The sequence below is a fragment of the Ambystoma mexicanum genome, chromosome 2q (assembly GCF_040938575.1).
Source record: "Ambystoma mexicanum isolate Mex_15411 chromosome 2q, UKY_AmexF1_1, whole genome shotgun sequence".
Lineage (NCBI taxonomy): Eukaryota > Metazoa > Chordata > Amphibia > Caudata > Ambystomatidae > Ambystoma > Ambystoma mexicanum.
In genome coordinates, this window is record NC_090924.1 from 568,881,626 (window position 1) to 569,025,804 (window position 144,179).

The window sequence follows — 144,179 nt, forward strand, 5'->3', positions numbered from 1 at the left end:
GGTCTCCTTGCCTCTACACTGCTCTGTGCCTTGGATGCAATTTCACCCATGGATTAAACGCAGAACATTCATTTACTTCTTGGAACACCTGGAGGGTATATAATGTACTCATTCAGGAGCTCACAGTGACTTTTGTACTCATATGCACACTAAATCCCCTTGTTTTCTCTTTTTTTTTTCTTTAGCCCTGCCTCTTAATCACATGACTCCAATAAATCCTGCCATGTGCGTGCACCTGCACAAGTGCCCTCAGAGTGCTGAATCCTGACCGCTGGTTTGCCTGGTCGCAGTGTTATGCACTCTTCATTCCTAGCCTTATTCCTAGTTTGAACCTCCTGTCCAACCTTACTTCGCTCCTTGTTTCTTTTTCTTCTCTCCACTTCCTGTTGTGGAATTGCATTACACAAGCGCATGATCCTCTATCCTTCCAACTTTCTCCATGACCACGTACCGACTCACTTCTGTCATGTCCCGCCGTTCGGCGGCTACACCATCAAGTCAATCTGCTCTCGCACCGCTAAACACGGCGCCTCTGCCCATTCCCCGCTCATTCTCGCCTTCGAGGAGGAACAATTCTAATACAGATATTAGAAATTTTATAGCATTTAGAGATGAACTACTAATGCCCATAACGTGAAAGTCTGCCTTCGAATATGCGGTCGCCGTTACTTTTGCTCCTGCCTCTCAGCCAGACTCCCATTTGACTACTTCTCTGCCACTTTCAGACCTCAGAATGCAGGCATGCGCAACCCCGCTGGCACCAGAGTCAGAATCTGAAACCTTTCATACTCCAACCTTCACCACTGTTTCTCTCTTGAATATGCAAGCCACTGCCACCATTCATACTCTAGACTCATCACCGATTCCCCCTCTCTACTCTCAGATTGTGCAACGAGGGGAGTTACATGCCTTACCCTCTTTCAACTCTGCAGTGCTTGCTCCCATGCTCTCACTTTCTTCGTCGGGTGTGGACCACTTTACTCAAATTCCTTGCACTTTTGTAGACCCAATTCTAACACTTCACTCCAAAACACAATTAAGAACAAATAACGAGACTCTCGACTTCTCCCATTATGTACACTAATGAAGAACCCTCAAGAAATAAATATATCTCGATCGGAGTCTGATTCCTCCCTGATAGCCTCATTCACGAAACCCGAAACTGAGATCTTCTTTTGGCTTCCTGCCACATCCAATTTTCTTCTTGATGCAGCACTCACAGCTGTTAATGAAAGCATCTTTTCCTTGGTTAAACTGTATGAAATCCTAGATTAGAAGGCAACATTGCTTTCAGTCTCACTTCACTGCCTAACAGCCAAGGTCGACTGGATTGCATGAAATCTAATGTCAAAATCGACCAATTTTGGAGTGAACTTAAAATCTAATGACCAATTGGCAGACAATCCATCTCAAACAACCTTGAAAATGTCAGAAACCAGGATGGAGAGCAACTCGATTAGTGGTGAGCCACCACCTGATTCTGTAATTCTAACGACTCCACCACAGATTTCCATATCTGAGCACTCCAATTCAGGTCATACTATTCTGGAAATAATTGAAATCTCCAAAAGTGAAACCCCTTTGTATGATGTTATTCATCTAAAACAACACTCTAAGAAAAATAAAAGAAAAGGAAATAGAAAACATAAATCCCTACCAGCAATTGAACCTAAAAAGAAAACAAAAAATCTGACCATGGCAATAAAAAGAAAATGGCAATCAGAAAAAAAAAGATTTTAGATAATTTGACAATTCCGACCAATGACTCGCCTTTGCCCTCTGGAGATGCTCCAACAGAAGATCCTCATGCCAGTTTACAATCCTCTGACCGGCTGCCTGTTGTTCTCCCTCCACTGTTCCGACTGACATCAACTCAAGGCAAGGTCTTCAGCGATGCTGAGAATGTGATTAACATTACTGAGTGTATGCCTTCTACAACTCATGAGCAAGTTGAATCAGATGTTGATAATGCAGAAATGATTAACCTTTCTGTTTATTCTACTCACTCACTGCCTGTGACAGAAATTGTTCACCAGAGCTTGCAGTGCGTTCAAGCTCTTTCACATAAACACAGACAAACTTTCTGCGTTAACATTTATTTAGAATTTCCGGGCTTCAAATCCCTTGAACAGAAACAAGTGCTCTCTTTGGGAACAGAGGCACCCTGTCTCGACTCTTCACATCACAGAAACCTGAGCACCACTCTTAATACCTTGCCACAACACAAGCAAGGATCGTCTTTAGAACAACCAATGACCAGAGTCGAATTCTTGCACCACCAAGACACTAGATTACTTCTTGCTAACCTTCCATCTAAAGCACCCTTGAATCAGCCGACAACTCCAATAACGGCACCAGTCATTGGTCATTCTAATATTGATACCTTTCAAGCACCTTTACTCAACACAGACATGCTAAATAGAACAATGCTAGACAGGCTGAGGTTGGATCCATACCCAAACAGATCAACCATGTTAACGATTTTTCATTGTATCCCCGGCCTTGAAAGCATAAGTTCAGATGACATTGAGGCAATAAGATACATTGACCCATCGAGCTATGACACCATTGAACTACACATTCCCTCTAAAATGTTTAAAAATTAAGTTTGGCGCACTACAGATACGTTGGAACACAATGGACTCCTTCTGGAAGTCCAAAATCAACAAGCACTGCCAAGAGAGAACCAAAAGTTAGGACCTCAACAATCTTAATCCCTGGGCAATAACTCAGTTTCACTAGATTTCAGTCACCCATGTTGCAGATGCACCGAAGAGAGCTGCTCAAACACCTGCCTCAACAACAATTGACAAAGCCAGCCTATTGTAAATCTGAAATTAATGTGGGTCCTTCAACCTTCTCAAGCCACTGTTAAACCCTATTTATCTTAGACTTCTAGTAATCATCCTATGCACTCCTCTTCTCAAGCTGTTTGGAACACTAGATGCTTTGCTGAAAAGCTGATTGCCTAAGCTCTTATGACACTGTCCTGTTGCAGGAAACTTGGCTCACGGCTGAGACAATCTGGCACGATCATCAAGTGGTGTGGATTCCAGTAATAAAAGGGCCCAGAGAGTGCTCGGCTGCAGGCTTGCTTATTGCAGTCAAACACTATTCACAAATACAACCGGAACTATGGCGCTCTCCTGGTTCTGGCATTCAACTTGCAGAATTTTCCTGTCCAAATCCTTCTCATCCTCTGTACCCCAATTCAGCAATTTTAAACATTTATTGGAAACCTCTGTCCCCTGAAAATTCTCAATTTCTCAACAAGGTTGAATCAATGCTTGACTTAATTCTCCTTGATCCCTCAATTTATACTACAATCATTGCTGGAGATCTTAATGTAAACTGTATACCAACAACTAATAACTTCCATAAATTGCGACCAGCAGAATGGATTGCACTTATGCAGATCAGGAACTTTAGTATGCAGAATTGTTCAACTAGTGAAGACAGTCCTCCAGCTGAAACCTGGTCTAGTTCATCTACCCTTGACTACTTTTTCATCTCCTCCAGCGTAAATAATTAAATTGCATCCTTCAAAGTCATTCCAAACTCATCCAGCGATCACCAAATACTTGTTATACGCCGGACTCAGCATTTAATCTAAAACTTGTAATTCTACACAATACCAATAACACTCAAGCCGACACAGATAGTTGCCCTTACACAACAATTATCCAAAAGTCACATGCACAAAGAATTGTCATCGGATGCCGAATACACTGACTATATAAAAGTAATTATGCAGACCAACCATCGTTCAAACACAAATACATCTATCAATCAACTCTTCATGATCTCAAGATGAAATTACGTCAATCCTTGAGATCTTTTTCACCATCTGCTCATGCAGGAGAAAGAATTAAACTGAAGACTAAATATAGGAATAGAATTAAACATATTATATCAATTAAAAAACAAGATGATGCAGAAAAATGTTACAAGCACCAATGAAGAAGTCGGCTTCCGAAATTTGACATTTAATGAATAATCTTGCCCCAAATGTTAATCAAACACTAGAATTTAGCACAATAAATGAAGAGCAGTGGATTATGCATTTCAATGGATTGCTTGAAAAATCTAAATCATCACCAGACATTCAATCTCTTATATTCGACCTCATGAAAGTCACATTTGACATTCTTGACATCATTTCACTAAGTTCTTACAGAGCCCCAGGGCCAGAGCATCTAACGAATATGACATTTAAGGCACATAATCCCAAATGGGCAATTATCTTAGAAATAGTATTTAGAAAAGTCATACAATTAGGTTGAATCCCCTCCTCATGGCAAGAATCCATTATAATACCAATTTTTAAAAAAGGGAACAGGAATGATTCCACAAACTACAGGCCAATATCGCTTTTAGACGCTCCACGTAAGATTTTCACTAGACTAATTCTGCATAATTTCATGAGATGGTTAGATGAAAATGATCTATTAGACAAGCACCAATCTGGCTTCTTGAAGGGAGTTGGCACCGTTTTAAACTTGATGATTTTATCGGCAATTAAAAAGCAAGCCTTCGCTAACAAACACCCTGTATTTTTAGCTTTAATTGATTTTAGACAAGCGTTTGATTCAATCTCCCGAGAAATCTTGTGGACGAAGATTTTAAATGCCAATTGCCCTCCTCACTTACTTCATTTAATTCACTAATTTTATTCCAATACATCTATAAGGGTGAACTCACCACCGATGGTTTATTATCAAAAGCAATATCTACGACTTAAACAAGGCTGCATATTCGCATTCACTCTATTTAACTTTTACATTAGATTATATAAACACAGCTTTTGAAGCGATTCACTCCTTCCCGCCAAAACTGGGGACTACGGAAATACCATGGCTACTCTATGCTGATGATTTAGTCTTCCTCAACAGAACCCCAATTGGGTTTCAAAGAAACTAGCAGCTTTAACCATCTACACTGAAGCAAATCAGCTTACAATCAATTCCCAAAAATCCAACATTCTGGTTTTTCACCATCATTTACTCAAAACAGGATTCAAGTTCAACTGGTTTCTCTCAAAATCTTCACTCGCTCAAGGTTCACAATACAAATTCCTTGGTGTAAACCTCAACACCCACGCATCTGATCAACCATACAAGAATGAACTCAAAATCAGGATGAAGTCTTTTCAATACTGGGCAAGGCCGTAGAGCGGAAATATGGTAAATGCTCTTTAAATCCAGCACTGATGTTTTATAAGCACACAGCAATTCCAATAATCACTTAAGGAGCTCAAGCAAAGTTTCTGCAACATTCTCAGAGATGGGAATCATTCAACGGTGCTTATTGGAGGACCATTCTCTCAATGCCCATGAGCACCCCAATACCCATTATAAGATTTAAATTAGGTCTCTCCTCACTCACAGCGTATGCATTTCGGCAAATGCTTGCCACATACAGAAAATGCATAATTTCCTTACCTAACTCCGAAAATCTCCTTCCTGTATTAAAATCTGTACTTATCTCCTCGTTACCCGGCCCCCTACAATCTTGGGAAAATTCTCTGCCAATAAATTCTTAAAGCAGCAGACATTACTCTTGAATTTTCAATAGAAACTCCTGAAAAACCTAAATTAAAACTATTGTGGTGGGATTGGAGACTGACATGTGAAGCGTGCAGCACATACAAGACATTCAAGACTGGTGAATTTATTCTTAAACTCATGCATAAACTAGGTCATTATCTATTCAAGTTTCCTGACCCGGCGTATGCAATGTCAATTGTTCGCCTTTGCTTGAACCTTCGGCCGACTAGAACTAGAGTAGCAATATATAAGAAGAACATTGCCATGGACACCATGTGCAGATTCTGTAAAATCTCAGATTATCACGAGTCCTTACAACACTCGATAACAGAATGCTCCGCTCTAACGGAATCTAGAAATGTATTCTTCTTCAAGCATCTTAAGCACTCAAATAACCAAAGAACAAATGTGGGATGGTATATTCAATGCGACTAACATTTTGCTAAACATTGCAACAGTGCAATGTCTTTGAGTTTGAATCTGTCAACGGACACCAAACTCTTTTGACCAATTCACCAGGCTCAAGTCGCTACATAAATGTGTTCCAGTTCATTGTATCCTCACATTTATCAAGCGCTTGACAACGGCCCGACCTTCCTGTTGATATCAAATGCTTTGTGTAAGAGGACATCTCCCTCAGTTAAATCGTACACTGTTGCTTTCAATGGCATTGTCGAATTTTGCATTTCTTATATATTTACCACTTACATTATCAACCATGCCTTGTATCGAACTAATCTTAGGTGAACTTTGAATCGTATTCGTTTTTATCCACTTTTTCTAACTCTTGCTTTTAGATTGTTGCACTTAAACATATTGAATTGTTAAAGTACCTATATTTATTTTGGGATAATCCCTAGATCTAAGCTAATGCGAACATTGCATTTTTATACTTGTTCTCTCTATTTTAAAGGACCTTACTGTTCTGATTAGGCATATTTAATCGCACTGAAATATCGAAATATATTGCAAGTCATATATGTTGATCTACTTTTGACTAGATTATTATCTATAATATTATTATTAATAATGTATGGTCTATGATCTTTCTGATCTGACGTACACAACCTTGTGATCAAACCCTGCCTATCACAACGGAAGGAGTAGATGCCATACCACGATGATCCGTAGGTTCAACTCACAATTAATGTCAAAACCACTGGAAATGTGACACATTTGAATGCGCTTGACTCACAAGACATTTTCTAATTGTACAAAATGTTACTGTATATGTATTTAACATATGTGATAACAAATTGAAAAAGTTGAAATATCAACTAAAACAATGTTATGCTAATACATTTTTTTTTAAACGTATTACTAAGCCTGGGATGAAAGACTAGGAGAAGGATGAGAAACTAAAATGAAGGACAAGAGCCCATGGCAAGGCATAAGGACAAGGCACTCAACAAGACGTTAGGATCAGAGGTAATGATGAGAGACTTAGGGCCTCATTACACGGATGGCGGTGAACCATGGCGCTATTAGCGCCATGGTTCATTCGGGTAAAATACCGGCACCGCCTTGGTGGAAAGGGGAATTACCGCCCCATTCCAAGGTTGGCGGGGCGGTAATTCCCCCTTCCACCATTGCCCTTCCCCATTCCCATTTTTGCCCAATAGGGCTCTATGGGAATGGGGAAGGCGTAATTACGGTACCGCAAATTGCGGTACCGTAATTAGCTCCACTGGTCCCTTTGCGGGTTGGTTTTTAACGCCTGCAAAAAGCAGGCGTTAAATTCCCCAACCCGCAAAGGGACCTCATAGTAAGGCGGTAAGGATTTACCGGTACCGGTAAAATACCGGTACCGGTAAACCCTTACCGCCATCCGTGTAATGAGGCCCTTAGACTAGGAACAGAGATTGGACTGAGGGATTTGGATGAGAGTCTAGGATGATAGAATATGATGGGAAACAAGGGACTAGGACAAGCGCAAAGGATTTAGAATTTTGACAAAAAGTAATAATATGGTACTAGCATGGGGGTTTAAGGTCAGGTACCTGGGCCAATCAACACTTCATAAACAGCATGCTTTACGTTGTTCAAAATGTATTTAGCAAAATGTATTTAGATATGTTTTTATGCGCTATTTGTTTGTTATGTTTCTCCATTTCCTCTTTCGTTTGACAAATATTTATGGATGTAATTATTGAAATTTGAAACATGAATCTTGTAATAACAGAATTATTTTCCAATGTTCATTGCCAGAAACAGTGCATTAAGCATGGTTTTAAGTTACTGATAACGACAGTTTAAATATGCTTCCAATCGGCACAAGCCTTTTTGTTTTGCTGTGCATGCCCCAGTTTTCAGTTGAGTACTGGACACTCCCTTCTGTACAACCGGTTGTATTAGTAGCAGGCATTATGCTTCTTATTTAACACCCTCTAGGATTTGGACTAGGGAAACAGATCAGTGCTGTAGATAAATACTATAATTAGGATAAGAGACTAGGGCAATGGTCTTGGATGAAGGAGATGTATGAGGGACTATGATAAAAGTCCTGTATGAGGGATGAGGGATAGGATATGAGGGGGTAGGACAAGGTAGTAGGACATGAGAGTACAATGAGGGACAAGGATGATGGACTAGGACAACATAGTAGAATAGGTATCTAAGAAAAGAATCACTAGAACACAGTACTAGGACTAGGACAAGAGATTAGCAAAAGGGATTGGATTAGGAAGAGGGACTGGTACGAGGAATTAGAATGAGGCAGCAGGCAACAGACTAGGACATGGACAAATGATTAGCGAAAGCCAATGAACAAGTCGTTTAAGAGACAGAATAGGATCAGGGACGAAAAGGAGATAGCATGCAGGACTAGGATGAACGAATGTGATGAGGGACTCAGATAATGGACTAGGAGGAGGGACTAGCATTTTGGACTAGGTCAAGGAGAAGGGAATAAGAAGAAGGACTAGGAAATGTGGCTATGTTCAGGGACTAGGTTTAGGGACTATGATGAGAGATGTGGGTGAGGGATGAAGACTAGGATTAAAGAGTAGGATAGTGGATTATGAGAGACGAGGTACTAAAATGAGGAACAAGGACTGAAGAGAGGGTCCAAGGAATGCCCCGTTCATCTCCATGAACATGACGGTTTGAAGAGTCACGAAGGCACAAAGTCACTCATTATTCTGACAACCCCCAGGAGCACCAGTGACTGACACGTATGCAGATAAGTACTCTTTCAGACAGCCATTCAAACCTTAGCCTGTGAATGTCTTTATGGATACAGGTGCGTCAACAGTGGTCCTAGACCCAAATGCCATGATGGATGACATTAACTAAATACTGTGAAACCACTGTGCTTATGTCATTCGTGCCACCATGACATAGCCACTTTAGTCATGAAGTAGACTCACAACCATTCACAGTTCTATACAAACACACGCTCACATACATGAAGAAGATGCTTACATAGTTCTGTAGATAGTGGACAGATTCATATACATACTGTTAAAGTTTTTATTATTTTTCTTATTAGCTAAGTGCAAAAACGCTGAACGCTGGTCAACGAAGAGATGCGGAGCAAGCTTGCAGATGCTTATGGCAACTGACCCTATGGAACTACATAGTTGCAGGGTCACAGGTAAACCTGTGACCCTGCAACTATGTAATAGATAGTTTCATGGGGAAGGCGCAGGCCAGCCACCTGACATGGAAGGACAATTGAGAAGGATGTATAAGGGCAATACATAGATCCACATCATGAGTTAGGCGGTAACACTGGCGGTATTAGCCCTATTAGTATTAGCCCTACGACCAAACCCCCCGGCGCTATTAGCGCCGGATCACGGGTTTGGAGGTAATGGAATTCCCTATTCCCCACTGAGCCCATTCGGGAATGCCCCATTCCCCATTGGGCTCAATGGGGAATTTTAGCGCTCTTACCGCCGGCGGATTTCCCGCCGGCGGTAATAGCACAAATTTTTGGCGGATTTCCCCCCAGCTCAGAGCTGGGGAGAAATCCGCTGAAGCCCTGATTTGGCAGACCCTTAAATCCAGCGGTAATAGCGTGACCGCCAGGTTTAAGGGTTACCGCCAAACTCGTAATGAGGCCCATAGTTTCACCCAATGAGTACGTGTGATGGGTTTGTGGGGTAGGGCCTTGATTGTGATGCAATTCTGTATCAAAATGTATTGACATTATTTAGGGAATGGTGACATGCTGAGATTTTTTAATGTCCTGTATGATCCCTGTCAGTTTTTGTAATAAATGACAGTTCTAACTTGCCCTTGGCTGAGTCCTCCATTTGGGGGGGGGAAGGGTTGTTGGACCCTTTGGAGCTGAAGAGCTGAGCTCATAGTGACCCACAGACTTCTGGTATACCAGATCTCACCAATAAGTCCAATAAGTTGGTAAGAGAGATATGGTTGACTACACCCGTTCGGCATGAAGCTGCCTCTTCTGCCGCAGCACCTGGATGGCTGCAGGACCAGAGACAACAGGGTTGTCAGGAGCTAGCTTGTAAAAATCCTGCCCGTGATCCGTGAGAAGTCCAGCAGACCACAAGGGTGTGTGGCATCTTTGGGAGACCTGATAGCTGAACAACATCAGTGGATCATGGAGTGTAAGTATTGACTCAACCACACAGCAGCTAAGGGGAGTGGGAAATTAACGGAGGTGTGAGGGTGGTACTGAGGATTGTTGAGTATATGTGAACTATTGTCGAGTATTGACTAGTAGAGTCATGTATTGTCAAGCAAAGTAGGGAAAGGAGTGGAGGTAGATGTCATTTTTGTGGTAAGGCAACATTCGGTCTTGTGGTAAAAGATTCTGGTGAGTAAACAAGACTATTGACTTAATGGTACGGATGACAGAAGTTATGTGAATATTGGGTTGGGCGTGTTAGCTCGGCCCATGGATGATGGTATCCCCGTGTAAGCTTTAGCAAAGGGAGCTGCCCTAGCTTGCGGAATGTTTTCTTCTGGTTAAGTCTCACAGAGACGTTTTATCTGCAAGGTACAGATCGAACGCAAAAAATATTGGGATTGCCTTTTAGGCAGGAAGACAACTGTGGGTTCATGTTGGGGTTGTGTACATTGTTGTGTAATGGGACATTAGCCTTGTGAGCCTTGTGAGTGATCTTTAGCACTACCTTGTGTAAGTGATTTCAATCCGGCACACATCCAAGTCAACGCCTAGCATGTAATGGACAACTGAAATCCTTATTTTTTTTCGTCTAAAAGTTCTTTATTCTGAACGATATACCACTCATATCACACCACTCTCCTGGAACATCCCCCCCCCCACCCGGTTACACTGAACCAGGAATCAGGCTGGTTTGCAAAGCTAAAATAATTATTTATATATTTACAATTTAATCACACTATGTTTTAATGGGTACACAATAATCACCAATGGTGTGATGTAACACTGAATAATCCCTTTAATACACAAAGAGTAATAGTGAGCAAATAATTCAGCACAGAAATAATACTTGTGTGTGTGTGTGTTCGGATCAGATAGCACTGTGGTTAAAGGTTCCCCCTGCACACCCCTCAACCCCCCAATATGCAATGTAAAGAGTAAGGCGGAGATAACAGGTTTTCAGGAATGGCAGAATTCAACAGAATATCAATCCCACTTACCCCCAGCAAACACAAGAGAAAAACGGAGTTGACTGTCAAGCGGTCAGAATGGCTTTTAAAGTTATCTTAGAATGGACTGGGCAAAAACACTAAATATGGTCATAATTGATGAAATTGTTATACATTCTTATGGGAGCCACTTTGGATCATTGCACACAAACACAAGCAATGATTTAATACCAAGAACCAATTTGAAATCTTAAAATTCAAGTCGGAAGCAACCAAAAGCTGTTTTACACGTGTCAGAATTTCCCAAAGATGAAATTTGTGGCAAATGTTTCACTGCGCGATAATCATGATAATGGGAGAACCATGTAAGCAGGAGTTGGAATTTTGTCTCTAGCACAACAACTGAGGGAGTTATGGACATTTTAGTGGAGGCTGTTTTTTCGAGATAGGCGCAAGAATGGAAAACAGGAATGCACTTTTAAAATGACAAATGAATTTCTTACACTACAGGATGACTATGAACAAAACGAATACCACACAGGAATACAGCCACTTGATCAGAAAGGCTACCTGCAGAGGAAACTTGCCTTTTTTAGATGAGAAAAGTTCAGCGCAAAGATAGTTTTAGCAATACTAGTACAGGAGGAAGATAGGATGGTTTGGAAAGAGAGTTCAGACAATTCAAAAATACTTCTAACAATGCAGGTTCTGAATACAAGATAGGATGGGTTTAAGATAAGGATTAACTAAACAAGGTACATATGCTAGTGACACAGTTCTTTCTATAGATACTCACTAGATATGTTTTTGAATGGAACCGTCAGGATTCTGGTCCATCAAGATTCTGGTCAGGGAATTGGATCTGGTTCTAAGACAGACAGCTAGGCACATCGGATTGGATCTGCAATCAGAAAGGCGCTCTGGTCACAGCACGGCACAGGACTGGACTGGATCTGCAATGCACTCTGGTCACAGCATGGCACAGGACTGGATTGGATCTGCCATTTTTGGTTCTGATGATAATTATTTTCAGCAGGCAAGCAGTACAGCACAGCCCGGCTGTATTTTGATGCGTCCCCTTAGGTTTGTGGGGTTCCGGGTATGGAATTTGAGGCCTAGCTGAAAATGGTTCAGCTATGCAATGAGGTCCTGCTTTGCCAAGTTTCTGGAGTCTGGAGCAAGGAAGATGTAGAGTTCAGCAGCAGACGTACTCCGCCAGTATCAGGATAGCGAGTGAATCTGTCTCTCTTTTTGAGTGGTGAGCTGTCTCTATTTATGCTATGATAAAGGGGGTGTGTGGGCTGGTTTATCCTAAGCTCGCCCCTTTGACAGGTGATTGGGTCAGAGTCTCCTCTCTGCCTTGATAGGAGGAGAGAAACAGTTTGTCACCTTTATGGTGTGATTTATGAGACTGAGAATCCACCCCTATCTCATTGAACACAAAATCTACTTTTGGCACAATATATATTTACACATATGCAACCTCTATAAGAATCACATATACAGATTACATATTTTATATGGCAGCTATTCCTCGAAACCCTGTAGCTGTGGGATCTTGTCTCTGCTTTTCACAGAATGTTGCCCTTTTCATCAGTAACACAATGTCCAATTTATAAGCAAATTTCTAAAAGTGTGCACGTTTAACCTAGGCATAAGTGTATAAAGTGTCATACTTCTAGCAGAAATACATTTTGTGTAAAATCATATTTCTTGCTATTTCTTTGCATAACATGTCACATGATTTTGCCGCCTCTTGAAATGTGCAGCCAAAATTTAGATTCACAAATCTGTTATCTTCATATTTTTCACTATTTTAAACAATAATGTATCCGTCTTTTTAAAATGTGTTCTTTGTCCTTATTAAGAAACACATGTTTTTTAGCTACACCCCTTGGTATCTCCCTCGAAGCCCAGGAGCCATCCCCCATGTTTGCCTCTTGCAGAGGCCATTTACGACTGTCCTCACACCTCGCATTTCCTTAGCAGCAGCTGCTCATTGTTCCCTTTGCCTCTGTAGACCAGGTTCTTTCCAAACCTTATAATTATCGCATTGGTGTAATTTGCTGCTGGAAGGAAACCTGATATTCCAATTTGGTAGCTTTTAGCCAGGCTTGATGTAATTGTTAATTCTGGTGTATTTTCCCTTAGCTTAAAACAAACTTGTGATTTCAAAATAGCAGTTGGAATTTCTGATTCAAGATTTTAAACCATGGGATCAAAACAATTACAAGATGGTTACTCTCAGTAACAGGCCTCTTAGTTTGCAAACATTTGGTTTCAGTTTATGTACATATTTAAGTTTAATCAGACAGGCTCCTGACAGCTGTCATCACAGCAGTCCACTGCTGCACAGATATTTTTGACATCCACAGACAGGCCACTTTTGCTGTAGAAATCCCTTTATACTTTCAGCTTTTCAGGACCTTGCAAGTGCACAATGGTTTCTTAGACTAAGTGAATTGTAGCACCCAGCAAGAATTTTGGATGTTTGAGGGTGTTTTGTACTGGCATTCTGTAGTTTCAGCAGCAAAGAAAAAGGGATTTAAAGCAAGATTTTGGGATATCATTTAGCTAAGCACTGCTTTTTCCTTCTGTACTCCATTTTCACTTGTTGTGGAGCCCAGTGACATATTCCAGGAGTGTTATCTCTTTTCCACCACTGACAACATGCGTGGCAGATTAGGCAACCATCTTTTTGTGCGTTGCAAAGCGAGATTTTCAGAGGTTTTGGCGCGCACAAGGGTTTTGCAGCCATTTTGATGTTTTCTGGCACCATCATAACCTAGTGCTGCAGCATAGCAGAGCAGAAATGGGTTAAAACATCCCACGCTTGTTCAGTGATTTGGTGACATCACCCTTTAGGCCTGTGCATACGACTTGGAGAGCACAAGTTCTAGAAGCGGTGTTGAAAAACTCAAGATTGACAGAGGAGTGTGTCCAGTGGCGGTGCGCAGAAGGCACATACACGAGATTGGGGGTGTGCCTGAGGAGGCTGAGAAATTTAGAGGAGCGGTGCATGGAGCACACCTGACAGGTTGTTTTGGGGCTAGAGCGGCTTGAGCATAATTGAAGGAACTGTTATTTTATTGCGCTTCTGTAATAACGGAGTGTCGAAAGCCTCAACTTGAGGTCAAATAAGTTTAAAAGCAAGGAATGGACAAAAAATACAGAGGGTTAATTGACTAAGCCATGGCCAAAATGCAGAAGTTTCTGCAAAAATGGGCAGCAAACACCACTGACACACTTACAAGACACTTTTAAGGGGAAGAAATTAGCTAATCGTAATGCGATATTTCAACTCTGGCGAATGTTCCAGGAAGACGAGGGGGAAGTAGTGAGGCGTCAATGGATGTGAGCCAACAGGAGATACCGGGGGCTGCGTCCCTGCCCTCTGCTCCCCCACCTTCTCTTGTGAGCGAGAAAGAAGCGTATACAGAAGGCGTGCAGGGATTATACCCTATCCAGGAGCTAAAGGCAGCAGAGTGGTACACAAATCCAATATTTAAACCTCCACATATACCAAGGAGTAGGGGCAGAATGGTGTCCGATAAATGGACGGTGGAAAGGGAGCACGAGGTGAGGCGCAGACAAACACCAAGGAGGGGCGAGAGGGCATAGTCTCAACCTAATGGGTAGGAGGGCAGATACTCCTAAATTTGGATGGGAAGACAATGGGAGAAGCAGCGGGGGTGATCAAGGAAATTTAGGGTTTTAAGGGGAGCAGCGAAGCAAGAGACTGGGCAGAGATAACGGAAGAAGTAGAACAAAAGGAAAAGGAAGTAGAGGAGAGATGCGAAAGAGCGTGTAGAGACAAGCAAAGGGAGGAAGAAAAAGAGTGGGAACAGCGAGAGAGAAGGAGGAGGGAGCTCAAAGAGATAGAGATATGAAGAGAAGAGGACGATAGGGCAAAGCAAGTTTTTAGTGGAGAGGGAGCGGAGAAAGTGAGAAATAGAGTAACTCGCAAGAGAGCGAAAACGCAAGGAGGAGGACTGCGTGATCAGAGACATAGGGACAAAGTGGGGAATGGGCATGGGAGATGACAAAATGGGAGTAAGAAGGCAAACTGAGCCAGCCAGCACCACCACCCACAACAGGATTGCCACCCTATTGGACAGGATATACATGGGCTCTTTCAGAGAGAGGGATAGTGAGAACCTGATTGACGTTGGAGGGAAACCATTGCAGACACAGCCACTAGTAGGCTGAGCTTTGCTGTTGCTTTTTGCAGTGATGTGGATACCGACTCAGACAGAGACACAGAGGGAAGTGAGGATGAGGGAAGAGGGTGCAGAAAGAAGCGTGAAATGGGAAGCAGGGAAGGATGCAGGGGGATCTAGGGGTGACAAAGACGATCAATCACAATGGACCAGAGACGCATCACAAAGTCAGGACGACCTGCTTCCATACATGCAGAGACTTAGGGATCTGCCATGGTGAAAGAAGGGGGAGACAGCCACAGCATGTACTGTCTTTAAAGACGCCAACAGACCTGATAGACAGATCAGGCTGACATGAGGAGCAAATGGGGAGATTGGATTCACACAGTAAACCCTACTGGAAAAGGGAGGGGGGTGACTTGAATACATCCCATGGAAACACAGACAAGGAAAACAGGTGCAGGCTACGCTCGTTAATCACGGGTGCAGGGAAATGCATAGATGAAATGTAGATAATGACAGTGGGACAGAAATTAGCTGTGGGGGATGTAAAGGGGCTACTAGTGGAAATCCTCTGGGAAGCCACTGATGATGTATGGAAATGGGCGTGGTACCCAGAAGTAACCACCAAGGACACGGCACACAACTGCATGCCATTTGCAAATTGTCAAGCTGCCTTTTGGCAAGATCTAAGGATGCAGTGCCCAGATACAGACATTAGTGTGATTACAGCACCCAAAATGAGGGAAGACGAAGACACCGTGTACTACATTCAGACGATTCAAGAGCTTTGGTGCCTTCAAACGCGAGAACTATGGGACAAAACAGTAGCATTATTCTACCATATATTATGCCAAGGGTTGCCAGAGCAGGTGCAAAAGCAAATCAAGAAAGTGGTGGGGATGGAGGTAAAGCCTTTGTTCCGAAATGCAGCTCATGATAGTACACGATTGTAGGCTATTGCAAGAGAACACGAGGAAAAAGCGCGAGGAGATGAAGCAAGAGGAAGCAAAGTTAGTACAGAGGTAGTTATCTAAATATACCATGTAGGGGGCAGTACTGACGAGCACAGGAGCACAAGGGGCACCACAGATGCAGAAGACACCATCGTCCCATGCAAGGAGGATTCATGGGGCGGGGGAATGCACAGCATGGGTTTTGGGGAAGAGGGAGCCACCTAGATGACATGGGTACAGGCACAAGGTGCAGAAGAATCAAGGGGACTCCCAGGGGGTTTCGGGGATATGGGGCACAAATGCAGCAAGGCCCAGGAGGATTTCTATGGGGGTTCCAAGTGCAGGGGAGAGAGCCACCCCAGTGTTGGGTGTGACGACATATAGGGCATATCTCGAGGGTGTGCAGAAACAGGGGAGGGGCACAACAGAATGGGGGAACACAATACCAACCAGTAAACCAGGGGGAACAGGATGAGTACTACATGCAGGACTAGACACCACAACAAGAACAGGCACCAAATGCATATCCACAGACACACCAGCCCATGATGCAGGCACCATAATTGCAAGCGCCGATGCAGCATTATTCACAGGCACCACATATATTTCAGATGCCTGCCAATGCACAACACGCAAACACGGTACAGTAAATACTGCAGATGCCGAACAGCACACAGCAAAACAATGGGACAATGGCATAAACAGACTCCATGACGACTCCCTTTAGGAAACTGGGGGTCACTGTAGTGGGAAGCAACCCATTCCTAGGGAATGCAATGTCTTTATGCCCTTAATAGGACAGCCCACAAACGGATTTGATGTGTTACATTCTATCGATTACACCAAACCCTGCGGAGGAACCACACAGAGGTGTAACAAGTCTTTTTCCTTTGTTGTAGACACAGAGGAGACTAAATCCTACAACCGGGAAGGGGAATATAATATGTCAGGTGATGCCATGAATGCTAAAGGATTCTCTGGGGTGACGGAAGTGGTTCCTTTTACAGACAATAATCCACTTTCTATATGGGAGCATGATCTATTGTTGCCCCTACTTTACTCCCGACAGACATCAGTAAATATACTAGGGAAAGACATCATGAGCAGACTTAATATGACCATTTAATTCATGGACAAGGGGATAGTGTGTTCCACACCAGGCATACACCTTCTAAACCAGAGGGAAATCATTCAAGCTTACTGTGGACGAAGGGTACAGACAGGTGTGCCAGTAGATGAGGAGGTGTTCCAATATGGGACTGAGATCATAATAGCATGGCTTCCAGGGATTCTGGGGAAAATGTGGCACCTTCCAAATGAGTACTTAATCAGGCCAGACATGCTAATAGACAAGGAAGAAGGGACAATGGTGCCCCTCAAATTAGAGACAGTAATCATAGGAGACGATTGGATAGCAGTGCATGGGTCAGATGACACAGGGTGACCATGACAAGCAGTGATCGCCATATCTGAAGGGTACAGGTTGACTACAGTCACAAACAACTATTCAGAGGCAACAGATCAGACCATGAGATGGTGTTCGAAGTGAGCATCACATACTGCGTGAAAATACATTACAGAAAGGTGCCACATAGAATGGCAATGATGCTGAGAGCACTGCTAACTTTTCTAGAGGATGATTTGGCCAAGGTACCCAGCATCTTATGGACCACAAGTCACTATGAAGTGGGGCTTCTGAAAGGGATAGGTGCAGTGAAGATAAAGATGAAGCCAAGAGCAATTTTACCACAAGTTAAACAATACCCACTTCCAAGGCAGGCAGACAAAGGTATCTATGAGTCAGCACTAGTGAAGCAGGGCATCCTAGTGCCATCAGAATCACCATGCAACATTGTTGTGTACTCTATCAAAAAGACGATAGAGGGTCAGGTAATTTTATACAGGACTTGCGCCCTCTTAATCATATTGTAGAAGCAGAATATCCTTCAACTCCGAATCCCGTTATAATTTTGTGCAGCATCATGACAGAAGCTGCCTACTTCATGATCATAGATTTGAAGAATTCCTTCTTCTCTATACCATTACACCAAGAGTCACAAGATTTAACTTAATTTTTCTATATAAGTAAGAAGTGGAAACATACAAGACTTCCTCAAGGGTACTGTGAATCATCTTCAGTATTCAATAGGGTCCCCGAGATGGACCTAGGTAACATACAGATGGAGACCGTGGTTATACAGTGTGTAGATGACATATTGATTTGCAGCAAGACAGAAGAACAGTGCAGACATTACTCAGTTCACATATTGACGTTACTAGCAGACAACGAATACAAGGTGGACAAGGCCAAACTACAATATTACCAGACAGAAGTGCAATACATTGGACAGATGATCTCCCGAAATGGCCAACAAGTGACACCAGAGAGGGCAGAGGCCATACGCCAGACAGCAAAACCCAAAACAGTCAGAAAGATACAACAGTTCTTTGGGTTATGTAATTACTGCAGAGCATGGGTATTTCATTACAGCACTTACACCAAGCCTGTATTAAGTGTACTGAAGGAAGCACAGAAAGGGGAGAAGATAATATTATGGACAACAGAAATTACTGAGGCATTTAACAAGCTGAAGGAAGCAATATGCACAGCTCTAGTATTAGGGATTCCAGATTATCAAAAGGAATTATTTCTGTTCTCACACTCCGACGGAGTGGTAATGGCAGTTTTACTGACACAGAGGACCAGCTTGGGGCGCAAGCCACTACCATATTACAGTGGGAAATTGGACCCAGTAATGAGAGGACACTATCCATGTGAACAGGCTTTGGCTGCCACCGCATTTGCAGTATACTAATCAGAGAGTATTACCATGGGATGGAGCACCACTCTCTAAGTGGAGCATGCTCTCTTCACAATACTGGAAAGACCAAAGAGCACACTGAAAACTCGGAAAGCCTCGAGGTATGAAATGTTATTATCTAACCCAGCCCTCAAGATAGTGAGATGCTGACATTTCAACCAAGCAACTTTTCTCTCCGATTCTTTAGAGGAGTTACTATGCACACAAATGCCCAGCAAATCTAAAAGAATTCAGTGGCACACAAGGTACAGAAGGACTCACTTGAGGGTGAGACATGCTTTATATTGATGGGCCTTCCACAATCGACCAAACAAATGGGGAAAGAAATACTGGGGCAGCCGTAGTGAGACTGAGAGAGGACGGGACAAGTGTAGTAGTGACAAGCACATAACTGCCATCACATTATTCAGCACAATCAGCAGAATTAGTGGCCGTAATATTGGCATTGGAACACAGTAGGGTGAAGGAAATGATGACTTATTCAAATTCAGCTTACATGACATCCCCAGTGCACTCTGGGCTGTCATGTGGGATGAGGAGGGGCTTCAGACGTGCTGATGGGACAATGGTTCAGAAGGCACTCCTATTGGCAAGATAGGTGGACATCATAGACATCCCAATGCAATTAGACATTGTGAAATGCCAGGCACACACAAAAGGGGAGGATCCAATCTCAAGGGGCAATGAAGCAGCAGACATAGAGGCAAAATGCACTGCCTATTTTGCAGACATCTTAGAAATTGAGGCTTCATCACACACATGCAATTATACAAGAACGATTAATGCTCAAAGAGGAGTATAACATATTACCAGCAACACAAATTATGGAGCTTCAGAGAGCTGCACCCAGGGAGGAAAAGGAGCTGTGACTCAGGAGGAGATGTACAGTATCTCCAACAGATGCCCTATGGCGGTAAAACACAGGGAAAGTGGTTATGCCACTCACAATTTTGCACACATCACTGACACAATTACATCTTCGAACTCATACAGGGAAGGAGGTGATTGCCGCCCATATTGGAGAAAGATGGTTCTGTTCTAACTAGGCAGAACACATGGCCAAAATCATGAGTAATTGTTTGACAGTTAAACAGTTTACTGCAGGTCATACATTAAGTGTAGTAAGAGGAGCCATACCTTGCCCAGTTGGTCCATTCCAACATCTCCATGTCGACTATGTCAAATGATCCAAGTCTGCCAAGGGTACCGCTACATGATAGTAGTTGTGTGTCCATGTTCCCGTTGGATCGAAGCTGGTCCTTGTTCTCATCCTGATACCCTTACAGCGGTGAGATTCCTGGACCAATAATTATTCCTACAATGGGGCGTGTGTGGTCCTGTGGTCTGACAATGGCCCTCACTTCACCAATGAGAAGTTGCAGCACATTACAACCTTGCTGAACATGCAACACAAATTCTCCTGGGCTTATCACCCACAAGCGAACGAGGTGTGTGAACGCCTGAACTGCTTGCTTAAAGAAGCCATAGCTAAGACTAAGAAGAGTTGAAACAAGAAAAGGGCTGCATTGCCTACCCTTGGCCCTGTTTGCACTGCGTAACAAGCCCGGAACTGACCACCATTTAACCCCACACAAGGTGGTAACTGGACGGCCCATGCAACTTCCCCTGGCTCCTCCCACTAGAGCAGTGAAAGATGCTGAAAGTGTAGCAAATGTATTGGGTCAGGAAATGTGTGAATATGTGACTTCCTTGATTGCTAGTGCCTCTTTTATTTCCTGCCAGATACAAAGACACCAGGAGGGTCTGAAGCCAGTGAAAGAAAATGTCAACATTGAGAACAATGAGGTCCTACTTAAGAAGCCACCGTTATAGCCAGGGGACCATGTTCTCCACAGAAATGTCTCTAGTCGGTGGGACGCACCCAGGTTCATGGGTCCTCACACAGTCAAAGCAGCGCCGGAAAGAGCTGTTAAATTAAATTAACTGGAAAGTGCATCTGGAATCATTTAGGCAACATCAAGGCCTACAAAGCTGTGGCCTCACCTGGCAATGATATTGACAAGGCCAACAATCCTCAACAAGAAGAGCAAAGAGACAATTTGGGAACAGCACTGATGAACAGAGGACACCTAATTTTAACTCGCTCATGGGCAGCAGAGTTAGGACAAGGACTTCCTAGACATCCAGGGTGAGGGTACACTCTCTGTTTGTTATTTTTCTTTCCGCACAGATTCATCATGAAAGTGCAACTGCTTTTATTGCATTTCTTCCATTGTGCCACCTGATCCTCAACCTGATACTTTCCTAGGCCAATGTGTCCAATTCATCAGGAGATCCAGCAGATTCCGAGCACATCCTCTTAATGTGTATTATCATGTCTTTTAAGCACATTTGACCAAGCTTACCCACAACTAGAAAAAGGAAACCCGTCTATCCTTGCAGTCCTCAGAAACCCTAGAATTAAGGCTGCGTGGACATAGCTATTTATTTTGCCATGACAGATTACATGATTAACAGGGTTTTAACTACTACAACACTAACACACTAACACCCTTTTTAGCTCAGGCAGGCAACTGATAGCTGAACATGGATCCAAGCAGCACAGGTATGGAGGGGGATTTTAAAAAAAAAGAGTTTATCTTGTCTTGTCACTTATTTCCAAGTGGTGTTTTTGCTTTACTCTTTTGGTGAATACCCCTTGTATATAGTGAAATCACTGTATCCTCTACTAACATTACCCCAACTCCAACAGAAGTTCCAGCTGTCCAGACATATACAAATGCAAAATGGTTGCAGATAACCAGGTGAGAGATGATGCAGACAATAAACTCTACAGTAAATGGCTTCAACGCGATAAAAGAAGAGTTTAGAGCAGGAAGGTTAATGGCACTCCAAAACAGTTATGTTCTAGACCTTCTCACAGCTTTGGAAGGAGGAGTTTGCACCAAGATCGGTGCTCATTTGGACCTGCCAATGGCGGGGAGAATGGCACACTGACAAAAGCATTGACAAGATGAAAATGCACACCAAGATGGAGAAACAATCCAAAGGCACTGGCAAAGACCAGAGCTGGTTGTCCTACATATGGTCCTCGATGCCATCATGGTTAGCAGATGGACCGAAAGTAGTAGTAGGTGCATTAATATTAGTACTAGTGGGACTGTGTGTGGTGAAGAACTGCGTCGCAAAAAGCTGCAAAACTACTGAGAAGACAATAGGGATGAACATTATGGTGGATATTAATATGAAGAAAGAAAAAGACAAGATAGTAGAAGAAAGAGATAACCCGAGGACAAGGATAAAGGAATGTCTGATGTTCCCAACTGAGATCATAACATTCGACAATCCATTCGGCAATAATAGATACTGGGGGAATGGGTGTGGTGCAACTCAAAAGCAGACTGTCACTATATGACTTGGAGTTTTGATGATAATGTAAATTACAACAGACAGTTTAAGTGGCAACTAACCTTATGGAACTACAAGATCATATATGGAGCCTGTCAATACAAAATAGGCATAGGATTCTAGACTAGGATTTGGACTAGGAAAATAGACTTTGACAGTAGACAATGACTATTGAATGAGGCTAGGATGAGGGACAGGGTCAAGTGGCCAGGACAATGGACTAGGATGAGGCACTAACTTGAGGGGCTATGATGAATGATTTTGATAAAAGACATAGTGGACTAGGATGATGGACTACAATGAGAGGTGTGGGCTAGGATGAGGGACAAGGATGAGAGTGTAGGAAGAGAGACTATAACTAGTAAACAAATATGAATAATAGGAATTGGGAAAAGAAAGACGTTTTTAAAATGAGAGAAAAATGGGTTTAGGAAAATAGACTAGGACGACATATCATGACTATGACAACTGACTATGATGAATGACTAGGATGAGGCACTAGACGAAAGACTAGGATGATAGACTATGACTAGGACACAGGACTAGGATGATGGACTGAGACAAAGGATTAGGATGATATATTAGGATGGGGACTGGGAGAGGATTATAGCCTTGTGTGAGAGATTGGGACTAGGAAAAGAAAATAGGACAAGGGACTAGGATGAGATAACAGGACCAAGAAGTATGATAAAGGACAGAGATTAGAGGCTAGGATGAGTGACTGGTACTATGACTAATATAAAAGAAAAAGGTAGCACATGAGACTAGTATCAGAGAGATGGGACTAGGATGAAAGACAATATTGGGCTTGGATGAGCGATGATAATTCAAGACTAGGACAAGGAAACTGGACTAGGACAAAGGTTTGGGATCAGGGTTTAGGATGTGAAATTATGGATTAGAAAAAGATATTAGTATGATGCATTAGGGTTCGAAAGATTTAGATGGGGGACTAAAATCAAGACAAACCACTAGGATTGAGAAACTAGAAAGTTATATTATTTGGAAAGGCTAAGACTAGGATGAGCAAAATGCATGAGAGACAAGGAAAAGGTACTAGAAAGAGAGTTCAGGATAAAACTCTATGGCAAGAGACCAGTTACTAGGAAGGGACAGTAGGATTAAAGATGAGAGACAGTGATATTTTAGTTTCTCTGCATCCCTACGTACAATTGAGTGTATCTGCCCCTTACTTTATCACATCTCTACCCTGCGTAGAGATGTGATACAAGATGGAACTACAAGATCATATATGGAGCCTGTCAGTACAAAATAGGACTAACCTATAGGAAATATAGCTTGATATAAGTGTGCAGAAATCAGAGTATAAGTATAATGAAAATCATATAAGGCCTCAAACCACAGGAAGAGAAGACAAGAGAAACGCAGCACCAGGCTGCGCAAAGCAGGAAGGCCAGGGCACGAAGCCACGGTCAGAAACAAGCAGCACATTCCAAACTTAAGATGATAAGGGACCATTTTCAGAAAAACAGAATAATTCCTCATAATTGCAGACCAGAAGAGTTCGATTTTGTAGTCCTCAACCACGTGATGTGGCCAATCTAGACAATGAGTATTCACCTACGGTGGGAAGATAAACAGTTCTCAGCAACCCAGACATGAAGTAAAACATGAACAAGATTTGTGTTTTGGGATATTTGTCGGTACAACTTCTCCTGTTGGCGACCAAGATGGGTTTAATTTGGCCTCTCAGCCGTGTCGCATCCTATGTGGCACTCGTTGGAGGAACCAATCCCCTACCTCCTTGGTTACTAATATGCAACCTGGGATGTCCGCGCACTATATACTATCATTGAACATCTAGCGGCTATACAAACCATAGATTTTGAATTCAGACAAGACTCGGCATCACACTACCAATACATACAAATGTTGAAGGAGATGTTGGCAGTAACATTAGAGAATAATATTTTCTTGTTTGATAACAAATATTATCAGCAGAAGAAAGGGATTGCTATGGGCACTAAGTATGCACCAGCATTGGCTAACCTTTTTATGGGTATGTTTGAGGAGAAATCAGTTTACACGGAGGAGGCATTCAAACAACATATGATTCTATGGGTTCGGTTTATTGATGATGTCCTCATAATCTGGGATGGAACAAGCTTGGATTTGAATGAATTTAAAATCAAATTAAATGACAATGATCTGGGCATTGAATTTGTAGGCTATGATGACAAGTGGTCCATAAATTTTCTTGATTTGACCATCATTGTACAGAACAATAGATTGGTAACACGAACTTTTCGCAAGGAAACAGAGGTGAATTCAACCCTCCATGCCGGTAGCTGCCACCACAAACCGGTAAAATGGAATGTCCCGAAAGGGGAATTTATTAGAGCGCGGAGAAACTGTACAAACACTATTGATTTTAAGACAGAATGTGAGCTACTGCAGGATCGTTTTGAACAGAGAGGTTATTCAAAGAAATGCATTGAAGCAGCAAAACAAAAGGTAGCTAAAGTAACCTGGGAGCAGACTCTGATGCCTAAAGAAAGAAGGACAAATACTGAGCACAGGATGATTAATTTCATTACAACATATAGCTCCAATATTGGAGTACTCAAGAAAACATTAAACAAAAATTGGCATCTTTTACAACTTGATCCTCACCTAACGGAGTATATTGGAGAAAGACCAAAAATAACATATCGTAAGGCTAAAACTTTGAAAATGACCTTGAGCCCTTCTCTTCTACCAGATGTAAAACCTGAACCTAGCAGAACATGGTTGGACCCAAAGACGTCAGGTTTCCGAAAATGTGGTACCTGTACTATGTGTGATTTTGCACATGACATGACGATGGAATTTGTGGACTCAAGAGGGACGAAAATGAAAATCAAAGAAAATATAAATTGTCGCTCAAAATATACAATATATGCAATAATATGTCCATGCAAGATGATCTATATTGGAAGCACGATTAGGGAAACGAGGTTTCGTATAAGAGAACATTTCTCATCCATTGGAAGCCAGGATGCAACATTACCGCTGGCACAACATTGGCAGCTCCAACATCAAATGGAAAACAAAAAAACTCTGAGGTTTATTGGACTGCAGAAGATACGAATGGGGAAAAGAGGTGGAAACATAGAGGAGAAACTAAGACAGAGGGAAGCCAGATTGATATGCAAATTTAGATCGATTGAGTTTGGTCTCAATCATGATAATGAGATGGGACATTTCCTCTGATTTGATAATGCTCATACATGTCATGAAATGAAAGGACACTGTTAGGTCATGATATTTTATTTCTGGTAGAAGGAAACAAATGGATACTGAAATGGATGTTATTCTTTATGGTTTGAAACCTTGATTTTACATGTAAAATGTATAAAAATGATAAACAATTTGATATGCAAAGGTAGTTTGTAACGCCGAGTCCTTTCAATAACATTTATTTGTATCAAGATTAATTGAGAAATAATGTCATGTAAGGGTGGTTAGTGGCTAATCACATTCGACACAAACTGAGTCGGAACACTATTTGGATAATAACAAGAATTTAATTTCTAGGGGCCAACAAAAATTTGTTTCATATATATATTTCCAAATTGGCCTATAATAAAGGGTAGATGTCCGTTCAGAAATATATTCATTTATTCCAATATGTGAATGGGAGATGGGAAATATGACACACCATCATGATACAAACAATGATTAAGTGAATGGATGATACGTGCATTCTTAACCTTTCCAATATGGCCGCTCTGTAAAACGATGTTAGAAAGAGAAGAAGGAGGATTCGCGTAACTTTGGTGATGCTATACATTGCATGGTGGATCCCCGCGGCGGCTCATTTCTGTTCGAGGCCGACGCGAGGAGACGGATTGTTACTAAGCTGCAGGTAAGCCATCAGGGGTGGGTCCCCGAACGAAAGGGAAAAGAGACGTTTTTGCACGCCCGCAGTTGGGCGATCCAAATACCCATATGGGAGTTTATTCTGATCGGGGGCCTTTTGCTAACGGGGAGACTGTGAAACTGAATAAGACAAACCGTAATTGTTGATAAATTAAGGTGTGGAGTGGCGAGGTAGATGTGATGGACTTTCAAGTGGAAGGTTAGAATTCATGGTCATACGAAAGGTTGAGTCTAACCAAAACCTTTGGAGAATTAATAGATTCGATTTTTGTGTGCCAATAACAATTGGATTGGAAATATTTCTTTCTGCATTATTTTTACTATAGGGATTTACCCGGGACTTATGGAATTAACGGGTAAGAGATCTTTACTGTTCTATGTATTGCGCTAAAATATGGACTTATCACTGTGTGTCGAATGTAGATTTACTGCAACCCATTAGAGGGAACGATACTGTAGACTAAAATACATGATAGAATCATTATAGGAATAATACAAATGAGAATTTGTGTTTAATATTGAAACCATAAATATAAAATGTGGATTTATGTATGAGGAATTATTCTAAAACAATATATTTTTTCTGTTTCTCTGTTTGTTATTTTATTTATTATCCATTATTATTTTTTATCTTTTACTGTTCTTTTATCACTTATATTGTTTTGTATTTATTATGATTTGGATGCACATTTTGATTTAACTATTTGTATTGCGATGTATTGCATTTGTGAATTATTTATTATTCATTATTTATTTTTCAAAATACATGTGACTTAATATTGCATAACCCCCCTTTTCATATTTCTTTCTTTTCTTCTTTTCCCTTTTTTTCTTGCCTGAACCGTTCTGAATACAAACATTTTTTGAACATTAAATAATAATTGTGCTAATAGAATATGACATGTACCTAATCAAGCCCTGTTTTGTTTTGAGAAAGGCTCTTGAGTAGCCGAAACACGTGTTAACAAGAATTTTAAAGGGCAAATAAGGAATAAAAAGAAATGTTCTTTTGAAAATATTGAACTAACAAGTGTGGCGCAATTCTTGAGTGGCAGATTATCTATTCATAAAACATGAACAAGTTAACAACGTTGCAACATGAAGAGTACTCTCACAGGGTCTCACTCTCACAGGCAAAAGTGGTTCTGCTAACAGATATATTGGACACACATAGTCATTCACATCACCTTGATGAGGTGCACAGAATGCTAGGATCCGAACTTGGTGCCAGGCCTGAGGAGACCAATTCCAGTTAATCAGGGGACAAGGGACAATGTTCTTCCTGTGACCCTGCAAAAATGTAATAGATAGTTTCATGGGCAAGGGCCAGGCCAGCTAGCTGACATGGAAGGGCCAATTGAGAAGGATGTATAAGGGCAATAAGGGCAATCCATAGTGTCTACCACTCTGAGCACCCAATGAGTACGTGTGATAGGTTTTTTAGGGAAGGGTTGACATTACTTTGGGAATGGTGACTGTGGAGATTTGTTAATTTCCTATATGATCCCTGTCGGTTTTTGTAATACACAACAGTTCTAACTTGCCATTGGCTGATTCCTCCATTTGTTCTGAGAGAAGGGTTGTTGGGCCCTTGGGAGCTAAATGGTGAGCTCATAGTGACCCTCAGACCTCTGACATACCAGACATCACCAACAGGATGAATGGTCAACGTATGGGACTCAAATGAGGGACTACAACTAGAGACAAGGACGATGAGGAACAAGGAAAAGATGGCTATAGACAAGTTACGTGAACTATAAAAATTGATTACTAAAATGAATGAGAAAGAAGGACTAGTATGAGGGACTAGTACAAGGGACTTGGTCAAAGGACTAGGACTAACATGAAGAAATAGGAATAGGGCAAAAATTAAGGGACTAGGGACAGAGAATAGGACAATTACAAGGGGCAAAGGTGAGTGACTAACATGAGAGATTAGAATGATGCACTAGTTAGGGGATGAGGGTGAGTGAGTAGAATGTGTAAAAAAGACATGAGACGGGGACAAGAGACTATGATGCAGGACTAGGATGACTGACTAGAATAGGGGTATAGGAACAGGATATTGGATTAGGAAACAAGTATAGGATAAAACACTTGGATTAGGGAATGTATTAGGGCAAGGTACTTGAACTACGATGAGGCCGTAGGTTGAAATATTTAGGATGAGAGAATATTACTAGTAATACATACCAGGATGAGAGACCAAGTCAAGACACATAGCCTGGGAATATAAATATAGGATTAGGAAAAGGCACTATGATGAAGGGCTAGGCCTCAGATGACAAGAGACAAAGACTAGGATGAGTTACAAGGACAAGGAACTAGGAACAGTAATTTCAATGAGGGACTAAGCCGAGAGACTGGGGTGAAAGAATAGGCATAGGATTCTAGACTAGGATTTGGACTAGGAAAATAGACTTTGTCAGTAGACAATGACTATTGAACGAGACTAGGATGAGGGAAAGGGTCAAGTGGCCAGGACAATGGACTAGGATGAGGCACTATCTTGAGGGGCTATGTTGAATGATTTTGATAAAAGACATAGGGCCTCATTACGACTCAGGCGGTAAGGGGTTTACGGCGGCGTAAACAGCGCCGTCCCTTACCGCCTGATTCCGAGGTCCCTTAGCGCCATGGAGGTTTTAACACCGCAGGTGTTAAAATACATGGCGCTAAGGGACCTTGATGTTAATTACGCCACCGTAATTTACGGTGGCGTAATTAACGCCTTCCCCACTCCCATTATGCCCTATGGGGCAAAAATGGGAATGGGGAAGGGTAAATGGGGATTGGGGACTTACCGCCCCGCCGACCTCGGAATGGGGCGGTAAGTCCGCCAACCACCATGGCGTAAACGTAGTTTACGCCATGGTGGTAAAGGTACGACCCAGGCGGTAACTTACCGCCTGGGTCGTAATGAGGCCCATAGTGGACTAGGACGATGGACTACAATGAGAGGTGTGGGCTAGGATGAGGGACAAGGATGAGAGTGTAGGAAGAGAGACTATAACTAGTAAACAAATATGAATAATAGGAATTGGGAAAAGAAAGACGTTTTTAAAATGAGAGAAAAATGGGTTTAGGAAAATAGACTAGGACGAGATATCATGACTATGACAACTGACTATGATGAATGACTAGGATGAGGCACTAGACGAAAGACTAGGATGATAGACTATGACTAGGACACAGGACTAGGATGATGGACTGAGACAAAGGATTAGGATGATATATTAGTACAGGGACTAGGAGAGGATTAGAGCCTTGTGTGAGAGATTGGGACTAGGAAAAGAAAATAGGACAAGGGACTAGGATGCGATAACAGGATCAAGAAGTAGGATAAAGGACAGAGATTAGAGGCTAGGATGAGCGACTGGTACTATGACTAATATAAGAGAAAAAGGTAGCACATGAGACTAGTATCAGAGAGATGGGACTAGGATGAAAGACAATATTGGGCTTGGATGAGCGATGATAATTCAAGACTAGGACAAGGAAACTGGACTAGGACAAAGGTTTGGGATCAGGGTTTAGGATGTGAAATTATGGATTAGAAAAAGATATTGTTTGTTTGTTTGTTTATTTATTTATATGGCGCACAGTACCCAGGGGCAGCAGGGCGCAGGCAGAAAGGATATGCGAGGCTTACAATGTTACAGAAATATACAGAAATATACAATTAAAATAAAATTATAGACATATGCAATTAAGGATTACAGGAATGAGAAATATACAAAACTTTATACATAAAAATATAATATCTATACAAAGGCGTGAAAAATACAGATATGTGTAGGGGCTGTTTGTGGAGAGAGCAAAGGCCTCAAGCAGGAAGTATCAGTATCTATACAGAGGTGTAAAATGTACAATTAAGTACGGGGGTCGTTGGAGTTCAAGTGACTGATGAGCTTCCTTCTAAAGTGCATGTAGGGTTGATCGGCTCTCAGGTTGGGTGACAAAGAATTCCAGAATGTAGCGGCTTTCACAGGGAAGCTGTTGCCTCCAATGGTGGAGAGTTTGAATCTGGGAATTATCAGACCGTTGGAATTGATAGTTCTTGTTTGTCTAATGGATGACTTTCTCTTTACTTTGTCCATCAAATAGCTGGGGGCAGCATTTTTGAGGGCTTTATGGGTTAGGGAGGCCAACTTTAGTTTGATTTTATTATCGGTGGAGAGCCAATTGTGTTGGCGTCTGGTAGTGGAGATGTGTTCTCTTTTATTAATGCCGAGGGCAGCTCTGAAGGCATTATTTTGTAGGATTTGTAACCTATGGGTAATGGCTTTGTTACCACCGCTATATAGGGCATTACAATAATCAGCCTGGAGAGTATGAGTGCTCTTGCCAGGATCATGCAGCTATCATTAGACAGGAATGGTCTGCCTGCTCTTATTAATTTGCAGGTGTACGCAGTGGTAGATGCTAGTGAATTGACCTGTTTAGTGATTGACATAGTGGCATCCAGGTAAAAGCCGAGAGTTTTTACCTCCCTGGATACTTTGATAATGTTGCCGTCTATGTTGAATTCAGCATATTCGAGGCCTAATTTGTTGATATTAGTGGGGGTACCCAGGATGATGAGCTCTGTCTTGTCATCATTAAGGCATAGGCCATGAGATGCCATCCATGCCTGAATGATGAGATACACCCTGTTCACCAACTCTCTGTCCTTGCTGTGATCCCCTGAAAGTGGGAGGAGAATCTGAGTGTCATCTGCGTAGTTGGTGTAGGTGACACCCAGATGATCCAGATCGTCGAACAGAGGTTTGGTGAAGATGTTGTATAGTGTGGGGGAGACGCATGAACCCTGCGGGACTCCGCAAGTAATAGGAGAGGGCTCTGCTGCTGCTGATGGGGAGAAGACTCTCATAGTTCTCTCGCTCAGAAAGGATTCAATCCATCTGATGGCTTCTGGGGAGAAATGAGTAACTGAGTTCAGGTGTCTGCAGAGGACCTTGTGGTCGACAAGGTCGAATGCCGCAGAGCGGTCAAGTAGGAGGAGGAGTGCTGTTTTTCCCTTGTCCCTCAGATCATCAATTTGGGTCTTCAAGTCAATGAGGGCTGTTTCCGTACCGTGTAGTGGTCGGAAGCCTGATTGTCTGGAGCCTAGTAATTTGTGTAGTTGTAGGAATTTTTAGATCTGGACATAGGCCACTTTGTCCAAGATTTTCAGTAGAAAGGGTACCGTGGTGATGGGACGGTAGTTAGTGGGGATGAGGGGATCAAGCGTCTGCTTTTTAAGGAGGGGGAGCACCCAGGATTGTTTTAAGTTGGAGGGGATGCTACCCGAGGAAAAAGATGCGTTTATAAGTTTGGAAATGATGGGGCGATAGGTCTCTGGCTGCGTCCTTGATTATGTGTGCAGGGCAAATGTCGCCTTTGCAGTTTGAGAGTTTGAGAGCAAGTATTATTTCCTCGACTTCCAGGGTGGTAGTTTTAGAGAAGGAGAATGAATTAGTGTGTGTGCTAGGTAAAACATTAGGCGGAGGTTTGGGAGGATTGGTGAGGTTTAAGGAGTCTTTTTTTAGTCGAATTTTATTTTGTAGGGTGTTTATTTTATTTGCTAAGGCCTGTTGGATGTCTGCGCACCAGGTCTGGTCCTTGGAGCAGGTGTCGGGTGTGGAAATGGGTGACTCAAGTTCCTACAAAATGGAGAAGAGCTCCTTCATGCTTGAGTTGGAATTGGCAATGCGGTTGTTGTAGGAGTTCCGTTTAGCTAGACAGATTTCAGCTTTGTATTGACGCGAAATTGTATCTAGAGTGGCTTTCTTTTCGCTGGAAGGGCATAGTTTCCAAGCGGATTCACATTTGCTCTTTTTTAGGCGGAGGGCTTTGAGTTCAGGTGTATACCATTTATTTAAATGGGTTTTGGGCTTGCTGGTGCGAGGTTTAAGTGGGGCAATTTTGTCCATGGTATTTAACATAATTTTGTTATATTCGTGAACTAGTGTGTTGGGATCTAGATTGTCTGGCAATGCGTTTAGCATTGGAAGGATGGCTGGGATAATTCTATCTACTGTTATATTTTTCCTATTCCTTGTTAGGCAGGGTGGTGCCAGTGACCCAGTTGTAATAGGTGGTCTGGAGGTCAATAAGTTAAATGAGACCAGGGAGTGGTCGGTCCAAGGTAGTGGTGTGGTAGAGGAGATGACTGCTGAGCAGTTAGCATCAGCAACCCAGTCTAGGGTTCTTCCCTTCAGGTGAGTGGGTAGGTTGACTTTTTGTGAGAGTCCGTGTGATGAGATAGTATTGGCTATGATGGAGGCATGCATGTCTGCTGGATCGTTAAACCCTAGGTTGAAGTCACCTAGTAACAGTAATTGTGAGGTAGTTTTTGCATTGTTGGTTAGTAGACTATGCAAATCTTCCTCGAAAGTCCCGAGCGGACCAGGTGGCCTATAGACCAGGTGGATGGTGAGGGATTGGGTGTTATTTATAGGGAGTTTAGCAGTGAGGGATTCGCACGATTGCAGGGTTTGGGTCGGGGCTAGTCTGAGAGCTAAACTTTCTTTAGATATGATGGCGATGCCGCTGCCACGGTTGCCCACCCGGTCCTGCCTGGATATGGTATAGCCATCTGGGATAGCCAGCATTAGAGACAGGCCTGCTGCATTGTGTAGCCAAGTTTCAGTTAGAGCGATAAAATCTAATTTGTCTTTAATGATTAGGTCTGCTATATCAAGGGCATGTGCGACCAGTGATCTTGTATTAAGGAGAGCTCCTTTATAGGAGTGTTCTTCCGTTTTTTCTGAGATGTTTGTATGAGAGATTGGTTTGGACTTAGTTCTGTGGATGGTGGGAATTTTGGTGGTGGGTGGGGCAGACGGGTGGTTTAGGGCGATTGATTTTCTGGTATGGTAGCCTTTAGTTTCGTCTTTGGAATCAGAGAGGAGTCTTCGGGGCGGATCATATAGTTTAGAGAGTCTAGCGCAAAGTTTGTTGTTTCTTTCGGTGGTAGGGCAAGGCCGGGAGGCAAGGGTTGTTGGTCCTGACCTGCAGTGATACCTTGGGCCTGAAGGGTCAAGATAGTGGCTGGCTATGTAGGAATCATTAGGAGGACTGGTGGCTAACTGAGAGGGGGGGCTCCTGAGTCGGTATCCTGAATGGGACTATCAGGGGATGCGAGCGTGGCCATCGCACAGATGGTGAATAATACAGTTAGCATTTTCTGCAAATCAGCGCTGGCGTTGTGTGAGCAAGGCGGGAAAATTAGTATGATGCATTAGGGTTCGAAAGATTTAGATGGGGGACTAAAATCAAGACAAGCCACTAGGATTGAGAAACTAGAAAGTTATATTATTTGGAAAGGCTAAGACTAGGATGAGCAAAATGCATGAGAGAAAAGGAAAAGATACTAGAAAGAGAGTTCAGGATACAACTCTAGGGGAAGAGACCAGTTACTAGGAAGGGACAGTAGGATTAAAGATGAGAGACAGTGATATTTTATTTTCTCTGCATCCCTACGTACAATTGAGTGTATGTGCCCCTTACTTTATCACATCTCTACCCTGCGTTACTTTAAAGACATAGAAGCACACATATTAAATGGGAGGAGGGAGACATTGGAACCATTTGACTTTGTAGGCTTGTCCTGCCAATTTGCTCAGTACGTTTTGACTTTGTAATGGCTGTTCGTTCCAGCTCCCTGTGAATTTTTTTTTCTTCCAGATTTTTTGACTGAATTAACATTGGATGCATACCAATATTGGTACACAAGTGCAGTCTTAAATGACAGCCTTCCATACTAGAATTGCAGGCACTCAAACTGGTTTAATAGGCATTTGGGTAACCACATACATGCAGTAACTCCACACCAAGGATTCAACCTTGTTACTGGACATCGGACATTCACACGTCTTTCCTACACACTTTCAAACACGCAATTGGAGCTCAATACAAAGGACCGCTACGGGACTATAAACATCAGATTAGTACTGTGATGCCCTGCTAATCAGGCCATATAATCATCCTCTCTGCTCTGTACCATATTCCTTAAGCCTACCTGCTCCGACTCCCATTGATTGAGACTTGGGTATGTGCTTAGGAACAGGGCCGAGAGAGCAAGCCCTCTGGCTGCAGGAACTTCTTTTTGGAAGAAACAGGGCATCACTTCTAAAGCAATACGTGTTGGATTAATTAGCATGCACAATGTAAAATAACACTGCAGGATGTGATGTCAGACAAGGAAATGCCATCCTTTTTAGTGACTGGGATATACCTAAACCCTTGAGAACAATTCACTTAATTTGCATTGCAGTAGTTAATATTTGGTCTTGTCAACCAATATCAATGAATATTAATGATGATGCAAAATAACTAGGTGGAGGAAATGCCAAATCACAATAAAACTAGAAATGCTGACACACTAGTACCCACTTTTCTATTAAAACTCTACTCCTTAGACATGGTATGCATAAAAACAATAATGCAGAGCAATACCTCACAAAAGGTGTTTTGCAAGTCCTAGATTTCAGTTTATTTAAAAGTTCATTCCTTTATTGTTTTGTTGCATTCTCCTTTTTAAATGAAGGACTACAACCACCAGAATGCAAAGTGCTTTGAACTTAGTTTATGCTGTTGTTGAAGCCACCAATACTGTAACAGTTTACAGCCCACAAGGGCCATTTTAAATATCTGTAAAGACTACAATTGCTTTAAAGACACAATCCAAAAGAGCTTGTGATACAGTAGCCTGGTTTTAGTCATTGTTTGAGGCATTCATGCATCTTCTTGTTCATGAGATGATGTTGTGAAAAGTGGGAGTTTACCTACAGCAAAATTCAGTTACCTACAGCCAGTAGAAACATGTTATCAAAGTAATGTTTATTTTTAGCAGTCTGTTGATTCCCATTTGTCAATATACAGATTAGCTGAAATGAGTATAGAACACTAAATATTGCCTCCCATATTCAAATTAAATATTAATGACCCAGGTCCAATAGGCTAATTACATGTATGTAAGAAACATTTGCGTACAAGCGCATTATAAATGACATATAAATGACATATTATATCATATGCTACATGAGAGAATAGTACTATGACAAGTGACTAGGATGGAGAAGGAAAAACGCCAATGGTCTAAGTTGATGGACTAGGATGGCAAACTAGGATGAAAGATTAGAACTAGGACAACGGACTAGGATAAGGCACTTGAGGGGATTAGGTTGAGAGTGTAGGATTAAAGGCTAGGGCTCAAAGGTGAGACTTGGTTGAGATGCTAGAATGCAAAACTATGAGGAGACTAGGATGAGTAGGATGAAGGACTGGGATGATGGACTTGCATGAGGAATTTGGATGATTAAAGAACAAAGGACTCAAATGGCAGGCTAGACCTAAAATGGAAAACTAAGACTAGGAGGAAGTACTAGAATGAGCGACCAAAATGAGGGACTGAGTATAGGATGAGTGTCTAAAATGGGGAACTAGTACTTGGATGAAGATCTCACACTAGGATGATGATTAAGAAGTAGGATGGAGAACTAGGAGACAAGACTAATATGCAGGACTAGGCTGAGATTCTAGGATGAGAGACATTACGATGGGACTAGGAGAAAAGACAAGAACAAGTGACTAGATTAAAGGAATAGGAAGAGAGACTAGGATGAGGGACCAAAATGAGAGACTAGGCCTGTTGGCTAAGCCTAGAATGAGGGATGTGGAATTAGACAAGGGACTGAGATTAGGGCCTATTATGAGGTATGAGCATGAGAGAGAAGGGCTAAATGAAAGGTCTAGGCCAAGGGACTAGGCCTAGAACTTGGAATTGGATCCTAGAATCGGATGAGATATTTTAATGAATGACTTTGGTGTGAGACTAGGATGTAATATTAAGACAAATGACTAGGATGATGTTCTGGGACTTCAGACTAGTGACTCTGCATATGAGTCTAGAAGGAGTCCTGCCACTAGAATGAGGATTACAACATTGGTCTAACGCTTTGACGAGAGACTATGATGAGAATCTAGGATTGGAGACTAAGGGCCTTACCAGGAGTAAAAATGTGGCAGTAATGCTATTGTCGCTGCATTAATGCTCCAACCAATCCTGAGTTTGGGGGAAACTCAAAGCATTCACCTCCAGCTCTGAGTTGGAGGTGAATGTGATGACTTTCCGTCCATTTTTGACACAATTACCACTGTGCAATTACCTCTGTGGTAATTGCACCGAAAAATGCCCCATTGAGTCCTATGGACTCTAAATAAAATGGGGAATAAGCCAGACACTGCAACTTGTTATCTAGCACTAATAGCACTGGAGCAAGTTGCTGTAACGCTTATTGCATTTGGGCTGTATCGCAGTGGATTTACCGCCAGATACTGCCCGACTCCTGATACAGCCCTAAGATTGGTACTAGATTGGTAGACTTGGACTAGTATCAGAGCCTTGGACTAGGACTCAAATTAACTATTAGGGCAAAGCCTTGGATGAGAGACTTAGGCTAGGGCTCAGATAAGAGAATAGGTCTAGTACTAGGATGAGAGATGGGGCTAAAGCTAGGATGAAATACTAGGGATAGGGCAATAATGATACTATACGACTGTGCTAGGATGACAGAGAACTAGAGTATGGACTAGGAAGAAAGATGAGGACCAGGAATAGGATGAAAGACAAAGACTAGGAATTGGATAAGTGACTAGGATTAGGATAGGTGACTTGGAACCATTGGGTGAGAGATTAGAAAGACAGACTAGAACCAGGATTAGGATGGGAAACTAGGAGTAAGAACTAGGAGTAAGAGGTTAGAAAACGCAAGGTGGAGGACTAGGTTGAGGACTAATGTGAGGGACTAAGATGTGAGACAAGGACTAGGTCTAGGATGAGGCATTAGGGTAAAAGACACAGGCACAGGACTAGGACTGCAATGATGGTCTAGGACCAGGATGAGAGAATAGTATGAGAGACAAATCTTATGGACCAGAACTAGGATGAGGCAGTAAGTATGAACATGAGTACTTAGATTAGGATGAGTAACAAGGTCTAGGATGATAACTAGGATGCAAGACTTGGGAAAGAGACTGATGAGAAAACAAGAGTCTAAAACAAGGGACTAGGTCATGAAGATAGTCTAGCATGAGGGGCTAGGACAAAGGCAAGGATGATAAAATGAGCCAAAGAATTAGGGTGAGAGAGTAGGCCCATGATCTAGAAGGATGAATGACTAGTATATGGAACTGAAATGAGGGTCTAGGCTGAGCATCTAGGATGAGAGAGTCAGGTGAGGGAATGTGACGGGATGAAAAACAGAAATAATGCACTCAGTCATTGGACAAGGATAAGGGACTAGGATCATGGTGTGGTACAAGGGTGAGGGACTAGGGTGAAGGCCAATGGTGAGGGACTAGTACAAAGCACTTGGATGAGGGAATAGGGTGAAAGGGAGATTAAGAGAAGGGACTTGGATAAGGATGAGAGGCTAGGATGAAGGAATAGGTCAAGGGACAAGGGGGAGATACTTGAATGATGGACTAGGATGAGTGACTAGGGGGTGTGGTAAGGGTGAAAAACTAGAACTGGTTAAAGAACTACAACAAAGGACTAGGACAACAGACTAGGATGAGACAGTAGTGTGATAACCTGGATGAAAATTCAAGACTAGAAAAGGAACTAGACCAAGTGACAAGGAAGAGGGACATGGACTATGATATTGTACAACAATGAGGGACTAAAACTAGGTAGGGGACACCAATTAGATACTAGGGCATGCACAAAGGACTAAATGTAGTGATTCGAATGAAGACAAGGGACTGGTGAGGAGAATAGGGCAAGAGAATAGCATGAAAGAGCATGATGAGGGTTGTGGATGAGAAACTACACAAGTTTAAAAGTTTACAATATGAGGAACTAGGATTGGGAGGAAGGACTAGGTTGAGAGGCAAACATGATGAATTAGAAATAGGGACACAGACAATTCAGGATGAGAGTAGGATGAACGACTAGGTGGATAGACAAGGACTAGTATTTGAGATTATGGCTAGCACCATGATGAGAGACATGGGCTAGGACCCAGATGAAAGACTGGAAGTAAGTAGAGAAACTATGATTAGGGACTAAAATGAAGTATAAATTTGGCTGACTAGGTGAAGGGACCTGGACAAGGGACTACAATGAGGGGAATAGATGACAAAGACTAAGAGTAAAATAAGAGACTAGGACTAGGCCTCATTACAAGTATGCCGGTCCGGAAATAGTATTGCCGGTAGTTCTGTACTGGCACCTTTTTCCAGACTGGCGTAGTCCGAGTTGCAATGCCGGCATCGCAAGTGACCCGCTGCATCTGGCTACACTGTTGCCGGTAACTGCAGAGAGACGCGGCAGCTGTGCCTGAGATACCAGCATAGCGTCAGTAAGTGCACATTCCGAGGTGCACGGACACGCAATCACCGGCATGTACATGCCGGTAACAATGTGAAAAAGATGCCAGAAACACTGGCATTGTGGACCAGGCATTAAGGGGATTCTGGTGTGTAGAAACATGCCACAGGTGCACAAAATCTGCACAGGTGGCCCCAATGGGCTGTGCAACAGCTCACAAGGACCACTCCCACACCCCTCCCAACACCACAATGCTAGAAGTGCTGTAGCTGTAGTTGTACTGGAGCTGGAGGCCTTGCCTGAAGAGCTATTACTCAAAGAGGCATGGGGCGGAGGATGCATCGGAGGCGCTTGAGGAGAAGGAGGGCTATCATGGACCATCAAATCCCCAATGTCCAGCAGGTAGCATCCTGCAGGCAGCCACCAATCCCTTGCTTAAGGTTCACACCATTCAACCTCAGCCAAGGACAGCTCCACACTCTGTTACGGCTAGACAAGGACACCATCCCCTCAATAGAGGACCTGATCCATGATGACCTAGTCAGCATCATCAATATCTGTGCAGCCATCCCCCCTGCTGAAGGTAGTGTCTGTGCTACACTTTCTAGCCACAGATACATACCAGCACACTGTTGGTGAGCTGCATGGGATCTCGCAAACCTGTTTTTCCTGTGTGCTATTCCAGTTGATTGATGCACTCCTGTGTCCTGAGTCAGATACGAGACCAGGTAAATGTCACAAAAATAGCCTGCATGCCCTTGCAGGCATGCTTAGCATCATTGGTGTCTTGGATTGCACACATGTGGAGCTGGTGGTCAGGCATGCTGTGGAGGCAGTGTACCATAACAGGAAGCTTTTCCATTCACTGAACATGCAGATGGTGTGTGACGCCCATCACCTCATCACCTATTGCTGTGCAAGATTCCCTGTGTCAACACACAACTCCATGGTGATGTGGAACTCCACGCTGCCTTGATACATGGCACGACATAGTGGACAGCGTACCTGGCTGCTGGGTGAGTCTAACTACAAGGCAATATGCATTGTTGAATTGGGGTGGGGGTAGGAGACAGCCTAGCATACCTTGCTGCCATGTGCAGTGTTCAACAATGGTCCAGTATGACACCCATGGCCGGTGGATGTGCGCACTGCATGCATGATTCCATCATCACTCCTACTGCTATTCCCCAAAACAATTACAAAACCTCCATCGAATTGCACAGAGGATGGAAAGGGTACAAAAGGGCAAGGCAGATCAGGATTGAGCGCAGGGAACATCATTGCCGACAAATATAAAACAAGTAAACATCAGACATTGAGGGGGAGATGACCCTACTCAGTGTTGTGAATACAGGAGATGAGCAATTGTGTGGTGTTACTGAAAGTGCAACACAGTAGTAGCATGCCATAGTGCAACTCCTTGACAGGCGTGTCACCATGCATGCAAAATATCGATTGCATACATGAATACAGCTATCCCGTACAGCGATGTAAGAAAGAACTACATGTACCATATTGCACCACACCATAGTGACAACGACAAGCATAAACACAGTGAAGCAAACCCACCAATCACGTTGCACAGCCAGCGAATACCGAATCTCCCACCGACAATACATAGGTTGGCTGTACACAAATTGGACAGGTACACTGCATTTTACAACCACACAATTACAAATGCATATTATTGAAAAACAAAATGTACCATCGTATCTGGGCATGTAGCTGAAATTGATTTGCAGCACATAATTTACATCAATTACATATGTGTCAGTTGTACAAGAAGTGTCTGAGGTCATGTTGTCTGTGAATGGTCCATGTGAATGCCACTGTGCAGCACACCACCCACACGCATTATGACAAAGTGCTGTTCTGGTACCCGGAAATTGACATATGGTAGCTACACTCAATATTAATTGTGCATGTATGTCCCCTAAAATGAACACTGTACAGCCTGTGCCAACATGAAATGACCACTAAATTGACATGTACACTTTCTGTTGCTCCCATGCAGGTGATGCTGTGTATCCCCTGATACCGTGGTTGATGACCCCGTCCGGCAATCCCACAACATCCATGAGCAGACATACAATTGTGCCCATGTACGTACTCGCTGCACCATAGAACAGACATTTGGCCTGTTGAATACCAGATCGCTACCTCAGCTGATCTGGGGGAGCCCTGAAAAGGTTGGGAAAATAATGCTTGACTGTGCCATCTTGCACACCATGTGCATCAGGCGCAACGTCCCCCTGTCCCCAGACATGGACATGCAGCCGCCAGAGGCTGTGGAAGACAGTGACGCTGAGCAGGCAATTGCACAAAGCCGCTATGGCATCGATGGACGTGTCGCACGTGAAGACCTCATACACCACTACTTCTGAGCACCTGTCACACACACAGCACAGGATGTCTGGCACACTGGGCACTGGGCACTGTACATGAATAAATGCACTCACACTGAAAGATCAATGTCCAGTCATGATTTCTTTTGCAACACCAAATATATTGTTTGAGAGAGAATTATGTACATTTGTGCAAAGACTTAACACGCTATACTATCCCCACACCTCCACCCCCTCCCCAACTTTCCCTCCCCGCCCCCACAGCAAATTATCCCCCAAACCCTTCCCACCTCCCCAACTTTCCCTCCCCACACCCACCCACAAACTATCCACACACCCGGTCACCAAAGTGTTCATGTGCATGTCATGTCCTGCACAACTATCTACATAGGCAGGGTACTCAGACAGGGCAGCCATTTTGCAATGTCCTATTTATGGCCCTTTTTGGGTTCTGTGGTGCAGCCTTCGGCAGACCGAAACAGCCGCTCCGAGCGATGCCTTTGGCTTCCCTGTAGAGAACTCCCTGTGGTAAAAGTGGTAGAGAGAGCCGGTGCTATGGTCAAGTGCCTTTGGTCTACTAGGGCCTGGACCAACATGGACATTGTCTCAGCCATGGTAGACATTACACTATTGCCCTCCCTCACACATTGTGACATCTGCAGGATCTCACTGGTGCATCTGCCCATTGCCCATGCGCTCCTCCTCGAGCTGGCCTGTAGACTCTTACGCATGAGTTGTGCCTCATGCAGGTGATGTTGAAAGTGTGTAGTCAGGGATTCCTGTCTGTGCTCCATTCTCGAAAGGCGCCCTTCAATGTCCCTGACACTGTGTAGTGTTAGGGGTTGGGGGCTCATGGACCAAAGGAAATGTCCTTCTTGTAGATTTCGTCTGATGCAATGCTTTCTGCTCTACCATCCTCCCCAGTGTTATCATCTGGACCCCCTTGCGGACATCCTTGCAGAAGGGGTGCAGGTGCCTCCTGGTTTGGAGGTGGCAGGGGCAGGTGTGCCTCCTGTTGGGTGGTGGCTGGGGTACAGGTGCCTCCTGGTTGGGTAGTGGCAGGGGTGTGGGTGCCTCCGGGATGGTGGGTGGGTGGTGAGATGCAGATATTGTTGCTCAGTCATCTCTGCCGGAGGATGCTGTTGAGTCATGTGTGGACGTGGTTATGGTCTGTCAGGGATGTGGCCTAGTGACCCGGGATGTACTTGGCTGTTCAGCCTTGTTGCCAGATGATGTGCCTGAGGGGGTCAGAAAGGCAGGGCATCAGTGATGGGTGTGGATTGATGAGACAGACATAAATGTTAGTACTTTTTGGTCACAATGCTGTGTCATGGACCTGGTGGTGGCCATGGCATGGTGCACACATACCTGTGTCGGAATGCTCTGCGGGGGTGCACGTGTGGTGTGCCAACATGGTGTGTGCAGTGGCTTTTGCGTGGTTTACTAGTGTTTCCCGGATAGGGTGTTATGGGTGTGCCACACAAGCTGCATGATATGGTGTGGTGGCTGGTTGTGACATGGATGTGTTATACATGTGACTGCTGCTTATGGCACCTACTGCGTTGGTGAAGGTTTTCCGGGATGGGCCATGGTGGATGAGCCAAGTGGCCCGCATGTATCATTGTTGTGAGCGGCAGGTCATTTGCTGGTGGTGGATGTGCTAGACACTGAAGTAACTTTGGGCATGTGCTAGCACGGTGGTGACAACAGAGGTTAGGCTGTGGATGTCTGCCTTAGTGGCAGCAGGTGCAATGCAGGGGGCCTGTGTGATGGTCTATGTGTAAGTGGTGTATGAATGTGGTTTGGGTGCAAGGTCTATGTGGATGTGTGCAACCAGGTTGTAGGGGTTGGGGGGCACCAGCAGAGCTGTACTGGCATTGGGCACAACATGCTTGACATGTTTGCCTACTCTATTGTATACAGGGTAAAAGGTGTATCATCTGACATTGGGCTTACGGGTACTCACCAGCCTCCTCCAATATCACTCCTCACCAGCCTCTGCTGCACCAACTCCCTCAATATCCTACTGCATGTCTCCTCCCATGGCTGCAGGTGGATGGGAGATGCAGGGCCCCCCTCCCCTGCCCATGGCCTGGGAGCGCTTGGCCAACAGGCCGGTTCGCACCCTGAGACGTAGGTCGTCCCAACTTTTGTGGCAGTCTCGGATGGTTCAGGCTGTTGTGCCGACTGCCATGACCTTCTGGGCCACCTCCACCCAGATTGCCTTCTTGCGCCCTTGTGCTTGCCTTCGGAGGTCACTGCAGAATACTTCATGGGCATGCTCAAGTAGGGTGTCAGCCAGCATGTTTAATTCAGCCTCGCTGAACCATGGCTTGTGCCTCCGTGTTGCAGGTCCCCTAGCAGACACGTCTCCTGTTAATAATCTGTGCTCAGGATGTGGCTGTCACTCCTATGCACAGAGGATTGCAATGGATTCAGTTTTGTTAATGGCCACTGGTCCATTTCCTGTTCTGGCGATTACGTTATTTTCGGTCACGGTAATAACGGCACTGTTGTTACCGATGCCAGTGAGTCCGGTAGCGTGGAGCCGGATTTGCAGTCACCAGCACTGAGGGTGCCGGTGTGGTTTTTTTGGGGGGTTTTGGTGGTATTACCAGCATGCTGGTGCAAACGTTTCCGGCATGCCGGAATGCACATGCATTCTAACACGGAATCAACTGTTGATTCTGGCATCAGTGCTTCACGGTTTTACTAGCAGACTTGTAATGAGGCCCTATGGCTAGGGTGAGAGAGTAGGGTAAGGGACCCCCAAGGGTCTAGAATGAGGTACAGAGACTAGTGTCAACAGTTTATTGAAGTGGAGGAAGAAAAAGGATGATGGACTGGAGGAAGAAGATGGAAGAAGAAAGACAGGATGAGAGACAATGACCAGAGATCAGAATGAGTATTTATGGGGTAAGGCTAGGAGTCAGAGGAGAGAGGAGCGTTAAGAGGAGGATGAGTTCACTAAGATGCGATGAGGGACTTGAAGGAGCGAATTGGACAAGCAACAAGAACAGAGAATTTGAATGAAGGACTCAGACCAGTACAAACAACTAGGATTAGGATAAACAGATAGTATGACAGACGCTGATAAGTGAATAGGACTTGACATAAGATAATAAGTACTCAGACAAGGGCAATAATGAGGGACTAGGATAAGGTTCTCAGACAGGGATAAGGGTCTAAATTAGGGCAAGAGGATATGGCTTGGACAAGAGAGAATGAAGGAATAGAAATAAAGCAGAGACTAGATTGAGGGAAGACAACAAGGGAAAAGGGTCAGGTGCTGCAATGTGGGACTACGACTAGTATGAGGGACTAATACTAAATTAGGAGCATATATACATCACTAGAACAAGGGAAGTGGGACTAGGAAAAAGGACATGATGTGGGACTAGCACTAAATGAGAGAGTATGATTAAGACTGGCTATTAGATTAAGGCCCATTTGGACTAGGTCAGGGGTCTGCAACCTGTGGCTCTGAAGATATTTTGGACTATGACTCCCAATATCCCTCATCATTAACTCTGTTAGCTAGGGATGATGGGAGTTGTAGTCCAAGACATATGGAAAGCCAAGGGTTGCAGATCTTTGGACTAGAATGAGAGACTTGATAAAGGAAATACACTGAGGGAATTAATAGAGGGAAACAGACTAGGGTCTAGAAAGGGAGATTAGGAAGAGAGACTAAGGGATAAGGGACTACATACAGAGTATGAAGAGAGACTAGGGAGAAATACTAGGACTAGGATGAGGGAAGCACATGAGAGACTGCAATGATAGAATAAGATGATGGAGGAAGTACTAGGACCAGTTACTAGGATAAAATACTAGACAAATAGATGGAACGAGGGATCAGCAAGAGAAGCTAACACAAGAGACGATCATGACAGCCTACCCCAAGAGACAGACTAGTACCAGGGTGGGACAACTAGGAGTAGGACTGATATTAAAGTCTCTGACTATGATGAGAGACTAGGAAGAGAGACCATCACAAGGCACTAAGACTACAGACTAGGATTATAGAGTAGCACTAGGATGAGAGGCTAGAATGGGAACCTAGAATTAGCTTTAAAGACTAGAATGAGAGACTTGCAGAAGGAACTTGCATTTGTTTCAAGACATTAGCTCATTACTTTAAGACTGTACAGAATGATTTAGGATGAGGATGAGAGACAAAGATGCAGGACTAATATGAGGAACCAGGATGATGGAAAACGTGAGTGACTAGGATGAGAGACTCGGAACAGCACTAGAAAATATCGCAAGAGACTAGGATGATGGACTAGGACTTTGACTATTAGGAGAGTAGGAGAGATGGCGCCTCAAACGTGCATAAGAGATTAGTAGGGATGTATATAATTTGATAATTTCACATTAGCCAATGTCATTAAATGGTGCATTATATTTTGCCAATTTCACACCACTTCCAAAACTAAAAAAGAATAATCTGCATATGCAGAAAATCAATTCTGCAAAAAAACCTTTTTTTATGTTTTCAAAACTTGCAAATGTGTGTTAAAATAATAAACAAAGGGACTGTTGCTGGGGATTTCCACTTAGTTTTCAATGAAAACATGCATCAGTAGTGTATCTATAGATTTTTGTTCCTAGCAAATCAAGTGGTGAACTCAAGTAAATAGCTTTCCACCTATGTTGCTGATTTTTCCTGCATATTATTTGTACATTATTTCTTCTTGTTTTTCACCAATGTAGCCAAAGGTTGGTGGGCAAAAAAAAAACCAGAGAATGTTTGCAATTTCAAGTAATCACACAGGTGTAATTCAAATATCACACATGGCTATATAGAGCAGCGCTCGGGTGAGAGATTGGGACTAGGAGGAGAGAATGGAACTGGGATGATAGGCAAGGACTAGGATGAGATACAATGAGTAGAATGGGTTATTTGGATGATGAAATTGGAAGAGGCAGTAGAGCGAGGACATATTGTTAGAGAGAAGGAATCAAACTATGATAAGAGATTAGGACTAGGATGAGATACAATGAGTAGAATGGGTTATTTGGATGATGAAATTGGAAGAGGCAGTAGAGCGAGGACATATTGTTAGAGAGAAGGAATCAAACTATGATAAGAGATTAGGACTAGGATGAGATACAATGAGTAGAATGGGGTGTTTGGATGATGAAATTGGAAGAGACAGTAGAGAGAGAGCATATGGTTAGAGAGAAGGAATACAACTAGGATAAAAGATTAGGACTAGGATGGGAGAATAGGTCTGGGATGAGAGAGTAGGATGATGGACTAGGATGAGAGATTAGGGTGAGGAATGTGGACATTTGGACATGGGACTAGGAAGAGGGAAATGATGACATGAGACTAGGGACAAGAGTCTAGGTGTTTGGACAAGGAATTAGGAGGAGAAAGAAATACATCAACTAGGATACCAGAGCAGGGCGAGGAACTAGGGGTAGCAAGATGGTTTAAGACTAGGGCTATAGACTAGGCTGAGAGACTAGGATTAGAGATTAGGTCTTGGATTAATGGATGTGGGACTTGGACTGGATGATGGATTAAATGAGCGACTGAGGTAAGTGAAAAGGAGGAAGGGATAGAATGAGGGACTAATGCTTGGACAAGAGATTAGAACATGGCTGAGGGACTAGGAATACATTTAGAGACTAGTATGAGAGAGCGGGAATAAGATGTGTAACTAGATTGATGGTCAGGGCTACAACTGGATGGGGACTCAGAAAAGATACAAGAATGAGAAACTAGGATGATGGACTAGGACCAAGTTGAGTGATTAAGACAATGGACTAAGATGAGAGCATGGGGAATAAAATGACTAGCATAGGATGAGAACCTAGGACATTAGATTATGACAATGGATTCAGACCAAAATGATTACCTAGGGTGAAGGACTGGAATTTGGGTCTAGTTTGAGATGTTGAAATGAGAGGCTATAAGGGACGAGGGAAAGAGACTAGGATTAGTGTAAACCTGACGGGATAGAATGAGAGACTTGGATGAGAGACTAGGATGAAAGACTAGAATGAGTGAGGAACAACTAGGAATACAGATTTAGACGATGGACTAGGAAGATGGACTGGGAGTTGAGCCTAAATGAAGAGACTAGTAATAGGATTAGAAACGAGGACTAGCACTAGGTTGGCAGATTAGTATTGGATATGAGAACTAGGATGGGAGAGCAGGGTGATGTACTAAGAAGTGGATGTGAGAATATGGACCCATTTTTAGGAATTAGGGTGAGGGAATAGGACAGATGACTTGCATGAATGACTAGGAAGATGAAGAAGGAGTAGGACAAGAAAAAAAAGACTAGGATGATGTACTAGGACAAGAGACTACACAAAGAGATTGTGATGACTGTGAAGGGTAGTACTACCATTGGGATTACAATTTGGTCTTTAACAAGGGGGAAGGATGAGGGACTAGGACGAGAGACTTGGACAATAAGTAGGCTGTGTGACTGGGATGAACGACTAAATTGAGAGACTACAATGGGACCAAGATATAACAAGGGACCCAGACTATATGAGAGATTAGAACAAAGGACTCAAAGACAGCTACACAATGATGTACTATGATGAGGGACTCAGACTAGGATGAGAGCAGAGGGACTAGGATGAGGTTCTAGTATGAGGAACTAGTACACTAGTGAGAGACTAGGATGAAAGGTTAACATGTAGAGGCTAATCCTATTATTAGATATTAGGGTGAGGGACTATGTCAAGGGACTAACATGAAAGACTAGGTTGATGATGTGAGAATAGCATTGGACAAGTTGTCTAGAATGTAGGCTTTAGACATGGGTCAATGATGAGGGACTTTGATGTGAAAGAAGATCTAGGACTGGGCGAGGGACTAGGCTGGATGGTGGTATAGAATGAGGGCCTCAGACAAGGGACATGGGTGAGTGACTATGATGAGTAGCTCAAAATAGGATGCAGGACTAGGATGAGGGCCTAGGGCCTAGGATGGTGGACTATATTTAGAGGCTTGGTCTAGTTTTAGGTACAAGGATAGGGTTCTAGGATGAGGACATAGGGAGTGAGCTAGGGCAACCATAAGGGACTAGCTTGAGAGTCTAGGACACAGGACTACCATACAGGAGGAAGGGCAAGGAGGATGATGAGTATGAGGCACTAGGGACAGAGTCTGGAACTGAGGCAGGGAACAAAAAAGAGGGATTAAGACACATGACTAGGACAATGTACCAGCCCAAGAGGCTAGGATAAGGGGCTAGGATGTGAGACTGTGAATAGTACTAAGATGAGAATCTAGGACTATGATAAGAGGCTACGAGTAGGGTGTGGATGATCAACTTCGATAGTAGGCTGGTACTAGGTCTTGCACAAGAGGTTACAGGTAAGGTAGGAAGTGAGACTAGTACTGAGCAGAATATATAGGATGAAGATGTAAGACTAGAATAAGGGACCATTATTAGGACACAAACTACTGATCAGTTCAAGGAGGAGGGGAAAGGGAAAATGACTAAGATAGGGGTTGAGGATGAGTCCTAGGATGAAGCATTAGTTATCTGGGATGATAGCCTAGGGCCACGGATGAGGGACTAGGATGAGGCACTAGGTAGGGAATGAAGGACTATGACTAGTATGAAGAGTAGTTCAAGAGACTATTTTGAGGAACTAGGATGAGTAAATAGGACTAGTAGTATAGATTAGGAATAGGAGGAGTGCTCTTGATGAGGAACTAAGGCAAGAACCAGGATGAGGTACTGGGTGAGGGACTGAGACAAATGACTGGACACAGAACCCTGATGGGGGGCTGGGGTGAGGGACTAGGACAGTGGACTATGATGAGAGACTAGGGCGGGGATGAGACAGTAGCACAGGATGAAGAACTAGAATGTGGTCCCTAGACAAGGGACACAGATGAGGTACTTGGACAAGAACTAGGTTGAGGGACTGTGGAGACGAAGGTGAGGATTACGGACTTGTGTTGGACAACTGACTAGGACTGAATGGATGATGGATTAGAATTAAGGGATCTATGTGATGAATGCGACCCCCATAATTGTGACAGCCGAAAAATGCAGACTTTTTTTAAACCCCTTTACACCACATACATATGCGGAGGAGACCCCCTGCACCCCCCCATATTACAAGTATATCATATACCCCCATCCCCACATACATATGTGCTGTAAGGAGGGGGTCTAAAAAACATGTCAGCATTTTGGGCCGTCTCAATTATGAGGGCAACATTTTGGGCCATTACCAAATAAAGGACTCAGACAAGGGCTACTGTTGAGACATTATGATGATGAACTCCTACTAGAACACGTGGCTTAGATGAAGGCTGAGGGAATAGAATGTGGGTCTACGATGACGAACAAACACTGGGCTGATAGACTAAGGATGAGAGAATAATATTAGGAGGAGAGACTAGCAGAAGGGACAATGTCAAGAGACTGGGGTAACAGACTAGGATGAGAAGTTACCATTGGACAAGGGAATGGAATGCTGGACTTAAACGAGGGACAAGAATGAGCGACTCAGACTAGGAGGAGGATGTGGGTTAAGTTTGAGGGATTGGGATGTGCAACTAGGACTAAAATGACAGACTAGAACAAGAAAAAGGGACTGGGACTAGTCGTAGGACTAGGACTAAATGAGGGGCTAGAATGAGGGACCCAGACACAGGTGAAGGATTAGGGATTATTGTGAGGGCCAAATATTATGGTGAGGGACTAGGAAGAGAGTATAATACTGGTACTAACGACTAGGACATAAGAGTATTTTAAGAGACTCAGACTAGGATGTGGGACTAAGATGAGGGAAAAGCATACTTGAGCTGGAGGAGGGACTAGGATGAGGGACTCTTATGAGGGAAAAGTGAGATAGTCAGGGACTACCATGAGGGATTAGAATGAAAGGCTAGGATGAGTAAGGATTTACAAGCATGAAGCAATAGGACAAGTGACTAGGACTAGATGAGGGTCTTGTTCGAGGGACCAGCCATTCTGCAACAGTGGAGTGGTTCAGGTCAAGCCTTCTGTAAAGTTCCCGTCATTGTTGCTGTGATACAGGAATTTGCCTTTTGTTGTCAGTCCCAGAGTCTTTTGTCTACAGAAAGTGTGGAATGTGATCAGGAAGTGTGAGTGGACATAGAAAATTCAAAGACAGTTGGACTTCTTTCCTTATTGTTCTTTTTCTTCTGATCTACCCTAACACCTCCCTCTCCTCTGTCTACCTTACATAAAAGAAACAAAAGTAATTCCCATCCTGGCAGTCTTCCCCATTGTGCTGGTAGGGATGTTCTTTGAATCAGTTATCCCTTCCTGGACCACTAGGCATTACAATTTTTATCTTGGGAAGGTGAGAAGACTTTGCATCAGATAACAAAAGGAGCATCAAGGGCTAGAACCAAAAGTCAGTTTTCAGTGAAAACTAGCCCAAGAGAGTGGTATAGTATCTCTGGCAGATACATTTTTTACTAAAACCCAGGTTGAGAATAACATGACATTAAAACGGTTATATGGGGTTGAGACGGGTTGAGAAGCCCCCACCCCTTCATTAAATAACCTTTGCAGAAAAAGACTTCCAAGGGAAGAGCAAGACCCTTCCCTTACCCACTTCAGAGGACCATTTGAAGTGAATTGTTATTTGAGAAGGCCTGCCTGCTGCCTGAACACTGTCTAATGCAATTGGCAGCCCCTGAACATGTTCTTTTTTGCCTTTCTGGCTGGGAAGGTAAGAACAAGGGCTTAAACGTTCCCTGGTGACCCTGTATAGGGTCACCCAGCAACCAACAAGCAAAGGAACAGCTCTCAGCTTTGTTTCTCAACTCAAACCACTTTCAAACCCATTTTACTGCCATTCTTTAAATGTTAATTTCAAAGCTTAAAAAAGCTCCAGATGTTTTGTTACACATAGGCAGCGTCCCCATCCCTGGTTACCAAATAGGCTATGTTATGGCATTGTTTGTTATGTTACTGGATTTTATATTATGTAGATAATGCCCTTTTATGGTGTCTTCTATTGCCAGTTGTAGAATTCTGTGAGCTCCAAGCATTATAAGTCCTATCATGTGCAGCTATAGAATTATCAGTCTTTGCATTTGAAATTGCGAGTACTGACAATCTTCAAATGCCCTGATACATTCATGGCCAGACACCACATACTAAGTTACATGAACCACCATTCATCACAAAATATATTATCTTTTCATTTACCACATACCAGCATATTGTAACATCATTATCCACAGGCTTATGTTTATGTACTCATATCTTACATTTGTCTGGTTACAGCCAGATACCTCAATTTTTCTCATCATCAATAGGAGGCACTTCTTGTCTCCATGTGCACAGTTATATGTATTGCTATTCTAACTACATGCAAACTTCTGTTTACTGCCCAATTGCACATGCCTAATTACAGGCAGTGTAGGCTTTCACATGCCATTTGTATATATTACAAATGTTAACATGGTTTGTAGTTGCATGTGCATACAGTTCCCCCATGCTTAGACAAAGGTACTAGAAGCTAGAAGAGATACCAACATGACTTGTTTTACAAAATTAATCATAACTGATCAGGTTTGGGAAGTGGTTGATGTCACATAGAGGTTCAGTCGTTTGCATCATCTATGTAGTTAAAAAAGAATGCGGATATACACATGATAGAAAGAATCAGAAGGAGATTTTAAAACATCCAGAAACATCTTAAAATTCAATGGGCCTCATTACGAGTGTTGCGGTAAGGCAACAACGGCGCCAGTAATGCTAACAGCGCCGTTGTTACTTCGCCGCAACATTACGAGTTTGCTCGCGGTGCCACTCTGGACGTCTGGTCAGACCAGACATCCAGAGTGTCACCCGCGAGAAGATCAGGATGATAGCAGCGGTACCGTTATTAACGAAAACGTTATTAAAGAAAACAACTGTATCTAACTGATTTTCTGGTATTCGAATTTTGCCTCCTGCAAAGACAGTGAACAGGGCAAAGAAAAATTGCCTGTTTAAAAATGAATCTCAGCCTGCCTCATTTTGCACATGGAGAACACATTATAATGTTAAGTAGTTAGAATCGTGTTAGTATTTGTTAGTTAAGTTAATTAAGTATCTAATGTGTCTCCTGTAAGTGAGGCATTTCAAGTGAAGAAAGAAAAATGGTGTGGTTTTAAATAGGTATTGAGAAACAACATGAGAAAAAATGGGGTGCTTTTAAAAATAGATAGCCTGTCTTCGTATAGTGCTTTTAAAACAGACAGCCCACCCTCACACACATGTCCACATGCCACCCCGGCAACACACGGCTCGCTGCACCACAGCACAGCAACAATGTGATTCCATGCAGCGGCGCTGCACTCCAAAACACGCCAAACCACACTACAGATCCCCTCCTGTTTCTGAGAATTTGGCCATGGTCCAAGCCACAATTGGAAGAAACCCAACTTGCTCTCTTTCTTCTTTTAAAATGTATGCGTATCCAACAAAATGAATATTCATATGTGAAAAATGAAAATTGAAAAATCACTGTTCAATCATCATAATATCAAAATTCATCTCTGAGTCCATCAGTTCTTATAAAATATTTTACATATTTCGTCCCAATGGAAGTGTCCATAGTCAAGTGTCTTACTTTTATACTTGAAGTCAATCACACAACAACAAAATAAAACAAATAGTTAAGATAAAGAATTAATATAATAGATTAAAATAATTTATTGAAATAATAAATACGTGGAACTCCATACTCCAGGACATTTGTCTGCCTCTGATATGTCCCGACCAGCGATGTCACATCATTTGGTTCATTCGGGTACTCTTTCATCCTGGCACTCTTGGATGCTTTTTCCATAGGAGTCATCTCCCTTGGCATCCCGGTTACTTTGTCTTCACCTCCATCCGGAGGCAGGCATCATTTGATCTTCATCCAGGGGACTCCAGGACTCCATTGTCTCCCGCATCCTACAGTTCCGTGACCTTTGACCAAAAATACGTTAGTATTTTAAATCAAAATAAAAAAGGAACAAATTAAGTACATGCACAATACCAAAAATAAAATTATATAAATCCATGCACTCCATAAATCACTTTGCCCTCTTTCTCTCGCTTTCTGAAACTAAGCACATGTTAAAGAGAAAACAAACATACATAAAATTTCATTCAACATTTAATACATTTTCATTTTGCAAACCAACTCCACTAATTTCTGCTTCCATTTTTTTTTTACCTATATACATATGTAATAATCAATCACCTCTATTTTATTTCTCTGCTGTTGCCCTTTGACTGAACCCATTTACCTTACCTTCTTTTATGTATTCAAGGGACTTTATCTGTTTCTAAACGCTCAAGCCCTTTAATTTCGTGTCTGGGGTGCCAGGGTTTTATTTGATTTACATGAACAAACTGTTCCATTGCTGTTTCACCTTCAGTTTTCAAAATGTTATAAACCACAGGAGAGACCTTATCTATAATTCGAAATGGCCCCTGCCAGGCTGCTAGAAATTTTGAATTTTTCTGTTTTACCTTTTCCAAAAAGAAATGTATACACCTGATCGCCCACACAATACTCTTTCACTGATGTCTTTTTATCATAATATGACTTTGCACTGTCAGCAGCTCTTTCTAGATTGCGCTTTACAAAAGCAAATGCATGTTGTAAATGCTTCCTCAGTTCATCAATTTATTCATGAACTGTAGATGCACTTACAAGTGTATGCTCATGTGTTCTCTATAGCAGGTTTTGTGGTAATACCATTTTCCTACCTGTCAAAACCTCATGTGGGCTAACACCTGTTGCTTTGACAGGAGTTGACCTGATTGCCATTAGAACCAAAGGTAAACGTAAATCCCAGCTGGAACCTGCTTCTGCTACACATTTCTTTAATATGTCCACAACAGACCTATTACAGTGTTCAACTCCCCTAGAAAAAGAAGCTCGATATGCAATATGTCATTTCCTTTTCACACCCAGTATTTGCCACCCCTTACTCATTAGAGCTCTTGTGAAATGACTTCCTCTGTCTGATTCTATTATTTGTGGTAATCCAAACCTTGAAAACACATGATTCACCAATAATGTAGCTGCTGTTTGCGCACTACAATCTGGTGCAGGAATACACTCAATCCATTTCGACATCAAACACACCACACTCAAAATATAACGGTTCCCCCTGCTCGATCTCTTTACAGGCCCTACATAGTCTATTTGCAAATCTGACCATGGAAGAGTTAAGCCTCTTTTTATTAATGGTGCTCTATGCATTGGTGAAGCAGGTTTAAATTGGGCACATACTAGACATCCTCTAGTATATAATTCTACATCTTGGGACATATGTGGCCAGTAAGCATAATCTTTTAGTATTTCCAATGTTTTTTGTGAACCTCTGTGACCTGCAGTTATTGCATCATGTGCATGGTGTAGCATTAGCCCTCTGAATGAAAGGGGTACCACCCATTGTATCTGTCCTGTTATGGACTCTCTAATCATGAGTCCATCCTGTAGTCTAATTCGTTTTTTTATTCTTTAATAGCACCCTCAACTCTTCTTTTGCCATACAATCATTTTCTGTTAAAGGGTTTTGTTCAGGATTTATCAAATGATTATAATAGATTCCCAAAATTCGATCATCCTTTTGTGCCTCAATTAGATCTTTATCTGGTGTATCATAACTCCACTGTACCACTGGCTGATCTATCTTCTTTGGTGCTTTAGAACGTATTACTGCATCAATTTGTATTTCATCAAGTAAATGTTCAATATGTAGCAATTCTCCCATCACAGCCCCAATTTTAGCCAGCTGATCTGCCTTATCATTCCCCTCCTTATCCTCTCCTGGAGTTTTTAAATGCCCACAAATTTTCCTCCAGTATATTGTTAAATCATTCTCTGACACCAATTTGTCTATGGCTTGTATCATTTTTCCATGTTTAAGTGGCTTTTTGTTGTATGTAATCATGCCTCTCGCTTTCCAGCCAGGTAAATATTCCATAAAGCTATTTCGTGCATAGTCAGAATCAGTCACCAGGACAATTTCACTAAATGTATTATCAACTGCAGTAGCAATTGCTTTATAAATGGCTGCCAATTCCGCTACTCAACTGCTCCTAGCTCCAATTCTCATCCCTATACTGGAGACACCTTCACATTTCAACCAGAAATTTCCTATTCCTGACACTAATTCTTTATTACTGTCATTGTCAATGTGAAAAGCACAACCATCAACATATACAGTTGGCAAATCCTTGCATGTCTTCTCATCAAAAGCTTTGTTTGGCGATTGCCCAAAATCCTGTAAACTAGATTCCACTTCCACTTCGTTTGATACATGTTCAGCTGCACAGTCATGTAGATCTGCTAAACCTTGAGCAACTGGGCTTTTTTTTATTTTGGCCATATCTCACTTCTACAGGAAAACCTTTTAATGCTAGCGTCCATGAAGTGATTCTGGACTGTGTTAGGTTACCTGACCTGATTCTTTTACTCTCTAAAAACTGCAATGGTTGATGATTGGTCTCAATACTTACCTTTTCTCCCTGAACAATGGGACGGAAATGCTGTAGCGCCCACACAGTGGTCAAAGGGCCTTTACACATTCACTGAATTTAATTTCAACTTGGGAAAATGCCTTACTTGCATAAGCAATGGTTTTGTGATTCAAATCATGTTTTTGTGATAGCACTGCTGACATACACTGTTCAGAGAAACCCATTTCCATAAAGAAATACCTATCCTTTATGGGGTATGCCAAACATGTTGCCTTTACAAGACACTCCTTTAATTTAGCCACTGCCTCAGACTGCTCTTTTTCCCATTTCCAGGGTATATTCAGCATTAACCGCTTAGTTAATGGTTGAGTAATATCAACATAATTTTCAATGAACTTCATGTTATAGCCCGTCATTCCTAATAAACTTTTTACCCCTTTCACATTTTTAGGGTCTTTTAGTTTTTGTATAGCCTTCACTTTCTTCTTTTGTGGGTTTGATCCATGTTCAGTCACTTCATGGCCTAGAAAATTCACCTTTTTCTTGCACCATTGTGCCTTTTGTAAAGATACTTTGGTGCCTGCTTTCTGCAATTGGCCAAGAACATGTCTTATTTCATCAAAATTGTTTTTCAAGCTTTCATTTTTTATCAGTACATCATCCACAAAAACTATGGTACATCTTTCCGCTGCATCAGGCATGGCCTTTCTCAAAAATATTCCAAATTCACTCCCACTATTGACATACCCAAATGGAACTCTAACCCACACGTATTGCGTCTTATCAAATGAAAATGAAAATAAATTCTGAATCTCCTCTGCCAATGGCACGCACCAATATCCAGAGGTGAGATCTAACGTGGTAAACACTTTTGAACCATGTACCTGAACTAGGCCCCGATCAATGAACGGCAGTGGCCATCTCGATACTGGCACTCTTTTATTTAACTCCCTCAAATCTGCACATAGCCGCCATTGACCATTTGGCTTCAACACACCTAAAATAGGTGTGTTGGATGTGCTATGAATGGGCCTGATGATTCCCCGACACTCAAAATTTTTAATAATCTCTGCCAATGACTCTAAACATGCCAGTGGTAATCTATACTGGCGCACAAATACTGGGCTTCCGCTACACCCTTCCGGTAGCGTGGCCACATGTAAATCAGTTAGACCGCAATCATAAGCATCTTTTGCAAATACATCTTTAAACTCCATAAATATCTTCCTCAGTTCATTTCTATCCTCTTCGCTGTCACATGCATCTGCTGATAAAATCTGCTACTCTACCATTTTGGAGAATTCTGGAAAATGTTCTGGAAGGGGAATCTCGGCGCTTTCCTCTAATTGTGTGGCTGTGTCTCTCTGTAAAGCTGCCACTTTTAAATGTTTTGGCATATCAGCTTCCACTTCAATGGGCTGATTTTCTATTTCATTTTCATTTAAGTTAAATGTTATGCAGTCCTCTTGATGACAGCACACTGTCTCATTTGAATCATAAGGGTACACAGAATGAATTTTAAATATTCCTTTGGGCTGAGAATTCAGGTGTTCTGGCAACTCACCCTTGGCATCTACATACTTTTCAGGTATATTTCCAATAGCCATGTTATTTAGATCTGCAGTATAATGTGATTTTTGTATGGCCATCCCTAATGAGGAGTTTTCCTCTAAATGAATATCTTGACAACCTTTATTATTCACCATGATTTTTACAGAGTCTTCACCAATATCTACCAATGGAATGCATTCGTAATCCAGGCCTTGCTGTTTTATGGATTCATTCAGGCACACAAATGCAACTGAATCTTTCATCTGCTGTCCATTTTTGCACTTCAGTGTTATTGCAACCTGTTTGGTGAATGCAGGGAAAATAGTATCCTTCCTCAGTTGTAATTCAATTGCATATGGGACCAGCTGTGTTCAATGATAAGCCCTTCTTTTGTCTTCAAATTCTGGTGCAGGCCCACATAGGCGTGACCATATTTTTTGATTAAGGAAATCTAACACCATACATATTCTGTGCATGATATCATTCATTGCCCATGTAAAAGTCATTTTGTGTTCCAGTCACTATCCAAACATTATGGTAAATTGTTTTCTGCCCAATGCTAATTTTTAGCATGCATCTTCCTGCAATTCGGTTTTCAAAGTCTGGACTGTCCAAACCAGAGACATATTGTTTTTTAATTCTAAATTTCGGGATCTACTCCCTGTCCATTATTTTTTGCAACAATTTCTCATTAATGAAACTCCTTTCCTGTTCAAGTGCTAAAGTGGCTGTTGTTGTTTTATAATAGTTATTTATACCAATGTGAACCCATGGTTGCTCATCTTCCATGTGTAGTTCAGCTAGAGTGGTGATGTGTTTTTCTGAATCTGCTTTAGGAGCAATATTCTGTTTGCACGTTTTCTCTTTTAAAAAAAAGCGTAATGTGTGCTCATCTATGGCAGTTTGCCATCTTTTCCTTGGGTCCAAGTATATCTGTACAGATTGTTTCTCATCTTCACTCTGCATTTTATTTTGGCACATCAAAATGACAGTGACGCTAGGTATACAGCTATTCTGGAGATATACCTCTACTTCATCATTTGTTTTGGCAACGGTGTGACATTCATTTATGTTGCTGTTTTGTGATTTTATTTTCTTAGGTCTCAATGGTTTTTTTGTTAAGGACCACAGCACTCCATTCACCCCATCTATGAGAGGAGACAATCTTTTCAGGCAATCTGTTCCCATCAGAAATGGAATTTCACAAATGGATGTGACCAATACCTCCTGTTTCATTCTGTGTTTACCTATCTTTATGTCAACCTCGGTGACGCCTATAATAGGCACCTCCTCCCCGTTAAAATTATGCACTGGGCCTTGATTTTCCCTCACTGTGATCTGATTCTGTGGCGATCTCCCTTCATTGATACTCTTTACCAATTCTTTAGACATAATTGTGGCCTGTGCGCCAGTGTCAATCATTGCAAATGTATTGCATTTTTCTTCTACAGTGATGGGAGCATAATACCTGTCTTCAACTTCCTCTAACACACATAAGAAGTGCGAATTCTTACTGATTTCAGGGCTCACATTTCTCAGGCCTTTTTCACTTTTGGCTAAGCACATTGGTAAATGGAAAAACATTTTTCCCTCCTTTTTGCCCATTTTTGTGTGAGAGACTTTATTAATTTCCCCATGTTCAGAGGTTTTTTGGAATGTGGCCACCGTTCGCCCATCCATCCAGGTATCATCAGAGACCAAATTACAACCCTCCAACTGAACATGTGTAACAACATCACTTGGAAATTTCTCATTGTCTAATTCTGTGCATTTGTGATCATTTACTGTAGTACCAGCCTTTTTAACTTCTTCAAAAATATGTGGCTCAAAGAATTCTTCAGGTGATTGACATGTACCCTCCTTTTGAGTATTTCTTTTTACTGCCTGTGTTTGGTTATTGTTCTGATTGCCCAGGGAAGGAGTTATAGAATCGCCACTTACTCCCTGTTCACTGGTATTCCCCATGCATGAGTCATTTTTCTTAAACCTGTCTCTTTGTTCCTTTGGAATTTCAGGTGTTTCTTTTTCATTTGTACAAATCTCCAATGTCTGATTTAGCTCTAGGTTAAACCAAACTTCTCTTTTAGAAATACTTGCACTTTCTGTTACATGTTCATTTACTGATACTTTCACTTTTAAATCATTAGGCATCTCAAAGTCATTATGCAGAATTACATCAGAGCAATCTGTCTTTTTGGCACTGCCGGTATCATAAGTACTTAGTCACTTTTCAGAAACCCCCGGTCATTGCTAGGGCCTTCTTTCCCCTCCTTGGATGACTGTTTTTGCACTGTGTAGAGCTTTCCTATTTGCTCAGCTAACATTTTCACTTGGGCCTCGAGGCACTAGAACCTTTCCATCTCTCTAGAATCCTCTCTCTGTGGCCTAGATCGATATTGTTTTCCCCCTGATTGGATCTATTCTGATACCTCTCAGGTGAGTGATTTCTATTGGGATGAACTCTTGATTCATTTGTGGAGGGGAGCGGGGTGCACCAATCCTTTGGTTGTAGTCCCCTGGTGGGGAATCATTGTACTGACGTGGAGTGTAGTTCATGTTCTACCTCATGTCCTGTCTCTCATGTTGTGGCTACTGGCCCCTATGTTGATGCCCATTATCAGCAAATCGATCCACATATCGGGGTATATCCTGATTACCATATATCATGGTATTGGGGTCAAATCTGCTGTGTGTCCCCAATGTCTGATAGGGACCATCATTTCTTTGATCCTGATTTTGGATCTGGGGCTGATGTAGCTCTCCCTATTACTAGGATCATGTGATTGAAACATTGGTACAGGGCGTGATGACCTTTTTTGATTACCCCTTTGTTCAGGTGCCAAATTATTTTTACTTGGACTTTGAGCAGACTCAAGGGACATTTTGGCTGACCTGATTTCCATCACTGTTGCTGAGGGTTCTTTAGATTTTGGTCAAGTGTCTTTCATTTTACCACTTTCTCTACCCTCACAATAAAGTACCTCATATAGTTTTGTGCTTTGGTGTACAATCCATTCAAAGGACTTGTCACGGTCAAATTCACGGACCAATTGTGATATAATGTCTTTCTGTAACCACAGAAGTATGCAGTTTTAAACTCATTAGAATTGGGGTAAAAAGATACATCAAAGCGAGAAAATGCTCTTTTTAAGTCTTGTAAAAACTGGTGAGGGGATGCATTAGGCCCAGCAGTGATTGTGTAAGCGACTTTCTTTGCCTCCTGCAATGACTGGAAAGGAGAAAAATCACGCCTAATCTCTTTTTCAAACCCTGCCCATTCTGCTGTTCATTCAATCCTCTTATGATACTGGCAGTCGGAGCATCTTAAGTTAAATGAAAATACTGCCTGTACTGTTCCTTAGGTATCTGGAGGGCTTTAAAAATGTCATGAGCCGCTTCTAAATGATCCTCTATGCAGCATTCCCCTCCCTTTTTAAATGGTTTGATCAGGGCTTTAATGGATTTCATTATCTTTATGGGGCTACTTGTTGCAATGCATGGAATTGCACTACTTGGTGACTCAACCCTGGTTCCAGGTGTATGGGATTGGTGGCGGCCCCAAATGAGAGTATCAAATCCCCCAAGAGCACTGCAACCAAGTTCAGTTACCGGACCAGTCACTGGGGCACTAGCTCTTTGGGTAGAAATAGAATTCACCTCAACTCCATTGAATGTGGTGCCCTGCCGCCTCTCCTGGGACTTGGGAATGCACATTTGCTGTTCCAAGTCCTTACACTTTTTAAGGAGCCTGTCTGCTTCATTTTGCTCCATTACTTTTGCCTGAAAGTTTGGCAGCCACACTCTTGATTTGAAGAATGTTTGAGTTTTAGTGATGCCCTGATGTCCCTTGTGAGCTAACCCGATGGCTTTTTCCTCTAATGGCAATGTTAGTACTATTCAGTGTCCTTCCAATATGACCTTGTTGGTGGACACTGAAAGTTCATATCGCACACCTAGTAGGTGTTGCAGGAGGTTTTGGGCTGCTGCCGTCTTTTTTGCTGTATCCACTAATAGGTTTTTCCAGTTCCCTGAAAAGATGGACTCCTTGACTCGCTGGAGGCATGAGTCTTGCTCAGTTTCCTTGATGATCTCCTCCATCTCATTAATTTTGGGCTGGCACAGGTGATTACATGGCATACATGTTCTTCTGTCTCGTGGATTTTGTCTTGTCCCTCCTGTGTTGGTGGCCGGGGGTGCTGAGACAGGTAGTCTGCTCAATTGTCACTTCCTGAGCAGTATACAACATCGATGTGAAATGGCTGGAGTTGTAGCATCCAGCGTTCGAGCCTGGCTGGTGGATGCGGGGCAGAACCATGAAATATGGGGACAAGTGGTTTGTGATCCGTATACATGTTTGCAGGGTTCCCCAGCAGGTACACTTAAAAATGGCAACACCCCCGCAGGATAGGTAGGGCTTCCCGCTCTATGTGGGCATATCTTTGTTCCGTGTTGGTCAACGCTCGGCTGGCAAAAGCTATGGGGTGCATGTTCCCTCTTTGGTCCATTTGTGTGAGTACAGCCCCTAGCCCCACTGGCTGGGGTCAACAGGCATTTCTGTTTCGTGTGCCGTGTTGAGGAATGCCATGGTGGTGTTGGAGAGTAGGGGCACTTTGATTTTCTGAAACGCTTCTTCCTGTTCTGGCCCCCAGGTCCAGTGGACGGCCTTCCATGTCAGGTGTCAGAGTAGGGCTGCAGTGGTTGCCAGGTCAGGGATGAAGCGGCTGCAGTATGACGCCATTCCCATAAACCTTTGTACTTCTGACACAGTGGTTGGTGGGCAAGCATTATGTATGTCTGTCACTTTTGCTGGATCGGGGGACACTCCTTTTCCATTAAAGATATAGCCGAAGAAGGAGAGTTCTGTTTTCCCGAATTTGCATTTTTCAGCATGCAGAGTAAGACCAGACTCCTCTAGGCATGGCAAAACAGCGACTAGCTGTATGTTGTGCTCTTTCTCTGATGTAGCGTAGACTAGGATGTCATCACTCTCAACTGTTGTTCCCAGGTGGTCTTGCAGAACTTTCCAGATCTCATGATGAAAAACTTCTGCCGCTGAAGAAATGCCAAAGTTCAATCAGCAGTATCGTCTGAGTCCCATGTGTGATGAAAAAGTCGTTATATATCGACACTCCTTCGCTAGCCGGATCTGGTGGCAGCCAGGTCAAAGAGCTAGCTTGCTGAACATCGTCACTCCAGTGAGGTCAACAATCAGCAATCAGCTCATCAATCGTTGGTGTAATGTGACGTTCCCACCCGATGGGAGGTTTGGGAGTCTCATATCAATGCAGAACAAGACTGCGTTTGGCTGCTTGGGTTTTTTGAAGACTACCATAGGGGAGACCCGGTGGGGTAGGTCCGGAAGTTTTTACTATAATGTGGAGGTCTTCAAGTTTTTTCAGTTCCTCCTCGACGGCCACTCGTGGATGGAATGGCATTCTCTGATGCAGGACTGATCTTGGCTCGATGGACGGGTCAATGTGCTGCTTTACTGTCCTGTTCTTGAGGCAACTGTGCAATGCAATGCTTTGTATAACTCTGGTTGCCTATTTGGAGGGCAAAGGGTTCTGCAGCTCAGTCGGGCCACGACACCAACGTCCACTACAGAATCTGGTTCTACAGGCTTTTGCACTTTCTCTTCGAGGCCTAACACTAAGACAGATGGAGGCGAAATGTCTCACACATGCAGGACAATGGACCGAGGAATCTTTCTGCCCAACACAAAGTAGTGTATTTCACCCCCACCCTTAATTACTGAACTTGACTGCTTGGTTTGTGGACATCTGACACTTAACGCTAGCAAAATATAAGCTTACAATAATTAAAATGCTGAGGAAGGGTTCCACACGGGTTCTACAAGACAACAGGAAAAATACAAGTGGCTGTGTTTTTGTAGCTCTAAATATGTGAAAGAATTCATTCAAGATTTGCCAGTTGGATCTTGTTTTGTCTTTTGTTTCTCACATGACCAATTCTGTTATACAATGTTAGTCCTCTAAATCCTATCATTCATACATTGGGAATACACATGTTTGGATGAGGGACCTTGCATTCTTTGAATAATTAAGTGGTTAGGAAACATGTTTCTGAGTTCTTCCATTTGTATGCATCAGTTTAGAGGTATCCCTATACTTGAGAATTCAATTAATTGTTTTACGTTTTGGGACAAAAGCCAATGCAACATTTAGCTTATGCCATGGAAACCGTGTTCTTGGTGAGTGCCTACTTCAGCTTGCCATGTACTGCAGGCTCTCAAAGTTGGAGAATATTATACCTTAGTACCCGGCGAGGAACAATGTGCTTGAAAAATACAAGCTCATTGGCCCTCGCCCAGGCCTTACCAGAATGACAAGGCTCCCAATCACAGCCGCACCTCTGGGCTCTTTCGCCACTGGCCACCATGAAAAGGGAGAAGGGACTACATTTAGTCCCTTCTCCCTGTTCCATGGAAGCCATTTTGTTTGTTTATTTTTTTTTTTAATAATATTCAATGGCCTCCATGCGATTGGAGAAGGAACTGGATGTAATCCCTTCTCCTAAAACCTGGTGGCCATTTTTTTACTTTTATTTTTTTTCTCGAGTCAAGAAACGGCTGCAGTGCCATTTCTCGACTCGAGAAAAAGTGCAATTAGTACCCTTGTACAAGTTTCCGGCATACTAATGGCAATATGAGCCTCGGAGGGGGCATTACCGGTCGGGTAATGCTCCTAAGGCCATAGTATAAGCCTGAGTGAATGGAGCCCCTGTTTGGTAATGTCCTCGTTCATATTGCCTAAAAGGACATTGGTGAGCTTCATTCTGCATTTCACATTTGTTCTGAAGTTGCGACTAAACTAAACTATTGTCCACAACCTCTGTCCAAAACTGGAATTATATGTTCACATGCTAGACATGTAGAAATTGCTTCTGTTTCATCTGAAGCACAAACTAGTTTTGCACCCACCCTCTAGATAGACCTTGTGGTACCAGGAACGTCATTTCACCAAAATGCCTGGGGTAACCAAAGTGACATCACACGACCCTTGACCCCCCTGGTGACATCACAGGAAGTGTAGTCATTTGACCCCGCCCCTAAGTGACATCACGGCAAGTGATGTCAAACAACCTTCAGATTTTTCAGATGCATCTAGCACCCGTGTTTCCAGGCGCTCATTTCAGCCAGATATAAGAACCGAGGCATAGAGCGAGGTGTGATTTGTCCAGGATCACAGATTTGGAGAATGTCATTTTCCATTTTCGACCTGGGGTCTATATGTAAAACATGCATATGGATACATGTTGTCAAGAAATAAATGCGTGTTTCCCCTGCAAGTGAAAATCAAGTGGCTTTTGATTTCTCTGAGAGTTGGTTTTAACTGGGTCTTTTTACTCACAGTGGTTTCAGAATGACAGATGAAATTGGCATCAAAGCAGCATTTTGAAAGGGTGAAAACTGTTTCATTTTGAAGGGGATTTTGACTTTTGCAGCAATGGCAGGCTTTCCTTTTCACTTGATTCCATATATTTTTCAGAACACACTGGCATATTTTTCAGTGTGTTCCCGAAGTGTGTGAGGCAAAATGGTGCAGCCTTTTTTCTGCTGTTGCTGCCAAAAGCAGTTTTAAGGTCCTGGTGTGCACAGGAGCCAGTGCAGCCAGGTTACTGTTTCTTGAGCACAGGCAGCTCAGTGAGGTGAGGCAATGCCATTGAGTTGGTCAATATATCCCACAGTCTCTCACATGTCATGTCTCATGTGGGGAGCAATGTCAGTTCATTCCATTGTATCTGTTCATTAAGTCCTGTGTTGTGTGTATTTAATCTAAAAATCCAGTTTTGTTCCCTTTTTAGGAGGATATCATGATAATTCACCCCTCGTCTGGGTAATAGGATTTTCTCTATGATGGTCCACTTAAATTCTATCATAATATCCTGCTAAAACGGGAACAAAGCTGGATTTTTAGATTAAATACACATAACACAGGACTTAAGAACAGATAAAATGGAATGAACTGGCGGTGCGCCCCACATGAGACCTGACATATGAGAGACACACGGGGCATTATAAATGATATATCCACAAGCACTAGTATTACATTCATGCATTTGGAACATAAGTATACTGTGAGTGAGCTGATGGCACTTGTGTTTGAGTAAGAGATGAGCTTTCCCATGAGTTCTTTACCAATATCCTAAGTGCCTTAACCATAGGAAGCAGAAGTAGAGGACACTGCCCCTTTAAAATCCATACTGACTGGTACCCCATTTCCGATTGGTTAGACATACTCAGTGATATAGGGCATCCTATAATATGAAATGATTATTCCAAAATAAACATGTGGGTGTAGCATTTACAGCTGAGACACAAAGGGCCTCATTACGACCCAGGCGCTGGACCATGGTGCTAATAGCACCATGGTCCATGCCGGTCTCCGGCATGGTGGATGGCGGAATTACCGCCCCCATCACAAGGTTGGCGGGGGCGGTAATTCCCCATTCACCATTTGCCTTCCCCATTCCCATTTTGCCCCATAGGGCATAATGGGGATGGGGAAGGCGCTAATTACGGCACCGTAAATTACGGTTGCCGTAATTAGCTCCAAGGTCCCTTAGCGGGTTGGATTTTAACACCTGCAAAAAGCAGGCGTTAAAGCCTCCAACCCGCTAAGGGACCTTGTAATCAGGCGCTAATGGTTTAGCGGCGCCGACGCTCTTTACGGCGCCGTTAAACCATTAGCGCCAGGGTCGTAATGAGGCCCAAAATATATTTTAAAACTCAATTTATTTTCATTTCAATTTTGCAGAAAAACATCTACATTGTCTTTAAATGTTTTCATAAGAACTAATATGCCGTTTGAGCATTGGGGCTCATGATCGAACACACTGTGAGCACATTTAGTCTCGTAAACATTCCCAAACCAAGATGGCTGCCTGATAAATCGGATGTGAAGAGGCTGACAGTGTAGGCAACTTTAGAGACAGTGAATTAGATCCAGGAAGCAGAGGCCGTGTCCAGAGCTATTGCTACGGTAAGCAGCTTTGAGTCCATAGACTGTGACTCAGTCGGGTGGGATATTTACACAAGCGCCACCTTATTATATTGCAGAAAGGGACAGCAGCGCAGCCCCAGCATCACAGAGACACCACTGAACACGTCCCCGATCCAATTCTGACGGGCAGCGCAGCCGGGACATACATCATCCTTCCCAACAGAGAGCATCATTTGCTGGTAAGCCGTGAAGAATATGAACATATTAGAATTGTTGAGTGTCTAATAGATCCACAATGTGCTAATAACAACCCTCCATCCCTAGCGGCAGGCGCACTTTGGATGTTTCCGCCCTCAATGCAAACAGCTAACCGAGCTGGAAGAAACCTCTTGACACCATGTTGTGGTAGGCACATATATGATATGATCCAAACATGCATGCCTCATGGGATTGGTGGCATACCATTGTTTTTTTTAGTAATATTCCTTAAATAACAATGGTAGTTGCAGGTGGCACAATTCTCCTTCACGCCCCTCCTTCCCCACACTTTCTATGTATGACCAGGTGAGAATAAGGAAATAAATGGAGTTCCTTTCACTTAGGCACGTGTATTTAGTTATTACTTAAAGAAATTACACACTTTCTAGAACACATCTAATATGAATATAGATGGTGTGTTCAAACACGGGGCTTTATATTTACCACCTTCCCCCTATCTGTTGTCTCTCCCCAAGGACACAGAAGCACTGCAATGGTCACAATTGGTGGCCCATGAAGGGTGAAATATCCCCTGCACTTTTAATATTTTGTCCTGACGATGATGCCACAGTTACCAAGGTCAATGAAACTGGTCGACCACATTGGGCATGAGTTGGACTCATGCAACCGATGACCTGTTTCCTGAAGAAATTGTTACAGACGTCAGAGGTTGTGTTAGGCTAGAAAATAGTATTAGGTCTAGCCCTTGGTTTTAAGGCTCCTGGATGAAGGAGCTGAAATGCTTTTAGTACCATAACAAATCAGATGAACTAACAAGAAGCGTATACTTCACTGGTGATTAAAGTAGTATACATTCCAGTCAACATTAAGCTCCATGAAACTCAAGATTTAGACATTATCTAATGTAGAATGTCTCAAAATTTGGTATTTTTGACTTGAGTCTGTGTTTCTTAAAGTGTCTGGATAGGGAAAGTTCCTTTGTTCTATCCCTTTTAGATAGGCGGTGCATCACCCAACCCCTAGGGAGAGCTTCTTTGGGATACAGGCAGGGTGTTCTCCTAGCAGGGGCAGTCTGTTTGTGTGTAGGAAGTTGGTGATACTTATAATCTACTTTACCTTTAACCCACTCCAGATACCGTTATACAGTGTTACCAAGTTGCATCTTAACGGCAGGAATGCAGTTCAGACCGAAAGGTCAACTAGTCGTACGCTAGGTGTTACACCACAAACATAGCCCCCATCAGTGGTGCCTGGTGAGTTGTTTTTTGAAGGGTGTAGATATTTGCTACAAGTATGCGATTGTGACAGAGCGTAGCGAGGAATTCCGAACTAACAAAAATGGGTTTGGAGGTTGGGGGAGATTCTCACCCCTCCCCTCAAAAAATGTTTAGAATAATGGGTTAAAATGGTGCATTACACAGCACACCTTCATTGAAAATGGTAAAAGGCCAACAATCGGTTTTGGAGAGTATAGGATAAATTGTGAAAAAAGTACAAAAATGAAAGTCACCAAAAGTGCACAGGGAATTTCCCAATGCATTTTCATGCTGGTCCCTGCAATATATCACAGTATTCCCATATAAGACCATACTCCTGTTCTCTTTAAGATGTTCTTTTATAGTATCATCACTGGCACTGGGCACAAAACTGGCTCTGCCAATACATTCCAGTACTCCTATGTAAGAACATACTCCTGTTGGTTTGGCCATTAAAAGTGCCACAATATGAAAACTTGTCCAAACTTTCCAAACTGGTTCCAATGTAAACCACTCTAGACCCATAAGAACACTTATCATGCTTGATTCATCATGGATGCTCAGTTAATAATGAATCATGCTACAGTAAACAATATACAGGCCGCTACACCAAAACATCAGTCTAGCAAGGTAACACAAGTAATAAATGTCATGCCACAGTAAGCAATAGCTAGACTGACTTCACCAAAATGCCAGTCTAGCCAGGTAATGACACTCATGAACTTTGCTTTTTCCGAAAATACCAGTAAAATATGCAAAGTCAATAAAGGATGTGTCAAAAATGCTCTATTGATCCCAAGTTATGTTATGTTATGTTGTTACAACTTATAGAGCGCACGGTAGCCCAAAGGCATCTTGGTGCTAAGAAGGAGAACTGCTCGGTCGAAGAGAGACCAAAGGAGGAGCCGGAGATTAGAATAGGTTAGTTTTCAGAGCTCTTCTAAAACTAAGGTGGTTCGCGGTGGCTTTAAGTAGCGGGGGGAGGTTATTCCGAAGTTTGGGCGCGGCAATGGAAAATGCTCTGCCACCAAGCCTTTCCCGGTTAGGAACAATAAGACGGTTAGAAGTAGCAGAACGGAGATCCCGATCTGGAACATTTCCAACGAATTTAGACTGTAAGAATTCGGCTCCCTGACCATGAATTGCCCTGTGGACAATGCACAAAGACTTGAAATGAATTCGCTGCTTCACCGGAAGCCAATGAAGTTGGCGTAACACTGGCGTGATGTGGGCCCCATAGGGAGAGGCAGTGGCTAACCTGGATGCAAGATTCTGCATACGCTGAAGACGGTGGATAAAACCGATCGGTTGTGCCAGGTACAGTGAATTACAATAGTCCAACCGTGAGAGGACTAGTGCAGCCACCATAGGAGGGCGAAGGGCTTCGGGGATCATAGGCATAACCCTCTTGAGAACCCGGATCTGCTTATGAGTAGACTGACACACAGCCGTGACCTGGTTAGCCATAGACAAAGAGGCGGAGAGGATAACCCCTAAGTTCTTTACTTTACTGACTGGACCAGGTAGAGGGCCAAGGGAAAGAGGCCAAAAAGCAGGAGTCCACAGTAGAGGGTTGTGGGGGCATCCTACCAACAATACCTCCGTCTTATCACCATTTAACTTTAGCCAATTCTGGTCCATCCATATCCCGACTGCCTTTAGACAATCGTGGAGACAGGCTGAGACCTCAGTTTGATCCTGGTCCAAACGGATCAGGATTTGTGTGTCATCCGCGTATGAATACCAATTAAGCCCATAAGAATGGATGAGGCAAATCAGGGCCCATATGTATATGTTGAACAGAATCAGCGATAGAGAAGATCCCTGAGGGACCCCACAGGTGAGGGGGCAGGAAACAGAGAGAAAGGGTGGCATAGCGAGTGTCTGTGGGCCTCATTACATGGACGGCGGTAACCATGGCGCTATTAGCGCCATGGTTGCCGCCGGTATTTTACCGATTCTGCCTTGGTGAATGGGGGAATTACTGCCCATTCCAAGGTTGGCGGGGCGGTAATTCCCCATTCACCAAGGCCCTTCCCCATTCCCATTTGAGCCCCCATAGGGCTCAATGGGAATGGGGAAGGAGCAAATAACGGTACCGCTATTAGCGGTACCGTTATTTGCCCTGAAGTCCCTCAGCGGGTCCCTTCCTTAACGTGTGGTCTGGCCACACGTTAAGGACGGGACCCGCTGAGGGACCTCGTAGTATGGCGCTAAGGGATTACCGGCACCGGTGCCCTTTCCGGTGCCGGTAATCCCTTAGCGCCAACCGTGTAATGAGGCCCTGTGTGCGATCAGAAAGAAAGGAGGTAAACAAGGCAAGAACAGAGCCAGATATCCCAATCTGTGAGGGGCGGGAGAGGAGGATGGAGTGGTCCACTGTGTCGAATGCAGCGGAGAGATCTAATAGGATCAGAGCCCCAACTCTGCCTGCATTGACAAGTCTGGACATGTCATCCTGTACAGAGACAAGGACACTTTCCGTACCTCTCCCTGGTCTAAAACCAGCCTGAGCATGATTAAAGATTTTAGAGGATTCCAGAAAGGAAGACAAGAGAGGAGTGACCAGAGATTCCAGGAGTTTAGACAAGAAAGGGAGAAGAGAGATAGGGAAGAAATTAGCCGGGATAGTCGGGTACAGGGAGGGGTTCTTAAGGAGGGGAATGACCCTCGCCGATTTCAGCTCCGGGGGGACCAGTCCGGTCTGCATGAGTTATTTATCGCCATCATGATATCAGTCAGGATGTCAGGGCTTACACATACATGCACACATGCAATCCCTTTCACCCACCAGGCACTCACCCATACATCCCCTCTCACATTAATTCACACTGCATTCACCACTCAGGCACACACACACCGACAACATCAGACACACACTACGCATTCATACTCATTCACCCACCAGTCACTCACTCACACCTTCTCTTACATCCACTCATTGCATTCTCTACATAGGCACACACCTACCCACCCACCCAGAACATTTAAAAACACACCATCACATTCATACTCATTCACCCACCAGTCACTCACTCATACACCTTTTCTTACCTCCACCAGTTGGATTCTCTACACATACACCACCGACCCAGCCAGGACATTAAAAACACCACCATCACATTCATACTCAGTCACCCACCAGTCACTCGCACAATCTCTTACATCCACTCACTGCATTCTCTACACAGGCACACAGCCACATACAACATTAAAAACACAGCATATTCTTCATAATCCTTCACCCACCAGTCACTTACACCTTCTCTTACACATTGCCTTTTCTACACAGGCACAAAGCCACCTAGATCATATAAAAACACACCACCACCTCATACTCATTCATCAACCAGTCACTCACACCTTCTCTTACATCCACTCATTGAATTCTCTACACAGGCACACAGTGATCCACAATATTCAGAAACACACAATCACCTTCTTAAACATTCAGTCGCCAAATTTCAAAAACAAAAGGGGATTGCCCAACAACAATCCAGGGTCCTATGGGCTAAATATTCAACAAAATACAAAATTGAACCCTTAGATAGAGGATGACAATACATTCACTTGTTCTTTTCAAAAATACTCAGAAATGATTCAATGGCCCCCTTTCCGAGTATGGTGGTAGTCATGGCACTTTTTGCGCCATGACTGCCTCCCATACTGGTACCAACTCCGGTTTGGTTCAATGGGGACTTACCGGTCCATTCCGACTTTGGAGGGACTGGTAAGTCCCCATTTACCGAACCATTCCCCATTCCCATTTAAGCACCCATAGGGCTCAATGGGAATGGGGAGGGCACAAATAACGGGCCGGCGTATGCCAAGCCCGTTATTTGCGCCCAGGTCCCTTAACGGGTCCCGTCCTTAACACCTCGTCAGACCAGGCATTAAGGAAGGGACCCGCTAAGGGACCTCGTAGTAGGGCGGTAAGGGATTACCGGCACTGGTCTCCTTACCGGTGCCCGGTATCCCTTAGCACCCTACTCGGAATGAGGGCCCATATCTTCTTTTGGAAAAAACATTTTTTAATATTTTTTATATAAAAAAACACCCAATGGTGTGCAAATTGTTAAAACATCAAACACAGTTTACATGTATTTAGGATCCACATAACCATTCACCCCTACATACCATTCATTTCACTTTATCATCCCATCATTCACACTAGTATTCTGTAACCTTACACATTAGGTCACCCTACAATATTCTAAAATATCTTTGTTTTGTTTAGAGCCTCTTAATACAATCTTCAAATATACATTTATGTCTGTCTCACAATCAGACAGTATGTCGACACGTGTATCAGGTTGTATTTTCTAGACTTCAATCAGTCCATTAAGTACGCCAACCATCTTCAGGACAAAAATAGGAACAACAATAGCGTCCCTTAAGACCTAGTAGGGTGGATCCAGTTACCTAAGACAATAAAAAATAAATAAAACCTCTGTTACATGTCATCTTTTTCTCATCCTCTTAGTTTAAATACAAACTGTTATTGTGAAAAACTGTCTCTATATATGGGGCATAGTGCCGTGTGCCACTTTCATCTTATACTAGCGATATGGACAACGACTAAAAAGTGGATAAATCCTGTTAGAACCCCTATAAGCATCCCCAACCAATAGGAACACACCCATAAGGATACTATACAACCAAACAGTATAAAATAGTAGGAAACCTCTACACATCATTGGGGAACATAGATCTATTTTCATTGACCAGTGAATGCGCTTACTTGGAAACCCACAAGTGAAGACTCCCTCGTGGTGTCCCACAAAAAAACCTTCAAGAAGGGCCTTCCTTTCTTGTATGCTCACTTTCATTGGCATAAAACCAACTCTCTATGATATCCTCCGTCTCTGGCAACACATAGACACCACATGACCTTGTTATTATCTGGGATTTTTGATTACAGAGAGCCAATTCGTACTTTCTCTCTGCTTTTTCTCACCTTGTTATTCAAGTGGTTTTCATCAGTGTGGATAATGTCAAAAATGGCACCCCCTTATGCTTTAGTACATACTGGTCGCGGTGGAATTCCAACCTGTATCCGAGTGATTTTTCCACAACATGAAAACATATAGGCATATATAAGACTAACCATTACCTTATTAATAGGAAACATAACGATAACCCTATCAGATATTTGTACTGTTGTCTCTCTAGTGGTTCTCACCTTATTGCTCATGCACTCTTCTTCGCAGATGAATTCACAAAAATGGCCCTTCTTTTTGTTTTCGTATGCACTGGTCCTAATACATTCCAGACCGTTTCCAGAGTCAATTTCTACAGCAAAAGAAAGGTTTAAGAATTACCCTTGCCTTGTTGATAGAAACTACAGTGTGCATTTGAATGCTTTTAAATTCATGCACCTCTTCTTGCATGCCGCTTGATGCTTTTCTTTGAAATACCTATTCTTATTACTCCGCTGTCTGCAGCCCATGCATTCCTATCTCTGTAATGTTAACAATGTTGCATCCCACCCCTCTGTTTTTTTCACCCGGCAGGTCCGCGTTGGAATTAGCATCTACTTACGTGCACAGGGTTACTAGTTTGAAAGAAACAACAGAATGCGTTTGAAATACTAAACCACGTCTGCCCACATGTGTCAGTCTAAATAACTACAAAGTGAGTTAGTCACCCTTTTCAGTCATTCATGCCGCCAAAGCACTTGCCTTCTTTGTCCGTGTCTAAATTCCTCAGTTCAGCAAATGGTACGCATCTGTGGAAACGTCAACATTTATATGTCACCTGACACATGGTCAGTGGCATAGAAACAGGACTATAACCAATACATTGGGTATCTGACATCTTTACTCCTATTTTACACGTTTATGAAGGATTGATGTATCCACATGTAGAATGAATGATTCGCTCAACTGAGCAATTTCATTCTAGCACTGAATAGCTAAAATAAATTAACAAATCAATGTCCTTCTTTATTATCGGGTGCTGTCCACACAGGGTACGCATCTCATGGATTTTTGTTGTGTAATGCACCCATTGGATTCAGATTCATACTGATGTGTTACCATCCGGCAGGCAGTCGGCGACCTCTGATAGATTTATAACAGATGCAAGTTGATTTTCTTTTACTTTTTTCTTTGTATTTGTTTATCGTATTTTCTTAGATCTCGCATGCTGGATCAAGCGTCTAATAGATACGTTATGTAGTCTCTTGTAGTGATACAACATATTGGATCCTGTATGATCTACAGGGGAATATCCCCTTGTTCACTTGGGTAGTCTCATACCACAATGAGGAACAATGCCCTACTATCGGTAATATAGTCCCACTGTTGCCAGGGCACCTTATCGCTCTTATTAGGGAGAGGCCCTATTATTACCGGCCTGGGAGTCAATGAGTGATCAAAACATTCCATTCCACTGATAGATTCAAACCATGCTGAACACTGTCTAAGGAATAAATCCATCACTGTTCCATTTTGTGAAAAATATTAGCCATGTCCCTTCCTCTTTTTGAGGGACTGACAGTTTGGAGCACAAACCATTTCAGGTCAGTGTCTAGATAATTAAGGCGTGAGAAATGTTCTACCAATGGTTTGTCCGCCACTTTGTTGCAGATACAACTCTAATGCTCCCCAATTCGCTGCATTACTTCCCATGTTGTCTTGCCCACATATAGTAATTTACAGAGGCAGATAATAATATAAATGGCGTTTTTAGTTCTACAATTTGTATGATGTTTCAGTTGCCATTTAATTTTACCATGAATAAATTCAGTTTGCGTTTCCGTCAAAGGACAGGCTACACAGTCGCCGCATTTGTGATGTCCTACAATGGGTGTAAACCCCACTGATTCAGAAGTGTTTGATCTTTCTGTTTCTCTTGGTATGTATGTACTAATTTCTGTTTTAGGTTCTGACTTTTCTTGAAAGTGAACATCGGTTTCTTACTTAGGATCCCCGGCTGTTTCAATAAACCCAATTACGATTAATGATCTTTTTTTATGTCATTACTGACCGGGTTATAAGTAGTGACACATACCAGCTGATCTTGTTTTTGTTTTGTTCGAGGAATCATACAGATTTCTCGGTTGGTATTTAATACCCTCTTCAAATTATCCTTTATAAGTTTTTTAGGATATCCCCTTGCGGTCAATCGATCTTTTAGAAATGTTGCATGTTTGTCAAATTCCCTCTTTTGTGAGCAGTTGCGACTCACTCGCAAAAGTTGACCATACAGCAAGTTTTGTCGAAGTCCCACTGGGTGAAACCTTAAAAAATGTAATAGAGTATTTTCTATCGGTGGGCTTCCGATAAAGAGTAGTAACCAACATGTGCCCAGTTTTTTGAAATCATTAAGTCTAGAAAACTTACTTCAGTCTTATTCCATTCCACTGTGAAAGTTATTTCCCGAGTACAGGTGTTTAGCCAGTCCTTAAAGGCTAAAAGAGCCTCACTGGTCCCTCGCCATATGATAAACATATCATCAATGTACCTGTACCATGCCACCAGGCAATGGCACAGGTCACATCGTTGTTTTAGGAGGCTACTGGGTCCGGTGACAAAATTCTCTTCATAGTCAGCCATGAAAAGATTGGCGACATCGGGGGCGAAAGTCGCCCCCATACTTACCACGCATTTTTGTTTATATAGGTTTTGTTTATACAGGAAAAAGTTTTCGGTCATGGCAAGACGTGCACATTCTAAAATGAACCTTGTAGGTGGAGAATGGGGTTCACATCGTTTATCCAGAAATTGTGCTAACACAGCCAAACTTTGCATTTGGGAAATTGAAGTATAGAGGGATTCAACATCCATAGTAGCCAAGAAGTCATCCGGCCCAATATCTAGTTGTTCTATAATGCGTATCATATCACCTGAGTCTTTCACATAGGAAGGCATACGTTCCACATATGGTTTGAGAAGAAATTCAACCTAGACTGAAAGAGGTTCTAGCAGCGAATCAATGGCTGCCACGATGGGACGTCCAGGAGGATGTTCCTTATTTTTATGAATCTTAGGTAAGATGTAGAAGGCTGCCCTCTTGGATTTTAAGTTTCTGAGGAAACAGCCCTCTTCTTCACCGATCCATTCTTGATCTTCTGCATATGCTGTGAGACTTTGGATCTCTTCTTCCAGTCTCCTCGTTGGATCGGTGTCAAGTTTCATATATGATTTTTCATCACTCAGAAGGCGAAGACATTCTGCTTCATAGTCTCTGGTTTGCCAGATGATGATCCCACCTCCCTTGTCTGCTGGCTTGATGGTAACACCTTCCATCTCGCACAATGTTTTGAGACTTTTTCTCAAAAAAAAATGCCCTTAAGAAAGTCAGTACTGGGAGACTTTGTTTCCCTTAGTCCTTTCGTCATGTTGCAGCTTTTGTGCAACATGAAACAAGAGTGCACCGTAACTTACATTACCGTGCTCTTGGGTCTCTAGTCATTCCAAAGGCCCTAAAAACTCTTGCTGGACTTATCATGAACTGTGCAAGTGTGTCAGGGGTGGGACTGGTGGCAGCTATCGTTTCTCTTGTGCTTGGAACCCTTTTTTGCCATGTATCCGCCCTTACCGCGTTTGGCACGAATGGGTGGCCTGGCTCCCAAAATGGCCATGCCACGAGGTTCTTTGTCCTGTCCGCTGACCGTCTTGCCCCTTCACCTTCCCCCAAGTCGAGCCAAGCCGGGGCAGTCCTTATTTGGTTATGCACTATCCCGTGAAACACAACGCTTTCGCTGGCTTCTGCATGCCTTGTGTGTGCCTCCAAGATGTAGGCTGGGATGTCTGTTCCCAATACACATCCTGGGTGACAGATAGTCTAGAGTGTCCTGAATGCCTGGGACCACCATGGTCTGTGATAGGTCAATGTATGGTGTGAGTGTTTGTGAGCAGATCTCCCATTGGGTCCTCTCCGTTTTGCCTGCGAAGGGAACTTTGGATAAGAGGAGGCTGAAAACACCACTACCATGTCGATCTCCCGAGTTCACACTGAACAAGGGATAAGGAGCCAAGCATCCTGCAACAAGAAGCTGAGTCGAGGAACCGCTGGTGACCCGCTGAAGGTTGGTCACCCTGAGCCGCTGTCGTCCTGGGAGACCCATCTGCATGTGATCGTCCTAGAAGGTCTGCAAAGGTACTTCGACCCATTGGAATAGTGGGATCAACTATTCCTGGCACCTTCATCAAACCCTGCAAGTAAGCCTCTTCGAAAGTGTCCCTGGGCCAACCAGTGGGCTGACCAGTTTACGCAGGACGCTTTGCTCTGTCACTGCCGCTGTTTCGGGGAAGCCCTCGAAACTTGATCTACTGCTTGCTCTGCATCCACGGCACCCTCAAACCGAATTCGTACACTTGGCATTCCCAGGTCTGAAGTGAGACGAGTGCGCCCGGAGCAGAGTAAATGCAGCTGCCGTGTTGCCCTGCTGTGGTTACCACCTGTGCACATCTGCTGCATTTGGGACACCCCTTACCTTGCATCCTGCTACGCTGAATCTACACGGTGTCGAGACGTCCTGATCATCGCAGCTGAACCTGCCAGCAACGTGAACTGAACTGGAGAAGTCTGGGTCTGCCTGCGTCGGGGACTGGTGAGTAGTCCATACCTCAACCGGTGGCCCCTCGCGCAGGAGCCTGTTTCTTTTCTACAGCTGTTACGAAATAGCAACTCTATCCCGCACTCTCACCCTGCCTCTGCCCACAAGTGGAGGCCTTGCTTGAGTAGTGGGGACTTGTTCTGCATCGCTTCATTCACCTTCCAAAACTGACTGATATCCTCAAAGAGGCCCTCTTTTGTCCATTGGCACCAGCGCGTGCAGTTACTTTTGAGCATAAGGCTCCTCTCTTCATAGGGCTCGGACTTCCTCCTAGTTAGGTGTATTTCAGATGTCGAACTGGGTCAAATGATTACTTGCACTGCCTGTTTTCCTCCCCATCTAGGTTGTCTACATATTACATGCTCCTAACTGCTTAGACCCCTCGGTCTTGTATATATATTATATTGATTGTGATGTGTTGGTTTACTTTAGTATTATTGTGATTCTTTGCTATGGTCGATGTTACAAAGTCTAACACCTGTCTGGAGTAATTTGTAAGTGTCCTTGCTCTGTGTGCTCATTAAGGTCTTTCCATGACCATCACCACTCTTGAGGCTTAGGGCCTCATTACACGGTAGGCGGTGAACCATGGCGCAATTAGCGCCATGGTTCATGCCGGTAAAATACCGGCACCGCCTTGGTGGAAAGGGGAATTACCGCCCCAATCCAAGGTTGGAGCGGCGGTAATTCCCCCTTTCCCCATTCCCATTTTTGCCCCATAGGGCATAATGGGAATGGGGAAGGCGCTAATTACGGCACCGCAAATTGCGGTACCGTAATTAGCTCCCTGGGTCCCTTTGCGGGTTGGTTTTTAACGCCTGCAAAAAGCAGGCGTTAAAATCCCCAACCCGCAAAGGGACCTCGTAGTAAGGCGGTAAGGATTTACCGGTACCAGTAAAATACCGGTACCGGTAAAACCTTACCGCCTACCGTGTAATGAGGCCCTTAGTCTTGACCGCCGCCATCGCTACCCTGATTGGTCTGGCTTGTCCAGAGTTTACCCTGTTCCAAGAAACTAGGCTGGCCTTCTGAACCTCTGCCCCTCCAGGTCAGAGTTCAGAATTCCATTTTAAAAAATTGGTGTACAGCGGTGGGATATGACTGAAGGTATCCAGTGTTGCGCACGAGCGAAGGCATTTCAAGTTATTCCTAACAGGACAGGTAGTGAATTGTCATAGTATAACTTTTTAAAGGCCATAGTCGTATCTAACAGTATGGAAACAAGTACCTTGTTAACTTTAAATGCTTCTAAATCTTAAACATTGAAAAAGATGTGTGCTGAGAGAGGTGTCTCCTCTCAAGGCACCAAAATGGAAATGATCCAAAGAATCATGGCGTGGCAAAAAGCTCAGCTTAGCGCTATAACTTCAGAGGACAGTGCAGAAGGAGGTGGGGCTGCTCTCACTGGTAAACTGACAGTTCTGCCGCTGCACTGGTCCACAGCGACCATGAGGACAGGGAAGATGAAATGACCAATGTTTCCTCTGCCAGTGCTGATGGGGAGGCCATACTTGAATTCAAGAAGCAAGAGCTGCTGTTTAGGCAGAAGGAGCTTGATTTCAATATGGCCAAACTAAAAATCGAACAGGCAGAAAAACAGAAAGACAGGGATCACCAGTTGGAACTGGCCAAGCTCCAAGTTGCCAATGGATCCAAGGGTCCTGGACATGGGTCTGGGGCCTGCTCTCATCCAAGGCTTCCAAAATATCTGCTCAGTGTGTATGAGGAATATAATGACATTATGTATGCATGTGAAGTTCAACAAGTTGACAATGCTGATAAAATTGCCTGGTTACTTAGCAGACTGCCCCATTCTGGCTGCAGTGCCGTTATGTAAATGTCAAAGGCTGAGAGAGCAGATTTTCCAATGTTGAAGCAGACTCTCCTTTTAAAGTTTGGAAAGACTCCTTCCCAATACTTAAAAAGATTCAGAGAGTATAAGAAAAAAGAAGGTGGTACTTGGGTATCTTATGTAACTGAATCCTTAAAAAACTTGACTGGCTGGGTCGAAGGTTATAAAGTTTCTACCTTTGAAGGTATGATAAGTCTTGTCATGCTGGAACATATTTTTGCATCTTCTTCCCCTGAGCTTAAGCAGCATTTGGCAGATTCAAAGGAGGTAGATCCTAAGAAACTTGCCATTGTAGCAGATTTATGGGTGTCACATTGAGTGTCCCATAAGGACAAGACTCATCCTGGTAAGCAGGAGGAATGGAAAAAGTCCAAAGATAAGGAGGGTGGGGAAACTGATCAATCTTATTCCCAAAAGGGCCACAAAAAGAAAAATAAGTGTAAGACACAAGCAAACTCACAGGGTAGTGGAGGTCAGCCTCCAAAACAGAACTCTGGTTATAATAAGCCTCCCTATGTAAACAGACCCAATGGATCTTGTTTTGCTTGTGGAGCAACTGACCACGTGAAGGGGGATCCCAGATATAAGGTCAAAACCTTGGGGGTCCACTCTGCTAATCTGGCCTTCTCCTCCTACGAGGAAGAAGAGATTACCGGAGCCTCCTTCTCCTCAGAGTCCTTCCCCAGTGGGATAGAAGCTGAGGTAGTTTTAGTTTCCCTGGGTTCCTGGGAGCCTAAAGTCGCAGAGGCTTATGCTAGGATTCCAGATAACACCAAGCACTACTTTAAGGACAGTGTGCTGATCAACGGAGTAGATACTCCAGCTCTTAGGGATAGTGGGTGCAGTCCAACTGAGGTGGATTCTACCTTGGTAGACTCAGAGGAAGTTGCCAGAGCTACTCTGATGCCCACTAAGTTGGCTGACGGCCCACCTCTCATGTTCCCAGTAATACCTGTAAATCTTACTATCAATGGTACAGCAGTCAGGATTCCAGTGAGCATTCAGAGGAGTGTCCCAGGAAAGGTCTTGTTGGGCAACGATATCAGAGCTTTAGGGCTTGTGCGAGATACTGCTGACAGACCCTGCACAAGGTCTCAAACAAGGGCAGCACTGGCCAAGACCAATGCTGTGCCCCAGCCAAAGGGGAAACCCAAGGCTAAAGGATCAAGAAACCAAGAAGAGGGAAAGAGAATATTCCCCATAACTCGCCTACCACTGCGGTGGAGGTAGTTTGTCAATCGCCCGGACCTGATGAGGAGGTGGTGATGCCTGAAGTGTTTGACCCCAATGACCATCCTGAACTAAACAATTTGTTAGTAGAAGGTGTCCTGACAGGGAAGAATTCAGTAAAGGCCAATGTGAGTGCCCATCTCTGGAAGGCCTAAGGAGACAGGCCTGCTCCCAGCTTGAGGGTGAACCTCCTGGGAAGCATCGGATTTATTGGGAAGGTGGACTCCCGTATAGTGAGCCCACAGACTACAGAAGGAGACCATAGGAGGTTGGTGGTTCCCCTTTCTGTAAGACCCTTCCTCCTCCAGCTGATGCATGAAGTGCCCCTTGCTGATCACCTCGGTATTAAGAGGACCAAGCAAAGGTTATCCATGCACTTCTACTGGCCCAAGATGGGGGTGCAAGCAGAAAGTCACTGCAGGAGTTGTGCCTCCTGCCAGTTATCTGGTAAGAGTGGTTCAACAATCCAAGCTCCATTGGTACCACTCCCAGTTGTGGGAGTACCATTCGAGAGGGTAGGGATCGACATTGTTGGTCCCCTTGACTCCCAAACATCATTAGGCAATAGGTTTATCCTGGTATTGGTCGACCATGCCACCAGATATCCTGAGGCCATCCCATTGAAAACTGTGACTGCCAAGTCAGTCACAAAAGCTTTACTAGGGTTGGTTTCCCTGAAGAGGTTGTGTCTGACAGAGGCAGCAAATTTATGTCGAAGTATATGCAGGCTATGTGGAAAGAATGTGGGGTCACCTACAAGTTCTCTTCCGCATACCACCCCCAGACCAATGGTCTGGTGGAACGGTTTAACAGAATGTTAAAAAGTATGATTGGGGCTCTGGAAGAATCTCAGAGAAGAAAATGGGATCTTCTTTTACCATGCTTACTGTTTGCCTACCGAGAGGTACCACAGGAGGGTGTTGGCTTCAGCCCGTTCTAACTTCTGTTTGGTCACCCTGTGCGGGGACCCTTAGTCATAGTCAAGGAGGGATGGGAGATGCCCACTCCCCCTATTACTACCAACGTAGTAAACTATGTGTTAGGGCTCAGAAAAAGGATGGTACTCCTGATGGTTCTGGCTAGTGACAAGTTGAAGGCAGGACAAGCCCTGGTGAAACATTGGTATGACCAGAAAGCTTCCCTCATCAACTTCACACCTGGTCAGCAAGTCCTGATCATGAATCCCATAAGGCAGAGCTTTACAGGATAAATGGTCAGGCCCTTACACAGTGGTGGAGCCCCTGGGTGAGGTCAACTATTTAGTGGACCTTCGAAGGCCTGGACAGGCTCCAAAAGTGTTCCACGTAAATAGGCTGAAGGCTTTCATCCCAAGAGTTGAAATCGAAGCACTGCTCTTGGCTTCAGATGTTGAGGAAGAGGAGTCTAAACCTCTCCCTGACCTGTTTCAAAGCAGTCCTTCAGATAGCTCCTTTGAGGGTGTCCGAGTGGCCCCTAACCTGACTTCTGATCAGCAGGCTGAGGTGAAAAGTTTGCTTAGGCAATTTTCCCCCCTGTTTTCACAGTCCCCTTGTTTGACACCTTGGTGCAAACATAACATTGACACAGGAGACAGTGTACCTACCAAAAGTAGGGGATACAGGATGTCAGACAAAGTATGATCTTACATTAAGACGGAGGTCAACAAAATGTTAGATCTTGGGGTGATTGAACCCTCTAGTAGTCCTTGGTCCAGCCCTGTGGTTTTGGTTCCAAAAGCAGGTACTTCTGAATTGAGGTTCTGCATGGATTACAGGGCTCTGAATGCTGTCACCAAGACAGATGCCCACCCCTTGCCTCGAACAGATGAGCTGGTGGATACCTTGGGTGCCTCCAAGTACCTCAGCACGTTTGACCTCACTGCAGGCTATTGTCAAATAGCCCTCGCAGAACATCCAAGGATAAGACAGCGTTCTCAACTCCAGAAGGTCTTTACAAGTTCAGGGTAATGCCTTTGGGTTGAAGAATGCACCTGCCACTTTCCAGAGGCTTGTGAATCATGTGCTGAATGGGTTGGATGAATTCTGTCTTGCATATCTGGATGACATAGCAGTTTTCACTGCCACCTGGGAAGACCATGTGGAACACCTTGGGATAGTGTTCCAGGCTCTTCAGAAAGCCCACTTGACCATAAAGGGCAGAAATTGCCAGATTGGACAAGGCTCAGTGGTTTACCTTGGACATGAAGTAGGTGGGGGGAGGATACAGCCTCTACCCAGTTAAGTACAAGCAGTACAAGACTGGCCTACCCCCCTACACAGACCTAAGTGAGAGCCTTCTTAGGACTCACAGGGTATTACAGAAATTTCATGGCAGACTATGGCACCATAGCTGCCCCTCTGACTGCTCTCACCACTCCGAAGAAACCCAAGAAGGTAACTTGGACTGAAGAGTGTGAGAAGGCCTTCAATGGCTTAAAAGACTCCTTGTGCCAGGCCCCTGTACTCAGGGCCCCTGATTACCAAAGACCTTTTATTGTGTAGACAGATGCCTCTGACACTGGAATAGGAGCTGTACTATCACAGTGGATGAGAAGGGTAAGGAACACCCTATTAGTTTCATTAGTCGCCAGCTTAAGGACAGAGAGCTCAGATGGTCCACAGTGACACTGGGATAGGAGCTGTACTATCACAAGTGGATGAGAAGGGTAAGGAACACCCTATTGGTTTCATTAGTCGCCAGTTTAAGGACAGAGAGCTCAGATGGTCCACAGTGGAGAAAGTATGTTTCTCTGTTGTGTGGGCCCTACGGAAGCTGAGGCCCTACCTCTATGGGACCCACTTCACTGTGCAAACTGACCATAAGCCCTTAAAGTGGCTAATGAACATGAAGGGAGAGAATCCAAAGTTGCTTAGGTGGTCCATAAGTCTGCAAGGCTTTGACTTCACTATTGAGCATAGGCCAGGTGTCCAACATAGCAATGCTGATGGGTTGTCCAGAATGTTTAACCGACCTGAACAAGAAACTCATCCAGCAGGGGATTAGTTCCCCCCGTCCTTAGTCTGGGAGGGGCGAGTGTTAGGAAAGATTTCATAATTGTATGTAATTTTCCCTCCATGTGGCAACCCCCAAACTTTTTTCTGTTGTTTTACACCATGATCTAGACTTTGCCAGAGAAGCACAGCCTTCCGCTGCACTCCTCTGGGCTTTCGCTCAATTCTTATGGGGAAGCTGACATGCCCTTAAGACAGTCAGTACTGGGAGACTTTGTTTCCCTTAGTCCTTTCGTCATGTTGCAGCTTTTGTGCAACATGAAACAAGAGTGCACCGTAACTTACATTACCGCGCTCTTGGGTCTCTTGTCATTCCAAAGGCCCTAAAAACTCAAGCTGGACTTATCATGAACTGTGCAAGTGTGTCACGGATGGGACTGGTGGCAGCTATCGTTTCTCTTGTGTTTGGAACCCTTTCTTGACATGTATCCGCGCTTACAGCGTTTGGCATGAATAGGTGGCCTGGCTCCCAAAATGGCCATGCCACGAGGTTCTTTGTCCTGTCCGCTGACCGTCTTGACCCTTCACCTTCCCCCAGGTCGAGCCGACCCGGGGCAGTCCTTTTTTGGTCATGCACTTTCCCGCGAAACACAACGCTTTCGTGGGATTCTGCATGCCTTGTGTGTGCCTCCAGGATGTGGGCTGGGATGTCTGTTCCCAATACACATCCTGGCTGCCATAGAGTCTAGAGTGTCCTGAATGCCTGGGACCACTGTGGTCCGTGATAGGTCCACGTATGGTGTGAGTGTTTGTGAGAAGAATTCCCATTGGGCCCTCTCCGTTTTGCCTGAGAAGGGAACTTTGGATAAGAGGAGGCTTAAAACACCACTACCATGTCGATCTCCTGAGTTCACACCGAACATGGGATAAGGAGCCAAGTGTCCTGCAACAAGAAGCTGAGTCGAGGAACCGCTGGCGACCCGCTGAACGTTTGGCACCCTGAGCCACTGTCGTCCTGCGACACCCCTCTGCATCTGATCGTCCTAGAAGGTCTGCAAAGGCGCTTCGACCCATTGGAATAGTGGGATCAACTATTCCCAGCACCTTCATCAAACCCTGCAAGTAAGCCTCTTCGGAAGTGTCCCTGGGCCAAACCGTTGGCTGACCAGCTTACGCAGGACGCTTTGCTCTGTCACCGCCGCCGTTTCGGGGATGCCCTCGAAACTTGGTCTACTGCTTGCTCTGCATCCACGGCACCCTCACACCGAATTCGTACACTTTGCATTCCCAGGTCTGAGGTGAGACGAGTGCACCCGGACCAGAGTAAACGCGATTGCCGTGTTGCCCTGCTCTGGTAACCACCTGTGCACGTCCGCTGCATTTTGGACACCTTCTACCCTGCATCCTGCTACGCAGAATCTACACGGTGTCGAGACATCCTGATCATCGCAGCTGAACCTGCCAGCAACGTGAACTGGAGAAGTCTGGGTCTGCCTGCGTCGGGGACCGGTGAGTAGCCCATACCCCAACCGGAGGCCTCTCGCGCAGGAGCCTGTTCCTTTTCTACCGCTGTTACTAAATAGCGACTCTATCCCGCACTCTCACCCTGCCTCGGCCCACAAGTGGAGGCCTTGCTTGATTAGTGGGGACTTGTTCTGCATCGCTTCATTCACCTTCCTGAACTGCCTGATATCCTCGAAGAGGCCCTCTTTTGTCCATTGGCACCAGCGTGTGCAGGTACTTTTGAGCATAAGGCTGCTCTCTTCGTAGGGCTCGGACTTCCTCCTAGTTAGGTGTATATCAGATGTCGAACTATGTCTAATGATTACTTGCACTGCCTGTTTTCCTCCCCATCTAAGTGGTCTACATATTACATGCTCCTAACTCCTTAGACCCCTCGTTCTTGTATATATATTGTATTGATTGTGATGTGTTGGTTTACTTTAGTATTATTGTGATTCTTTGCTATGGTCGATGTTACAAAGGCCTTGTAATAAATGTGTCTATATATTTAATATAACACCTGTCTGGAGTAATTTGTAAGTGTCCTTGCTTTGTGTGGTCATTGAGGTCTTTCCGTCACCCTCACCCCTCTTGAGACTTAGTCTTGACCGCCGCCATCGCTACCCTGATTGGTCTGGCTTGTCCAGAGGTTACCCTGTTCCAAGAACCTAGGCTGGCCTTCTGAATCTCTGCCCCTCCAGGTCAGAGTTCAGAAATCCATCTTAACAGTACATACATACCAAGAGAAACAGAAAGATCAAACACTTCTGAATCAGTGAGGTTTACCTCCCCATTGTAGGACATCACAAATGCGGCAACTGTGTAGCCTGTCCTTTGACGGAAATGTGACCTGAATTTATTCATGGTAAAATTAAATGTTAACTGAAACATCATACAAATTGTAGAACTAAAAACGCCATTTATATTATTATATGCCCCTGTAAATTACTATATGTGGGCAAGACAACACGGGAAGTAAGGCAGCGAATTGGGGAGCATCAGAGTTGTATCCGCAACAAAGTGGTGGACAAACCATTGGTAGAACATTTCTCACACCTTAATCATCTAGACACTGACCTGAAATGATTTGTGCTCCAAACTGTCAGTCCCTCAAAAAGAGGAGGGGACATGGCTAATATTTTGCACAAAATGGAACAGCGATGGATTTATTCCTTAGGCAGTGTTAGGCATGGTTTGAATCTATCAGTGGAATGGAATATTTTGATCACTGATTGATTCCCATGCCGGTAATAATAGGGCTTCTCCCCAATAAGAGCGATAAGGTGCCCTGGCAACAGTGGGACTATATTACCACTAGTAGGGCATTGTTCCTCGTTGTGGTACGAGACTACCTAAGCGAACAAGGGGATATTCCCCTGTAGATCATACAGGATCCAATATGTGGTATCACTACAAGAGACTACATAACGTATCTATTAGACGCTTGATCCAGCATGCGAGATCTAAGAAAATAAGATAAACAAATACAAAGAAAAAAGTAAAAGAAAATCAACTTGCATCTGTTATAAATCTATCAGAGGTCGCCTACTGCCTGCCGGATGGTAACACATCAGTATGAATCTGAATCCAATGGGTGCATTACACAACAAAAATCCATGAGATGCGTACCCTGTGTGGACAGCACTCGATAATAAAGAAGGAAATTGATTTGTAAATTCATTTTAGCTATTCAGTGCTACAATGAAATTGCTCAGTTGAGCGAATCATTAATTCTACATGTGGTTACATTGATCCTTCATAAACATGTAAAATAGGAGTGAATATGTCAGATATACAATATATTGGTTATAGTCCTTTTTTTATGCCACTGACCCCGTGTCAGCTGAGATATAAATGTTGACGTTTCCATGGATCCGTACCATTTGCTGAACTGAGGAATTTAGGCACGGACAAAGAAGGCAAGTGGTTTGGCAGGATGAATGACTGAAAAGGGTGACCAACTCACTTAGTAGTTATTTAGGCTGACACATGTGGGCAGACGTGGTTTTGTATTTCAAATGCATTCTGTCACTTCTTTCAAACTAGTAACCCTGTGCACGTAACTAGACGCTAATTCCAACGCGGACCTGCCGGATGAAAAAATACGGAGGGGTGAGATGCAACGTTGTTAACATTACAGAGATAGAAATACATGGGCTGGAGACAGAGGAGTAATAAGAATAGGTATTTCAAAGAACAGCATCACGCAGCATGCAGGAAGATGTGCATGAATTTAAAAGCATCCATATGCGCACAGTAGTTTCTATCAACAAGGCAAGGGTAATTCTTAAACCTTTCTTTTGCTGTAGAAATTGACTCTGGAATCAGTCTGGAATGTATTAGGACCAGTGCATACTAAAACGAAAAGAAGTGCCATTTTTGTGACACCTGCCTCTTCAACACCGGAGACTAAAACCGAAACAACAATAAGACAAACAACTCATCAAAAAAGGACATTGACAAACCCCTAGAACCGACAGAAGTACCCTGGGCACCAGTAGGGCCGACGCTGGACACAGGGGTCCACCCGCGAGACCCAGAGAAACGGATACAACTACTCCAGCCAACCCTTACCATCCCCCACCGCCCGTACAGCCACAACTAGGTTCCACGAGGCTGTGGAACGGACAAGATACCACACAACCGGGTGTATGGACACCAGCAGCGGCGCTAGTCATGTGGAGGGGGTGAGGAGCATGCAAGGTTATTAAGGGAGCGGGCCGAGGGGACAGCTAAATCCTCAAACGGCCTCGAATGAAAAAACGGGCACGTACCTCCTGAGGCTCAGGGTGTACAAGCATCCCGTCGGGTAAGAGTACACGAGCCCAACCGGTTCAGTCCAGGACAGAGATGACTAACGAATACCATTAACAATTTCCTTCTCTGCATACACCTCTCAAACTCCAAACCAAACACAACCACAAACCTCTAGCGCAGCAAACCGCACGAACTTCACTACACTGCAACAACAAAACAAAAACACACATAGACTCGCACATCAGCACACGATGACTACCGGCCGCATACACCCCAGGCCCAGCCGACGGAACCACCGGGCTGAGGCTGCCAACAGCACATCACTGCAATCGTGCACTTTTTCCAGCCTCCACCCACTAACCCACCCTCCCCACCTCTTTCAGAGCCGCCAGAGTGCCAGTGGACCACTCCGGTGGTGTTAGTGCGCGGTACAAATGACCTTTAACATTAACATTAACATCATCTGCGACGAAGTGTGCATGAGCAATAAGGTGAGAACCACTAGAGAGACAACAGTACAAATATCTGATAGGGTTGTCGTTATGTTTCCTATTAATAAGGTAATGGTTAGTCTTATATATGCCTATATGTTTTCATGTTGTAGAAAATCACTCGGATACAGGTCGGAATTCCACCACGACCAGTATGTACTAAAGCATAAGGGCGTGCCATTTTTAACATTTCCCACGCTGATGCAAACCGCCTGAATAACAAGGTGAGAAAAAGAAGAGAGAAAGTACGAATTGGCTCTCTGTAATCAAAAATACCAGATAATAACAAGGTCATGTGGTGTCTATGTGTTTCCAGAGATGGAGGATATCATAGAGAGTTGGTTTTATGCCAATGAAAGTGAGCATACAAGAAAGGAAGGCCCTTCTTGAAGGTTTTTTTGTGGGACACCGCACGAGGGAGTCTTTACCTGTGGGCAGTGTTGTCACCAGGAATCAAATTTAGGAGCGGCACAGAGGGGTCCAAAGACAAAAGTAGGGGGGCACAGGCAAAAGTAGGGGGAGAACATGGTCACTGTTCGTCTTAGGTAAGGGGGATACAAGGGGGGGCACAGGGTTTCACACGGGGGGGCCCCCTCAGGCCCCTCCTAGCGACACCACTGCTTGTGGGTTTCCAGGTAAGCGCATTCACTGGTCAATGAAAATAGATCTATGTTCCCCAATGATGTGTAGAGGTTTCCTACTATTTTATACTGTTTGGTTGTATAGTATCCTTATGGGTGTGTTCCTATTGGTTGGGGATGCTTATAGGGGTTCTAACAGGATTTATCCACTTTTTAGTCGTTGTCCATATCGCTAGTATAAGATGAAAGTGGCACGCGGCACTATGTCCCATATATAGAGACAGTTTTTCACAATAATAGTGTGTATTTAAACTAAGAGGATGACAAAAAGATGACGGTAACAGAGGTTTTATTTATTTTTTATTGTCTTCGGTAACTGGATCCACCCTACTAGGTTTAAGGGACGCTATTGTTGTTCCTATTTTTGTCTTGAAGATGGTTGGCGTACTTAATGGACTGATTGAAGTCTAGAAAATACTACCTGAAACATGTGTCGACATACTGGCCCTCATTACAACCCTGGCGCTAAACCATGGCGCTATTAGCACCATGGTTGGTGCCGGTGTTGTAACGAGTCCGCCATGGTGGAATGGCGAAATACCGCCCCATTCCAAGGTTGGCGGGGCGGTATTTCCCCATTTCACCATGGCCCTTCTCCATTCCCATTTTCCCCCCATAGGGCTCAATGGACTTGGGAAGGCGCTAAGTACGGTACCGCAAATTGCGGTACCGTAATTAGCACCGAGGTCCCGCAAAGGGACCTCATAATCAGGCATTAAGGGTTTAACGGCGGCGACACCTTTTACGGTGCCATTAAACCCTTAACGCCAGGGTCGTAATGACCCACACTGTCTGATTGAGAGACAGACAGAAATGTATATTTAAAGATTGTATTAAAAGCCTCTAAACAAAACAAAAATATTTTAGAATATTGTAGGGTGACCTAATGTGTAAGTTTACAGAATACTAGTGTACATGGTGGTATGATAAAGTGAAATGAATGGTATGTAGGAGTGAATGGTTATGTGGATCCTAAATAAATAGAAACTGTGTTTGATGTTTTAACAATTTGCACACCATTGGGTGTTTTTTGATACAAAAAATATTAAATTTTGTTTTTTTCCAAAAGAAGATATTGAATCATTTGTGAGTATTTATAAAAAGAACAAGTGAATGTATTGTCATCCTCTATCTAAGGGTTCAATTTTGTATTTTGTTGAACATTCAGTCACCAGTCACTTGCACCTTCTCTTACATCCACTCAATGCATTCTCTACACAGGCACCCACTACGCAGAACATTCAAAAACACGCAACACATCACTTCTCATTCACCCACCATTCACATACATACATCTGACACACACTTCACACATTCAGCAAAATATACACTTCTTTTACAAGCCTTTTTACCTTTTTTGCAGCTTTGGTCTGTCCTTCCAGACCACCCTTGGCTCCTCCGTGTTGCTCACCAACAGGAACCAGGAAGTTGCGAGAGCGTCCTGGTTCCTGTATGTGAGCTGCAAGGGAGCCGAGGGAGAAGGCGTTGGAGCTGAAAGTGGCATGTGAAATGTGCCACATGTCACGATCAGCTCCAAGGCCAACCCCTACTGAGTGTGTCCCCGACCCAGCCTTCACCCTGATGGGTGAGAACTGGACTGGGGACCCCCACATCTGTAGCTTCTGCCCAGACACTGGAGCTACCGTTGACCCCGCTACAACAGGAGCTTTAGTTTTGTTTGATTTGTTTTTTTTTTCGATGCTTTTTTCATTCTTTAAAATCATTAGGGTCGCAAGGGAGTCACCATGGGTTGAAAACTGAGACCTCTGGCGACCACCAAATTACATCCCTTGAACAGAAAAAGGGATTGGGGGAGATGAGACAGGGCAGAAGGGAACCTAGTTCATCTACTTTTTTGTACACTTGAACCCTGGACTGGAAGGAGGGTGTGGCTCCCAAACCCTTTGTGACTGCATCCTCTGTGGTTCTTGTCCTGCCATGACCTCCTTGTTTCCTTGCATCCTCATCCAACTCTCCAATGTTGGGTATTTTCCTCAGGGCAATGCATGATGCGTGTGCTCGACCAAAGCAGTTTGTTGAAATGAATGTGGGTGGCTTTGCTGGCTTTTGTCGGTTTGTTTCACACATATGTTCCTCCTCTCACGGATATACATTTATTGTGGGCTTTCTCCTTTTGCCATGGTTTGGGGATTGTGTACTTACATTCTTGGCTCTTCAGGGATTGTCTATATGCAAGAGACTTTCTATATAGCGTGTCAGAGTGGGGAAGCAGTGTGTTGTGGTTAACCATGGAGTTGGAATGTTGGGTGGGGTGTTGCTGGTCGTGTGACAGAGGCAAGGCCAGAGAGGTACGGAATGTGTGAGGGGCTGTCGATGTCGCTAGGTGGGACGCTGCCAGTCCAGAAACAATAATGATTAAGCTGGCGTAGCTCCTCACTGCTGCGTCTGTCAAATACATCCAGTGGAGTGGAGCAATGTTCACTCAGCCCCAACCCCTTTTCTGCCCCACACCTTTTTCCATTCCCGCCACCCCCCCCCCCCATGCTCACCATCACTTCCACTACCCAAATGGAAACTCCATACATGGTTGCTTCCTTTCCTCTACTCCACTCAGCTGTGTTTTATTAAATAGCGTGCCATTGTCCCCCTAAGCATGCAGCTTTATGCAGCCTCCCCATCCAATCACCCACCATTCACAGCTCCTAGTGGTCTTGCCCAGGACTATTGCCACCGACACACCCATCACACTACCTGAAAACACCACTGCACCTACAGCAATTGGCAGATCTCTGCTGAGATGGGCTAAGTGAGTAATTATGTCCCAAGTAGTCTATTGAAATAAACAAAGCCAGTCCCACACCTGCGTGATAGCGCAATGAGGTGTGGCAGTGGGTTGTTACTGGCAGCACCTAGGTTGGAATCCGCGGCAGGAGAAAAGTAAAAAAAAAAAGAAAACCAACGGTGGACTTTCCTACCTTCCTCGAACAGCTACTTCCAAGTCACATAAAGTAAGGGAACGTCCATGAGGCATAAGGGAATGTGGTACCCATGAGTGCCCTCCCACTTTGACCTTTGATTTCATCATGGGGCATCTTGATACAAGAGGATTCATTACAAGCAGGCAGTATCGCCCATCACAATGTTTCGCATGCAGGAGAAACACATCATTGTCCGTGCTTTTCCCCTTCGCTGCAGGTATCAGAATGCAGTCCTGGTGATTTTGCTGAAATGTTTGTTGGGATGGATGTTTTTTTTTGTTTTAAGCTCTTTTTAATGCTTTCCTCATTGCTTTTGCATGTTGTTGGGCATGCACAAAACACAGTTGCACACGTGTGTTCCGTTGATCATAAGTACGAATAGCATTGTATGCCCCTTCTGAGTTAGGATGCGGCCTGATAATCTCACCAGAACTGTTGCCTGATAAATTTAAGACTGCTGATTGAAGTTGCATATTCATAAATGGACTGGAATGCTTATATCTTTCTGCTGTAGGTAGCTGCTTCTCACATACATGTAGAAAAAAAAACAACGGAACCCTGACCTGTTCGAGAATGCCCACAACTGTGCAGTTTCCGAATTCCAATAAATTGCCCGCACAGTGGGCTGTAAATGGCTAAAGGGCGTTGTAGTACTGCTAATACATGTGCACATATTGATTTTGGACGCCGGTTCGGATGAAACACTGCATTGTAGCCCTCACGAATATCCAATCACAACAAACAAGAACAGAAGCTTAAGGTGTGTAACGCAAACAGGCCATTGTTTGTTGCAATGCCACAAAGCAAAGCCTCAGGAGGGATGCTTTTATACTGCAGGCACGCATTCAGAGCTTGTCAATACAAGAGCCCTTGTGAAACCTGTATGCAATGGAGGAAAACCTGCATCGCTTAGGAAATCAATGTAAGGAGATGATCAGGCCACAGCGATTGTTCTATAAATCACTGCTCGGCTGTGTTTGCTCTTTGCGTTCTCTGGCTTGTTGGAAATCGCGTTGCCATGCTGCTTGGCAAAATGATGCTTAATGATTACTTCTTGTGTTCTCTGTTGCTCTTGAGACGGCACGTAACTGACAGTGAGCAAAGGGCCATGTTGCCTGGAGAGGGTTACTGCGTTTAATACAAAGGTCAAATCAACAGGGAAAAAGTGGGTATACCCTATGACTAGTAGACACCTGGGGTCACAATTATCAAAAACAAAAGAGTGGAGTCTCAGAGGAACTGGCAATTGAGAAATTACTTTTGTAATGACAACTCTGGTTAGTAATCTACAAAGTAGAGCAAGTGGAACAGATAATGGGCCTCATTACAACCTTGGCGGAATGGGTTAACGGGTGCCGCAAATGGATGCGGATCCATTAAACCCATTCCGCCTGATTACGAGGTCCCGTTGCGGGACCCGTTAAGGACGCCTGGTAAAACCAGGCGTCCTTAACGGGTCCCGCGAGGGGACCAGGGAGCTCACAACAGGCCGGTCGTAATCGGCCCGTTGTTAGCTCCCTGCACCCATTCCCATTGAGCCCTATGGGGGCTCAAATGGGAATGGGGATGGTCTGGGCCCGGGTTCCCTGTAGGGCGAATTACCGGGCCCTCCAAACTCGGAGTGGCCCGGTAATTCCCCATTCAGGGAACCCGGACCCGGTTTTGGTTGAAGCCATGCCGCCAATGGCAGCATGGCTACCGCCAAAGCCGTAATGAGGCCCAATGTGTGACAAGTTAATTCACTTAAATTTCATTTATTGGTCAATACTATATATACATACCATGTCAAATGAAATGTTCATAAACACGACACGGTGCTAAAAGAAGGGGAAATAATGTAACCCTAAATGTGTAAACATTATTCTTGTGCAAACTAGAGCTTCAATAAAAAAAAACACATAATCGTTCTACATGCGCAAAACTAAACATGACTAAGCATATCCTTTCGTGGGCCACACTGTCTAATGTCAGACCATTCGTAGTGGAAATGGGTCGACTAGAGGGTTGTTGGGGCAAACGCAACAACATACATGTCCATGAGTTTGCCAACAATACATTAAATAATTTCGGTATAGCTAGTTTCGACTGACATCCGACACATGTGGAACAACAATTAATACCTGTCTTCTTCAGGACCTATAATAGTGGGCCAGCCTGCTGCACCCCTTTGCTTCTTTACCCAGGGGTGTGTTCCTCGTATACTTCTTCCCAAATGATCCTAGCTGGCTGTAATGTAAACAAAAGAAAAGAAGGGAAAAATAAGGAAAGGCCCTCAGTGTTGTAACCAGTACAACGTTTCCAAACTGACTTTACTAAATTATTTCACTTTAGAGAATTCATTAATGACCTCCCATTTATGATAAAATGTGGACCTTTCAATATAGTGTGCAAGGTGTGCACAAAGAAGGAATCTCACCCATAGTTGCTGTCAGATATAAATAGAGAATGCATGTCACTCCAAGGTAAACATGGAAAGGAGGGTACCTGTATCCTATACTTCCCCCAGTGTCTACAAAAAGGCTGGAGAGTGGTAGAAAATACGTAAAGTCTTCACAAAGTTCCTTTCACGTTTGTCTACTCAATAGCATCTAAGAGAGGGGAACGAGATGAGATTAGTGTTATAGTTGACTCCAGAGCAGTAGAAGAATGGTAGGTCTGAGCTGGGACATGTTTCAAAAAGTGGGTTTGACATGTTTTTCTTGCAGTAATTGGAAAAAAGTTGCCACCACTATTTAATGTCTGCTCCCTTGACACCATGCAATGGTCAAGTAACTGAACAATGTTCCTGCTCACTTCTGCTCTTTACCCAGTTGGCCCCAAAATGATGTACACTAGCTTCCCCATCCCAGTTTCCTAGTTCCCCAGTTCTCTCTGCTCCATTTAACAACAGACCCTTTGTGAGCCTGCTTCCTTCTCTGCCCCCTAGCCTCTGCAACCTCTTGCTACTTACCCTATGTTTTCTATCACACCGCCACCATCCCCCACCTCTCTACTCCACAGACCAAGAACACTCCCATGTAGGGTGACGTGTGGGCCACTTTACAGAAGTTGATGCCTCACTGAAAATAAAGAGTTAGGCATGTTAATGTACTTAAAAAAAATATCCTCCAAAGGTGGGGGGTCTAAACAAGGGTCATTCTTGGGACCAGAATGAAAGCTCATCAGAGGTCATCATCTTTTTTTAACTTTGGAAAGGTCGATCACTGCAAAGTATTACTTGCATTAACTGTTTGTTCCTGAAACCAATGATTAGTGCTCAAAGCAAGAAGCCAATACCAAACTGAATTCTAGGAATGGCAATTTAATGGAGTCAGAAGATGGTTGAGTGAGCTCTTGGAGGGAAGTGCTTACTCCATCTAGGTAAGCTCAGGTTTAAAGTTTCATTTTGTAATTTGAGAAGGAGAGTGAGGAGTGGCAGAGCTAGTTAAATATAGAAATGTGAGGTCATGGGGTGATGGGTCAGTTTAGGGCACATAATTATTGCAAAAAGAGGAAGGCAAGATGATTTGCCATGATTGAGGGTCTACAGGTTATGGAAAGTTTATCAAAAGTGTTCTTATAGAGTAAACCAGACTAGAGTATGGGGTCCATGGTCATGATGGGGAGATGTAAGTCCACAACCTCACTGGGATGAGGTCAATATTGTGAAAGAAGTGACTACCAGATTGACAGTAGATGTGGACGATTGTAACACGGGTTGGTTGAGAAGTTAAAGAGTATATGTTTCAACAGAAGAAGGGAGGACGTCACAGGTGGTTGGCATAGGTTAGCTAGCTTTTGTATTGAAGAGGCTAATGGAACCTGTTTTCTTTAATAGGAAGAACATGTGAGAACATGTAGCCTACAAGACTACACTAGTGGCAGTGTCATATGGGATGATCTATCTTTAAATGGCAGCCTTCACAGTAAGTTGGGGGTGTGGGGATGCAATGCACTCGATACGAAAAGATGTTGTATTTCTGAGAGGCTGAGATTTCTAGAATCAACTAATGATATCAGCGGTGGAGCAGCAGGAGGCAGAGTGAGGAAGGGCTGCACCTTGAGAGAGATGACAGGGGTATAAGTGACTGGAACTTCGGTGACCAGAGTGTCATTGTGGAGAGGTGAGGAGGGTCAGAATGTCTGGAAAGAAGCAAAACAGAAGAGCAGAGAATGGATCAGGAAGAAATTCTTGGATCTCTCAGGTGACGTGTAGGGAGGAGGTGGTTAGCGGGAGGAAAAGCAAAGTATCCTTGTGGGTAAGCACAGAGAGGGACAGAAGGGTCGTGCTTGCCACTATCATATTTGAGGAGAATACCAACCGACTGGTTGTGACTCTTGATCTTTAAATTGTGGTCCTAACAAGGCCCAGCAATGGTTCATACAGTACACAGTCCTTTTTCTGCATCCTTAATTCTCTGGAGGACAACACAGGTCTAGGGCACCTTGTGTTTGACCAGGTGTCTAGCCCTAGCACATTTCTTACCTTAGCAATCACAAATCAGTAGTTTCTCCTTGTCTTTTGTTGGGCCATTGGCTTTGAATGCCTCACTGCATAACCTAAGGAGAGTCTATTGAGAATGCAAATCACATTCAGGTGCCACCTATGCATTTAATTTCCTAAGTCTAATAGATATGTTTTGAAGCAATAACTGTGCCATACAGACTCCATAAAGCAGTGCAAGGGCTGCATTAACAGAGCACATCAAATAGTTATGCGTTTTGTGTTAGGTTAAAAGGCTTCGAAGAACATTCCTTACTTTTAGACAATGGCCCTCATTACGACCCTGGCGGAAAGTGACTGATCGGACCGCCACAGCGTAAATAGCGTTTCCGCCATTGCACGATGGAGCAAAGTGCGGCCCATTCCGACCCATCGGGCACGAGCACCACGGCATGGCGGAAGTGCAAAGTCCGCGATGGCGGAAATGACCCCAAAACGGCCCACACCGCCGCCGTACGGCGCCCTAGGTGCAATACCGCCACCCATCTTAGCGGACACCGCAGTGAGCGCCAACCGGAAAGTACGGTGACCGTAAATATACGGAAACGGAAGTAAAAACATGGGCCCGGAACGGGAAACATCCCGCCGTACACCTATAAAACCACAAAATCCACACAACCACTAAAAACACTACCCTGAAACACACCCCAACCCGTCATCCACCCTAGCGAAACCAAGAAAAATGGGAAAAGTAGCGAAGAAAGCGTGCGACCGCAAGCGGCAGGTCCACTTCTCCCGTGAGGAACTCACCGTGCTAACAGAGACCCTCCAGGAGAATGCTGCCGTCGTCTTCTCGACGCAAATGACCAGGACGGCACTTGCGAACAAGAAGGCCATATGGGCTCTGGTGGCACAGCGGGTAAGTGCGGTGGGGACCGCACCCCGCAACCCACAGCAATGCAGAAAGCGATGGGACGACCTGCGGATACGCGTCCGTAGCATACTTTCTGCCAACCGCAACATTGCCACAGCCACCGGGGGAGGATCGGAATCACCCATCAAGTTGACCCCCTGGGAAGAAATCTGTGCCTCCACCATTGGAATGGAGAGCATAGAGGGAGTCGGAGGGATGGAGAAAGGAGTGCAGACATCCGAAGAATCAGGTAGGTGGCCCAAATGAAACAAAGCTAAATCCACAATGTCCAATCATGTGAAGTACCATGTGTCCACATAGTGCAACAGAAACACATGTCCAGGAGAACGTCCACACACATTGGCCTGATAGCGCACTTTAAAACTCACAATAAATACATAAATAATTAAAAACCCCTAAAACACCCACTACACGTGCAGCAGGCACACCCTAACTGCAGGCTGCCAAACAACTGCACCCTCACTCCACACACAAATGAAAGCACCTCCAAGGCCCCGACCCAAATCACCCTCAGGTACCACCCCAATGCATGTGATACAATGCCATTCCAATTCCCACAGACCCATTAATAACCCTCGCCCTCCTTTACTCCACCACAGGGTCCGATCCAAACGACGAGCATCAGGACACCCCTACCAGCACACCTGCAAAGAGGGCCAAGACCAACGGCCAAAGACCCTCCACCTCAGCTGCATGCATCAAGACACGGGAGCAGCACAAATCAGGTGGCAGCACAGAGGAGGGAACATCAACAGGCACCCCAGCAGCCAGCATGCCCACAACAGCAGCACCACAGGTCCCCCCAATGGATGCCACAGAAGGCACTGCCTCTGGTGGCAGCAGCACCATAGGTGACACCCCATTGATGGCAGCATGCTCCGACACAGAAGACGGGGATGTCGAAGTCAGATCCATCCATGACCTGTCCCAATCCCCCTGTCTGTCCCATCCCGTACAACATGAGGATACCACGCAGGGGCACCCACAAGACGACGACTGGCCATCCCCCACAAGCCCTGTGGCAAGGCAACATGAGGTCACCAGCCCCTCTGTGACACCACCGAAAATGGCCATGGCCCAGCAGAGGCAACAGTCCCTCGACCAGTTAATCGTGCAACAGCAGCAACTGGCCACGCTCCTCAAGGACCATGCCGATGAATGTGGGGGCACTAAGGCAGACATAGAAACATCAACTGAGACACTTAGGGCAGAAATGGAGAGAAGTACAGAGACACTAAGGGCACAAATGGAGAGTAGCACCGAGTGCCTGAGAGTCCAAATGGAGAGTAGCACCGAGAGCCTGAGAGTCCAAATGGAGAGAAGCACCGAGAGCCTGAGGGGGGAACTGCATGCGACGTCCAAAGACGTATGTGCCGAACTTGCCGCAGTGCGCCGTGTGCTCACTGAGCTCTCACAAACCCTTAGGGACATGCATGGACGTGAGCAGGCAGAGACATCATCCGTTGCAAGTTCCGTCCAGGGCAGCCCCCAACGTAGATCTGGGAGGAACCTGCGCTCCACAGGCAGGGGTGCCCCTGATACCCGCAGAGGGGGCTTGCAATAGCGACTGCCCACTGACAATGAGCATCTTTGGACACTGGTGTTCGGGGGGGAGGTAGGAGGGTGGAGGGGGTGTGTTGGGCTCACTTGGGTGGCGGGTCGATAGGGTGTTCAACATGATATCACATATGCCATAAACAATGCACGATCAACCAATGAGATGTGTGGACATTGATCTTTGTGTACTAGGCCATCATAGGCGTACAGTCCATATTGTGCATGTACCAGACACACACAGTGCCACGAGTACCGTGTCCATGTATCAGCCACCAGGCGTGAGTGCTAGAAGCATGCATCAATGAGATGCTGACGAATGTCACGGCCCTCCGGTGCCTCACAGACTCCTTGAGGTGCTGCCACATCCCCACCCTCATCATGACCATCTTCAGGTGCTTGCAGTTCTGCGTCAGGGGGCATGGGCACATTTCTACGTACGCACATGTTGTGGAGCATGACACATGCCATGACCATCTTTGCAACCTTCTCATGGCGGTACAGGAGTGCCCCGCCAGACCTGCTGAGGCAGCGGAAACGAGTCTTCAGTAGGCCGAATGCCTGTTCAATGACTACACGGGTACGTGAGTGGGCATGGTTGTAGTCCTCCTCATGCTGGTCCCGTGGGTTCCGGACTGGTGTGAGGAGCCATCTCTTCAGTGGATATCCAGCATCACCTGTATGTGGACGATAAACGTATGATGTGGTATGCCATTGCTACGTACGCACACCCCCCCCCTTCCTGCCAGGTCATTGCCGAATCACATACCCCACATCATCATGCATGAAATGAGACTCACCGAGTAGCCAGGATCTGTTCCCTGCGTGTCGCTCCATGTAGCGTGGTATTGTAGAGTTCCTCAAGACCATAGAATCATGGGTTGATCCAGGGAATCGGGCACAACAATGTGTAATGAACCTGTTGGAGTCACACACCATTTGTACATTCAGGGAATGAAATTGTTTTCGGTTGCGGTACTGGGCCTCCATGGCATGTGGGACGACCAATTCCACATGGGTGCAGTCGATGGCACCAAGGCAACCCGGTATGCCGGCAAGTGCATGGAATCCCACTTTTGTGTTGGTAATTTCCTGCTCCGAGCGTGGTAGAGAGATGTAGTCGTCTGCGTGCTGCAGGAGGGCATCGAGCACTTGCAATAGTGTCCGTGAGAACAGTGGCTGAGAAATGCCATGCAACTGTCCGACTGTTTGCTGGTAGGTGCCTGTGGCCAGGAAGAGGAGTACAGACACCACCTTCAGTAGGGGTGGGATGGCGGTTGGGCTATCTATCATGCTGACAAGGTCAGCCTGTGTCATGTCCACAATGGCGGCTATGGTGTCCCGGTCCAAACGGTAGAGGGTGTGGATCTGCTCATCAGTGAGGTTGAACGGATGTGCTCGGAGGCGTGGGATTGCGGGCTGCCTGCATGGTGGTAGTGGCTGTGCTGGCGGCCCTTGCTGGCCCTGCCTTGGCCTCCTCCTCCTCCTGCGTCTCCTCCGTGCGGCCGGTTGTAGTTGGTGTTCGTCTTCTTCTTGGAGTTGGAGTACTTGCAGTGCTATCAGGTCCCCCAGGGCCAACATCGCGAGTCCTGCCGGTAGCATTTCGGAGTGGGTGTGGTTGTGGGAGGAGACTGGGTGTGCAATTTATGTGTTTTCAGGCTGTATGGCCTCCACCTGTGGTGATTCATTCCACCTGTGCAAGCTGCTCTCCCCTTTGGCCGAGCACGCCCCGCACACAACGCTGCAATTCGAGTAATGGCATCTTGCTATTGCAATCATGTATTTTTACCCGATGGCCGTGTAACATTGGTTGATATGTTCATTCGGCTATGGTCCCATTGTTTCACATACAATCTTTGCAGTCGCGAACAGACTTGTGAAGGGTCAGTGGAACGTAGTACTCGAGTAACGGTGGGCCCTCATGCATCACTGTACCGAGTTGCACCGACGGGCGGGGCGTCCCATTTGTGGGTGAAGGCAGTTGCCATTTTCACACACAGCCGCACTAGATGGATTAATTTGTGATTTCAAGCGGCCACAGATGCCTTTTCGACGTGATGTTGCAAATGAGGAATTCGAAGGGCGGCGCTTTCGGTTATCAGCTAGCGGCAAGGAGATGCCCACAGGTCTGACTGCAAATATAACGTTCTATTGTTCAATGTCCTTGAGACAGGGGCCATGGCGAGGATGCAATGATTGATATGAATAGTTTGGGAGGCGCAATAGCGACGTGGGCGATGAGGCCGGACGTTCCCAAATACATGTTACTTCACAACACTGGAATTACGGGCTGGGGCACTGTGGATTTTGCAGGCTGCATAACGCACAGACTCAATGGATATTTCTAATGTTATGTGAGTAAATATTCAGGCGTTTTTATACCGGGATGAGGGAATGATGAATGGATGCATGGGCAGATGATTTGATACAGAGTTTGCCATGTACAGGGCTTCTTGGAATCTGTCCGCCTCCCCTGCGCTATGTGATGCAGGGCTGCCATAGTGGGACCATCGTCTATCTGGCCTTGTTGAGCCCTCCCTGTCTCGACGCGCCTTCAGACACTTGTGTCTATGCACGTTAACATTCCCATCAGATGGATTCTGTTTTCACAGACGCATGCACAGGTACACTCGTTTGTGATGGTGTTTACACCTCGATATAGATAGTTATGAGTCGCAAGTGGTTTTGGGGTGGTGATGATCCTTTGGAGTGGGCTAGCATGCATATGGCTGTGGATTTAGTGTGATCATTGAAGTGAGTTGTTCGAATGTAGTTCTGATGGCCATTCTGTTCTTTTTCTTTTCTTTTGGTTGACAGGTATCTCCTCCCCTTTTGCCACTGCCATCTGTATGCCACTCCTGCAGATGGCTTTTACTCCCGACACCTGCTGCTTCGTGTTAATCAGTGGAGCAGCATTACGATCTTATGGGACGATCGCCAATGGGCCACATGCCCTTACGCAGTACTAGTGGCTCGGAGCAACATTTCGGCCTTTCAGCTGTACTAGTGCCTCCCCATTGGGACGGCCCTGCGGTTCTGTGCGCTTCCATGTTGCCTTTTCGTACGTGAATGTGGCTCTGTGTACCATGATGGAACAGGGCGTCACACAAGTAGTAGCTGGTCATTTCTTGCGGATTCAGCCCACAATGGTGAAATGTGTTTTGGAGTTCATGGCCTAATGGCTGTATGGGCTTGGTGATTTTGTTGTGCATTAAATTTCTATTCTGATATGGGCCGTGTAGCGTTCTTCTTTGCAAGTGATGTGGCATATTCCTATTTGGGGAGCAATGTATTGTGAGGAGATCTGCATTGGGTTCCAGCTTCGGAGTTTAGTTGCGTGGTACTGTGCTGGGCGCGTTTGCCTACGAAGCCCAGTGAGGTCAGGGATGGGGGCTGCCAATATGACTGTTTGAATGATGTCATGCTCAGGGGCGGGGGATTGGGTTTTGTGTAACAGATGCCGGTCAGCCAGGTGGACTGGTGGAATGATGTGATTTTCGGAATATTGCTGGTCACAGGTGCCTGTGTTTGCGTGCGTTTCTTGGTGGGGGACTGTGGTCATGTCCATTGGAATGGCTTCTGTATTCGTGCCATCTGTGCCCTGCAGCTCCCATTGGCCCCTCTTGTGATTCTTTTGTTCGTTGGCATGCATGGGTGACTTGTACATTTCACTGGTTGCATTGTGACTTCATTGCACCTACGGGGAGTTGTACTTTGTGGGCAGGGAGCGGTGTACAGGCACTCAGTGGGGCCGTTTACGGTTGATTCGCGATGCCGTACTTCTCACCATGGCGGAATGGTACTTTCCGCCGTGCTTGATGGCGTTAGGTACATGTCCGCTAGGGTCGGAATTCGCGTACCCTTGCGCCATGGTGGTATTTACGGTTTGGCATGGCGCGCGCGCGCGTACTTGGTGCAGTTAGCATTGGCGTTCACTACGGTGTCGCTAATGGCATCGTACTTTGCGGTGACGGGTCATAGTCGCACCGAGCGCTATTCGATGGCGGTATTGCATTTCTGCCATCGTTTTTCGATTTCCGCCAAGGTCGTAATGAGGGCCAATGTGTAAAAGATGCTTCACGATTGAAGGCCACAAACTGTACTTTCAACCAATTATGTCTGCAGTGAAAACCCAAGCTGAATCCATGCTCCAAATGGTCACTCCTCTAACCTTTTTTGAAGTCAATATGAGTAGTAGGATTCTGCAGCCTCCAAAATGCATAAGAAAGTAACAGGCTTCAGCTAGTCCTGAAATCTTATATAGAGTTTGAAATATACATTGAAATACAGATAGCTTGCGAATATCTCAAACATTCTACTTCATTTATTACACGTGATAACATAAAAAAGGTGCAACCACAACTAATATATTGACAATAGCTGCTTTGCCCAACTAACACTCCACATTCACATGCCAGAATCCCTCATCCACATGGATCATACAATCCCTTCTGTACTTCCCTGTGTCCAACTCAGCTGACATCACTTATGCATGTTTAAATATAAATATTTCTCTTACAATATTGATCCTTTTATGATAACAGCATTTTTTTTTTAAATTGTTGATTGATCGTTGAACAGATGTGCCTGAAAACGTCACTTAGCTAGCACGGTAGGTGCCCTTTAAATCATGGAACTTGTTAATGGTTTTTGTTAATCAATCTCAGATTAAGCAGGCCATAATTCCATAGCTCATTACCATTCTAACAGCAATCAATGGAGCCATGAGGCCAGGAGAGGTGGAGGGGAATAGAAGAAAAGGCACGCTGCTCTTAAGTGCCAGGGATAAATGAAGTACTCTTCTGAGCCTACAATACTAGAGTTTTTTATTTTTTTATTTTGATATGGCAGAAAAACAGCTTTTCAAACATGAACAATGAACAATAAACAATACATCTATTTACATTTTTACATTTCAATCATCAACAGGTACCAATATCAATGACTTTGGGACCATAATTCCCTAAAATGATAGATAGAGAAAAAAAAAAGTCTATGATCCAGATGAAAGACTTTTATAATACACACAAGTTTATCTTTATATATGTCGTGTCTTGTCCTTACAATATTCTATCTAAACAACGTATACTAACAGTGTCAGAAATAAAGGAAAAAGCAGAATAGGAAAATAAAAAATAAAACATTTTATTCACTTTGTGCCAATTTGATACAAGAATAAAAGAAACATCTTAAAATTGATCAGATCCTCATAAGGAATAGACAAATGCTTACTTCATCAATTCTACTAGACCCATCTTTACTATTCCTTTTGTTGATGTAAATTTAAAGACATCAAATATTTTACTACCACTATGTTCACAGATGTTTTATAAGAGTTAAAGATTGTTTTCCATATTGTCTTAGATGTCATATATTCCGCATCAGAAAAAAAGCATAAGAAATACTCAGTTGTTAACGATACTAGTTACAGGCATTCTGAAATTACATGTTTTATCGTTTCTACCACAGTTACATTTCCACAAAAGCGACATTCCATTTGTAAAGAACTTCTCTAGTATACCATAGATTAAGTCTAAATCTCATGTATTGTGTTCTCATTACTGGGTCTGGGAATATAGTGATATATGGTTCAGGAGTACTCATTTTCTTATTCATCAGCTCATGATTTGTGAACAATGTTAGGTTGCAGCATTGCTCTCTAGTTATAATCCAATTGCCTCAATGTAGTTTTAGCTTAATGGCATTTGGATTTGCAATCAAGTCATTTTGTGACATGCCCTCTGAATTTAAGCACTGTTGCACTTTAACTCTCCAATTTTGTACTTGTGTATAGGCTGTTTTTCAGACGTAGGTAGATGCTATATTGTCAAAGTCTTATACACACTAATGGGGTTGAGTAGTGTCAACACTCTCCCCAGAACCACAGAAGCTGAATGAAGTCGACCCTCCACCCGTGGTTGGCACAGGTACCTGATATATACCAACAGGATACCACGTGGCAGCCAATGGGGGGAAGAGGGTTAGGGAGAGGTTGTGGACGGGGAGGGGGTAATAGGAATACCAGATAGAGGGTTAGGGAAATACCTAATGTGGATAAGATCAGGGAAGTAATAGGAAAAAACCCAACACTGTCTAAAATCTTGACACAGTAACATATATCATAGTCATACTTCCAGCACAACCAGAATCCACTTAGTACAGACATGGAAGCACTGGAATAATTCTAGTACCCCTTGATACAGGCACTCATGAACAAACCATGGACTGAACTACATAGAAGCAAGCGAGATGAAACATACATAAGGGATATGCTCTCTAACATGATAAAACATTACACATGGCCCAATGGGCAAGCGTTTGCACACATGTCACAGAAACAGGTTTAAAGTCATAGCACAGGCACGGAACATGTAACATGAACTAAGTTTACCCCTAGCCTCTTTGGACTGTCCTTAATTGCCTCACTCTGCCATCCACAGTTACATCACTGTGTTTTGCGTAGGACAATGCGCCCCACCAGAGAGCCTCATGCAGACGCCCCTACACTCCAGGCGTTTTGTTCGTAACAGTACTTTTACGCTAACTAAGCAACAATCGCCTCATGAAATACAGCGTGCACCAGAACTGCCATATCCTCTGGTGACATCAGCATAACAAAAACAATAGCACTAGCATTGCAGTCGAGGAGTTCAAATAGCATAGAAGGAAAATACTTAACTTGCATCCGGGAATCTCACAAACCTTCCCGGACGTAATCTTTTATCGCACGTAGCTGCAGCTCGCGTTTTCCATTTTCAGCTGCACCAAGACTCATACAGGACACAGCCCCAACCTCTGTATGTTTTGTCCGTCGCTGCAGCCCTCCAAGCCGACGCTCTCCTAACGCTCCGGCATGGCTTCGCCCCGTAAACAAAACAAGCCACACCTGCCGTGCGCCGTTGGCCACTGATAAGCTGTCCTAATTACTAACAGCTGGCCACACGCGTGCATGGCCAGAACTACAAAAAGTTCCCACGGCTGCTGGGTAATGTAGTTTTATTGTCTCATAGGCCGTTTCCTGAGCCCTTGCACCTTCTTCCACCTCCTCCAACCCTAATTCCTAACATTGCCTCCTCTTCCAGGGCCCTTTCCAGGCCTTGATTTATCTCAATGTTGTCGATGAAACTGTGTGACCAACCTTGGAGCATGTACTGCATTTGCTGGCTCCCATGAACAACCCTTCGGCCCATACCCCTTCCATTGGATTAAATACCATAATAGATGATTTCTTTTCTTTGCGTCCAGTATGAGTTGTACTTCATATTCTTCTTGTCCTTCCTTCATGATCGCTGGAGGCCGCTTCGTAATCATACCCGGAACTGCGGGTTTAAGTAAAGATACATGGAACACCGGATGTATAGGTAAAGATTTAGGTAGACACAGTTTCATGGCAGTAGTAGAGATGCATTTACTAATCTCATAGGGGCCAATAAATCGAGGTGTACATTTTCGTGCCCCAATCAATGACAGATTCCGCGTAGACAACCAAACTCTGTCCCCCACCTTATATATGGCCCTTCTTGCCGCTGCTTATCAGCTTGTTTTTTGTATTGCCCTTTGGCTCGCTCCAGATTTTCTCGTGCCTTCTGCCGAATCTCAAGAAGCAACTGTTTACGCTCCTGCAACGCGGGCATACTTTCCATTTCTGGCAGATGTTCCGGTATCATATTCTGTACATGACCATACAGACATTCATTAGGAGCCATCCCCAAGAACGTATGGTAAGTGTTGTTGTAGGTAAATTCTGCCAACCATAAAGATTGTACCCACGAGTCCCTGCCATCACCCAAGTAACCTCGTAGATACTGCCCAAGTCTCTGGTTCTCTCTTTCCATCTGACCGTCTGTCTGGGGATGATAACTTGCGGAAAGAGCACAATTGATTCCCAGCATTTGACAAAAAGCACGCCAAAATCTGGAGGTAAATTGCGAGCCCCTATCTGAGACAATACTCTTTGGTAATCCATGTAGTATCACCACAATGTTGTAAGAATAACTCAGCCAATCTACCAGCCCCAGGTATTCCCTCACAAGGAATAAAATGTGCTTGTTTTGACAGAAAATCTACCACAACCCAAATTGTGTCACATTGCTTATCTAGTGGCAGATCAGTGATAAAATCCATACAAATATGCATTCATGTTTTTTTTCAGGAGTTGGTAATGGTTGCAGTAACCCTCTTTTCTTGCCATGCTCTGCCTTGTTACGTGCACAATTTTCACATAACTCCACATATCTCTCCATGTCCTGTCTCAATGAGGGCCACCAGAAATATTTTTCCAACATTATCTGCATTTTCCTTTTACCTGCATGTCCTGCTAAAGGAGACTTATGACACCAGAATAAAGCCTTATCTTGTAACTCTTTACTAGGCAGGTATAACCGATTCTGATGGTAAGGCAACCCTTCCCGTATGGTTTGTGCCAGATGACTGTTCCGCCACTCTGATAACTGCCGTGGTGTTAGTGCTTTTTTGACCAATTCAATGACCTGTGTAGTAATGGCCCCAACAATTTTGTCTGGTGAAATAATAGTCTTCCTTTCGCCTATTAAATTGTCCAAATTTTGTTGTCTGGAGAGAGCATCCGCCTTTCCATTTTTGCTACCCGGCCTATAGGTAACCACAAAGTTAAATTCTTTAAAATACTGAGACCATCGTAATTGTCTCGGACTTAGAGTTTGGGCTGTTTTAAAGTATTGCAAATTCTTGTGGTCAGTTACAACTACCACCTGATGCCTTGCTCCCAGTAAGTAATATCGCCACTCCAGAAACGCCGACCGAATCGCCAGCAACTCCTTGTCTGTTATGGAGTAATTCTGCTCACACCCTGACAGTTTTCTGGACTAAAATGATACAGGATGCCATACTCCTTCCTCATCTTTTTGCAACAGAATAGCACCTATCGCCACATTACTTGCATCAGTCTCAACTTGAAATGCCCTCTCGGTGTTGGGATGTTGTAACACGGGGGCAGTAGTAAAAGCTAACTTCAAATCTTGAAAGGCTTACTCTGCTTCCTCACTCCAAGTAAACCTCACCGCTTTCTTTAATAGATGCGTGATAGGCGTAACAATCTTAGAGAAATTACTGATGAATCGCCTATAGAAATTGGCAAACCCTAGAAATTATTGTATGTCTTTTACACACTGAGGAGTTGGCCATTCTCTAACAGCCTGCACTTTCTTAGGATCCATCACAATACCAGTATCCATCAATATGAATCCCAAAAACTCCACTTGTGTCACATGAAAGGCACATTTCTCCAACTTCACACACAAATGATAATCCTGTAATCTTTTCAACACTGTGCTTACATGTTGGACATGCTGCTCAGGGGACTCAGAATAAATAAAAATATCATCAATATAAACAATGACAAACAAATCAATGAATTCATGCAATACTTCTTGCATAAAAACTGAAAGGCCGCTGGAGCATTACATGAACCAAAAGGCATCACCAAATATTCAAATAAACCAGCCTTAGTTCTAAATGCTGTTTTTCACTCATCCCCCTCCTTGACCCGTACCAAATGGTAAACGCCCCTCAAATCTAATTTGGTATAAATCTTGGCTGCCCGAACTTGGTCTAAAAGAACTGAAATCAAGGGCAATGGAAATCGGTTTTTTATTGTCACCCTATTGAACGCACGATAATCAATGCAGGTGCGTAAAGTTCCTTCTACCTTGGGCACGAAAAATAAAGGAGAGGAGACTGGTGAGGTGGAATGCCTAATAAAGCCCTTAGCCAACATCTCATCTAAATATTCTCGCAAATGCTAATTTTCCTTTTCTGTGAGAGCGTAGATCCTTCTACATGGCAATTTTGCTCCCTCTTCCAAATCAATAACACAATCATAAGGTCTATGCGGAGGCAATTGTTCTGCAATTCTTTTGTCAAACACTTCCCTGAACTTCCCATACTGTGAGGGAAGTTCTCCTGTTACTGCTCCCACAATATGCTCTTCCAAACCCTTTTCAACTAACCATGTTGCGGGTCCTCCTTCCTGAAAAATATGTGTCTGACACCTGTCCTCATCAAACCACACGGTCTGCCTTTCCCAGTCAATTCTTGGATTGTGACGAACTAACCAAGGCATACCTAAAATCAATCCAAATTGAGGTGCTGCTATTGGGTCAAATGATATTTCTTCTTTATGACCATGTCCACAAATCATATCCAATTTTTCTGTCTGCTTTCGTATGGGCCCTGACACCAATGGGGAACCATCTACCGATTGAACTTCTTCCACCTTGATTTTGTCCACCAATGGCAATCCTAACTGTTTAGCTAAAGTAATGTCCACAAAGTTGCCTGTAGCCCCCAAATCCACCATGGCCAGGACCTCCTGTTTAATTAAGGCAAAGCATAACGTCACCAATATATATAAATGAGAAGTTTTACCCCCCACTGTGTTTGCAACCCATCTGGGGAACCCTAGATCCCTTGGGCCTGATACCTGTGTTCCCCCTAAGGCCGGCCCATCTGTTTTCCCACCTCCTTCGTACCTTTTTCCCCTCCCACACTTTTCTGCGGGGTGTTAGGGCATGTACGTATAAAATGTCCTGCCTGTCTGCAGTAAAGACACAATTTATTCGTCTTTCTCTGTTCCTTCTCTGCTGCAGACAAAGGTCCTTGTACACTACCAATTTGCATGGGCTCCACTTCACTTATCCTTCCTCCTCTACTCCTGTCTAGCCCCACAAAAGGTCCTGCCTCAGGTTTTTTATTATCCCCTTTTCTCGATCATAGCCGTGCAAGTTACTGGTTGCGGTTCTACTTGAGCAATCGCATCCTTCAACTCCTCGCATAATCCCTGGTAGAATAATACTGTTTGCTTAGATACTGGCCACTCTGTCTCAATGACCAATCTGTTGAACTGGGTTACATAAGTTACTAGGTCCCGACCTCCCTGCCTTAATCCCAACAATTCCTTGTCTTGAGCTAGGGAAACCTCTCGACGATCAAATAACCTACCAAATTCCGCTAAAATCCCATCCCAATTATACAATAAAGGGTCATCCTTTTGCACTAGCGGCATTGCCCATGCAGCTGCATCTCCAGTCAAATATGAAATTACAAAGGCCGTCCTAGCCTGAATAATTTCGAAAGCCGCAGGTTTACACAAAAAATTAAGTCTACACTGGGTAAGGAAAGTCATGTACTTCCGTGGATCCCTTGAAAAATGTTCCAGGGCTGCCAACGGTACACTATAGGTGGTTGAACAATAACTGTGGGATTTTGACCTGTGGGCCCTGCACTGGACTCCTCCAACGGGGTTCGCTGGGCTACCAAACTCTGTTCTTGCGTCTTTAAATTATCAGATTCTTGTCTTGCTTGTACCAACTCAACTTGTATATCTTGAAGCGCCTTTAGCACATCGGTCAAGGCGGGAGTAGTTGCTTCCATTTGGCTTGGGTGGTTGTAAGTATCCCAATTTGGTGGTGGCTTATTATGTCAAAGTCTTATACACACTAATGGGGTTGAGTAGTGTCGACACTCTCCCCCGAACCACTGAAGCCAAATGAAGTCGACCCTCCACCCGTGGTTGGCACAGGTACCTGATATATACCAACAGGATACCATGTGGCAGCCAATGGGGGGAAGAGGGTTAGGGAGAGGTTGTGGACGGGGAGGGGGTAATAGGAATACTGGATAGAGGGTAAGGGAAATACCTAATGTGGATAGGATCGGGGAAGTAACAGGAAAAAACCCTACACTGTCTAAAATCTTGACACAGTAACATATATCATAGTCCTACTTCCAGCACAACCAGAATCCACTTAGTACAGACATGGAAGCACTGGAATAATTCTAGTACCCCTTGATAAAGGCACTCATGAACAAACCATGGACTGAACTACATAGAAGCAAGGAAAATGAAACATACATAAGGGATATGCTCCCTAACATGATAAAACATTACGCATGGCCCAATGGGCAAGCGTTTGCACACATGTCACAGAAACAGGTTTAAAGTCATAGCAAAGGCACGGAGCATGTAACATGAACTAAGTTTACCTCTAGCCTCTTTGGACTGTCCTTAATTGCCTCACTCTGCCATCCACAGTTACATCACTGTGTTTTGCGTAGGACAATGCGCCCCACCAGAGCGCCTCATGCAGACGCCCCTACACTCCAGGCATTTTGTTCGTAACAGTACTTTTCCGCTAACCAAGCAACATGCGCCTCATGAAATACAGCGTGCACCAGAACTGCCATATCCTCTGGTGACATCAGCGTAACAAAAACAATAGCACTAGCATTGCAGTCGAGGAGTTCAAATAGCATAGAAGGAAAAACACTTAACTTGTGTCCGGGAAGCTCACAAGCCTTCCCGGACATAATCTTTCATTGCACGTAGCTGCAGCTCACGTTATCCCTTGTCAGCTGCACCAAGACTCATACAGGACACAGCCCCGATCTCCGTATGTTTTGTCCATCACTGCAGTCCTCCAAGCCGACACTCTCCTAACGCTCCAGCATGGCTTTGCCCCGTAAAGAAAATAAGCCACACCTGCCGTGCGCCGTTGGCCCCTGATAAACTGTCCTAATTACTAACAGCTGGCCACACGCGCGCACGGCCAGAACTACAAAAAGTTCCCTGGGCTGCTGGGTAATGTAGTTTTATTGTCTCATAGGCCATTTCCTGAGCCCTTGCACCTTCTTCCACCTTCTCCAACACTGATTCCTAACATATATTCAGTAGGTAAAATCTCTTTGAAGAGATGATGTACTTCCTGTAGAGTGAACAAACCCTCCATCTGTACATCACATAGAGGGATACCAGTCCTAGTTCATGATAAATCATTCAAATTGATGTTGATTTTGGTATGGCTGGGACCAATTTCCAGAATTTACCTTCTATGCATGCCCATAGACATCCAAGCTCTAGTCTCTGCCCCATATACAAATATTAGTGCTAACTTTTGATTATAAAAGGTTATGAGAGGTTTTAATGAGAACTTTCCACATTTGTATTGTAATATCCTGGCCTGTGATATTGCTGTATTTAATTTTCTCTACATTGCCGCATGATAGCTTTGGTCATATGGATGCTTGCTCATCATTATGCCTAAATATTTGTATTCATTGATCACTTCCAATACTTCTTTGTGTAGAACCCAGCTAAACAATTTCTTTTGTTTACCTTACAGTTATAGAAAGTTATTATCTTACATTTAGATTCATTTACTTTCAATTAATTTGCAATAACATATTTACCAAGTTGACACAGTAGGGCCTGTAATCCCGTAGGTGTCTTCACTTGTAGAACTAAGTCATCTGCGTAGAACACCCAGGAGACCGGCATACCATTCAACTTAGGAGGATCAGAGTTAATGGCCAGAAGCTCATACTGGATGTCTCCTATGAAAAAATTAAAGAAAGTTGAGGCTAAAACACAGCCTTGTTTCATACCCCTTAATGTTATGATGGATTGCGATAGATTACCGTCCTGAGAGAGCCTGATTTGAATGCTTGTATTTGTGTGCAGTTGCTTTGCCCAAAAGATGATGTTGTTGGGGCATGCATCTCTTTCCATTTTTTGGAATAGTTTTTCTCTGGATACAGAATCGAACGCTGCTTCAAAGTCAATAAAAGCTATGTACATCGATTGTTTCCTCTGCTTTTCTTGTGCATTTATAAGCTCTAGAGCATGCAGATTAATTGCTGTACGAAGTCCTCGTCTAAAGCCCTTCTGATTTGGGTCTTGTAGGTCTGTTAGTTCAATCCACTTTGTAAATTCTTTAGTATAATCGTAGCAATTTTTTTTCCAGGGATATCGAGCAGCATGATAGGCCGATCATTTTTCAGGTCGCATCGATTTCCTTTTTTGTAAATAGGAATTACAATCAATGTTTTCCATGGTGCTGGAATCATCTGTGTATTGATTGTTTGTAAAAAGATGGTTGTATGAATTTCCACCGATGCGTGAACGTGTGCTTTGATGGTTTGGTTGGAGAGGCCGTCAGGGCCGGCCACTCTTGAGGAGCTTAGTCTCATTATATAGATTTTATAGTATAGCACATCCTCGTTATCAAACTGCAGGGTGCATTTTATATCATGTATTCAACCTTAATTCATAATAGATAGGGGATGGTCTGCATATAAGTTCTTATAATATGCGGTCCATACGTCTTCTGGTATTGCATTGATCTGCATGCTCATCTGAGATTTACTACTAGTTTCATTGAGGAGTGCCCAGATTAATGCAGAATTTTTTGGTCTTTAGGACATTTAGCATGCGTTCACCATCTCGTTGATATAATGTTACCCTTCTTGATTTTATCCAGTTCTTATAGTGAGTTTTCAGTGAACTCAGGATTGCCATCAAATTACCTGGTCGTTCCTTAATTAGTTTACGACTTTCTGTCCGATATTTAGATTTCCTCTGGGCTAGCTCATGATCATAAATATGAAGTTTGTAAATATTAGAGCCAGCACCTTGTTTCATAGGTCTTGCACATATTTGCATAGCTGTTATGTATGAGTCTTCAGTAAGATTAATATTCCTCTGTATATTATCCAATCCTGTATTCATAATTTCATTCATTAGTTCAAGTGCAGGTGCATCCCATCTGAGTCTATTTTGCCCATTGGACACCTTGAGATTTCGAGCATTTGAGCGATGTATTTGTTTTTCATTCCTTTTCCAAGTCCATTGTATTTCTAGAAGGTTATGGTCTCTACAATCTTGTGATTTTATTCTAAATTATGTTATCTGTGTGAATAATTGTTTGTTCACAAAGATATAATCTATGAGGAAAGATTGTTTCCCTCTATGCCATGTATCTGCAGGTGGAATATCGTCCGCCATTGTCCCATTGACCACATACATCTGTCGATCTTCCAATATGGATAGCCACTGTTGTGCCACAGCCGTTATCGGTTTCTGTTTTATGGGAAGACAAGTTATGTTAAGATCACCTGCTACCATGATATGTTTTATTGAATCACCTAGAGCTATCATTTCGAGAAGGGTGGTGAGGTCTTTTAAAAATACTTCATCTTTTATTCCCACATGGTTCCAGTACACATCTATCAGTGCAAGGGTTTGTTCTCTTGATTTTATTCTTACTAATTGCAGGAACATATTTGGAGAGGCCCACGGTTCTACTATTAGATTTGATGTTGTTTGTGCAGCTACTAGTAAACCTGCCATTGGACGTCCTCTTATTGGTAATTTTGCCGCAACAAGGGATAGTGTGCACTTTTCCCATATGGGAGTTGAGGTGAGCCATACCTCTTGTAGCGCAACTACGTCATAGTGTTGGAGTGGGCTCAGAGGCTTATCCATTAAATGCTTGTTGTCACTGGTATACCATGATGCCAAGGAGCCTGATTCAAACTCATTGGATTGTTAATATTCATTCTGAATTGTTCTTTTGATAGACATTAGATCAGACTCTGATTGTACTTTTTCACTTTGGTTGTTATGGGTAAAGCACTTGAGTTTTTCCTGCATCTCAGGACTACGTCTGATTATTTGATTGTGTGTATACATCGCTTGGTCAGTAGGGTTGATTAGAATAAACCCTGGGTTATATATTTCTAACTTAGCTTGCCATATTATATTTCTACTCATCCCTGATCTTAGCCAGATTTTAGCAACAGATAAGTAATAGTAATGTATCAGCTCGATTTGCTCTATGTCAGCTGATTCTAAATCTTGCAAGGATGGAACTTCAGCTAAGATGTTTAAGATACAAGCTTTGTTTAGTGCATATTGTGGGAATGCATGATTTCTACATCACAGTATTAGACTGTAAAATGTCTGTTTCTCATTAGGTAATTGTTTTTTTTTTCGATTTGTTTTTAATTGTAGCTAAAGGTTTCCCGTTGTGTTGAGACTGTGTATTTTGATTTTCTTTTGAATTATCATATCTCTGGGTATCCAGTCTACTTGAGTCTATTCATTTTGTGTTTTTGCTACTGGCTCCATTTTCGGTTGTGAGAAATGTAGATGTATTGATTTGGCTTTTTCATTTCTTCTCTCCTCAAGTTTTGCCATTTTTGGCTTTTGCTATATACTCTGATTATTTGTGTTTATATTTTGTTGTTTCTCAGAATTCCTTTTGTTGGGATACGTTATGCAGGGTAATGAGCTCTCTATAAATTTCTTGTTGGAAACTGGGACCATCGCGGTACTTATGGGTGCAACTTTTTTTTCCCTCCATTTGTTCAGAAATCGACACCAGGGCATTCAAAGCTTCATACTCTATAATTTCTTCTAGCAGTCTTTGTTTTTTATTCACTGGGACAGTTTTATTTTGTCCACATTGTGCATATTTTTTTGCAATAGCTCTTCTGATTGTCAATAAGGAGTTAGATAGCATTATTGTTTGTAAGAACTGTTGCGAGTTCTTATTATTAGACCCTGATGGTAATTTCATATTTTTGCTCTTGTTTGTTTGTGCTTCTACTGCCTTTTTAGACTTGGGTATTTGGAATAGTTATTTTATTTTTTTCGGTGCCTCAGCAATTCTGTTTGGGAATTGACTTTGTTGAGATTCTATTAATATTATTTCCTCTTTGTGTATGTGTATATGCTCCTCGGTGGTATGTTTCATTTTCTTTTTTTTTTCTTGGTGCACGGTTTCCCTATTTCACATATTTCAATTATTTAATTTGCATGGGCTAAGCCTAAGCAGGTGTTAATTTGCTTTACTCTGATTCACTAGTGTGTGCATATATTTGCTTTTGAGATGGTTCATCTACCTTGATAATAATTGTTTGTGCACTTATTAGCTGATGTAACAATTAATTTTGAGTGTTTAGTCTCTCATCCGTTGTTTCGTATAGTTTCACAATGGAGAATAGAGTTGTATTAATGGTTTGTAGCGCTATCTCGAGTTTGACATTTTGAGTTTTACACTCTAGATGTACATTTCGATCTGGTGACATTGTTTTTCATCTCGGAGTGCGCTCAGCAACCAAAATCGATAGAATAGATGAGTTCCTTGCTGTTCGTGAAATGAAAGCAGGCGATTGTGATAATTCACTTGACTGTCTTTCTTTTACAGGCATGTTCGTCGTTTCTTTCATTGTTTCACTTTGCTCCTCAGTTTTCTCTATTATATTCATTGGGTTTGTAGCACCTTTTGACGTATTATGACTAGAGTTTGGCAGCTCATTCAGAGCATCATTCAAACACCTCGATTCTGATGTAGGAAGAGCCGGCTCGCCGCATTTTTTGGTATTTAATTGGAGCGTGATCTCGGCTTCATCAAGTTGTTGCAGCGGCCCGCCTGTTGCAGAGGTGTTATTAGTAAGACACCCCGCTTGTCGTAATGAGTCAGTTTGAGTGTCTGTTATCGTTATCACTGGGGACCCTACAAATTGTGTCTCTGAAGACCTTGCAGTAGGTGTGCCCGCTAGCAGAGGCGTTGCTAGAGGGGGGGGCTAAGGGGGCTATAGCCCCTGGTCTTTTGGTTGTAGCCCCGGATAGAATCTCAGGAGCTACAACCAAAAGCCTAGAGCTAGCCCCGAGTCCCAGCAGTCCCGACATTAGCGTAGCCCCGGGTCTTTTCCAGACCTAGCAACACCCCTGCCGGCTAGTTTGTTTTCATGCGCACAAAAATTCCTAATGTCGGAAGTAAAAGATATAGATCTTGACTTTGATTTTGCATTTCTGATGATACTAAGGTTATTTGATCGTGAGGTTGATTTGGGAGTAATTTGCATCTCGGAAATACATTTTCGTATTTCTTTGCTCGGGGGCATGTTTGAAACTAATGTGTAAGGTTTCCCCATAACACAGAGTCGAAGGATTTAGCTGGAAGGATGTCATTCAGAATGCAGCAGGACAGTACTTAATACGATCGGAGCAATCAACAAACAGCTGTTAATAACAATATCGGATAGTATATCATTGCGCTCCCACGCCCCATAATCCTGCGAGTTGCCTGTGTTTTTGTAGAATTCTGGTAAAGGGGCGGGTCCAGCAGAGATATATACTAAAAAAGGGACAAACAAAGTATATTTAAACACGTATTATGCTTATAGTATGCAGTAAATGCTTGTTTGGTTTGAGATAAAGTCCATATACCAATTAATGTTCTCCAAACAGTTTGAGAGCGTAGTCCAGCAGCTGGTGAGACAGCGAAGACAGCACTTCACAACAGCACTTCCACCTACAGCGCATGGCCAATATTTTTGTAGAATTCTGGGAAGGGGGTGGAGCCAGCAGACATATATACAATTAATGTTCTCCAAACAGTTTGAGAGCGTAGTCCAGCAGGGGATGAGACAGAGAAGGCAGCACTTCACAACAGCACTTCCGCCAATACTTCAGTATTGTGCACAGCTTTAGGAAACATATCAAGGCAGTCTGCAGCATAGCTGACCATGTGGTTGAGCTGCTGAGCTCTCGTTGCCATCTCAGAGTTTCAGTCTGTGAGGCGACTTTTTCAGGGGGGACTAGGGTCAGATCCCTTGAGCATGCCCTACTCACATTTGAAAAAAAAACAATTATAAATCCATTACAAATCCATTCTAAATTAGCAAAGTAACAAGTAATTAGTTAGACATAATAAAACAAAACATGTGCCATTCATGAATCTTAGTTTAAAGTTTCCAAAAGTGCTGAATGTACATAATATTATCTCTAAATTATGTTAGTACAAAGATAGTTCATAACAAATTCACTTTTAATTTCTTTGAAAAGCAAAGAGGATCATTTCTCAAAATATGTATCTCCCTTATTCGCTAGTTCATAAGGCAAAACAAACTATTCTCTATTCATTCCGTTAGGATACAAAGATGTCATTACATTTAATTAATTTAGTTCTCTTTGCTATAATCTTTGCAATGTGTTCCCACATCTCTTGGGAACTTCTAGAATGATACATTTTAATTGGGCCACTGTTTAAATATTCCAGAAAATGTAAAGCAAATATAGGTTTGCCTTTGCTGGTATGGCTATTTGATTTATGTTCCGTCCATCGCTGCTTAACATTCTTTGTGGTGTGACAACATAAAAAATGCCAAACCGGACATTGTATACCATAAATAATATCACTTGAATCATGTGCTACTCAAAATGCCTTATGGAGGAACAGGTCCTACCACTTCTGGGTGTATGCTTTCTGTATTTTTTCTGCCGTAAGGGTCCAGCCTGGACTCCTGGCAGTGCAGCTCTACATTTTATCTTTTGCTGAACAACCCCCATGGGATACCCTTATGGCACCGATGGGTGAAGGTACACTTGTGTACCCCTTGTGTGTGTGTTTTGGCACCTGTGGCTACTACATGCTGACCTAGCAGTGGGTCTGAGTGTCCTACATTTTTGGTATACACAGGCCCTGCCATAAGAAACAATGGATTCCTGAACAAAGGCAAGATGGCCATTGTGGCCTCTTGGTTTCCTTTGCCTATACTCCTTGTTTTCTCAAAGTCCTGAGAAGCCCTGACTTTGTTATCGCTCCTAATTGGATGCTGATTGGATGCTGGGGGGGAGAACCAAATATGGACCTGGGGGGGAAACCAAGGCCAGATTGGCTGGCGTCTTCCCAGGAACTGTTTGTTGAAGGTCTACCCTTGTGTGGAGCCTGTATAAATCGAGTGAGGAGTCAACATGCATTCTGTGTTGTGGGTGTCTGGTTTTTGTCAGGAATCAGGGCTGGCAAAGGCGTGGAGTGTAAATATGCCTATTGAGACATTATGGGCTGAATTGGATGTGAAAACTACAATTCTGAGCATCCTTGGTGGTTCTGGGTAGTTCGGCCCGGGCACGTCTTGTCAGCTGCAATGCATTAAGAATCAACGCAGCTTAAAGGCAGGCAACGGCTACCGGCAGGTGTGGCTTATTGTTTTTTCAGTGTGCGGCGGAAGGCAGACGCCCGCGTTCGGCCTCAAGGAGTTGGAATTCACGTGCTACTGAGGCAACGCACGCTCGGGAGTTTACGTGTTCACTGTGCAACATGAAGCAGGAGGGGCGCTGAGTCACTGGCAATACAACTCTTGAAGTTCTTCGTCTGGGAAATTCCTCTGGGTTTCCCAGACTCCAGTTAAGTACTCATGAGGGCAATACAGGGCACCATTGGCAAAACGGCTTGAAGTGATTGTTTAGCTATTTTCATTTGTGTCTGGGAGGTCCCGAGGGGCCCCCAGATCTAAGATAAGTAACAACCGCATTTCTTGTACTTTACATGTTGGGAACAAAACTAAGTGTCTTGGTTAAGCATGTGGCACACGAACATTCTAAAGTGTGTATTTAGGTCATTCCGGACTTATTGCAAATGGACCATAACTTTTCACTAGTGAATGAAACTAAGGAAAGTGTATTTATGGTTTACGTTGCTAGTTCATTCGGCTTCCGTATGTTCGGGGGAGAGTGTCAATCTCTCTTCCCTCCAGTGACTGTGATTGTGACAGTTTTGGTTGTGTGACACAATGCCTGGGTCACCCCTGACTGAAACTGGTATGAATGCAGTGTAGTGCTCTGAAAATCTGGGGAGTAGCCTCTAATCCACATTGTGTCTTTTGGTTGTCTGGTTTCTGGAGAATGGCCCAAATGCCTATGAGCCCAATTGGGTGCTGCCTGCATGGATGTGCTTGTGTGGGATTTGCTGGCTGAGCTTGGCTAAGCCTGAGGGAATGGAGACGGTTTTGTATATCAATGGCACCCAGACTCACCTCTGTCTTCGAAGATGAATCCGGAAACTGAAGTAAGAAGCATTTGTTCCCTGGAGCCCAGCTGGAGGAAGAAGGCTCTTCATCAAGTCCAAAAGCTGCTTTTGTTCTTCCAAGGACTGATCCAAGAGAGGACCTGAATAGGCAACCTCTTCCCGAGCTACGAGGCACCATCGTGCACCTGCTGCCCTTCCTCTGAAGTACCCTGCAAGCCAGTCCTTACTGCCTGCCATTCTGTAGAAGGAGTCTTCCCGAGTCCAGAAGAGGAGTGCCTTTTACATTTTGATCTAAAGATCTCCAACTGTGCTGCCCAGTGTCTGGAGCATTGTTTGTGACCGCTGGAAGCCAAGCTGCTGTCTACTGCCCAGAAAAGGGGGTACCTTGGCATTGTGCTGCCTGATGCCCAGAGCTGCAAAAGCACCACTTGATTGAAGAATCCTTCAAGGGGCATCCCTGCCATGACATCCAACCACTTTTTCATGCCGGGAAGATCCCAGGCTGTTGCCTGCAGTGTAGTGTCTGCCGGTGGGTTTCCCACCACCAAAATCCAAAGAAGACATCACGAGGCTCCAGCCTTGGTAGAGGTTGGCAGTGCAGTACAGTGGTACTGTCCAGATCCTAGAAGCCATCCTGATGTTTGTGCTGCGACTGCAGCACTGAAGAACTTAAAGGTGGTAAACTTTGAAATCTCAAAACCCAACTCCAATTACTGCCACTGCACCCGTTGCCACCGGAAGTCATCCAAGGACAGGAAGGGTCTTATCTTCTTCAGCCAGGCCTAGTCCGGGGTTCATATCAGGTTTAACCTTTGTGGGATATCCACAGCCGTAGATGCGACCCGCCAATGGAGACCATTGCGAGCGTCCGAACTGCTGTCTTTCCAACACTGCTTGGTTCATTTCTCATTCTTGACATTGACATCCTAGTGATTCATCCAGGGGTCCTAGATTAATTGTGGATCCTGTTCTCCTGTGGAATTCCAGGTACTTTGGGGGTAGTGGGAGCTGGAGGAAACAATCAAGACATTATTCAGCATATTTGGAGTGGGTGCAATATACAAGATAAAGTACACCTAGCATTTCCCTTTCAGGTTGCCCAGGTGGGGGATCCTCAAACAATATCACTTATTTGAGTCTGAATAAAGTATACTGCCTATGTCTGAATCTAAACAGCTTTTCTACAGCACCATCTATGCAACTATCCAATGTTTTATGATTCCTATGCTTCTTAATTATTTTCAGCAATTGGTGCATTCTGAATTGAATCTAAAGTATATTGTGGTACAGCATAGATGTGTAGATATTTGGTAGTATTAAGATAGTGTTGCCTGAGTACAAAGTGAGTTATCTATTAATGCATATATTTATGTGAACCTTATTTTATATTAAACATCTGAGGTAGCACATGACATAAAGTTGGGCCATTCCTTTGTGGGGGCTTGGGGATTCACTGTACCTAAGAACCAGCCTGCATCACGCCCTGAGAGTCTCAGCCTTTGGTTGCTCATCCATACTGCCAAATAGAGAACCTTGGTGTGGGTTCTCTGTGCCTCTACCCCAACTGCATAGTGGGCAGACGTACAGATACAACCCTCCAGTCTTTGCAAATCATATGTCGAAAAGTGTCTCAATCAAATTATAATGCCCGATTATGGACAACAAATAGTATCAAATGATTGCATTAATTCCAATTAGTGGTCGAATCAGTGTGCTCTCCATTTTATTAGAACAATCAGCTTTAACTAATATATTTTTCAGGATTGTTTATTACTATGAGTGAAAGTCAGTGGTTCTGAAAATAGCAAACATAATAATTCATCATGGTGACGTATCTGTCCATTTTTGAGAATTATCTATTATATTTTGAATCTAGAGTATATTGTAGCATATGCTATATTGTGTGATGTTTTTATGGTTGTTAGTTATAATTGTGCTTTTATCTCAGGCTTAATACAAGTGAGCGTGGATCGGGATTTAAACCTGTGTTGTCCTATGTTGTCTTGCTTCCAAGAATAATGTGTTGCCCTTGAGCTATCCGTCCTCCCCCTCTTTTGTTGTAGTAGACGCTATTTAAAGATTGCACTTAACAAGCAGCTTGCTGTAAAATTTTGAAACCATAATCAGTTATATGATCTGTTCCTGCCTTATTTCTCAGTAGGTAGGTTATAAAACAATATATTTAATTGACTTAAGAGTAGTCTTAGACAATTAAGGGGCCGATTCATGGAACAAACGTGCGCCGAAAATCTACGCGCAAGCAGGCGCAAGCAGGCGCAAGCGGAAAAAAACATGCGCACGCGCACGCGTGCGATTCATGGAAGTCCCTGCGCGTGTTTACCTCGGGATGTGCGCCAAACCCGTGCATGGCGCACACGTCACTGCAACATCCCAAAAGACGTGCGCGACGCGCACAGTGAAAGCGCACAACCTCGGCGCATACACCAGAAAGTGGGCGGAACACGGGGCGGAACGCGCGGAATGGGGCACAACTCGCGAAAACAAGGGCGTAACTGGGGATGTACTGCAGGGAAGCAGACGGAACGCCCACACGCACCCGAACCACACGTATTCATGGAACCGAATAGGGCAAAGACACGCACAGCGAAAGACACGCACAAGCCGATACACGTCCGCCACACGAAGGCAGGCGGTAGCGTCCCTGCGCATTACAAAAGTGGCAACATACAGCAATTGTGCGAGCGGGGCACGTGTATTTCGGGGGTTCGCGTGAACTTACTCACGCGATCGGGCCTGGGGGAGCGGGCTACGTGTATTTCAGGGGTTCGCGTGAAGTTTTTCACGCGATCGGGCCTGGGGGAGCGGCCTACGTGTATTTCAGGGGTTCGCGTGAACTTTCTCACGCGATTGGGCCTGGGGGAGCGGGCTACGTGGATTTCAGGGGTTCGCGTAAACTTTCTCACGCGATCGGGCCTGGGGGAGCGGGCTACGTGGATTTCAGGGGTTCGCGTGAAGTTTTTCACGCGATCGGGCCTGGGGGAGCAGGCTACGTGTATTTCAGGGGTTCGCGTGAACTTTCTCACGCGATCGGGCCTGGGGGAGCGGGCTACGTGTATTTCAGGGGTTTGCGTGAACTTTCTCACGCGATCGGGCCTGGGGGAGCGGGCTACGTGTATTTCAGGGGTTCGCGTGAACTTTTTCACGCGATCGGGCCTGGGGGAGCGGGCTACGTGTATTTCAGGGGTTCGCGTGAACTTTCTCACGCGATCGGGCCTGGGGGAGCGGGCTACGTGTATTTCATGGGTTCGCGTGAACTTTCTCACGCGATCGGGCCTGGGGGAGCGATCGGGCCTGGGGGAGCGGGCTACGTGGATTTCGGGGGCGCGCGGGAAGTGACACACGCGATTGAGCGGGGTACGTGTATTTCGGGGGTGCGCGGGAAGTAACACACGCAATTCCATCAGGGTACGTGTATTACAGGTGTGCGCGATATCAACAGGGTACGTGTATTACAGGGGTGCGCGGGGAGCAGCACACTTGAATTGCACGTGTGGGTCCTCCCAGGTGTTCCCTCTACACCCTCCGCGGCCCCTGCAGGTGGCTCACACCACAGGGGCCTACCCAGCACATGTCATGCAGGCACCCCACCCACCATGCCCATGCCCACCAGCCAACCCACATGTCAACTTGCACTACTCCCCCCCAACGCATGTCCACCTGCACCCCCAGCCACCAGGGCCAGCCTCCACCAGGCCCCCACCCATGTCTCCCACCACCCCCACCCCCCAGCCACCATGGCCAGCCCCCACCAGGCCCCCACTCATGTCCCCTATCACCCCCACCCCCCAGCCACCATGGGCAGCCTCCACCAGGTCCTCACAATCCACATCACACATGTCATTACAACTCGCACACATGAGCCATACCACAGCCATATCGCAACTGCCACCACCATCCATACACATACAACAGCATGAGCAGCCAAAGGTGAGCCAGACATCACATGCAACACAGGAAGTGCACCACACATGTACACACACCACCACACTTGCATGCATGTGTACACCCCTGCCAAGTGTCGCACTGTTCAGACGGCCATCCATGTCACATCTGCCAATCAGGCTTCCACATACCGCTGTCACATGCATCCATGTGGCATCACTGTTGCACCCTTGTCAAATACACACACATGCACATGTACACAGTGCTGATACATGCAGCCGATAACAAGATACATGCGTGACATCTCGGACATGTCTACTCACATACACATTCATCCAAACATGTGTGACCACACAACTGCATTTGGCATGCAAGCCTACACACACAAGCACCATCCATGTCTCACACATCACAGCCCTCGCATGTGTTAGCCCCACGGCCCTGTACACCCCCACCCATACTCGACCCCATACAAACAGATGTGCAACCTGCACACTACCGAATAATCACCACATGCACTGCTCACAATCAGGATGCATGTACACTCACCGCTCTACTCCAGACGGGTCTGCTTCTCTAGGACCTGGACGTGGAGCGCTGGGGATATGCGTTCCAGGACCCTCATCTGTTCTTCCGACAAGTGGGCCCGGCGCCCCTTGGCATCCACTGCCTTCAAGAGGCACCGGCCCTTGTTCAGGGTCCTGGACCTGAAGTCCTCCCAGCGCTTCCTGACATGATGTAAGTTGCGGACTGCCACCCCCTCCGCCTTGATGGCAGTCAAATGTCAGTCCAGATCCGAGTCTGTCCTTCCTTGTCGGCGCGGGAACTTCCGAAGAGGGCATCATACTGCCCCAGGACTTGCTCCACCAGGACACCAACTTCGGTGGCACTGAAGCTGGTGCCCCTCTGCCTCTCTGGCCGTGGGTTGTCAGTGGTCACAGATGGTGTTTGTCCCGACATGACAACCCCAGAGGCAGGAGTGGGTGGGCAAGTGGGTCCTGGGGCTGGGCTGTGGAGCGATGGAATCCCAGTCGGGAGTCTTCGGTTCCAGCAGGGGTGGTCACAGCAACAGCACCCCTGGCTGATGTGCAGGCAGCAAATGGCAGTGCACGTGGGCAGCAGGCAGTCAGGCAGCAGCAGATGGCAGGTGGGAGCGTGCTCGGGCCCTGGGGGGCAGTAGTTCGGCCTTCTGGGCAGGAGCGTGGTCTGCCGTGTGCATACGCGTGGGCAGCTTGATACGGAGTGATTTGGCACGTGAAAAATCTGCACGTCAGCGTGTAATACGAGGAAAGGGCCATGCGAGTAAGCGCGCGTGGAAACTGCACGTCCGCGTGTAATACGAGGAAAGGGCCATGCGCGTAAGCGCGCGTGGAAACTGCACGTCCGCGTGTAATACGAGGAAAGGGCCTATGCGCGTAAGTGACGTGACGCGCGCGTGCGTTTCCCTCAGCACGGGTTAAATGTGAGCGGGCCCAGCAGTTCGCTGTACGGTGCTTTCGTGGAGACCGACGTGTGTTGCTGCTTCCTGTTGTTTCGCGCGCCATCACAACTTCACAGCTATCAAGGACGTATCTCTTCTTTTGGCGGGGGTATTGGCTACGCGTGTTTTTCTGCATCGCGCTAGTCAGACGGTGAGTCACACACGCTCTTTTTCCCACTGCGGGTGCCCCTGTGTATCGCACCCATTTTCGATGTCATAGTAGCCTGCGTGTCCCACGCGTACGCGTTATTCGTGTTACTGGGTGCCACCGCGTACTGCGGGAGGTTCAATCCACGCACGTAGGCTGCAGGGTTGCGTGCACGGTTTTACTGCAGTTTTGGGGTGCCTGAGCGTTGCGTGACCCGTCACCACATCACCGGGGTCACATACAGCCTTGCAGGTGCAGGGGGGCTGTTAACATCTTGCTTCCCACCCCCTTCACCCCAATTGCCCAGGTCAATTGTGGTGTACACCTCCCATTGGCACCACTCCATCTGTGCCAGCACTACTACATCTGTGCCATGGTTGGGAGGCCACCAAAGGTGAGGGGCGCCTCAGCTGGGCGTACTCCTCGTGGCGGGCGTGGTTGGGGACGTGGCCGTGGTGACCAGGGAGTAGGGGGACTCCAGGGTGTCCAGGGCAGCCACAGAGGGGGAAGAGGCAGGGGTGCGCCACTTGAGCACAATGTTGTGCCATGTGTCGGTGCAGCCATGCCACCACCCCCTGTGGTTCCGGGGGATGCAGCTCCTGCATCTGGCACTGGCACCCATATGACCCGGCAGTCCGTTCCATCGACTGCCACGGGCCCAAGGGTGGTGGTAGCTGCAGGTGCAGCTGTGGACACCGCCACCCAGGCTCAGGGTCTGCCAGCGCAGGCTGCGTTGGCACTTGAAGAGCCCTTGGTAGATCTCCAACAGGCCAGGGGGGAAACCATAGGGGCACGCAGGGCTGCTCAGACCAAGACACGTGTCCCTGGGGCAGTCATGTCATCTGCTGCCCCGAACAGCCGGGTGTTGGCAAGTGCAGGGGCAGATGCACCCAACAGCACCCCGGTTGTGAGTCTGCGAACCAGGACCGTTGCGGTCAATGACCCTGCCACAGCTGATGATGCTGCGCAGGGTCCATTAGTGGGCACCCAGCTGCCACTGACACAAGTCAGGCCTCTGGTCATCCCTCCACCTGCCACTCCCTTGGCTCAATCCACCGAACCCACTGGCCATGCTGGTCAGGGCGGCATTAGCCAGCCAGGGTCTGCGCCACAGTCCAACAGGAGGAAGGTTGCACCTGCAGCACAGGCTGGGACCCCACACAAAGCCACGACCTCCTGCACGTCGAGGAAGAAGCCTTTCTGTAAGCAGGAACTGGACTTCCTCGTGGACTACGTGCGGGGCCACAGCCGTGACATGCTAGTGGGTGCCAATAGTCAGACCACGGCTGCCCAACGTGACACCCACTGGAAGCATGTTGCGGAACATGTCAGTTCATTCAGCCATGAGGTGCGCACGGCGCAGGAGTGCAAAAAGCGTTGGAATGACATCAAGCGCAGCACTAAGGCCAAGCATGCCTCAAATTACAACTTGACTCTGGTGACTGGCGGTGGGCCTGCACCAGAGGAGGAAGAACTCACTCTGCATGAGGCTCTCGTTGCGGAGTTCATACCACCTGAATTGGTCAAAGGAGTGGGAGAGAAGCTGGAATTTGATGCCCAGTCCAGTGAGTGTTGATGCGTGTTTGTTGAGGACGTGTGTGTTTCACTTGTGGGATGTGTTGTGCATGATTGCTGCTACATGTGACGTGTACATGGTTCTGATGTGTAAGTAATGCAATGCTACCGTCATGCATGTCTCCTCTGCCTGCATGCGGGACTCCATGTAGGCATGCTCCCTTGCCCCTCCTCCGCCACTCTGCACCCCAGTTCCACCTTTGCACTGGTCTGCTCCAATCTTGCCAATGTGTAGTTTCTTGTCCATGTGTCCTGTGTAGATGCTAACTTCCAGCGTAGAATCTGCCAGACATATGCCATGTCGTACAGCCTTAGTACTCGATGCAGGGTATCTCACTTGTACTGTGCATGGGTCAGATGTCCCGCAGGGACATGAGTGCCCATTCATGCTCCATGTGCATTGCACGCATGCCCCTATGTGTCCCTGACTAGATGATCACTGTAATATCAGTCCTTGGTTACATACATTGCCTGCCATCTCATCAGCCTTCCCATGTCAACTGTGCCTCAGTCCTGCGTTGCACACATGTTTAGGCTCTGACAATCTGTGTGGCTCACAGGCCTCGGCCTGTTCAATGGCCAATGACTCTGTCCAACTCTTGTTGTGTCTTCTTCACACGTGGGCGGCCTCCGGAGTTTCCATCATGTGTCCTGCCCACTGTCCCAGCATCATTTGCAGTGTTGTAATTTGAATCATCACATGAAGCTATTGATGCCAGTCAACACTGCCTGTCAATACACAGGTGTATGGTCAGCCTTTTGATACCATGATAGGCATCCCTGCTTTGGTACTGGGGTGGAGGGGTGCTTGGCTTCTGGACATGGTACACATTGAATGCACAATGCACGTGATGTCTGATTTTGACATTGCACTGCCTTCACATTTCCTGGCACACACCATGTAGTGCTTGTACATGTAGGTAGTGAGTGGCGTACACATTTTCTGCACTGCATAGACCCACTTCCATGGAAACTGCCACCTTTCAACAGGTCTGATCACAGAAGCTATTCAAAGTAGATCCAGCATGCATGCCAGGTCATATGTTGTGTGTCACATGTCTGCCTGATGCCTTTGCTGTCGGTGTGTGTGTGTGTCGTGTGCTTCTGACATGTGTATTGACCTTTTCCTCTCTATTTTTCAGGTGATGACGCAATGGAGGCAGAGGATGGTGTTGTCATGCCAGACACAGGGTTGGTAACGCCACATCAACCCGGCACTAGTGGGGGTCGTGGGGTGGTAGGCCATGAAAACCCCCAAGTGCTGCAGTCCATCTTGTCTCTGGCTGCCTATGAGTCCAGCCTTGATGACGACTCTGACGTCCATGTTGAGTTGGATGACCATCAAGTCCATGTGTCAGGGGTGTGTGATTCTGATGTGGACACTCCTCTGTCTGCGACACCTGCACTGAGGGATCAGACAGTCTTGGTTCCTCCGCCCGTGGTGGATCGGGACGCAGGGTCACCCTCCACACCAGTCACTGATGTGCCTCGGACATCACGTCGACGGGGGCATGTAGTCGTGCAGCCGCAGGCGGTGCCAACACAGCGAGGACCCCCGGTCCTTGGTTCCCGCAGGGGTCAAGCCGGCAACGTGGTCGCCGCGCGCAACCGCTGTATACTGAGTGGGAGCAAGACATGACTGCCAATTCCGAACGGCAGGGGGCAGCAATGGAGAACATCGCTGAGAGCATGGAGCGTGTGGCCCGATCTGTGCTCCCCAATGCTAGGCAGGTGCTTCTCCAGCAGCAGGAGGCACGGTCCACGGCCCGCTCGCTCAGGCTGGGCATGGCGGCCTCAGACAGGGCACGCCAGGCTGAAATGCAATTGCTGCTCACGCAGAGGCGCACATGGATGCCTTGAGGGAGGAGTATGCTTCCCTCAGATCCACTCTGGGTGTCCTTATGATGTCCCAGAGGCAGCGGGCAGAGGAGAGGTTTGCACAGCTTGAGTGTACCATCTCGGCTGAGCTACAGGCTTGCCGGGAGGTGCAGCGGTTGTCCAGCCAGGCCTTGCAGGAGGAACTCCGTGTTACACGTGCTACCTTGCAAGAGGAAGCACGTGTATCACGGGAGGTTCTGCATGCAGACCTACGTCACATCGCCACACAGAACCAGGCTCACCCGTCCGGCAGACTTGCTGCCGACGAGGGGCAAGCTGCGGCTAGGCGTGGCCAGGCTACTGTGCCACGTCCTCCTTTCCAGGATGAGCCAGACTCGGATGACCATCTATCTCCCACATAGGTCGTGCTGTGCAGGCGTTGAGCCCATGGAGGGGTTTTTTTTGGCTCAGCATCATCGCATGTGGATGTTGAGCAGCACCCTGTACCTCCCCCCTCCTGGGTGCCTCCCCTCCCCCCCGGGTCGTATGTGGCCATTTTTGATTTTTCTTTTAGTTTAGTTAGTTAAGTTTCTGTTTGATAGTTAGTTTAAATAGGTAATGTAGGTTTTCCATAGTTAGTGTAATTAGTTAATAGTTGATTTAGTTTAAAATTGCTAGTCTATTGTGCTTTCATGTGACGGTGCGGTGCTTTGTGGCTTTTGAAGGCATCCACTGTCTGTTCCAGCTGGGCCCTTCATGTTTGTCTTGTGTATGTGTTTGCTGCTTGGGTTCCTTGACTCACATATGCCACTCCTGCCTCCCTTATCCATGGGCTCGCAAGGATGGTTCGGTGTTACAGCATTTTACACAAGGGCATTGGACTGTCATATCTGTGGCATGTCTGGTGCTGTGTGACTTGTGTTGACACCCCTAGTGGGGATGATTTAGGTGTCATTGTCCACTGTTCAGCTTTTGCTAGATGGGGTGTATCATGATTAATGTGGACATTGATTGCTATGCATTGTGTAGTATGTTTCATTTCTTTCCTGTACATGTGCTTGTTGCAATTCATGCTGTAGATAGTGTTCCACACTTTGTAGGTGAAAGACGGACTGATGGTGTGATTTGTGATGTGACTCTCTGACATGGTCAAGAAATGAGATGCCTGATGAGACACACACAGATGACTCAGAAGCATTAATCATGTGTTCCATGCCCTTTCTGCAGGGGGATGAGCCTCCAGAGCCCCTTTGCCAGCAGACATGTCCCATTGGACGACGGAATTCTGGACCCGTTTGTTGGTGCCCACATGCACATGTGTGCAGAAGCAGAGGCACAGTGATTGCAGACCCACATCCTAGAACTGCTGACATGTTCCAAGGAACTCCAGGCAAGGTGAGCATCACAGGGGGGCCACGACACAGCAAAGCTTGCACCAGGCGAGTTGCACATGCAGGCTTAGTCACAGCACTGAGGGTGAGCTTAGACGAATATTGGTGTTGAAGCACACAATGCAGCTCAGATATGTTTGTGGACTGATGGGTGCTGATAGTAGGGTTGTCTGGGACACATGCAGGGGCAGTGGCACATACCCTCCGGTACACCAAGGTCCATTGAGCCACTTGTATCAACCATGTAGTCTTCCGAGACATGGAAAGGGGCAGCTCACAGGGACATGCAGCAAGGGACATACTCGGGTGCAGTGCATGTCTTTTCCACGTACTTCATGATAAATGCACTGCCAACTTTGTTTCGGTCATGGTGGTACGCAACTTGCTCTGTAGTCATGGCTTGCTATATGGGTCTGTCTGCTTACCCTGGGAACATTGCATGTTGTGTGAATTGTGACACATTGGTGTTCCATTTGCCACGCACCCAGCAGCGGCTGCCTTACTGCATTGACTGTGTATGACCCGTCACAGGGGTGATGTTATATATGGGTACGAAGCATCAACCACAGATTGTCTGTTTGTAGAGTAGTCTGTTGCTATGGGGCATGTTTGGTGTTGTGTTTTTGTGCAATTGGCACGTACAGGTTGTTGGCTGTGTCTCTCTTTGCAGCATTGCAGTGCTCCTGTAACCGGACCTGAGAGTGCGCAGGCAGGAGGCCAGCACTCAAAACCAGAGCTAAGTGTCTTGTTGTTTTTCTTACAAACTGCTCTGCATAGGCTTGCTGGGGAGTGTACTGATGCATGGATGTATGTGTGGTTCAATTTGGTATGTTATTTTCTCCTTAATCACCCGTGATCCTATGCAATTTTGAAACCTGTACCCTCTACCCGGTGTTCCTGCTTCCCGTGCCTATCCAAGCAACGTTCCCTGACCCTCTTTCCCCACTGGGGTTACGGATGCCTGTGTAAGCCCCGAACTTGCAGGCGCCAAAACCCTAGAGGGGGTGGTTGGTTCATACCACTCCTGAGCCTGGACTACAGAAGGCCATGACAATGATGTCCAAGTCTGTTTGGATTGTGTATGTGTTCATGCAGGTTGTACATTTTCGTGCATTCCCTAGTTTCATGTGTCATTCCACCTCCCCTCTCATGCCGCTCATTCCAGTCATCCAGTGTGTCAACACCTGTCCCGACTGCATATCCCTGAACCTCCTTCCCCACCAGGGTCTCAGGGGCCTGTGTGAGTTTGACCTTGCAGGCACCCGGGACATGGTGGGGGTGGTTGTTTCGTGGCACTCCCGCACCTGTACAGGGGACCTCTGACAGTACACATCCATTCATGGTGCATCATCCTATGTCATGTACCACACATGTCTCACATCCTGTTGTGACATTGTTTTGCTGTGCTACCTTGGTTGTTGCATCATTGTGGTAGTACTTGGCCTTTGTGAGGTACTGCTACGTTAAGTCATCTACTGGAGGGTGTTTGGGTTCGTTTTTATGCCTTGGATTTTGTGTTTTCGGAAATGAGTGTGTATTCTGAGGGTTCAGGCATCTTTTTCCACACAAGTTGGGAGATGGTGACGAAGGGTAAAGGTGATCCTGTGGCCAGGTGGAATTGAGGTTTGGGGGCTCCATGACCCAGGTGCAGTTGTTCAGTGGGTCATGGTCATTTGTGAGGGAGGGGGGGGGTTGTTGTTGATTGTTGCCTTGCCCTGCAGTGTGATGGGAACTCTGACATAGTAATGGTGGTATCCCATGTACATGTTGTGTTCTGCTGATCAATGCCTGTTCATGTGTTGTGTTTTCCTTTCAGGTGCGAGGGGATAGTTGTGGTTTGACATGCTGGGGTGTACACATGGTGGATGTTCACATGTGTTGTGTAGGGAACACTGATGGTCACTTGAGTGCACATGCATATGTGGAGTGCATGTCCTTGCAGAACCACACACTTGCACTCTGATGCACTACATGTACTCCCACCCTTGCATATACACGTGTACACTGTTTGCCTTCTGGTGCCCACTGTGTCCCGGCAGCACATGTTCTGTGACCGATCATGGATTCAGTACATGCCTGATTTGATGTTTGACGTGGTCTGTCACTTAGATGTGATGCTCAGGGTGTGCATCACACACAATGGCTGTTCACTGTGCTGTGCGCTGAGCAGTGTGATGCAGGAGTAGGACACTGCACACATGAGCTGCAGTGTTGATTTTGCAATGCATGATGTGCATGTAGACAGGCATTCATTGTGATGTTACGTCTACGACTGTTGTAATGCATTTTGAAATGACTTATTTTGGGTGGGAGGTTGTTGGTCTGTCATTTCATCTGATCCCGGGTCAGGCAGCAGTGTCCGATGCCACTGTGCATTTAGGACATGGCAATGTGTACCTTATCGTTACTGCATTGGTGTATGGGTATTGCGTGCCATGACATGTTGATGTTTGGGAGGGTTTGTGTGACATGACAGTGATGGCCATGGCCTGGTTTGCAGGTGTGTGTGATGCACACCTTGCATGTCCGTGTCATCCGCTTCTCAGAGCAACTAGCGGTGGGTAGATTTCTCTCCGCAGCAGGGCCCTCCCCCTGGAACAGACTTCCGGCCTGACTTGAACTTGAGGGGAATCATCTCCAGTTCTGGAAGCACCTCAAGTCCTTCCTCTTTGCTTCTGCTTACTGTCTGCCTCTCCCTTGCAGAATTCTCCACTAGAACTGCACAGGAGCTGCAACTGGGCCACTCTCACCGACCTCGGTCCCTGGCCCAGCCACTCTCCACTTGCACTGCCTCCCTGGCAACCCCTGCACTGCAGTACTGTCTCTCTATCCCTACAGCCCTCCCTTCCCAGCACTTGTCTGCACTCACCTTTGTAGTTGCCACCAGGTGACCTATGTATTATTTTTTTGGGCTACTTCCCCTGTTCTGGACTCCCCCCACCCTTCCCCTTGCACTTTTCCCATTCCCCCTACCCCTGCACTTGCACGATCCCAATGACACCTGGCCTAGTAGTACCGTTCTCTGTGTTCCCTTGTTCCCCCTCCCTGCCTCATTGCGCCTTGGAATACTTGTGTTTGGCCCATATCATGTCATATGTCATATGTGTGCCTTTTGGTCACACAGGATAGCTTGTGTTTAAGTAGCTAGGGATGCAGACGATGTGGCACTTCCATGGCAACTATCTCAGGGTGGTAAGGTTGTGACAGTTGACTGTCTCTTTGTCATCATCGATTGTCACCTGGTATGTGCCAGACCTGTGTGCACTCCGCAGGGGTGGGAGTTTAGGTGAAAAATGTGGCCACAAGCTGGGTCCGGGCTTCCTCGCCACGTGCCCTGTCCCCTCCCATGGGCAGCGCCTGTGATTGGGGATGTGGGGGCTCCACCATGTCCACCGGGACGCCCTGCCGTGTTGCAACATTGTGCAGGACACATGCTGCCACAATGATCCTGCACAATACTGGTGGTGCATAGAGTAGTTGCCCACCAGAGCGGTCAAGGGAGCGGAAACGTGACTTGAGCACTCCGAATGTGCGCTCCACTATGCCCCTGGTTGCAATATGGGCGGCGTTGTATCTTACCTGGGGTGGTGTGGTGGGGTTCCGGATTGGCGTCGTCATGTGGTTGCTCAGAGGGTAGGCACTGTCCCCTGGGGAGATAATAATAGTTGAGATTATTAGGGTTTGGATATTTGTCTGTGTGTGACTTGCATGCATGTGCAAGGGCATTTGTACTGACCTAGGAGCCATGCGTCGCCATGCTGCCCAGCTTCCAGGGCCCGGCTCAGGGCGGACATTCTGTATATGAAACTGTCATGGGTGGAGCCAGGGTAGTTTGCATAGACAGAGGTGATGATTCCCTTTGCATCACATACCACCTGTACATTGATGGAATGCCAGTGCTTGCGGTTTCGGTAGATGTGCTCAATGGCCCTAGGTGGACGTAGGGCCACATGGGTGCAATCTATGGCACCGAGCACTTTGGGGAAGTGTGCCACCCTGAAAAAATCCAGGACAACGGCCTGCATTTCTGCGGGTGTTCTGGGCATGTATATGTGCCTGCGGACTGAGGGGCGCGCTGTCATGATTGCCAGTACCTGGTGTAGGCAGCGTGACTGCGTGGCCTGTGAGACCCCCCCACTATGGCAGTGGTCCGCTGAAATGACCCAGTGGCCAAAAAATGCAGGACATTGAGCACCTTCTCCAAGGGGCTCAATGCTTGGGAGCAAAGGGTGGGGGATGTGAGGTCATCTTCCCACTCCCTGACCAGGTCTAGGATGATATGGGGTGGAAACCTATACCTGCCATAGACCTGGTCGTCAGGCATCCCAAAAAGGCTTGTCCGTGTTGCGAAAATGCGTGCCCTGGCTATTCTCCTCCTCCTGCGGTGTCCCACGATCAGTGCAGCGACAAATGGGGCATTCATCGTAGCTGTATATACGTGTTTGTTGTTTGCGCGCACTTTTATGCTGTGCGCGGGGACGCTTCCGTGGCAGACGCGTTGACGCCTGTGCACGTCTTTTGCCGTGCGCGTGTTTCCCGTGTTCGGATACGGTCCGAGTGTCATCGTGTGTGATCGGAGGGGAGTGTGCGTACACACAAGTGGCCTGGGTACGTGTGTTTCAGGGTGCCGGGAAGTTCCACACGCGATTAGCCTGGGTACGTGTGTTCCGGGGTGCCGGGAACTTTCACACGCGATTGGTGGAAATCCACGTGTGTTGTGTCATCACGTGCATTGAGAGAAACACCTGCGCGCGTCACGTCACTTACGCGCATAGGCCCTTTCCTCGTATTACACGCACACACGTGCTGAAATGCGCATGCACGTCTGTACGCGTCATGTCACAGGGGCGCTTGCGCTTGAGGGGCCTTCTGTCCAATGAAAATGGGTATGCGTGCAGACGCGCTTACGCGCTAAGGGCCTTTCCTTGAATTACACGCTGACGTGCAGATTTTTCACGTGCCAAATCACTCCGTATCAAGCTGGCCACGCGAAAACACACGGAAGACCACGCTCCTGCCCAGAAGGCCGAATTACTGCCCCCCAGTGCCCTGAGCAGCCTCCCACGTGCCATCTGCTGCTGCCTGCCTGCCTGCCTGCCTGCTGCCACCGTGCCCTGCCATTTGGTGCCTGCACATCAGCCATCTGCAGGTGTCCAGTTGCTGTGTCCACCCCTGCTGGAACAGAAGACTCCCGACTCGGATGACATCGCTCCACAGCCCAGCCCCAGGACCCAGTTGCCCACCCACTCCTGCCCCTGGGGTTGCCATGTCGGGCACATCAACATCTGGCACCAGTGGCAACCCCCGGCCAGAGGGGCAGAGGGGCACCAGCTTCAGTGCCACTGAAGTTTGTGTCCTGGTGGAGCAAGTCCTGGGGCAGTATGATGCCCTCTTCGGATCGTCCCGTGCCAACAAGGAAGGACGGGAGAGGATCTGGGCCGACTGTGTGGTTGCCATCAACGCGGAGGGGGTGGCAACCCGCACCATCCAGAAGGTCAAGAATCGCTGGGAAGACTTGAGGTCCAGGACCCTCATGAAGGCCCGGCGCCTCGTGGAGGGGGGCCGGGGCCACATGAGTTCCATCCAGATGAGGGTCCTGGAACGCGCACACCCAGCGCTCCACGCCCAGGTCCTTGAGAGGGAGACCCGTCTGGAGTTGAGCGGTAAGTGGCCAAGCATTGCTGTGTGTATGACAGGGCATGTTGCAGTGTGCTGGTTGTCTGATACTTGCCTGCATGTGTGACATAGGCCATGTACGCATGTATGTGTGCAGGGACATCATGGGAATGCATGTGTGACCTGTAATGTGTGAACCGCATGGTTGTTGCATGTGTTTTAATGCGACATGGGGAGCCCTGTGCAGATAGCACACTTGAGAGCATGGCAGTCTCTGTTCCTGGACATGGGTGGGGGCGAGGGATGGGTGCTGATGCCAGATGCATATGTGGTATCCATGTTGTGTGCCTGACCTGCGTGTCTGTGACTTGTGAGTGCCATGGATGCATGACACATGTCTGTGACAATGTACAGATTCACTGATGCAGCCTAGTCATCCTTGTATGCACTGTGATTGGGGTGTACGGGGCCAGATGGAGGTGAAGTGTGTGCATGTGATAGGCATGACCCATGATGCATGGGAGTCCCATTACATTGTATGATTCGAGAGTCCATTGGACATGCATTGAAATGTCCATGGCATGCACCATGACTGTCACTGTGTGTGTTTTGCCTGGACTGACACATGTGTTGTGGTGTGACATGATGGAAGTGTACTTTGACAGTGGCACTCATCTGCTATTGCTTCCTGTCTAGGGGACCATTGTACAGTACCCTGATGCTTGTGTTCTATGTCTCCCTCTATGCAGCGGCTAGTGAAGGAGAGGGCGGAGACGGCGCTGTGGAGCAAGGTGGCGGGGATGCCCCCACGGCTGCAGCAGAAGGGGTGGGTGAGCCCCCACAGGGGCCTGTTACAGCGGTAGACGGCGAGGAGCCATCCAGGTTGGTGGTTTCCACAGAGGAGGAGGAGGCCGCCACTGAGGCGCACATGGGGCCTGGTGGGGGCATCCCTGCTGGTGCAAGTGGTGCAGTCCAGGGGCAGGGGCAGGAGGCAGCACAGGTCACCGTGGAGGGGCCTGTGCATGTCGCTGTCCCTGAACCTGTGGGTGCACCACCTTGCACCAGCAGGGATGCCCCGTCCCAGGCCCGTCCGCAGGTAGAGGGGATGTCCATGTCATCTGACTCCCCTCCACCTGCGGACGAGGGGACCCCTGGCCGTGTGGAGAAGGTCCTGATTGGGGTCGCGATGCGCACGGCTGTGATTCGTGATGCCGTGCGTGCTTCCCAGGAGGAGCACGCACGTCATCACGAAGAGCACCGTGCCGACGTGGCCCAATTGGGATCGGCCATGTTCGGGGGTTTCCTGCATGTGTCGGCCAATCTGGCGGCCCTCTCCTCCTCTGTGGAGACTATACGCCAGTCGTTCTCCTTGCCGTCTTCCGGCCCAGATGCCACCAGGGCCCCCTGTGGACCTGCCCTGACCAATGCAGCCAGCTCAGTGGGGATCCCATCCCTGCCACAGTCGGGAGTCAGAGGTCCAGCAGGGGTGGACAACACAGCAACTGGACCCCAGCAGATGGAGGATGTGACGGCATCATCGGGCAGGGCACGTGCACGACGGCGTCGGTGGTTTCCATCATCCTGGATGCCGTCGTGCTGGCAGAGGCAGTGGCGTCGGAGGCAGCAGCAGGCTCGACGTGGGAGGCATCATGGCTCAGGGCCATCAAGATCAGAGGGGCAGGCATCGGCCGGAGGGCAGGAGAACCCTGGGATGGTAGTGTCTTCCGTGTGGGAGCAGTTGGTCCAGCGGATAGGTGCGGAGCGGCAGCGGGCGGAAGAGGAGCGGCTCACCATGGTCAGGGCGGAGTTCTCCATGCATCGGGCGTTGAGGCGGGCTGAGTGCCTCGAGGAAGCTCGCAGGGAGTTTGAGGTGAACAGGGGGTTATCCCTGCGAGACCTCGGGGCCAGGACAGAGTCCCGCCTCCAGGACATCGACATGGAGTTCGATGATGCCCTGGCCGGCAACATCACAGAGTGAGCCGCAGGACTTGCCCGCTGCCATTGTATATAGTTCTTTAGTTAGTTAGTGTTAGGTTTCCTTTATTTTTTGAGATTTTTTTTAGACCGCTCGGACAATGGCCACTTTTCTGTATATAGTTTTTTTATTAGGTAGTAGTAGGTTTCATTTATAGTGTTGGGCTCATGGACCCTGGAATATTCTTGTGTATAGTTGGATTTTTTAAAATACATTTTTTTGATTTATATTTGTGTTCACCATGAGGCAATGGTTTTTCATTATTTTTTTTCACCATGATTTTGCTTTGGACAACATTAGTTTTTAGATTCCTTTGTTTTTTGGTTTTTTACATTACTTATCGGACATGGACAATTTATTTTGTTATCCCCATTGTTGTATGTTTGATTTGTTTACTTCATTTTCTTCGAGAATACATGTTTTTATAACTTTCTTTTGTGTTATTTTCTCATTGATTTCATGCATGTCATGATATGGGTTTTGACATTCACTTGCACCCATTGTGTATGTGTGTGTGACGGACATGTGTTCATTTACATACTTGCCATTGGGGTTGTATCATGTAATTGCATTTGCTATGTGGGTGGATGCAATCCTTGGCTGGGTGTTTGTGCTGGGTATGCTGCACATTACTGCCATGATTGTGTATCGTCAGGACCTAGGGGCAGGGGGACATGGTTGGGGGCCTGCTGGCAGGTGCCCCACAGTGCTGGGGGGTGGGGGTGCAAGGGGACATGAGTGGGACATGAGTGGGGGCCTGCTGGCAGGTGCCCCACAGTGCTGGGGGTGGGGGTGGTGGGGAACATGAGTTGGACATGGGTGGGGGCCTGCTGGCAGGTGCCCCACAGTGCTGGGGGGTGGGGGTGGTGGGGAACATGAGTTGGACATGGGTGGGGGCCTGCTGGCAGGTGCCCCACAGTGCTGGGGGGTGGGGGTGGTGGGAGACATGAGTTGGACATGGGTGGGGGCCTGCTGGCAGGTGCCCCACAGTGCTGGGGGGTGGGGTGGTGGGGAACATGAGTTGGACATGGGTGGGGGCCTGCTGGCAGGTGCCCCACAGTGCTGGGGGGTGGGGGTGGTGGGAGACATGAGTTGGACATGGGTGGGGGCCTGCTGGCAGGTGCCCCACAGTGCTGGGGGGTGGGGGTGGTGGGAGACTGAGTTGGACATGGGTGGGGGCCTTCTGGCAGGTGCCCCACAGTGCTGGGGGGTGGGGGTGCAGGGGGACATGAGTGGGGGCCTGGTGGAGGCTGCCCCTGCACTGCTGGGGGGTGGGGGTGGTGGGAGACATGGGTGGGGGCCTGGTGGAGGCTGCCCCTGGTGACTGGGGGGGTGGGGGTGCTGGGAGACATGGGTGGGGGCCTGGTGGAGGCTGCCCCTGGTGACTGGGGGGGTGGGGGGGTGGGGGACATGAGTTGGACATGGGTGGGGGCCTGCTGGCAGGTGCCCCACAGTGCTGGGGGGTGGGGGTGCAAGGGGACATGAGTTGGACATGGGTGGGGTCCTGCTGGCAGGTGCCCCACAGTGCTGGGGGGTGGGGGTGGTGGGGACCATGAGTTGGACATGGGTGGGGGCCTGCTGGCAGGTGCCCCACAGTGCTGGGGGGTGGGGGTGGTGGGGAACATGAGTTGGACATGGGTGGGGGCCTGCTGGCAGGTGCCCCACAGTGCTGGGGGGTGGGGGTGGTGGGAGACATGAGTTGGACATGGGTCGGGGCCTGCTGGCAGGTGCCCCACAGTGCTGGGGGGTGGGGGTGGTGGGAGACATGAGTTGGACATGGGTGGGGGCCTGCTGGCAGGTGCCCCACAGTGCTGGGGGGTGGGGGTGCAGGGGGACATGAGTGGGGGCCTGGTGGAGGCTGCCCCTGCACTGCTGGGGGGTGGGGGTGGTGGGAGACATGGGTGGGGGCCTGGTGGAGGCTGCCCCTGGTGACTGGGGGGGTGGGGGTGCTGGGAGACTTGGGTGGGGGCCTGGTGGAGGCTGCCCCTGGTGACTGGGGGGTGGGGGGGTGGGGGGGTGGGGGACATGAGTTGGACATGGGTGGGGGCCTGCTGGCAGATGCCCCACAGTGCTGGGGGGTGGGGGTGGTGGGAGACATGAGTTGGACATGGGTGGGGGCCTGCTGGCAGGTGCCCCACAGTGCTGGGGGGTGGGGGTGGTGGGAGACATGAGTTGGACATGGGTGGGGGCCTGCTGGCAGGTGCCCCACAGTGCTGGGGGGTGGGGGTGGTGGGAGACATGAGTTGGACATGGGTGGGGGCCTGCTGGTAGGTGCCCCACAGTGCTGGGGGGTGGGGGTGGTGGGAGACATGAGTTGGACATGGGCGGGGGCCTGCTGGCAGGTGCCCCACAGTGCTGGGGGGTGGGGGTGGTGGGGAACATGAGTTGGACATGGGTGGGGGCCTGCTGGCAGGTGCCCCACAGTGCTGGGGGATGGGGGTGCAAGGGGACATGAGTTGGTGTTCATTAGTTCAAGGAGACATGTGCCTTTGCTGGGGGGCATGCCCATGTTGGGTGGGCTGCCTGCGGGACATGACCAGGGATGCAGGGTAGTCCCCTGTGGTGTGGGCTGCCTGCAGGGGCCGTGGAGGGTGTACAGGGAACACCTGGGAGGACCCACACTGTCAAATCACATGTAGGACTCCCTGGCACCCCTGAAATACACGTACCCTGCTGATATCGCGTGTGGAACTTCACACGCACCCCGAAATACACGTACCCTGATGGAATCGCGTGTGGAACTTCACGCGCACCCCGAAATACACGTACCCTAATGGAATCGCGTGTGGAACTTCCCGCGCACCCCTGAAATACACGCACACAGGCCAATTGCGTGTGGAACTTCCCGCGCACCCCTGAAATACACGCGCCCAGGCCAATCGCGTGTGGAACATCCCGCGCCCAGGCCTATCGCGTGTGGAACTTCCCGCGCACCCCTGAAATACACGCGCCCAGGCCAATCGCGTGTGGAACTTCCCGCGCCCAGGGCAATCGCGTGTGGAACTTCCCGCGCACCCCTGAAATACACGCGCCCAGGCTATTCGCGTGTGGAACTTCCCGCGCACCCCTGAAATACACGCGCCCAGGCCAATCGCGTGTGGAACTTCCCGCGCACCCCTGAAATACACGTACCCTGCTGATTTCGCGTGTGGAACTTCATGCGCACCCCGAAATACACGTACCCTGATGGAATCGCGTGTGGAACTTCCCGTGCACCCCTGAAATACGCGTACCCTGCTCGCACGGGGCCAATTGCGTGAGGTACTTCCCGCGCACCCTAGTGATACACATAGCCCGCTTGATGTGCTGGTACAGGGTTAGCGCAGCCCTTTGCGCTGGATTGGGTATGTTGATGGCTTTTCCCTGCGCGGGAGGCGTTCTTGGGGGCATAACTGGCGCTGCTGCAGGGTCGCTGCGCCACTGTGCGCCACGGCTGGTTTTGGTGGCTGGAATCCATGAATACGCTGTGCGCGGAAATGGATTTCAGCGCACGCGGCTGGCGCAGGGATTCGCACGCGCACACTGTGCGCCAGCCGTGTGCGCCACTTGTGCGCTGAATTCTATGAATTACCCCCTAAATGTATTGTGTACATTGTATTGTGTAGCCTGAAACCCTATTCATTGTTCCCCTCTCCCGGCCCACCTCCCAGCCCGCCTCAACCCGTGACTGGACATGGTACCCTTTCTTTTTGACCCTGTAGGTCAGCCCACTCCCCGTGCAGCCCCTATAGCGAAGGACCCAGAGGCTAAAGACAGTTCCTGCAGAAGCAGCTCCAGATTGTGTATGCCTGTGTTCTGACAAGGTAAGCGAGGTGTGGGCAGGGGAAACACCCATTAGTGTTCCCAATTAAACTGTTCCACCTTTCAAATTACTCCTATTATTTAAATTTGTAGTCTGCTGCATGTTGATTTTTGGCCTTCTTAGTTAGCTATTCTGGCTGTTAAGCCTCTATCTCGGAACCTTGAATGTGGGTGTTTTTGTATTTGTTGTTTTGGTTTGAGATTTAGGCTTTTTTCCATTTACCTAGGAAACTTGAATCTGGGTTGTTCTGCATTTGCTGTTTTGTATGAGGTTTTGGCATTTTCTGTGGCTTGCCGCTAGGATACTTGGTTTGTTTGTCATGCATTGTGTAGTCTCTACTTCCTTCTAATTATTCCCCTTCCATCTCTCTGCTCACTCCTCCATGGTCCTTTCCATCTGCCCAATCTACACTATCACCTATCCTATCCCTCTTTCGAAGCCTGGAAGGAAAAAGGTAAAGTATGATCTAATGTTCTCCAATCCACACCTTCCCATCGCTGACAGCTATGTCAATGCTTCTTCCAGACAGACTATCACTGACATCCTCTTTATCGCTCCCTCTCTGGACCGTTGGATTCCCCATATAATCTCAGTGTTCTACCCTTTCTCTTCTTCACTCATTAATGTTAGAACCCAATGGGAATTTCTCTTGGCATATTTCCCATCCTCTGGGGGAATCATTAATGTCTACCACAATGGAACTGTCATGGTCCAGGGCTCTCAGCCCAACCTCCTCCTTGATAGGCATCTTCCATCGCTCATCAACTTCCTTCCTTACCCTGCAAATCCTCCTTCTGCCAACCCTCTGACTCCTTCACCACCACCAACGGGTGTAACATATCCCTGTAGCCATCCTCGGAAGAATTTCAAAGATGGTAACCAGCTTCACTTAGCTACCCTTAACTCTCGCTCTGCCGTTAAACACTCATCTGAAATCTGCCACCTCCATGAAGACTTTAAACTTGATAAACAGCTCTGTCACTAATTTTGACACACTCCTCCCGGGAGGGGGGGGGGGGGCTACAATATCCTCTCTAAGCACAGGCCTAACAGGTCTGGGGGTGGAGTGGCACTGATTTTATCTGAATGGTTCCCTGCTACTATCATAACTACCCAGTCCTAATCTTCCTTTGAATGCCTCATTTGTAGGCCTTGTGTCTCTCCAATCCTCTCTATGACTCTTTCCACCATCTACAGGACCACTGGTCCAGGCTCCCTTTTCCTCTTTCAATGGTCTGACCTCACCTCTTCTCTACTGTCCTCCAACTCCAAGCTATCCCTCCCCAAAGACTTCAATATTTACCTTGACTCCCCTAATATGGCCTTTGGTCTTTTCTGCAGCCTTTGTGACTCTCTTTTCCTCACCATTCCTCCCTCTGGTATGACACACTCTGCCTGACATATCGTGGATGCTCTCATTTTAGCAGACATCCCCATCTCCAACCCTCTCACTATACCTCATTCCTGGTCTAATCATTCTCTCATTTCCTCTCACCTTGATCTCTTGCGTGACCCGGCTAAGGCTCTGACTGCACTGGCAGTTTAATTCTCTGCCATTCGACCAATGAAGCGAGTTCAGTTGCAGCCTTTGCCGCCACTTTCATTCCCCCTCCCACTCAGTCCACTGACTCTCATTGACACAGCCTTGCTAAACTCCACCTCTCCATCTCCAACACTCTGGACATTTGTGCCCCTGTCATGGTGATCTGCTTGAAGCCTACCTCCAAGCACAAAATCTGGTATGATTCCAACTTAGCCCCTCTGAAACACAATTGCAGAGCTGCTGAGCGGAAGTGGCAGACTTCGAGCACATCCTTTGACAAACTAGCCTGCGCCTGCTCCAAAGACAATACAGACTCTCCATCTGTTCAAAAAAGAAGCCTTGTATCCAAGCCTGCATCTCTGGGGCCACTAACAAATATGCTGAATTGTTCAAAATCTGCAAGGAACTTGCCAATCATACTGCAGTCTCCTCTTCTCCTTTGCCATCCATGGCCCTCTTCACTGCAATGGCCTTCCACCTTTTAACCAAAACACAGGATATCCTGCCCTCACTCTTCTCTACAACCCTCCCTTATCCCCCAACTGCTCTCAGTCCTCCCTTGGCTCCCCTTCCCTCTTACCCCCTACTCTTTTTTCCCATACCACCTGATGTGGACACTAGATAAGTCCTCTCTATGAAAGTCTATTCCAAACAGGTGGTCCCCTGCTCCCCCAGAATTATCGAGGACAACATTGCCTCACTTGCTCCAGCCTTGGGCGAGTCCTGCAATCACTCCTTTTCCACTGGCTCCTTCGTGCCACTCCTCAAGCTCCTCTCCTCAAAATGCATTCTGCCTACACCCCCTGCCTGGCTAACTACCACCCTATCTCCATCGCCCCCTTCCTTGGTAAACTCTTGGAGAAGCTGGTCATCTCCCATCTGGTCGATCACACTGAATCTGTTGGTTGCTTCCATGACCACCAATCTGGCTTCAGAGCAGTCAGAGGCACAGAAACTGAACCCCCCTGAAGACATGCTCTCAAATATTTATTCCAACTCTCTCTACATTCTCAAACCTTCTCGACCTTTCCTCTTCCTTTGATAAGATCAACCATTCCACCCTTATAAACTGGCTCTGTGATACCCTTGGCATCACAGACCTGGCTCTGGATTGGTTGACCTCCTTCCTCTGTGACCCACCATCCCAGGTTCAACTTGGCCCTTTTCTCTCCCCAATCACACTCTTTACCTGCGGCATTCTTCAGGGCTCTATCCTCTTGCCATGGCTCTTCAACATCTACCTTACCCTTCTACCCCATTTGACCTCTGCCTTCACTCCTCACTTCTAGTGTGATGCAGACAACATGCAGCTCTCCTCCTAGCTTCCCTCCACTGCCCCCTCCTCTTCCTCTCCAATTCCTGACTGTATGGAGGTCATTACGACCCAGGCGGTAAGTACACCAACTTTACCACCATGGTGTAAACTACGTTTACACCATGGTGGATGGCGGATTTACCGGCCCATTCCAAGGTGAGTGGGGCGGTAAATCCCCATTTCCCATTTACCCTTCCCCATTACCATTTTTGCCCCATAGGGCATAATGGGAGTGGGGAAAGCGCTCATTACTGCACCGTAAATTACGGTGCCGTAATTAGCACCAAGGCGGTTTAGCGCCATGGATTTTAACGTCTGCTAAAAGCAGCTGTTAAAATTGGAATAAGGCGTTAAGGGTTAACGACGGCGTTAACCCTTAACACCTGCCTCCTATGACTGCTATTCAGGCATGGTGTGCTGTGTACATATGAAATTATGATACACTGAGATGCAATATAATAGCATATATTTAGATCGGGTTTATTGGGTCACAAAATACCTTGTTTATGGTGATTTTCATCAAACACTAGTTTTCGTCATGTTTATAACAGCTGGGCCAGGGACTGGATTTAAATGTATTTGTAGAAAAGTGATAGACAACATTATCTAAATGTATAATCCAATGGATGCTTTTTGGGTACATTAGGCGTGGTACAGGAATAATCATATTACTTTTCTGCTCACCAGCATCATTCTCATATAATTTGATCATCGACATGCCAACATGTATATCCTGATATGACATGTCAATTTGAGGGTATTTTGTTCTTGTGTTTTTC